This window comes from Plectropomus leopardus, chromosome 9 (genome assembly GCF_026936395.1).
Source record: "Plectropomus leopardus strain MGB_pleo_1.0 chromosome 9, ASM2693639v1, whole genome shotgun sequence".
NCBI lineage: Eukaryota > Metazoa > Chordata > Actinopteri > Perciformes > Serranidae > Plectropomus > Plectropomus leopardus.
The window spans coordinates 26,254,029-26,398,207 of NC_142184.1; the positions used below are offsets into that span (position 1 = coordinate 26,254,029).

The following is a 144,179-nucleotide window of genomic DNA, read 5'->3' on the forward strand; positions in this document are numbered from 1 at the left end:
GTTCCTGTGTGTATCTGTGTTACTAGTGGTAACAGGCAGGTCATGATAATATTAGTATAAAGAATGTGGGTCTTAATGTCTAAGATGGATACACTGATGTACATTTGGAAATAGGAAGCACAAGAGAGAGAGACAAAGACTGAGAGAGACAAAGAGAGGGACAGAGACAGAGTAGATTTTAGATTTTTTGTCTTAATTCAATTCAGAGGCTTTACTTACATGACCATATCAAACAGTATTGCCAAAGCACATTGCACAGGGTGGTTTAAACAGGGAAAAGTACAGCTTTTAAAATACAAATACTAAAACATTATAGTGCATTATTTCTTTCTCTTTTTCTCTCTCTCGTGTTATGTTTGTTTAGGTGTCTTACCTTGTCACAATGTTTTTCATCCTTTAACAATCCACCTCTGTACGACTTTGTTCACTTTAGGAGGAGACAGCAGCAGATCATTTAGGAGGAGTCAGGAGACACTTGATTTACCTCAGTGCAGGTTTGCATGACACAGGATCAAAACACTTACTCTACAATAGTAGAGTACTCTAATAGTAGAGTAATCCTATAATTCCTATACAACACTGGAATGGAAATAGTTCAATAGAAAGAAGAACTTCACTGAGATTTCTCGGGTATAATAAATCTTACATTATAGCATGACTGCCACCATGTGGACGAAAAGCAGATGAAATAATGTGGACTACTGATCTTGGACAAAGTAGAATAAAAGTTTAATCAAACTGATTTAAATTCAAGCAAATATAGATTTGAATGAATCAAACTCTGTTCAGCCATTCTGGTTATGATTCCCCGGTCATTAATTCATTCCTGCATTCAGGCAGTGCAACTCATCCTCACATTGTTATGATCAAAATACGACTCATTGTTTTTTCATTGATTATTCCAGAAAAAAAAGATATTTTTCTCCCTAATTCCCTTTCCTCGTTACTTTACAGAACAAATCAGGAATTTCATTTTTAAGTAACTGCATATTTTTATTGTGTTAATCAAAAACAATCTGACATGACATTTCACAAAGACCTCTGGGAGTATTACAGTGCACCACATTAACTTTGGCCTTCGACCTTTGAACTCTCACCTACAGACCGCTCTATGCACATACACACTGTTCCTTTGCCATTATATACAGAGCTCTGCTTTCCCCCCAAAACTCTCACACACATGAACCACAAGCATACAATTCTCTCTCTCACTCAATTCACTCACACAAATACACAGACACACAAGCCTCTCCTTGCGAGCTATTGTTCAGGGGTGCGTCACATGGCATGGGATACAACAGGAGTGCTGATTGGAGGGCTGTGTGAACAACAAAGACTCTAATCGGACACTGTTCGGGAGGAGCTTTTTGTTTTTTGTTTTTTTTTCCATTGGCTGTAATGTCCAACAAAATGTTGAGGATGAGTCCTTTTCAGCAGAACAGGAACAATACAGATGTAAATCTACATTTATAAGAAAAATAAAAATCCACCACAACATATCAGCTTATCTTTGCACATAAATACATAGGAATAATAATAATATTCAACATTGTGCTTTCTTTCTCTCACTCTTTCTTGCCACCGCACCATTGTCAAACGCGTTAGCCACTAACATTGGTCATGCAATTCCAAAAGAGCACAAAACAACAGCTGGCTTAAAAGAGAGACTCAAGCATATTTGACATCACCACCAATGTAGATTATCTCTTATTTAAGAAAACTACAGGACTTAAAATTTTAATTTAGTGAATTAGTAATCTAAACTCAATTAGTTCTGTGGTTTAAATGCAGACAGGTAGCATCTTCATTTAACTCTTTTTTTGTTATCTTTTTGGCAGTTAATTCCAGATGTGTCAAAATGCAGAGTCAGTCTTTTACAGGAGTCAGTCAGTTCAGTTCGGTTTAAAGAGTTAATTACATCTCTATAAAGAAGGTATATAAATAACAATGACAATGATTCCATACATCTAAAATCCACTCACAGACCTAATTTGTGCTACCTCCACTTAGCAGATCCTGTGTGAATTAATGAACACACAAAAAAAGCCAAATCTGTGGCAGCAACACAAGTCAGATCAAATTTTCATCATAAAAAAATCATTAAGATTTCATGAATAAAACATAAATGCATGTTTTATCTTACACGGCCAGTTGCTATCATGTGGATAGACTGTAATAATGGTACCACAGTTAGGCCCCACTTCTGAAGCCTGTACACACAATGGACACTAAGGGGGGCAGGCTACACACACTATGTTAGCACAGACGACCAACAAACAAGGTTTTATTACAGATAATACACAGAGAGAGATTAGACTAAAGACAGAGAGAAGGAAGACTTTATCATACTAATTGTCCATTAGGAAGAGATGACATCATTAAGCAGCAAAAGTCAATGATATAAATGACTAACACTACGTTGAGAAGTGATTCCAACAGTGTATGAAGTCAGATGGAAGTTTTTTTGTTTTTTTTTTGCAGACAGTGAAATGCATTGTGGGTGGCGCAGAAGAATTCTGTGCATTTTACCGTGCTGAATGAGAAGTCGGCATCTCGCTCATCTCATTATTTGCATATATCTATTTATCACAAACAACATATGCAGAAACAGTGTAAAAGAGCAAGGAGTAGAAGTACCGCTTAGAATACAAAAAAAATCACTCATAAATATCATGCTAATATATACTGTACTGTAGCCCAAAAACATGGGTTGTCATAGAGTCCACTTCCCTCTTCCTCCTCATCGTGTTAATGCTTCCAAACCAAACCAACATGTTCATGATCTCTCCTCAATGTTAATGCAAAAAACATTAAACACAGCCTAAAATAAAAACCAATTAAAAACCTATAAATAGTGAGTTTTAGAGTGAGGTTTTGGATCATATCAAAACTCTTCTTCTATATGCACTTCTGATGCTTATTACAACATTTGTTAAATATACCACATAACTTTTCTAGATGTAATCCAGGTCTTGTTTGCTTTGAGAGATTGACTTCTTTGTGCTCCAGCTTTGTCTGTGTACTGTAAACATCTCATCTTCCTCTCACATCATGGAATGCCAGTAGTTTTTCCACCCCTCATTCTCTAGTGGTTTGGACCAGTTAAGCCATATAATTATATCTTGCCAGATACAACTAACCGTGACTGCAAGTATTGTGGGATTTATTTTGCTGCAACATGCCTCAATGTGCCTAAGGAAACCACTAAAAAACTTATACTATATAATATAACCAGTTTTGCAACATGCTGATCTGTTCCACAGGCTGCCCCACGCTGCTGGCATCTCTACCTCTTCTGTGACTGCATTATGTAATTTGCACACAAAACCATGTGAAAAGTGAGGTTGCTGGAAATATGTGCAACAAAGCACCACAGGAAGTTGATTTGTTTTGGTAGAAATAATGTTTAAAAAAAAGTGTTTGTCTGCATGCTTGTACAATTGCACATATAGTTAAATGTGTTTCCAGTTACAGACCAGTATATTCCAGTTTCTCAATTCCCTCCCATTTTGCGCAGAACTTGAGTCCACAATTTTTCTACATTGGTATGAAATCTTCAGGTAAGAAAAGCCGTGAGTATAGGTCATCCAAAACTTTGGGGCTGTTTTTGTTATAATTGGTGTAGTCCAGTTATACTGTGGGCCACTATCCAGATATAACATGTAGCTGGCATGTAGTAGGCAAACTTTACCCAATGAAAGATGTAGTAATCCTGTGCTGTGAACCCACCTTCCATATTCAGTCAGTGGTAAAGGGAATGACAGGTAAGTGTAAGTTTATTGCCAACAGATAAAGGCGGACTCACTCCCACATACCTGCTGTACACTCGACTACGCTACTGGAACAGTGTAAAGGGATCGTGCAGAATCAATTTGGGCAGTAAGGCAGCACATGCAGGGGCTGGCCAGTGGGACGAGGACTCAGGGATTGGGGTACCATATAGTGGGGGCATCCATAGATAAATATACACAATAGAGGAGGTGCTGTGTGTGTGTGTCTGCGTGTGTTTTATGTGCGTTTGTGTATCTGTATGTGTAAACACCTCCAGGAGTTCTTGGTCTCAGACTCTAACTAACAATCTCCTCCGTTTATCTTGGATCAGTCATTCTTTTCTCCCTCCACGTCTTTATGTCGTTACTCCCCTGCACTGCGAGGCGCCCGAGGGTTTGGTTTTCCATCGTGGGTCCGGCGGTTTCTCCCCTTTCTTATCTCTTGAAGATGCTTCCACTTCTTGTTTGCTGGGCGGACAGCAGGGCCAAGAGGCGGGACGTCCTTCACTGGTGCGGGGAAGGTCTTATCCACTTGGTCAACGCCGGTGTTTTTTCGTGCCCAAACTTGCTCACAAATCTGGTCAACGGTGCTCAGGTTAGGGTGGTCCACCAGCTGCATGAAGTCCCGGTACCAAAGCTTTTGATTGGTCATTGGGGGCCCACCTGCGCTGCGGGGGTCTAATCGGACAGGGGCGTCAGAGGGTAGATTGGAGACTGAAGAGGATGTTGAAGGTACAACTTCCAAGGTGATGCCTAGCAAGGTTTGGGTGAAGCCATGTTCCATGGCGTGGCATTGATAGAGGCCGATATCTCTCTTCAGGACTCGGCGGATCAAAAGGCCTCTATCTGTCTGGAGGATGCGGTCATCTAGACGCACCTTAAAAACAAAAAACAAAAAAAAAAGAATTTGAAAATTTGCAGCTGTATGTGCACCTATGACATTTTTGTCTTACTGTACAAGTGTGTATAGCACCAATGTCAGTGATGAAATATTCCCTATAAATAGATTTTGAGTTTGTATGAAATGGGTTCTGAGATTGTCAAGTAAAGTTCCACGTACATTTGTAAAGATGATTTGGACTCTGATTTAAGAAATAGCTAAGAGAATGGAAATTATGTTGTGGATCTAACAGAGGCTCTACACAGCACTGCACAAATTACACTGAATGCATATCTATAGGGTAAAGCCCATGTTTTACTAACTGCAAAAGAATCTTGGGTTTAAAACCTGATCCGTCAAGGTTGACAGCTTTGCACCCAGTAAACTTGTATCGTGTAAGTGAAATGCTCTTTAATCTGATTTGACTTAAGCAGTAGTAATCATCACCAAGAACTCAGAAAAAGGCAAAAAGTATCTTCAGTACCATCTTCAGTCCAATGTTAAGGGGCAATGTCCTAATAACGTCTTTTAAGAGAAACTAAATGTAATGTGGGAAAAATGATTAAATCTGGATAAAATGTACATTTTCATTACTATTAGAGAACTAAGGGTCCTTTTGGACAATGTACAGTTTTTAGAAGCCCTCTCACCTCTTCCCTTGGATTCTGTGGATGTTTCTGGAAGGTCCAGGTGACTCTAGCCTGAAGGGATTTAGGAATACACTCCAGGAAAGTGCTGCTTCCCTCAACTCCATAAAGCTTCCTCTCTGCAACGCGATGCTTATGGTGGTCTGCAGGGGGCAGCAGAGACAAGGACATCATGGGGTGTACTGTCACAAAAGACATCAACTCACTAATAACAAGGACCAGGGAGGAGTAAAAATAACTGGACAACAACAGACAGGAAAGACAGGATGATATGGGACAGAAACAAATTGAGCTGATAATGCAATAAGAAACCAACGCTTGAAACAGTTTTCCTGATATATAAAGCGTCAACTGTAAACATAGTTGCTTGGTCTTTTTCAGTCCTGTGAACAAATATATTTATTCATTGGCATCACAAGAGAAATTGCTCTTAGCTCAACAAAGGTGTTAATCGTATTAGTTCTTAGCACAATAAACATGTTAATGCAATAGAGTCTTAGTCAACACTGATTAATGAAAGCCTCTGTTGGCTGATGATAGTAAAGTTCACTCAGTCACACGTTATGGCAGCATCCCTTAGAACATTGCTGGACATTTGTCAGTATTTGAGGGGGTTGATTTGAAAATTTGGTCACATGATTGATGTGTGACACCAAACAAGGACTCTTCTGGTCCTAGCAGTGTTTAGTCATGCATGTTGCCAATATGAGTGATGAGGTTTAATAACGACAAAGAAGTGATGTCTATGACAGAGATCTTAAGCATAAGCGGAAGTACATGTGCTCAAATTTCTACAAAACATACACAAAAACATGCAACATCAAGACTAAGATGGGATCAGAAAGAGATCAGTTTTGTCTCTGGCCAGTAGCACTACACAAATTATCAGGGAAACAATAGTGTGTTAACTTCTAAACTGACCCCTGCTCAGCACTTTGGGGTAATGCCACTCTCATCAGAGACGATTACTTTGACCTTTATTAGTTTTACAGAACCTGACTTGCATGCCACATGATGTAATCGTATTACTTTGGAGCTCCAAAAGTTTGAGCAATTACCCTGATTCAGTTATGTGGCAGAAAGACAGATAGCAGCAGAATGCTGGTATTGTGGTCTGACAGAACGGAGGTCACCGGGGGTGAAGGGTGGAAGGATTTGGAATTTTTTGGCACATGTACAGTGAGATGTTTGATCCTGGTCTGACTCACAGAAACTGTTGGTGTTTGAATGAGTCTTTGTTCTGATTTATTGAATATACCTTTTGCAGCATTAATTCCTCCAAATAGTCACAGCTATCTGACCGTCCATGTTTTAATTTTAACAACCAAACAAAACTATACTTTTTGAATAATACCTCCAGAGCACAGGGTGTTGGGGTCCCCGTTCCGTACATCTTGGCGACGAAAGCGTCTGTAAAATGTTGTTGATAAGAGTTCATTATAATACATGATTAGGAATTTAAAAATATCAGTTATACTTGAAAGCACAACAGTTTTCATTGTGTTCCTCCTGCCAGTGTAATAACTGATCATCTGGTGTGTGTCATTAGTGTTTGTGTCACAGACCTTTTGGTGTTTGGCAGGTAGCGAGTACAGGATGTTCCATCCCAGGCACAGTATGGGTCTCTGGCCAAGCAGCACTCAGCACAGGCCTTCCCATACACACTGCAGCGGTGAAGGGGAACCTGGGCAATGCCTGTGTCTGAGCCCAGATACAGTTGTTGCTGTGAGGAAACAGAGTTGTAGGACACACTTAAAAGAGAGCTCCAGGACTTTAAAAGGAGTGATAACATCTCCTTGTGACATTGCATTGGTGACAGTTATAAATCCAAAGCGCCCACACAAGATCTGGTTTGAGATTTGTGCTAGCTATTTCCTGAGGGACTACAAGTTTTCCTTGATATACTCTTATTTACCTGTGCCTCCCTGCCTTAAGCTGTCATATATTATGCATGTTTAAAAATCTTTGCTGCATGATTTGTTGACCCTCGTTGTGGTTGCTTCCTGCTCAATGAGTACTTTGCAGTTGGGTATGTCTCCAAATGTATGAGACTGGCTCATTTTCTCAGAGTGTAAAACAAGCCTAAGTGAAGCTGCTTGAACAAATCTTATGGGTCTTCCTCCATCCATTTAGGATTTTGGGTAGATCGAAGCACATCATCAATGGCTCCTGGCTTAAATCTAATATTGCTTGTTTCTAAGTCCCACATTTCACTCTTGTGAAGTTCTTTTCCATGCTTTCCCAACTTTCTACACATTGGCCCAGATGGACTGCTCTTGCACACGTAGAAAACTTGTCTTGCCTCTACAACCACTACAACCAGTGCTGGCTGAGCCTGAACTGCTTTCTGGGGTCCTACCCTAACAGGGAGCGTAAATGTTACTTTTTTCTGTCAGTGATTTTAAGTATAACAGAAACATACCCGTTTTGAGGAGATCTGCATGTCAATAATAGATGAGGCATCCTGAGGAGTAAAGGAAATATAGCAAACAAATTATAAAGTTACTTATCAAATAAACTGATATCATTAAACGCAGACATGTTAAGATGAACAAATTACCATGTTTTCTGCCTCAAAATAGATTTAGTGCATGAGTGCTTATATCAACAAAAATTTAGCTTTATCATAGTTTTCTTACTTTGAAGACCTCCAGCTCTTCCAGTAGAAGTTCCTCCATGTTGTTCCAGCTCTCCTTGGGGACATTTATCACCTTTAGTACTGTTCCTTTGTCTGAAATAAGAAATGCAGTCCATCAAGTGACTTTTAAAACATCATGTCATTATTTTCATGTGTAAATATAAAGGTAGAAGTTAGAACTGATAACAAGTCATTCACCTGTGCCGATAAACATGACGTCATACTGTCCATCTGCAGCGTTGACTCTGTCCACGGCAATCTGTGTGAAACTGTAGTCCACGTTAGTTCTGACAAAGATGGGCCGTCGGCTCATAGGGTACACTGGGTTGTACATCAGAGGGTGGTGGCGTGCAAACTGGATAACATCATCTGGGAAACCCTTTGTGGACTCAAAACTGCCAAATGTCTTGCTGGGACACTAATGGAGAGCCATGGAGAAAATGTCAATTAATATCCTAGCAGAAGAAACAAACAAATGAGATACAGCACCAAAAGTTGCAATGACTCTTGCCTGAATTTAGGAATTTCATTCATAGTTATTTTGCAGGTGCACTTTTGATTCCTCCACAATTCATTGAGCTTCAATGAGGATGCAAAATCGCGCAAGTACACTAAGTAAACATTTTTAAATACTGATTTAAATCACCATATATGAAACCACTGCAATTGCAAAATCTTGTCCTGGGACTGTATAAGCATGCACGTTTCTGATTTATAATAGGATTTAACCTACCCACTAATTTAAAGTGTTTCCATAATCCAGCCAATCCACTTCTACTGTAAGGGATTTGTTTTAGCTCTGCAGAACAGGACAAACTGCGTGTACTCTGTGCCATATTTGTACTCAAATGTTCCATAATGACTCATGCTATACTTTGCTATAATTTGTTTGCTCTGCATGTTAACTGGTATAAAATGTCAGACTTGACAAAGCCACATCCAGCAGGCCACAGTGAGGTGATTATGGGTCACAGGGACGTGAGAGATTTTCTGCAGGTCAGAGTCCAGCCTCCCACTCTAATTAAAATTCCTGTCTTAGACTTTCATTCCAAATACAACATTCAAATATATATATGTTCATACTTTTCTATGTCTAGGAGATCAAACTTGCTCATGAAGAGAAAAACGTGGTTTTGGCATTTTAAACTCTGAATCTGCTTTCTGTGCAGTTTTGCATAATTGTTTTGTAAGCGCAATCGTTTTCTTTTAATTTGATTCGTTCCGCTAATTTTATAACCCAGTGAGGTGATGGTGGCGTGAGAGAGGGTTTACTGTAGGCCAAATACAATTACTATTCTGCAGTCATACAATGGGGATTGTTCTGCTGTGGCAGTAACAGCTGAAGCTCTGCATAACAAATCCTGCTGACGCTACTCTTGTGTGCTTAGTAGAACGTAAGAGCCCTAATAAGCACATATTGATTGGGAGGACTGTGGAAAGCTTTTGGATGAAATTAGGTCTGATACTGCAAGTCTAGGAAGTGCCTTTTATCACAAAGATGATTTCATGTGATTAATGTAGGCATATTGATACAAGTTTATATTTCAGTGCCCCAAATGGAAATATTAGAAAGCAGGTAGCAAAAATTCCTAAATCTATTCACACATAAGACTCACATATAAGTACTGCAGCAACACCATGATGTTAAAGTACTCCATTACAAGTGAAGTTCTTGCATTTATCATTTGATCTAGGTAACGATTTCACATTTAGTGGTTTACTTACGAATGGCTCCATTCAGACAATAACTATGTGAAACTATAGCTGCCATGAAAATGTAGTACACTATGAGTGTTGAATGTATGTGTTGAGTGTTGTAAATAAGTCAAACTGACTATATTTCCCTCTAAAATGTAGTAGCATAAAATGGAAATAACCAGTAAAGTACGAGTACCTCAGAGCTTCAGCAACTGTACTTTTCACAAAGTTTGGAAACTTCAACACTACTCTATGGGTGAGTCTTCACAGTTATTGACATACCATTCCTGGGCGTGGATAGGGGACTTTTCCCTGGAAGGGGACCCACTGGTAGTTTGGCCCCTCTTTGTGAGCGAAGGGCCCCAGGAAGGCCCTCCGGATGTCATTCATGGAGTAGAGACACACAGCTGAGCCTTTAAATACACTGCTGCTGGGGGACAGGGGGAGCTGGGTTAGACACATCAGAACACACACACTTAAACACACACACACACATACAAACACATACACACATATAATGAATGGACTCTGACCTGGAAGTGGAGAAGACAGTGTAGACCAGAGGGTTCTTTCTGTCTCTCGTTTGCAGCAGGAACACATCGCCTGAGGACGGACACAAACACACACTCAGGTCAGGTGGTGGTAGTCCAGGGGTCAAAGGTTGAAAGAAAGATAAGCAAAGCCCTACAGCCTTGTCTGCTTTAAAGTGGGGTTTCAGTAATAACTCAGTCATGACATGGAACAAAATCCACCAGCCTGCAGCTTCCAGCGTCAGTTTTTAAAGTTTATTTTTTCCATTTAGTTTGATTTAAACATCTTTTTAACAATTCAGGTTGGTGTCTGCAACAAACAAGTTGCATTTGTCCTTGCTGATAAAGAATAAAATATGTGGTGTTTTCAACAGGGAGGTCCTTTCTAAAGATTTGGCCTAAAGTATGGTCAGAAAGGTCTTGGTAAAGAGATAAGCGACTCATTATTCATTTGAAGGAATGTGATTGACAGATCTAGCCTAAGATAGGGTTAGGATTTGGACAAATTCTTCCACTTAGCTCACCTTTCACTCTGTCAAGAGATAATCACAAAGACAGATCATAATATGGCCCACAGATATGGTCAGAGATCAATCCAAAACATCTTGGGAGAGGCTGCAGCTGCTGTGCAAACCACATGACTGCAGGTTTGGTGTGTTCTCTTTGTGAGACTCGACACTGACATGTGTTGTTTATAATAAAAGAACGCATCATTTTTGACTAAAGCAATGTTTTCTCAAGGTCATGGCATTTGAAGAGGGATGTTTTTTGATTTTACTTGATTTTTTATTTTACATACATTACCAGCGCCAAAAAAACATGAATAAATGGATCCCTCATTTGAGATAGAGGTAGAAAAACACAACTTCTTATGGCTAATTTGTAAATGGAGTGGTGCAGAAATGTGTCCTAAAACCTGTAAATACATTAGCATTTTGTAACTGGTTCCCTTGCCTTGAAGTCAAAGGTTTTTTTAATGGGTTTTTGGTTAGTTGCCTAAAATAAGGTCTGTGGTAAATATTGTCACAGTCTGCTGTGCCCTTATTCTTTCAGACTTTTGGGAAGATTGGACTAAGTGTCTGTTTAAGACTCATTTAAGTTGCCTTCATTAGTTTGTCTGTCTTTGTTTTTACTTGGTCTTTTACTTTGTTTTTACTGTGTTTTCCCCTTCCTGTGTTCCTTTGCTGTCTTTCCCTCATTTACCCATCTACATACCTGCCCTGCATCAGCCTCGTTAGTCCCTCCCTGCTCCTCAGTTTCTTCCAGCCAATCAGCTTACTGCCACATCAGCGTAGTTTGTATATAAGTTCTGGTTTTCAGTTTAGTCTTCGTTGGATCCTTGATTTGGTCGTGTAATGTTCAGTTGCTTTTTCCTTGAAATAAATAGTTATCTTTTTGAGTTCCTGTTATCTGCCTGAGCCTGTCATCTTCTGCATTTGGTTCCACCTGCTCTGCATCTTATGACAAACATTAAGAGACTTCAATGTTTTGTTCTACGACATAAAATATATCAGAAAATGCCTCATCCATACATTTTGAAGCCTTTGAATGCCTTAAAAAGGCAGGTGCTATCAAGTGGCTACATGAAACAGTAGCTTTTTACTTCTGCTGTTTGTTTCAAAAATCATAAAAGTAGTTTTTATTTGTTAAGATTATCTTGCTGAACAAAGCATGCAAGTATCAAACTTTAGCCAGAGTTTATTTTCTGCAATAATCCAAAATTCAATGTGAAAATCCCATTGGCTTTTTGACAAGGGAACTAGGGCAAAGCTAACTTCTGTGTTGGCCTAAAATTACGTCATCCCTGCCAGCTCATCAGTTTTAAGCTAGTTAATAATAAATGCTAACTTCCACTTCCTCCCAATTTTTTTAATTGTATGAAGTCATATAGGTTGCATAACGGTTAAAGCAGTTTTATCTCTCCATTGTGAATATTTATGAGAAAATAGCTCAGTTGAACTGGCACCAGATGTTTGTGGAACAATCAGAGTAGAGTGTAATTATGCCTTCTTTATCATGAAATATTTCCTCTGCCCACAACCCATGCTTTAGAAATGTAGCCTTGCTTCTGGATCCTGTCTAGTCAATCACATTGTTGCTTTTTGTCATACGAAGACTCACCAGAGACAAGGCTGCAACTCAGTCTGAACCCACAGCAAAAACACTGGCTTCGGATCAGGCCAGAATCTATTACCAATTAATCTCTCACTCATGCTTTCTCCAAGTCTGCAGGAATGTGGGTCTGAATGGTAATCTACAATTGGGGTCAGAAATTTTGGTTAATTTATTATGCTTTCCTTGACTTTCTCTCCCTTTGCACCCACAGACATGCTTCTGAGTTTAAGAAAAAAAAAAAGTGAGGTTGGAAAACCAGCCAAAACTTTAACTGTTTGTTTTGCTTTTTCTAACTTCTGAAAAATAGGACAGGAAATAGAAACCTAGACCAGTTTAACCACTGTGTTGTTGGATTTGTGAATTCACACAACAGTGGGACATCTGTTGTGGCCAGAGGTCTGTTAACCTACCTCCACATGGTGATGTCAAAACTGTGCTTTCTCCAAGCTCAAAAAGACACACATGATGACTTTTACTTGAGTATTTTGCAGGGCCTTCACTTAAAACACCAAATATGCTAAACCATGTTTTTTTTCCAACATTATTTTAATGAGTTTATAAGGTACAGATTCTTCCTGTGTGCACAGTGAACTTACGCAGCTCGTCAAAGTACGTGTCGCTGCCGTCGGCCCCTGGCACTGAGCAGATTAGACGGGTCTTGAGGAATGTCGTCCACTTGTTCACCAGACTTCGCTGACCGCCCATGTCATTCTGATTCAAGGAAAAAATGTAAAGTGTCAGGATATTACACTCAAAAGTGTGAGAGAAGAGAGCAATGTTTTAAATTGGGCACCAGACCCCAGTCACCCACTTTAATTAAATGCTGGACTTGAGTATTAAAGCAATCGCTCACCCTGCAGAGCTGTCCTATGCGGGAGTAGGTGGACTTTCCCAGACCCTGGGCCTCAACCGCCGTCTCACGAAAGAAGAAAAACACCTTGTCGTCATCAGGGTTTTCACTTTCTGGGACCCAAAAGGAACCAACAAACTTTGGTTCTGGTAGACAAAAACGAAGAGGAAACGTGAGTTTCTCAAACAAGTTGTAAGTTCTCAATATAACTTTGTCTGCACTGAAACATAAACACACAAACAGACCATTAAGCCAGCGGGAGTCATGCTGTTCAGTACGGATGGAGGGGCGTTTTCCCAGGCTTCTGAAGATAGTAAAGTCCCGTCCCATTAAGTCTGTGGCCACGCCTGCATATAGCTCATCACCTAGGAGACAAAATTATTCAGTAATAATAGAATAGTTCAAAAAGGAACACAACAAATATATGGTTCAAATGGATTTAAGTAAAAATGTATAGTGAATGGATAGTCAGCTCATATTAATGTGCATAGGTTTAGTTACCGACGAGTACAGATGCAGCATTATGGCGTGGATCATACGGACTCTTCCCTTTCCCGTCCTCCACCTTCGAGGGGTCAATCCTGAACACATGGTCCTCATGGAGAGAAAGGAAAGAGATCAATTATTTTAAAGTGTGATCACCAAAGCATACATTGTTTTTCTTTTGTCAAAATCATAGAATAAATTTTGGGTTGACTTTTCAGGAGACTTTGGCATTGCAAGGGACTTGAAACAAATTTGAACTTGAGAGCATGATGGATTTATCTGCCCTCTTAGCCATAATTTACCTTTTTTACAGTGTCAGTATCAGACTCCAGCTTGCTTGAGTCAGTTTTGCTATGCTAAGCTTTCCAAGTGTGAGCAACTGCAGGATATCAGATGTCAACATTCATCTCTTTATAGACATAAATCTTGTGTTTTGAGGTTCTTTCCTGCAGTTTGTTAGGATTATGTTCTCACTTGTAATGAAAAGGTTGGCAGAAGACTTGGGCTCACATTTTCAGGCATCTGAACACAGTTTGTGTGTATGTCTGTTTAAGTTTGAGTGAGGACAAATACAGAAGGTAGTTGCATTCTCAGGTTATTTACTGCATAATATCCTTTTTTTATGCTAAATTTTATGATGCTCTCAAACAAGGAAAAATGAAGTTTGTAATCCTGTAGTTAAGTTGTGTGTGTGTGTGTGTGTGTGTGTGTGTGTGTGTGTGTGTGTGTGTGTGTGTTTATGTTGATTTTTCTGTGTGTTGTCCCTACCTCCATCCTGTGTCCCACCTCCACAAAGGCACAGGTAGGGTGGAAGGCCCCAGTTCCACAGGCGTACAAGTGGGTGCGGTTATAGTGGTGCACGATCTTCACATAGTTCACACAGTCGGACTGAGAGACACACAAAGAAACCCAATTTCAATTTAGCTATAAATTGCAATTCAAAAGCTAGTCTTTTGGTAAAAAAAAAACTCTTCATGGATTTGGATCTTTTTTTTCCTTCATGCATGATGTAAATGCTGTTTCGGGGCATTTCAGACCTGCAGTAATAAAATTTGAATAAGGAAATATTTAATCTTTCTATTTACATTCATTCGCCTAAAATGGTCACATCTATGGTCTATGGTCCGAAAAATATTGGTAGAAAGATTTAGGTCACTAAAACATAAGAAATCCCCCAAAAAATACCATGGACCTGATCTCAGTTAGCTGTGGCCCAGTTTTAAAGTATAAATACAAGTTGACTTGACAACACAAGAGGAAAACACCATAAATCTAAGACCGACTATACAACTTGGACTCTCTCTCTTTCTTTTGGTTTAGTGATGTACATTCCTCACATAGCTCCTATCTCCCTGTATGCCTATGACAACACTGTCACAACAGTGTGTTGGAGGTGGAGCTGGGGACTCGACAGACTTTGTGTCCCCGCTGTACACACACATGCCTACAATGTGTTTCTGCAAAAGATAAAACGATCTTATGGACATCCATGTTTGTGCACACAACATTAAGATGTACAATAAGCACCAGAAACTGTGATTCAGTTGACATATAACAACTTACACAGTACAAGAAAGACAGTTTTTGCCTCACAGTGGGTGTGAAACACTGAGCATAAGATTGTCTTAGCTATCATGTACTGTTTTCATGCCAAACAGATGGAACAAGAGGACAACCCAAAGGGAAATACTTCCTGCTTAATGAAATAAGTTGCTTGTAAACTACATTCTAGTATTGTGGTTTATGGAGGCTACTGAACTAAACCAATCCAAATATGAACATATCCATCCAAATTTTCATACATCTATGATTTCACATGTGTTTATTGATAAATATCTCAGATGCCTGATCTCAGGAATTCATCTCAGCTTGGTTGTTAGTCAGCAACAGGACATATCCGAAGCATAAGATAAAATGGGCACTGTAGGACCACAGTTCAGGCTTGAGGGTTATGTTAGTTTTCAACCCCTGAGGTGTGCACTATGCTTGGATTGGACATATGCTGGCATATTTTAAACATTCACACTAGTAAATCTCAGTTAAGTGAATCAACAGCTGAACCACAATGGGCAAAATACAATAAATAAATAAATAAATTAGACCTTTCTTTTAAAGCAATTTTGGCAAAAAGTTAGATAATAAGCCTATAAAAGCAGTTAGCTTCCACCAGGAGTTGCTTAGCTTGGCTTTGTTAGGCTATGAAACCCATAGCAAAATCCACCATGTGTCATTTTTACACTTCAGTATTTGTATGGAATAAACAAAAGAGATATAACATGTTAGACTATGAGCTTCAGGGTTGCTGGTGGGCAGATTTTGTTCCCTACAAAAGTAGCTCGGCTTACTGTTTCCGACTGCTTCCAGTCTTTATCCTGAGCCAATCAGCTGGTGGCAGTAGCATTAGGTATGCAGTAGTGAGAGCGGTATGAATCTTCCCATCTAACGCTTGACAAAAAAACAAAGCGTATATCCAAAAAATGTAAGACCATCTCTTAGATAACAACATACTTGCTTAAAATTTGTGTTTACATCTTGTTTTATCAGCAAGCTGATGTCAACCAAGAGTAGAAATTTAACAAAAAATTATCTCACTTTTAACAACAGGCCACTTTTCCTACCATTTTTATTTCTTTTTCTCCTTTATCCCTCTTCACATCATTGATTTTAGTATCTTTATCCCTTTCTGTCTGTTCCTCTCTCTTCTGATGTAGACAGCAGGTTATTGACCCGCTGCCACATCTGTCCATCTCAGAGTCAGGTTACAGTCAGCTGGCTCTCAGGAGACAGCTGGAGAAAAGATTTACTGTACACTTATAGACTGGATGGTAAGCATTCACCACGCTTTGAAGTGACTGACCTGCTTTTTAACTACCCCTTAAGTGCAGAGAACATGAATGATTATTGTTATTACCACCATGATTACCAGTGGCCAATTGGCCCCCGGGCTCTGTAATATATCATGAACTAATATGATGCCTTCAAATGTCTGAATTATCATTACAAAACCAGTCAGTTTCCTATGAAACTACTCTTATAGGCCCAAATAAAATCTTGCTGTCTTTATAAACTACTGTAAACACACACAGACACATACGCACACACACACACACACACACACACACACACACACACACACACTGGCTCTCACATCTGAATCCTTCCCTTTCTCTCCGTCTATTTTTCCCCAGACGGGCTACTGTAACATCTGTCTGTCGATCAAGTTACAGCCACTGTTGGACCCCAGGGGGCTACTGGAGAAGAGGTTTATCAAAACATAGCTGACCGTTAATGAACAATCATCCTGCCTACAAAGTCTGCAGATTTATCCATATTTCATTTGTTAATCTTTGTTATTATTTTGACTTCACTCCAAGAACATTTGTGCCTAAATGACCTTGTACTTTACATTCTCTGGATCTGGTATTAATCTCCCTGATGATAGCAAAAATGTCTTGGCTTCTCTGGATCTTTTCTTAATAATTCCATTTTTATATTTTATATCACTTTATGGTTTGATGCATAGGATTTGTTGTCATTGGTGCATTTCTGTGAACTTTGTGTTTAATGGCTAGTTGCAAACCAAATTTCCTTCAAAATCAAGACTGAATTATGAATGGATGAATGGAGGTCTATGGTATATTTTTCTTTCTTTCTTTTTTTGTTTCTCAATCTCTTGGTTATCTACACCTCTACTCTTTCCTTTAATCAAATGTCTTTCTTTATCTAACAGTTCTGTCTTTCACTCTCACCCGAGGGTGACAGACAGACAGGCCAGGTTGTGAAAGCAGCGGCAAGCGGAATCGTGGCTCATTAGACCTCGCACACACACACACACACACGCACGCACACACACGCACACACACAAACAACCCTCAGTGGTTTAGAACAAAGACCTTCTTTTCTGCCTTTGAAAACCACTAGGGGGTTAGAGTTGGAGTTGTTAGTGTGTGATTGCATACATGCTTCCGTGTGTGTGTGTGTGTGTGTGTGTGTGTGTGTGTGTGTGTGTGTGTGTGTGTGTGTGTGTTTGTGTTTGTGCGCACATGTGAAGGTGTTAAACCAATTGACAGGCCGATTAAGCTGTTGACAAACACAGGAGACCTCTGTTTCCCTTGAAAGAAAGGGGTACTTACACTTCACTTTTTCCCTCATCCTCGGGCTTACACACATGTTTACACAATAAATGAACACACTCACCAGCTTCCACACACCTACGTTCCCCCGATAAAGCATCTTTTTGTTACTATTCCCATGTGTGTAGCTGAAGAAAAACCTCCTCTTCAATGACACTCTCATTGCATCTTAAGCTTTTAGTGCGTGTGTGTGTGCGTGTCTGTGTGTGTGTGCGTGTGTGTGTGTGTGTGCGTCAGAGGGCAGAGAAAGGTGAGGGAGTCAGCGGACCGGTAGTTTGACAAAGTCATTCTTTGATGTGACAAAAGACAGAGAGAGACGAAGAGGAAAAGAAAAGGTAAGAAGAGTGAAGCCACTTGAAAGACCCTGAAAAGTTCAGAGAGGAAGGAGGAGAACAAGGGAGGTAAATTATGCCCGCCATCACATTTCGTTGGTGTGTGTTTGTGTGTGTGTGTGTGTTTGTGTGTGTGTGTGTGTGTGTGTAGGTGGGTGTGGGTGGGTGGGTGTGGGTTTTAAAGGGTTGACTGGACAACCTTTGACCTACCACTGACTCATTAGTTGAAACAGTGAGCAAAACGCCGGCTGTGACCTCACTGCGGCCTCAGCTTTAGGTCTTCTGCATTCACGTCTTGTAGAGCTGTATTGTCCTCAGCGGACATCTTTTTCTTCTTTTCTCCCTTTATCCTCTCTATTCTAGAAATGATTAACCCAATCTATTATTTATTATTCAGCTATTATCTGCAACTTCTGCCCAGCACCATCTGACTCACATTAATTAGGTTTTATTTGAGGATAATATAATGAGATATAAAGTCCAAAGGAAAAGTACTATTTACTTAATATTGCAATCCTTTATTTATGATCCTAAAACAAAGTAATTGGATGTCTAAGGCATTTTTTCTGCCAAACTTGCGTCAAGTTTTAAGTGTCAAACTAAATGTCATTACTTATAGGCTGGGTGTATATTATTTGTCATAATCTTATTTGACCAAAAGTTGCTTATATTGAAGAACAGCCTCCCTCATTTTTTTTCAAATTTATCTGGTGCCGACATTTTTTCAACCTCTCTGAATGCACATTCTCAGCTATTTCTATAGCCTCATTATAAAAGTTTAGACAGAAAAAGAGCTACTGTTTATCTTTCTCTGCTTTGGTTGTGTCTGAGAGCAAAGAGTCCCAGTGGTCCAGCAAACTTTAATAAAGTTAATGGCTGAGAGCCTTTGACTGAACACACAAAACGATGCCGCACAGTAGACAGCCATTAGACACACAGAACACGCACAGTGTAATATCCCAGGAATGCCTTTGATTGCTTCTTCTGAACAGACAATAGAGCAGCACTGGCATTTGTCTGACATATTCCTCTAACAGACTAATTTATGGATTCTGACCTTCTACAGACTGTACAGCTATAATATCACTAAGGAACCTATCAAAGCATAGTGGTGTTATATTTTTTTTTTCAATTGTTTGAGTAAGTGTGTGTAAAGTGAATCTAACAGTGATGATCTACACTGATCTAATCAGTAATTCTACACAAAAGTCAAATAATTATGCTTGGTGTTTTTCAGGAACATGCTGCTTCACATTTAGACATTTGATGGCCACCAAGCTCCTTCATTTAGTGGTTAAGGGTTGAGAACATGGGTCTAGGGGACTTCTTCTCTATAAGTGAGAAAGTTTGTTTGTTATTTGGCTACAATAGTCAAGTCAGAAATATCTTGGAAACTATTAAGAAGATCGCACTGACATTTTGTACAGCAGTCTTTGTTTGCAGAGGTAAAAATCCTCAAGACTCTGTGATCCCTCACTTTTCTGCCACCATGAGCAGGAAATTTTTGGGTTTCAGGGAAATGTCTGTTGGATGCAATTACCATAAAATTTAGTATGAATGTCCTCCTGAGGATGAATTGTTTGGCAACCACCATCATCAGGTCAAAAATTTAAAATCGTCAAACACTGATTTATGAATGGCACTATTACGTTAAATTGCTCTGAAAGTGGACTTTTTAGTGAATGGTGAACTGACATTTATAAACACTTATTTTATGGCACCCGAGTATTTACGACACCAGGCATGCCGACACGGCACAGCTCAATAGCGGTAGACAGTTCATCTGTAGACTATTGCTGAAGCCTGTGCATATGGATATTGTAAGGAATTTTAAGAACAAATCAGTAAGTTGCAGTTTTCAGCAGAAAAAAAAAATCACTTTTTTATGCAAATTGTGCCCGCTGGGTCTAAAAGTCAGTCACTTTGGTGACAAATCTGAAACAACACATTAAGTTGAAGCTTGGGAAATATGCAAGTAAATGATGATTACAAGATTTCTGTTAAAAAAATGGAAGAAATGAACAAAAAGTAGGTAATTTTTTTAGATTTAGTTCAAAATCAAACTGTATGAACTAACTTATTTTTATGTCTATATACCTTGAGCTCGCTTTTGTGAAGTTTGAATGTACATAACTCTGATGACTGGACTTGCAAACCTGATATACATTATATTCCCATCAGCCACAGCTGCATTTAACACTAATTAGCAGCTATTGACATGCTTACACACTAAACTATATAACACATGCATGTTAGCATTGTCATTTTGAGCATGTTAGCATTTTAAGTCCTGTTTTCAAGATAGGCAACAATCATCTGCATACCATAAGAGAAACCAATACTGACTGCTGCAGAGGGCAGGACACAAAGTAAGCACTGGTGTCAAATGCTTTGGACTCCCATCCATCCATGTATCCCTTGTTGAGCAATTCCTGCTTTGCAACTGAGCGTAAAAATGTAAAGCTGCTTAGACATATGAACATTGGTGACAGGGTCATTGTGCACAGGACTTGACAAGAAAAAAGACAATTTATGTGTCAAGAAGGGTTTTAGTTAATTTAAGCAATTTCAACAAATTACCAGTGCAGGTGTTTCTTAGGCAAGTTTCAAGCCTTTAAGCATTCATTGTTGCTCAACCTAAACATTAACCTCTTTTTCTACAATGTCCCAGTCTTTCAATGGTATTTAACCAGTGATCTTCTCGTAACTGTTGCTAACATGACAGCATAAACACAATCCATCACGTTTGTAGGTTTTAAATATGGCTCCAGCTCTACAGACAGAGTGCTGAGTCAGACTGAGTGTCTGGGTGAACTGTCAACTGTTTACTGCCACTGTCTGACTGTGTTTATGTGCATGTGTCTGTGTTTTTGTTAGTGTGTCTGTGTGCATGTTAGGTGGCTTTTCTGTGGTCTATGGGCGTGTGTGAGTGATGGAGTGTTTATTACTTGTCTTTATGTGGGCTACTTGTTAAGTCCTCCAAATGTTGTGTGTGTATGTTAAGCTACTGTGACAGTGTGTAACTAATCTGCTCAAAAACTCATTTTTGAGATAGCTGGCATTGTAGATAATTTATTCAAATTTATGTTATACAAAAGAATGTAACCTGTATATCAGAAAATGCTGCAAACTTTTTCTACTCTCAAAGGAACTGTTTGACATATTGCTTTTCTGCTAAGATAAGAAGAATGAAACCAAACTCATGATTTTCCATTAAATATGAAACTACAGCCAATAGATGCTTAGCTTAACATAGCATAGCACAATTTAAAGACTGGAAACAGGGGAAACTTATAGTCTGGCTCTGAAGAAAAAAGGGTTAAAATGAAAAACTATGGTTTTAAAGGGGTGTGCAATGACTTCTTGTCATCACCATGAGGTTACCAAGGGATCAGCTGTGGAAAAGCCTTGGGCTCTTATGCTTAAATCTGTATAAAATTTGTTTTTAAACAGTAGATTGTGGACATTAGAGTCTAAAACAATTGGCAGCACATGTAGTGAGTAACTGAATATAGCGAGTACCACAAAATAGTTCTAAGACAAAAAAGTAAGAGTAAACTCACAAAAGTTCACGCTATCCCCCGCAATATTGACCCGGTCAAGCAGAAGTTAGCCTGATTTCAGCTGAAGCACAGTCCACATCTCAGATGATTTGAAACACATCATTCATTCATTACTGCAGTGTTCAGATCCCTCACTGGCTTCCCACTTCCGAATCTTGTTCAATGGAGTACCAAAGTAGAAGCAACCAACCCCAGATTAAATCTCTGTGGTGTTTACTAAGGCATCATCCCTGTGTCATGAAGACAACTCTAAAAGAGACTAATATTGTGATATTAAGTTATCACAGTGTAGTGTAATTCCATTAATGAGTACATCGAAATGATGATCAAAGTGAGGGGGGTCGCAAACAACATGAGAAACTTTTGGTTCCCAGAGAGCAACTAATATGAGATACAGAGAGAGCACGGGAAGAGGGGAGGACTGAGAGAGAGAGGGAAGTAGGAGAGAAGAGATCCAGTGGGGGAGAGAGATGTTGGCCTGCTCACACAGAGAAACACACTTCTCTGTAATTAGGGTCAACGGTGTGAGGTCAGTTCAGTTCTCAGTGTGTGGGTGAGTGTTCACAAAGATACTAAAAGTCAAAAGGAAAAAGAAGGGAGTGAGTGTTTAACAAAGAATAGAAATAACATTTTAAGGCCAGAAAGGCAGGGATAACAACTGACTAGGGGAAAAGTCCTTTCAATGCAACATTTGTCTTCAAAATCCCCCCAATTTTTCTTTTATTTTCTTATCTTATTTCTCCCTCCACCCTCCCCTTCACTTCTTCCTCTGGAGCAATTTTACTAATTCTCTCCACAACTCCCTGTCTCCTCTGTGACTCTATTTTTCAAACACACATACACACAGAAACCTGAACACACACACACACACACACGCGCGCGCAGACACACAGACAGACTCCTGGTCAGGTGAAACTGGAGCCTGGAGTTTTGAATGAATAGAGCTCGTTGTCTGTCTGCTACAGCTGTGTAATCACACTGATGAAGGGTTTGTTTTACACACACACACACACAAAGACTGACCGGCACACACACAGGACACTTAAACATACATGACCAAATGAATACACACGCTGTTAAACACATGAATACAGTATATATAGGCAGATTTGTGGCATGTCAGCACACATTGATGGGAAGTTACTGTTTAAAACACACATGTACACGCTGAGACACACAGACACGCACACACACACACACCCACACACACACATATATGAGTAAGCTAATTGTGTGTGATGTAATCCTGGGTGGTCTATATGCTCTTGGTGGCCTCTACATGTTGGTCAGTGAAGCAGAGCCTAATCTGCCCAGACTTCATCCATATACATCACATTTAGACACATAATCATCACATACAGTATTTACTTGAAATATTCTTAGAAACTAAATGTTTTTCTTCTGCAGATCAAAATAGAAATTCTTGATTTTTTAACTTTTTGTCAGACAATAAAAACACAGAGGGAGGTAGCAGGGTGGCCTACGAAATAGTCCCGAGAGTACTGACTTTAATCCTAACAACCTGTAGCTGTCATACACTGCCAACCGGGTCCCTTCCTGCACACACTGCATTGACAAGCACACAGGAAACCATGTGACCTTTGGTTTATGATTTCACAATTAGCATTTTTAAAGGTTCTGATCTTGTGACGTGTGTTGGATCATAATTTTCTTTAATGTTGTTAGTGTGTTAGTCCTGAAAAGGACAGTTTTAACTTCAATCATGCCTTCCTTGTTAAAGAAAGTCTAAGGATACACTGAAATCTTATGTAACCTAACAAATGTTTAGACACAGTAGGGTTATAAACAAATAGATGTTTCTAATGCAGTTTGAAAGGTAAAAATCTGTACAGCCACTGTTGAGATACTAATGTCTAAAGTAAAGAAAAAAACTGTCCTGCCTACAATTCTGAGGGCATAGGTTTTAAAAAGTATAAACTGTAGTTTTACAGTTTACTGGTCAACATAGTGACCCAAGGAAATACATACTAAATATTTGACTAAGGGTACAAACATTGCTGAGAACATTAAGCTCTTTGAAAAGTGTCCTTAATGTGTCATATTAAGATTTTTTTAAGCTGGGCAACATAGGACCAGGAAGCCATCACACTCAGGAGCATAAATACGGAATGCAGAAGGGATACCTCGTGTGCCATATTGTGACTTGAGGAGCTACTCACCACACATCAGTATTTGATGAGTTGGGAATGAGAAAAAGTTGGTTCAGTTGTGACACTGACTTAAGGAGACAGACATATCATTGACCTCAAGAAGCTACAAAGTGTCAATTTCAGTTGAAATCATAATTTTAGGTAAACTGTAAACTGAAGTGCCACTTCCAGTCTTTCCTTCTATCCCGTTGCATTGCTGTCAGAGCAATACTTCCCCTCTGTGTTGTGCATGCTCACGTGTAAAAACTCTAGGCTAATCTATGTAATGTGTATACATGGCCAAGAAATCAGGTTTCTTAGGAATCTAGCTGTGCTAACTGGGTTTATCTAATTCCTAAACAAAACTGAAGCTTCTCATTTACAGTACATGACGTTAAAGAAATTTGTTTACTGCATAAAGCCACAGAATGCTTGCTAAGGCACTGATTGTAAACTGCAGTGGAAAAGACAAATCTCTTTGACTCGCTCAGTATCAGTCAGAATACAGATAGCGTTTTAAACAAACAGATTTTGAGGAAGCAATCTTACCACAGGGCAGGTCCAAAGTAGGAGTGTCACACCTATTATTACGTGTTATTTGTTTAAATGTGGTGTTTCTGTCTTGTGATGACTCCCATGACTCCAGTGGATTAAAAGGTAGCATTGTGTTGTGCTGGGTAGGGATGGACATTTACCTCCTCCACGTGGAGCCTTGTAGGAGTGCTTTTAAAAAGGATGTTATGTAATGCATTATGGTTTATACAGTCACTCTGTTTACCTGACAAGTTCAAAATAACTCTTTTTACTTTGGACAAAAAAAGTGTGAGCTCCACATTTTCTGTTTCAGAATACTTAAGGCACTAGTACAACTATGATGCTTGATTGCGGTTGACTTACAGTGATATCCTTGCCAGCCCAGTTACACTCCTCCCTCCAGTCGACGGGAGCAGGCCAATAGATCTGAAACACAACAGGCAAAGGTCAGATGATCCTGTCGCTGAACTCTGAAGTCATTATCTGGATTAATTTCCTAACTTTAGGCCTGCTTGCATCAAATTTTGGAAAATGTAACTTTGAAGCATCATTAACAAGAAGCCTTGTTCCCCCTAAATTAATAATATGCCCTTTAGCATCTGGCTTTCTTTTAGCCTCTCTCACTTTTGACCATCTTCACTTCATTTCCTTATGATCCTCGCTCTTCCATCCTTTCCCATCTGCTACTTTCCCCTCTATCCTCATCCTCCATTTTTATTGTAGAGGACGATGAAAAACAGCTTTAGATATGGTGAATCTGCACACCCAGGTCATAAATCAAACTCGCCCCTATACCTAAAACCAACAGAAGCTTCACATCTAACACACCAAGCATGCAATTTACTCCAAACAGCTGTGAACAGATGTTTATAGCGGGCTGTATTTTGTTAGTGTATCAATGTTTTTGTGTCTCTCTATGCATTTGACTGCACAAATGTTTTGCCAGTGGGCACATATATATTGTCCATTCCATTGTGTTTATGGTAGTCCATGTAAGTGAGCCTTGGCTATGACCATTATCTACCCCAAAGGCAAAGGCTTCCATCAAACTATGTCCTTCAGATATTAATCACTAGAAAAATGCTCTTTTTTTATCTTTGTCTACCTTTTTGATTTTTTTTTACCTTTCTCTATTAATCACACATTTCTCTTTCTTCTCCTCTTACATGTGAAGCTGCTCACTTGAGTGGTCTCATATGTGCAAGAATATGATTCAGTTGTTCTAAAAGAAACATGTTGGTAAAATGTGTCCATGGTTTTGAATATTTCTCCTTCTTCCATGCCTTTGGGTCCACATTAAAAACAAACTCATAAAGTATGTGTGGCTTGACAAACAGCAACTAATAATACTTAGGAGTCAGAGAAGGCAGTGGCTATAAATAAAAAAGCACTCCCAGATTTCTATCCTTTGCCAATATAATCTCCTTGATCTAGATGGTTGTAAAGGCAAATTAAGTAATAAAGTAATTTTGTAATAACAGACACAAAGGTGGTTAATCAGAACACAGTTCAAATAAAAGTACTTTAGTTCTTGATTAGGTTATATAGGGTATTGCAATGGATAATGCAGCATTCAGTATTGAATAATACTCCTTTGTTTTTGGAGACCAAACACCCTGAGCTCATGAGAATTTTAAAGACATAGCAGCTCATCAAAACAAAGTCTAAAAAGGGTTGAAATCTCAGCAAGTAATAGCCAAGTCATAAGTAATCAACAACCCTCCATACCCCCAGATTTTATGTTGTTTGTCCCACAAAAATAGTTTCTGTTTTATTGTGGGGGTTTTGTTGTACTTTGGTTCTGACCAACCTTATGTTCCTGCTTGGCGATATTATCTAATGACAGCGACAGCAGGAAGTTCTTGGCCCCGACGAAGAGGCGGCCTCTTTCTTCATCCAAAAGCAGAGCGCTGAAGCAGCAGGAACGCTCAAGCTCGAACCGCCGTACTCCATGAAACTGCTGCAACTCTGAAATCAGAGATATGTGAGATTATAGACAGGTGGAACCTCATAAAGAAGTGTTTTGCCAGTGGAAGGCAGTCTCCTTGCAAAACTGGGTTGTCTATGAACCCGAAAGACGCAAAGACTTTTGAAATTGGCACTAGTAACAAACAATCTCATGTTATAGTTAAACAGAAAGCTAAAATATGTCTGTGAAAAATTTTGAAGTGAGAAAAAAATGCAATGCAGCAATAGAATCTTGGTTTATATATGATCAACACTGCTTCGTTTAATTGTTTAATTTAATTTTGTTCAGCCTTCATTTTTCACAATATAGGAAACAGTATATCACCCAGTTCCTGTTCACAAACTCTCATATTATAACTAAGCAGTGCACTGAAACATGTTTCTGAAGACAATTTAGGTGTGACTCAGGCAAGATAACAATATGAGCTGAACATGCCTTCCTCCTGGCATATGCAAACAGCAAGCTACTTCAACTCACAGTGCGCTGTCAACAGTTGGGCAAAATAAGAACAAATACCTAATTTACAGCCATCATCTGTATGCTTATTGCTTTTTCAGTACACCACGAATAAAATATCAAGTACTGTTAACAATGACGTAAAAAAGACTTTGTTATCAGAGTTTTAACACCAAAACAACTTTGAGTCATCAGAGTCTCGAGATCCAAATCAGTAAGTTGGCCACAGGGCTGCGACAAGTCATATGGTTGATACAGAAGATTAGATTTTAGCATTTGATTAACATTTCTGGGCAGTGTCCCGGGGCCAGTGACTTGTGAACGGGCAGGACAAACTCCTCTGACAGTAATGACACTATATTAGTTTCAATGGAAAAATTGAGTGTCCTTGCTGTTTCCAAACTGGCAAGGAGAGATTCTGGGGGAAAAGTGCCCAGGAAAATTCAGCTTGTATTTGTAAACTTAAGCTATAATAGTTACCCCAAGCCAGTGGAAAAAAAAAAACTGTTCTTGGCCCAAGAAACTGAAGAAATAAAGGGACTGCATCCTCCCCTATTGGCCTGTGCTTAAACCAGGAGCTCAAGAAAACTAGACCAAGGGCTTCTCAGCTGAGACTTTAAAATGGCTTTATTAGTCTGCCATTGTTCTAATGAGAATTTATAGCTTTTATTAAGAGCGTGACGCCACCCAACTACCGCCTGCATGACATCAGGGACTGTAGGTCCACTGCTCGTTTTATTACTGTGCCATTTTCAGTTCCACCATGCTGTGATGGTAATGGGGCCCAAAGAAGACACCTACTGTACCGAAGGTGACACCTGTTGTCTGAAGTGTGTTAATAGAATTATTTACACTGACAAGCTAACATTTAGTATGCAACAGACGATATTTTAGCATGTTACTATGTTCATTATTCTAGTTTGTAATGCTAACATATGAATGTCATATACTAGCAGACAGACAACTAACCACTTAAATTGTCAATCCTTGATCTGTCCTGCTAGGGTAGCTAAAATGAGTTCCTCTGGGACTTAATTTACCACATCAAAGAGTTATTTTGATGATCACTTACTTGCACATTATCCTGCTTATTACTTTGCTCATTACAAATGGCATTTCTTTAGTCAGACAAAACTGAAAACTCTTAAATAAACCAATGCAGTCTCACTTCCAACTCAGGAATTAGTGATGTTTACTTACTAGCCCTTAGCGTCAGATACCAACACGAAATAAAAACTGAGAAAGTCTGCATAGGGTTGGCAGGAGTGAAGGTGGATCAAACTAAGGTCAAACAAACTAAAGACTTTCACCTGGTAGCCAACCGTTTGTGTCCTGGACGAAACAAAAATTCAGTTGAGTTATTTTAATGACAATGTAGTGTGCTAGTATATCTAGCAAACTGCACTTGTGATGTGTCAGGCGTTATGAGAAGCAGATAAGAATTTAATTATCTCCAAATAAGAAACTGTTTTATTTCTGATGAGACAAAAAACCCCATTGTGAGCAGAGTTACCTCTGGGTAACCGCGTGCTTATCTTGCCTAACCCAAGGAAGTAAACTTTAAAATTAAGTGTTTAACCTGTTTAAGTTTATTTTAAAAAGAGACTGTAGTCATTTACGAGTGGAGCTTTCCTCTCGTGTGAAAACTGAAGGTTATTTTGAAAAGAAATAATGTGTGTAACAAGTACACGCTGTCCCTGAATCTCTGCAACTGAGGCTGGAGGGGTACCCAGAGCGTGATAGGTTGACGTTTAGGACTAATTGTTGGTATTTGACCTGATAGTGTAAATGATGAAGGTGCTTGAATAAACAGACTGTGATGCTGGTTATGTAACAAGTCACTTAGATAAAATAAAAAGTAATTTCACTGATACATGAGATCATTAGAAATAAATTCAGTCCTTCATGTGTCAACTAAAACTAAATAATTCTGCTGACTTTACATCCTGAGTGCTACATGTTACCTTCAGTCTAAATTAAAGAGAACACATATTGTATCTTAGCCGGGCAGACGGCCTTCAGCAGCCTCACGTCCTTGGTGAGTTAGTTCAGGCTATAATTGTCAGCTTTCAATGATGGAACACATCCTTGGTTTATGTGGTTGTGTTGGGCACTGAGCTGCCTTTTTCTAACTTACAATGCTCAAGATGAAACACAAAACCGTGCTACTGTGTGTTTAAGCTGTGTGTGTGCATGTGTGTATGCGCGAATCACAGCAACCACAAATTACAGCTGGCTGCTGTTCAGGACTATTTACTTTGAAAAGGGATATGGCAGAATCTCACATGAAACAGAGAAAGTGTTTATGTACACGTACTGTACACAGAGTGAGATACTTGTGCAGAGGAAGAGACAAAGACTCACATGACCAAACCCCCAAACGCTCAGCCTCAATGCTTTGGTTCTTACCTTTGTATGAGAGCTTCATGCGTGGTGAGGAGGAGGAAGAGGAGGAGGAGGAGGAGGGGGAGGAAGAGGAGGATGAAGATGTAGAGGAAGTGCGGGTCATGGTGCTGGAGGAAGCATGGGCGGCGGCCAGACCGAGCAGGAACAGAGAGCTGCAGGTGACCATCATGGCCGCCATCATCATCATCATGGTCATCATCTTGGCACGTTTAGAATGACTTCCTTCCTTTCAACTCCAAGGTTTCGGTCTGCAAAGTGACCTTATTGTAGTTGTCAGCTGGATTTTGGCCTAGATTCCACCTAGGTTCTTCTTATTTTCTTTTCTTAGAGTCTGGCTCTGATTCTGTATATTAGACGCAATCCACCTGTCTTTGTTCTGGTTTGGGCTTAGTCCTGTTTGGCAAGGATTAAGGACCAGCTCAGCTCTGCAAGCCCAGAACAGATTCTCCCTCTTGCTGTTTGCTTTAGCAGAGCTTCAGTCTTTTCCAGGCTTCCTTGATATTCAACGCAATTTTTATAATGCCCTCCTTGGTTTCCGAAGTCTCCCTTGGCAGATTTGCCACTCTTCTCATGAAGGACGTCTGAGTTCAACTCTCACATCCAAGAGTGGGCAAAAACATCACACATGGGCATAGAAACCTAAAAATAGAGACAGAAAGGGAGAGGATTTAGAAATGGACACTACTAGCATACGTTTCCATGTGCCAGGGATGCCCCTGCGCGCTCGCACACACACACACACATACACAAGGCCTGGCGTCTGAGGTATATTTAGTCCAGGTCAGATTGATGCTCCTGCCAGGCGGTGTTAATGCCAGCCTCCATTATGGCAACACCACTATAATCTCTTCACATTACAGAAAGGCTCAGGGACAGTATCCAAAACACACACACTGACCATGAGGATGAAGACTGTGTGTGTGTGTGTGTGTGTGTGTGTGTGCGTGTGTGTGTGTGTGTGTGTGTGTGTGTGTGCGTGTGTGATAGAGATATGCCATGTCCACTGCCAAGCCAAGCACAATCTCCCCATGTCTGTGGCTCTGCCAATTCAAAGTGGCATCCCCCTCTTGCGCTCTCTCCCACTCTCCACACTGGCAGACGGTGTCACCAGATGAGATCTCTTCATTGCGGAGCACTAATGAGCCGACAGTGACGTGGATGGATGTTTGAATGGATGAAAACATCGGTGCTCAACAGAAAGTCCAAGCAACACAAAGCAAAGTTTGCCTTTGTAATGGGATTGGTGTCAACATTGAATTACACAGTAGTAGATCAAAAACATTATACATTATCCAAAACTTCAAAATGTTGTTTTTTATAATCTTGTTTACACGTCTTCTATAATCTCAGTTGGAGTGTATGGGGACTTGGAGTCAATTGAGCATGGTCAGAGTATAGAAAAAGAACCTCTAAAAAGTTATTTGAGAACAGGAGTCAGATTTAAAGTGACAGATATGTTATTGTTTCGGAAAAATCCCCAATAACTTTGTGCCTCAGTTGTGAGTGTGTTGTTGTAAACCACAACTCTACCGCAGCAGGAGCAGGAATGAGGTCACTGGTTTCTAAGCCTACACGTATATGAATGTTGTGTAGTTAAAAGTGCGCACGGGACAGACACACGCTAACACACACCTCTCTTTCAGTACTTTGGACTCTGTGGTCGGCCGTGACAATAAAGCCTTTCAGTAGAAACAGTCCCCTTTATTATATTACACCTCACAGTTGGCGCTCAGTCAGTAACAGCAGACAGTTTGCTTTTCCCTTTTCACTTTCAGTCTTTGCTTCTTCTCCTAACAATAACCTGTATCACTGTCCATCAGACTGGATCAGTCTGTCAATGACTGGGGCAATATCTGGTATAATTGAATAACAGTTGTTGTCTTTCTTTATATTTCTTGTGGTTCTTAAGTAATGAGGCGCTTTGTAATTCTTAAGGAAAGCCATGTGGACAAAATTGTCCACTCTGCAACCATAAGACTTTTCCAATTTTGTAGCCATATATGGGCTGAACCAAGTTGCATTTTGACTCCTGGTGACAGAACACAGCCTGCACCCAGCTGCTATTATCCCAACTAAGCTTGTGATGCGTAAGATTCGAGGATATTTTAAAGAACTTCTGTCTAATGAGAATAACTACAAGTGGGTCATTAAAAATGCCACAGATTTGCTTTGTTTATCGTAATAAAATGCATGTGTGCATGTGGAGTGGTGGTTAATCATGCATATGTTCATGCAGAAACTGAGGGAATTCTTGATTTAAATTTGTTGGTGACAGCCTGTTAACACTCCCAGATAATCAAAAACCAATGCCCTTTGGCATCTGGTATGGATGAACAAGGCACCCTATAGTGTCTGTAAGAGACACAGTGGGCTTTCAACTAAATCTTTCAAAAAATCTGCATTGAGAGGTGGTCTGGATGGGGGATTGGTTGGACAAACACAGAACTTTTACTCAGGAGACCACTGTTTGTGTGCCATATGAAAATAAAAGTCAATGTTGACTTACTTTATCGAAACGTTACCTTAATGACAAGCATACATCACTTCCATAGAGTGTATAAAGTAACTGACATAGTTACCATTATGTCAACCATGGGTTTGTGGACTAAAGTTAGAAGCCTTAAGTTCAGCATTTCGGCTGTCATCATCTTGGGGTTTTTTTTTGGAGACAGAGATTGACATATTTAAATGAGAGGTTTATACTGTTATGATACTGATCTGACTCACTGACTGTGGTGATACCTCGCAGACAGCCTGTCACTCATAACGGCCACACCCGTAATAATGCATAACTTCAAGCCTTATTAAAATGTAAATTGGTGAGTTTTCACCACCTGTACAATTGTCATGAATGCTGAAATCAGCTATAGAGACCTTTTTTTAAAAAAAAAAACATGGTGGTCTGTTGTGATTACCTTTATGGAACTTTTAACTTCAGGAGCCAGCCTCAAGTGGCCGTTCGAACAGCAGTTCCTGGCACCTCTGAGATGGCTTCATTTTTTAGCCCCAGAGGTTACATCACATTACATATGTACATCACATTATGTCTAACCCTTACCCTGTAATAAACGTACTTATGTTAACCCAAGTCATGATCTTTTCTAAACCTAATTAAGTAGTTTTGTTGCCAAAAGCTAATTGAGACAATTTCACAGTTTTAACCACATATGCAGCTTGTTTCACCTACAGACTGCTGTGCGTCTTATGCAGACACTAAAGGGTGCCTTCTGGGTTGGTGTCAGATGCCAAGGAGCATGTCAAAACCTCAGTATTTGACAACCAATATAAACAGGTTGTTGCTGACAGGAGTTGCAGTTTGATGGACTTTTCCAGTCTCAGGCTGTTCTCATGCACTGTTTGTACGTATGCCCACGAAAAGTCATCATGACCCAGCAATTTTTGTATGAGCCTCCTTTTTGCGAAATGTTTGTGTTTGAAACCATGTAAACAGGGTGACTTTTTTTTTTGACTCACTATCATCATCTCAACTGTCTTTAAAGCATGCTGAATCACTAACACACACACACATACACCAACAAAGATGAAGATATACACACAAACTCTACACACACAGAATCGTCCAGGCTGTTGGCACAGAGTTTTATGAATAATGGAGCTACTAAGGCGTGGAGACAGGAGAGCTCTCATAAGCTCACAGCTCCCAGGCCACAACACAACAGGACAGAGCTGAGCAGGAACATAAACTCCCACATACCCTGCAGTATGTAAACACACACAGAGATACACACACACACACACAAAAGAACAAAAGCACATATACAAGCTTTGAACAGCACACAACCTGCCATATTCTGCTGCAATTCCCTGTTTCAGTAGTGCACAAAAAGGTATTGTGAGGTGCAAAAAGTCTGGGATACTTTTATAGCTTTGGTCTTATGAGTTCAGGTGTGAAGCAGAAAACATCACATTTCTCTCAGCCAATATCAAGGAGGTGATTCTGTGTGTAAAATGTATTTATAAATTATCTGTGTGTGTTTGTAAGGGAGAATAAAAAGCCAGTGAGACTGTTAGCGTCTTCAAGGTCCTGTGCCGAGCTGTAAAGACGCTGCAGTATTTCCAGGAGAAGGACGTCAGCGCCCTCGTCAGCTGCAGCTCGATGACACACTAACAAACACACACAAACACACGCACACACACATACAATTCATGTCACAGTCCCTGGGAGTGACAGGGGCAGCAGTGAAGCCCTTACACTCCTGTCGACTGCTATAAAAGGAACGGCCGTTCCCATTGTTCCTCCGAGTCTCCCAGAGTTGTGTGTATGTGTGCCAGCATTTGTGTGTGTCTTCCAAATCTGCCATCATGAGTTGAAGAGAGCATCATTGTTCCTCACACATCCTCCTCTCATCCCAGAGCAGACACTTACACACACTCATGCACATTTATATGTGCACACGTGCAGGAGCCAGAAACTCCTGCATCTCAGCACTTAGAACTGCAAACACATACACACACACACACGCACACACACACATATACAAACTGCTTGCATGCTCCATAATGCATCTTAATAAAAAAGCCACTGGGCCCGCTGACACTTGCATTCAGTTCAGCTTCAATAGACACGGAGCAGCGGCATGCCAAGAGGGAGTGGATTAAAAATAAAGAGAAAGACACAGAGAAAGATTCTTTAGGGGGGTGGGTGGGGGGTGGTGGGCGTCCTGTCAAAAACCAGCCTAAATAGACACAGGCAGACAAAGCAGCCAGCCTCCAGGGTGAGACGGGCTTTTCATAGTGAGGTTAAAGTGCAACTCCACAGTACAGCAAAAATAATGAATGAATGGATATCAGCAGTTAAACCTGTAGCCCTGACAGGTTACAGAAAAGGGGATGGGTAGAGGAAGAGACACTCAGAGTTGAAACAACAGGAGTAGGACACATAGGATGGGGCATGAAAAGGCCATGACGAATAAAGCTATTAAGATGAGAAGATATGAAGATAGAAAGGATACATAATTAGAGGTCATGGAGGAATAGGAAGGTCTTTGGAGGTGGGAAGAAGGGTAAAGTGAGAGTGAGAGAGAGAAGAAGAAAGAGTCATATTATTCCCCACCATCATTTTTAACAGCCAGGTGAGAGACTGTGGAAGCTTTTACAATTTGAATAAGAACTTAAACTCCAGCTGCCTCACCTTGGTCGCTGTTACTTTTAATCCTTCAATCTTATCTAATTTGACTCCTAAAAAAGAAAAATGCATTTTTTTAATAGTTTTACAAGGGGCTTTGAATTAACCAACCTGAGGTTTAATAATAAGTAACTTTATAGGGTTTTTTGACACTCCCTTGTAGTGCTCATTAAAAGCATTGCATTTTAACCCAAACCTTATCCTAGGAGAAGGAAAAGGGAAGGCAAAGAAATAGTGAGGCAGAGATGGAGAAGGAAAATGTGTGATGGGGTGAAAGTTGGAAGACAAATTGTAATAGAGCTGGAAGAAAGGGTGAGTGGATAAGAGAGTAAAGGAGGAGAACTGTATGTGAGGGGAGAAGATGGCTGGATAAAGGGAAAGTAGTAGAAGGGGGAAGCAAGAAGTTGAGAGAGGAGAAAGGACAGAACAAGATGCAGACGTTACAACGCTTCAATCCTGTCCCACGGAAAAAAAAATTGATGAAGAGAAGGAGGGATGGAGGAGAAAATAAGCGCAGCGAGAGGTGACGGAGAGAAAGGAGCCAATTGTTTCTCCTGCAGGGAGAAAAGAGTTTCCCTGGCCTGTGACCAACAAGTCTAAGCCTCCCTGCGAGGGAGAAATGAAAGGAAGGAGGGATGGATGGAGGGAGGAAGAGTAAGAATGAGACGGAGAGGGTGAGAAGGAGGGAGCAGCTTTACAGAGCAAAATTACTAAAACAGCAGGTTTCTGGTGGCTTTAGCACCAGCTTGTTTAATGAGGGGAAGAGAAGGTGGAAGATCAGGCAAATTATGGAGAATATTTTTAGCAGAGGGCAGAAAAGTGATGAAGAGGAGCAGGGGGAAACAGAAGGGAGGAGAGAAGGGAGGAAGCAGGGTGGTTGAGCAAGAGGGGGTGGTGGGGGTGAGTTTAATAACCTGAGAGAAATATTCCCAAAAATGATGAAATGTGTCTGATTTTGACCCTAGTCAGCACAAAACAAAGAGTTAAATTGATGACATTCTTATAGAGCTGTGTCATTTTGCTGCTTATAAAACACATCTGAAATGCATTGGAGTTGCATGCACAAGTTTCAGGCCACTAACTGTTTTGATTTTGGCATTTTTTGCTGCATTTACTTCTGTGCTAAATCAGGCTCATAAATTTGCCTTAAATCTGATATGCGAAGGCTACGGAGGAATGACGTGTGCGTGCATGCTGCGTGTTCATAACATTTCCAAGACTAGCCTTTCATCTGGGGACAATTTTTGATCTGATCCCCACAAGGTTAACCATTTATCTCAGTGCTAAGACTTGGTTTTAGGGGTTGAGGTTGGAAATAACAACTAAGAGAGGGGTTGTGTTCATTATGTAATTGTGATGGTTAAGCTTAGGGAATGCATCCAGGGACTGAATGTAACACAGTGTCTTCACAAGTACAGCACAGAAGTACAAGTGCAGCCAGCATGTCGAAAGATGCGCCTCTAAACTCACTATTTCACCTTGGTTGTCAACCCGATCGCTCAACCCTCAAATATAATACATTTGTACATTATTGTATAGTGGATATGTTAAAATGTTTTAACAATCCAGTAGGTTTGATTTAGGCACAAAAACACTTGGTTATGTTTAGGAAATGATCACGTTTTGTCTTAAAAAAAATGTTTTTGTGAGCACAATATATAAAAACAGAAATGTGTCTATAAAAAACAATCACAACTATCCCTGTGGAAAAACAGTGATAAATTGCTTAAACACAACTAGTTTCATTGTTTGTTGGTTTCCAACAGTGGTCTGCATTGTGGCAGGCATCTTGCGGGTGACAACCTCTGGGGCTGAAAAATGAAGCCAATATGGAAGTGCACATATGAAATGCAGTTCATCGAATGGCCACTTGCAGCTGGCTCCAAAATCGAGTAAAACCCTGTTAAAATGCCCAACTTTACATTAGAAATACATTTTTACTGCTCGGTACTAAAAACAGTTTTGGTCTCCAGAGCTAACTGCAATATTCATGAAAACTGTATGGGAGGGGATTTTTTTTATAACTCTACCAATTACATTCTGTGAAGATCCACTTGCATATTGCAGTGCATATTTGCATATTTAGGAGAGGGGCCACTAGAGTGACAAGCCGTCTCCGAGACGTTGCCAGATTTTATGAGTCAGATCCAACCCTTGCTCTTCCACAGCTCGAACGTCTCGTCCAAATATGGTAACTTCTGGCTCCAAAAATTCAGCCAAAATACCAAACTTGAGGCTTCAAGACAAGGGGCCACAAACCAATGGGGGACTATGTCCATAATTTACACAGTCTATGTTGACACGCCATCCACTATCCCCTCCACCTTCAGATGACAAAGTCAGCTTAAATATTTAACACTTTAGAAACCTTGATATGATAACTATGAAATGTGCTAATGTAACACATTTATGGTTTGCAGAAAATTAAAAAGCCAACATCATCTTGTGGTTACTGGGTTGTGGCTGTGCCATTTTTGATTCAGCTCAGATAAACTCTGCTCGGCTTGTGTGTCTGATGGCTTCAATCCCAGCAAAAAAGAACATGAAAGCAGAAAACCTTAAATATGCAGAGAGAAGAAAGAGAAGAGGAGAAAGTGATGCAGGGTGGCGTGGTTTCACATGAACATGCTGCAGACTCAAACAAACAATTTCTAGCGGGAGCAGAGGCTCAACAAGCTTGTAAAAAGTGGGAGTTTGACAGTGACCACAAATTTGACAATGTTATTGGTTGGAGCCATGAGATAATTTTGCTCCTGCAGAGCAGAAAGCTAAGCAGTGCCTCATTTTCCTGGAAAACTTGGAAAAGAAACAAAGGTTGATGAAAAAAGAACACTTTCAAACCAAAAGGGAAGTGTATGATAACACTGTTCTATGTTGTAATTGTGACATATGTGATCCATGAATGAACTTTAAAAGTCGGAGCTAAGAGGGAAGGTAAATGGAGGTTTCACACACAACTGTTAAAGTGAAGCAGCCATTAGCCAAAAGTGACTACCATGCTTTACGGGATTTATACTGAAAAACAAAGCGAGGAAGAGAAAGGGAGACGAACCAGGCCTAGAGAGCTTAGTTGTTCTAAAAGACAAGGAGTGAATGAAGGAGCCGGGGAGGCTACAGCACTCTGCTGGTCGCTGGTACCCAGCCATCTGGCCCAGCATCATTGAAGGAAAGTTTCCCAGCCTGCGAACCCGTGGCTAGCATTTGTTCAGTTTGGCTAAATTATTCTCACTAGTCAAAGTTTGAATGGGAGAAATGGAGTCAACTCAACCTGCTTGGCTGGTGTCCAAAATGCCAAAGTTGTGCACCTTGCCAAACCTAAGCTGTCATGATTATTCATATCTTTTAAATATTTTATTGGTTTAGCCTGCACAGCCTGATACATTACAACTGCCTCGCTGTGGCCACAAGAAGGCTTAAACCTATCATCTGTTGTAACATGCTCTGAAAAAAAGGGACAATGAAGGAGCCATCAAGGCGAGGGCAGCCTGCTGGTAGCTGGTAGCCGGCCATTTGGCCATGTTAAACCCTGGAGCAGCAGTAAGTCAGGACCTTACAGAGCCGCCTCTAGTCTCCTGACTGGAGCTGCTCCAAACAGCTCTCCGAGGGAAGACAACTCACTCTACTCCCCTAAATGAAACTACAGAGCAGATTTCAAAGCAGTTCTCGGAGGAAGGTGCCCACATGTCATCAGGGTGACTTGGAAAAAGATACTTGGGATTTTAATAGCTCAGGAGGAGGAATGCAGTACAACATTAGGGTGCAAACACAACAGGCTGAGTAAAACATGAACAGTATTTCATCATGACAGCACTGAAGTCAGTTTGTGATTAAATGCTTTTGAAGCACACACTGATACAACTGTGTAATTTAAGTGTATACCACAAAATTGATCATAGTATTGTCAGAAAAGCCCAAATTCTGTGTCTGCTGCATCAATATCTTGATTATAACTTGAAATGATGAAAACATGCCAATGTAAGCAGTGACCCTGAATGCTCCTGACTGGACTAAACTCAAAATGAACTCACCTGTCCATTCGTTTCAAGAGGAACCAAATTCCGAAAGAGTTCAGAACATTCCAAGACGGGATCAGCGTCCACCTGAGCCCGACATGCCTCTGACAGCAATGACCGTTTCCATAGTTACTGCTCTGCTTTATCCTGTTTAACCTCTCATAGTCTTTCCATTGCAATAAAAAGGGAAACAAACATGCCCCTGTGAGACAAACCCTTTTGATTATATGCTCACAGTATAGAGAGTGCCGTATACACACCTACACAAACTCACTGAGCTCTTGTTATGTGCTTGCAAAGCACCCATTCTCAGGCTTGAGCATGTCTAAATTCAATGAGAATGCACAGAAAAGTGAAGTCCATGAATTGATTAAAAAAGGTTTTAAAAAGTATGAGGCAGGTCTGAAAAAATTCTATTCAGAAATAAACAAAATTATATTAAAAAGAAGTGGTGAAAAAAACTTCTGTAATTCCAGTGATGAGAATGGTGCCTGGAGGGCAGAAAGAGAGCAGCGACAGAGTCCCACTTTGGTGCAAAAAGTCCAGTGAGTCTTAAAAAAGTCCCAAAAAAGCAGCCGGTGTGTGAGTTAAAAAGCAGCGCAGTGAGATCTGAGTATTCCCCTGTCTGCAGTCAACTCTACTGATGAACGGCTGCTCTCCAGCTCCACTTAGAAAAACACACATCCCCTATGCACACACATAAAACTCTTCTTAACACACACACGCGAGGAGTTCACACACACACATTCACGCACACACACACAGTTTTCACAGGAGCTGAGCGGAGTAGAAGTGCTCAGAGGGAGAGCAGGCAGGAATAATGGACTTAATTCAAGAGGGGAGAGAGAAAGAGAGGGAGAGGAAGAGAAAAAGGGAGGGAGGGAGGGTGGGGTTGGAGAGAGGAGGGAGGGTGGGAGGTGAGAGGAGGGGAGTGGAAAGGGGCAGGGACAGTGTGTTAGTCTCAATATGTGTATGCATGTGTGTGCTACTGTATATTTGCATACTTGCATAAAACTTCAGTGATGTTGATTAACATTAAGTAAACTGAATTGAACTTAAGTAAACTTTAATATTAGACTTCAATGCAGCAGCAGTGACTCCTTCCACAAAACAGACTGGTGACTTTGACTTGGGTAAGTCTGAAAGGTCTCTATTTACTGTGTTATTTTGGGATGAAAGTTGACAATTGTGAGAGAAACATGAGTAATCTTTGTTAGTTCAACACACTGGTGCACATGGGCGGATTAAGAGATGATGGGCCCCTGTGCACAGACATGCAAAAGGCCCCACCACCTCAACTACATAGAAGCAAACACACATTGTGCTGGCTTTGCCTCTGTTAGTTATTTTGCATCTCTTTGTAGTTGCCAACATATCCTTTTGGTGTTGTGTCTCTTTGTGGTAATTTTGTGTGTCCTTAAAGTTCTTTTGTGTCTCTTTGAGGACATTTTGTGTCTTTCTGAGGTATATTTGTGTCTTATTCCATCATTTTGTGAGTCTTTGCAGTAATTTTGTGACTTTCTTAGTACCTCTCCATGTCTTTGTTGTTGCTTTGTGTTTCTTTTAAAGTCAATTTTAGGTACATTTGTGTTTCTTGGTCACTTTTTTTGTCTCTCTGTTGTTCCACCTTTTTGTGGTCAATTTTACTCTCATCCTGGTCAGTATGTGTTCTTTTACTTGACATTTTGCAAGTGAAAGTTATGGGAGTCCCTGACACTTTGGGATCCTAAGCTTGCGCCCAATACATCCATTCAGTAATCCAGCCATAGTCCTAGTAGACACTTCAAAATACTGTTTGCAGATTTAGAGCTATTTCAATTAAAGAATTCCTGCCTCAAAAATCTGTTAGCAATTTGATTGCTTGCTTTGCTTGCCTGAGATGAAAAACTTGGCATATTGTAAGAATTAACATACAATGAATTGCAATTAAACTGACTTGGCAAAGAAATCATGACATACATACAGTATTTTAGTTTATCATCCACTGAAAATGTCAGATCTGTGACGAGAAAACTAACTATCCTAAAATCAATACATGAGACAAATGAAAATGCCATATCTCCATCATGTTTCACACATTGTTATCCACCCTGACTCACACCTGTTTAATTACCTCATCCTGTTGTGCCCTGTTCCTCTATGATGGATTAAAGGCATCTGACTGGAATATATGCACCCAGCACCCTAATTTTGGCCAGTTTTCTGGAAATGTAGTACAATTTTGGGTTACATTTGATGGCACATGACTAATGTGTTTCTACTTACTTAGCATTACTTACATGACACGCCTCCAAACTGATATTGCACAGGTTAACAGGTATGACCCAAGATCACGGTGGTTGCACAGTTTGTAGACCGAAGCCTCAAGCCACAAAAATGAGGCTTGAGATTTGGGTTAACTGCTGTGAGACGTGACTTGACTTGAGGCTTGTCTTGAACTTTACTCTGACAGACACATGACTTGCCTCAAAAAACAGCTTTGACGCACAGTTTATTTCTGTATTTAGATAACAGAGCAGTTTGGATAAAGATCACTGCAAACAAAAACAGAGAGAAAGATTTGCAGACACTACAGAGTGACTGTATGCTGGTGTGGACGGCATGTAGACTGATAAGCTACTGTAAATACAGTAAAAGGGTAATTGGCACACATTTATAACATATGAGGGTTTACATCATCCAGTGCACTTATCAGAGTTGAAGTATGGGTCAGCTATCCATGATAGCAGCATCTGAATACATGAATGTATCAAAGTCCTGAAAGCAAGGAAAAAACTATAATAATGTAAAGATTTAAAGTTTACAAAAAAATACGAAGACATCAATAATGTCACTTCTCAAACATAATACCCAAGTTTGAGCAATTTAAGGTCCAGGAGGGATCTTAAAGTTTAACTTAATTTTTTAATTCTAAGAATTCACATGGTTGGATTTAAAGTGATATTTTTTCAGAAAGATTTCAATTGTATATTTAACACTTACCCATATAGACTTGATAGGTGGCTGTGAAAGTTTTCTTTTTTTGTTGTTCTTATGGATAACATTTGCTGTTGTTTGCTTCACTGCACTCAGCTACAATGTATTCCTTTGATGACATGTTTTCACGAGGGAAAGAAAGTATCAAAGCATCCATTCAACTGATCAAATAACTCCTGCAGCATAATCCACTCCTGTCCACTGATATGCTCACGATGTTCCTAACACCCAGACTGGGTGGAGGGTAACATGAAATGATGAGTTGATAAACAAAATGCAGCCCTGTCTCCTTGAAATTATATTCATATACAACCAGTCTAAAACAGCCTTTATGTTTGAGGGAAGCATTATGAAGAGAGAATTTTTTTTTCTGTTAACATAACAAAGAAATGTTGCTAATTAAGGTACCTGGCACAAAAATGTTGAGACTGACAGGATGTTATCATGAACTTTTAATACGTTTTTCTGTAAAGAGTAATGCACCAAAATTCAATCTTATCGCATGTAACCATGAGCCGGTAATTCATGCATAACTTAGATATTTGGGAGGGCTGTGATCAGGGGGCCAATGCAAATGACAAAAGTAAAGAGGGAAGAGGTCCCATAAGGAGGTTGGTTGGGGTGGTAAACTGCTCACAAAACACGGGACTAACCCTCACAACTTTCTACAGGAAACCAGCATTTACACAGGTATTCATAGTAACTTTACTTGACTAAACTTATCCCTTAGTAACTTAAAATTAAATGCATAATGTTATCCCTCGGGCGCAAATTCAGAGGATACGATTTGAATTGTTGTATGAGGATGTTTTGATACCAATCTCTGAGGCTAAAAAATTAAGCCAAAAACTGCAGTTCCTCAAATGGTCATTTGAGACTGGCTTTAAAACTGAGTGAATTCCTTTAGACACCCATGTTAAAATGTCCAACATTACAGCAGAAATTAAGAGGTTTACACCCTGGTACAAAAAATGGTTTTGGTCATGATAGCTAATTTCAACATTTATGAGAACTATGTAGAGGTTGATTTCTTTTTTTTAAATAACTCAACTGTTTAAATTTACTATACTATATACTGTCTATGGTTGATACTAAACATATCAGCAACATGTTTATTGACAAGGTATTTCATTTGTTTTCCAGCAAAATAGGCAGCCTTGCAATAAATTAAACAGTGACTCCACCCATACTGATTACAGCATTATTTTTTTTAATTCTTTTTTTTTAACCTTTTTTATTAGTCCCATATTTAGCCAACATCACAATCTTTCCCTTACCTTAACTAAAGTACTTTTGTAAACAACAACTTAACAACAGAAGGAGTCTGGATGCGAATCCAAGACTCGGGTGTCACAGTTCTGCATTTGGTATGTCCACCATTCTGCCCACCTCCCTTTAAATCCAGCACATTGCATAACTGTAGTGTTTCATTAACTTTTTAAATTTTAGGCTCAAACCCTCAATCGATGTACAGTGATTTTAACACCGTTACAATCGCAATTGTGAGTGTGTCCATCTTTTCCACTCTTGCCCTATTCCTTCACTCTTCATTCCAGTTGCCGGTGCAGTGATTTGCCTGGCAACCCTGACACACACACTCACACACACCTACATACTCACTCTCACCAGAGTAGGGTGCCCATACAGAGAGGTCATGGGTCTCACATTGGGGGTTCACTGGAGTATGTGTGGGTGTTGCCTCTACATTTGCCTGCATTTCTACCCACAATACACCCTTGCCTTCAGTGCTTTAAACACTCTTGTGCACATGGGCATTGGCACAATTGAAGCTATTGGTGTGTTTGTGTGTGTGCTTGTCGGTATGTTTTCAGCCCCATTGCCCGGCCCCCTGCTGACCTGTCTGTCATAAACCAGTCTGATGTCTCTGCAGACTGCAGAGAGAGCGCTGTGATCCTGACAAAGGCTTTTGTCTAAGCCAAAGCCTCTGTGCTTTTGAAACAGATGAGGGCTCAGTTTCCTAATAGCGTCTTAGTGAATCTTTGTTTTATTGCAAGTCAATGAACCGAAATGATCTTTAGATTGTTGTGTGACCACAATCAGACTTGGTGTCTCCCATGTTGGAGTCTCCCCCTGTGGTCTTATTCAATTAAGGTATTCCAAAAAAAAATTATAGAAGAGAAAACAAAAGATGAAAGTGAAATTCTAAAATGTAGTCATCTTTGCATTGTAGCCTACAGCAGGCCTACAATACAATGAGTAAAGTAATTTAACTATGTCGAAAAAGTAAATATATCTGCATCAAAATTATTTCATGTCATAAAAAATATGATATATTATATTGTCTTCTGCAATGTTTTGTATAATGTCAATAGAAAGGGTCCGTCTGTGACTCTAGTTGCAGGAAGGTTTGGACTTTGGCTTGATCATGCAGATCAACTTGAGACAAACATATCAATATCATATTAACCTCATACATTTAGTAATAGAGAATATTACTTATACAGAATACAAACCCCTAAATGTGCTGTGTTGTTTCCTATAGTCAGAGCTCACTGTTTTCATGAAGTGATTGTTTTTGTCATGTTTAATGTTTTGTAAACAGAAGAGCAGGCAAATGCTCACATGACACATGAATTAATGTACTTGTTTAAGACTTATTTAGGCCTAACTGTGTAGGTCACTACTTTCAGAATATGTGATGGAAATTCAGATTATCATACCTGAACTAACTTTTAAGGGAGTCTATTTTAATATTTAAAAAAAACAAATCCCATAACTCTTCAACTCTAGACCTAAGCTTAGACCTAAGTAAATATGTGTTAATTTGATTAATAGGGAACATCAACCAAGTCTAAAAATTAGGTAATTTGAGATATTAGCAAGCTCCATTCACATTTCATTAGACAAAATTGTTTCTTCTCTTTTTTCTACATATGGCGTAATCAGAATAAAGGCTATTAGTCTCGTAAGATGATTAACTTATCCACATGTGTTATGTAAAGCTTAGTATCTATAATGCAATGCAAAACATCACGTACCACAAAGACACACATTCTCGTGTTGGATTACGTCAGTCTTGCAAAAACATAACAGTTAAGTTCATTATGTAAACATACCTCTTTAGCGGCAAATTATTCCAGAGGATATACTGTTAGAAACTACTCAGATGCCACAGTAACACTTACCCAAGCATAGCTGCACAATGGCAGATGCTGAGACGCTCTGCTACCTTCTACTTCTAGGGCTCAACAGAAAAATACAGTAAGACTGGAAGCTTTCTTCTTAAACTAAAGGCTAGGCCCAGAATAGGTTAATCAGGTAATAAGAATTAAAGGAAGTATTTCAACTGTGGGGGTGTATTATACTAATATTAATGCAGGAACGAATCAGTTTTGAAGGCAACTTTAAACAAAACACCTGGCATTAAAGGAAAATAGTGCTTCAGTGTTAGGTGGTCATGCTTCATTGAAGTTAATGACGGCATACTGACTTTAAAAACTGCACCTATTAACAGAGCTGTGGAAACAGAGTGTTTTTGTTGGAAGAGAATCCCTGAGCAAAATATTGGCTTCAAATAGTCATTTCAACATCTCAAGATGTGTTCTGGTATGTAACCGTGGAGTCCACCAGCCTTCAGCTTCATTCTCTCTGCCATAGGCGTAGGTGTTATAGCTGTGTTCATATTTTGGAAGCCACCTCCTTTGAAGGACATGGTCGACAAATGTATAGCTGCCAATGGATGAGAGATGAACAGGCTGGAGGTAGGCTACAGAGAATTCACCATTGTGTCAGTCTAAGTCTGCCCTCAATTAGCCTCTTCCAGCAAAGAGGCCAGCATGCACATTCTCATCCCAAGTCATCACATATTGCCACTTTGTATTGGACTTCTGTGTCCAAATATTACACAATAGGTATCCTTCTGCATCTGCTCTTCACATTCCGGGATACTGCTACTGTGCTACCATCCGCCCGCCCTTCCCACCTGCCCTATAGGCACCTTGCCCCTTATATTTTGTTATTGCGGGCAGTGTTTCAACCTGACATTGTCCAGCCTTGATTCATGCAGATGTGAAAAGTGGCTTTATGCAAAAGTACTGTCAAAGCACCAGTATTTTATGAGTTTGAAATGTGAACAGACTGGCATTCAATGTATTTTGGGATATGTGTACACGACTTTTGAAGAATTTGACTATGCCCTATACAGACGTTGTCGATAAACCAATTTAGGAGTCAATATACAGACCTTTTTGGTGTTCACTGCATCCTTCTAGTGATGCTCTTTTTTCAGGGCCAAACTGGCTATATTAGAGACGTGCTTCCATCCTGTTTAGTAATGATTACTTCCATTCGACCTACTGTGTATGTTTGTTCTCCTCAACATATCTTTTGCTTTAGCTGGATAACTGATCGAAATCTACGGAGTCACATTTTATTGTTGCTCCACCTGCATGAGGAATCCTGCAGGACAGATGCAGTCTCTTCAAAAGCAAGGGAGGAACAATGGATTCAAACAGCATGTATGTACAGCAGGCCAACCATAGCAGTGAAATCGGTGTGACATTGCAGTAGCGTGACACCTGCCAACATTACAAGTGTTGCATTGTAAACATTTGTTCAACAGATGCAGATATATCCAGGCCTAGATGCCACGCCTGTAAAATTAGCAGCATGAAATACCACTGAGACAGCCAAGAACTTTTTCTCTCTCTCTCTCTCTGATTTGTGGCTCTGTGGGTGTTACACACAGACTTTACATGAAAGAAATACCAGTACTAAGTGGATCATTAGCATCACTGCATTTCTGGAGCCCATGCTGCCAGCTGTAACCACATGCTGTGTGTTTGTGTGTTTGAATGCGCGTAAAGTGAATTTGTCTATTAATAGCATCCACAGCAATGTCGGAACCCACTGGCTATTAGGGTTGGGGGAAAAAATGATACAGCATAGTACGTCGCTGTTTTTGTGCAGAAATTTCATATTGTTGAAGGAATGCCATGTATCTACTTCTTTCTTCTTTTTTAAAATATATTTTCTAATTCATGTCATGAATGTTTAAATTAGCTATAAAGCCCAAAACATTTTTTTTTTGTACCAGGCTGTAAACATGTTTATTTCTGCTGTAAAATGTATCACTTTAACATGGGGGTCTGCAGGGATTGAGTTGGTTTTGGAGCCAGACTCAAGCGGCCATTCAAGGTACTGCAGTATTTGGCACTTCGTGTTAGCTTTATTTTTCAGCCTGGGAGTTGCCGCTTTGTTCTGCCTCTCCACAAAGACTGCTTACCTGCTGCACAAACATAACTGGTAAACAATACTCTACAAACAATCTACAACTGGAAACCTTCCATTGTCCACAGAGTTGGCATACATTCCAGTTGAAATGGAATAGAACAAAAAGCCATTTTGGTGTTATTTAGGGCTTCATGGTGAAGCAGTCACTGTGTCTACATGGCCAGAAATCAAACAAAAAAAAAACCAAAATGGAAAAAACGATAAAGGGCTGAAATAAACTAAGAAAGGAAGGAACAGAACTTTAGCGGGCAGGGAGAAAAGCTAAAGAAAAACAAAACTGTGTAACATTAACCTGTCTCGTAGTAGTGTCTAGTCTCTGTACTCCAGCTGAGCCAGATAGCTATCCATATCTAGCTGTACTATATGTGTCCTGACGAGTAGTCCGTGACACGGTGCCCTGACCTCCTGACACCACAGGGATTATAGGGGCCCCAGTTGAGAGTGGCGGGAGAAAGAGAGTGTTACAGTTAGGCTGAGTGAGAGAAAGATGGGTCTTGCTTGGGAACCCCAGAGGCACAGAAACCTGTAATCCCCCTGTTTTACTTTGATGTCATCACAGCCAACTGAAAGGATGGAGGATGGGGGGGTGATGGTGGGTTGGCATGTCAGGAGGGCAGTTTATGTGGGTGGGTGGGGGCCTGACTGAGGTGCCAGGAGGCTCAGAGGTGGGACACACACTCTCACACACTCTCACAGGCACGCAGTCACACACCATCTGTTTTGGAGGGTCACTGGGTAGATGAGACCACCTTCAAGCATAAGCTTCAGTGACACATTTTCACACACACATACACACCTCAGAGAAGGTTCTGAAGTCACTGAGTGGATTACAGCACCTTGCATGACCACGGCTTTGTTTCTTTCACACACATATACATCGGCACACACACACACACACACACACACACACACAACAAGCACTATTTCTCGGTGGAATGCACATTGTGGTACTAGTTCCCACCACTATTATATCTAGCTGGCTGATCAGTAGATAATGAAGGTCTGTATCTACTCAGTGCAGGCAAAAAAAATACAAGTAACTAAAGTAACCTCAATTGCCCATCAGATATGAAGAGGTACAATATATATGTTTTTTTTTATTTTTTATTCTTTTAAATACAGTAGTACTAAATAGCCACACTGGCAAAGTCAGACTCACACTGTTTTGAGTATTATTTTTAGAAAATATGAGAGTATGCAAGCATGGGTTTGGAGCCAGAGGTACAGCCAGGGCCCTGTAATTCTCAGCTTCCCTTTAATCAAACCTGGGCTGTCACACTGCTGCTATTTCTGAGGGGATTCAGGACAGATCACAGTGAGGATGGATGAAAGACAAAAACCAGGGAAATCACCTACTTTAAGACAGTTGCTTTAAAGTTAAGCCCGCACAGAGAGCACACTCAAATTTTCACTTTTTAAAGGCCCACACACACATCAGTTCCCGCATGCCATCCAATCTTGTGCATGTTTTTATTTATGCAGAAGGTTTGAATTGGCTTAAAGGGTAAGTTTGGTATTTTTCCACCTGGACCCTATTTTCACATGTTTTGTGTCTTAGTGACTAATGGAGACAACCTTTTTTTATAATTGGTCCAGTATTGAGCGAGAGTGTTGCAACTGGTAGCTATGAAACAGGATGTAATATAACCACTCTGTGCATTTGTGCACTGTCAATTTACATCCAATAAATTTGCTTGTTTTTGCAAATGACAGGCTCAGATTGTAATTCTAAGTATCTGGCATTTTATGGAAAACATCCCTACAGAGAGAGATCCTTTTGTCTAAGAGATGGCCCTGAAATGGCTATTGCCACACCCACCAGGCCCCATTTAAATCAACAGCAATTTTAGTACGTATTTTACAATGTATTGTAATTTCAGCCTTTACAGAAATTTCTGGTCACTGTTTGTAAACAATATCACCAGCGAAAGTAAAAGCCGACCCCAGATTCACTTTCATTTTTGAACAAGCTTTAACCACTTACATTTCACTGTGCTATGGTAACATTTTGTCTTTGCCATGTCTGAGATTTTAGTTGCTTCCTCTCTGAAGTGCGATGGTTATGGTCTGGCATTTATACACTATTAGGATCCTAAGTTTTCTGTGTCTAGCCTGTTATCTTTTGGACTTTGTTTTGGCCGTTTTTCTGGCTGTGTTTTTCCCAGTTTCATGTAATTCATTCCTGTTTTGTGTGTTTCCTGTTTTATTTTGTAGGTTCACTCCTGTCTGGTTGTGTGGGAAAACACATCCAATCTTCATCCTTAAAAAACAGGCAATTAGTAAACAAAACCACTTACAGACAACCAACTCTTAAATTAAAAGCACTCAAATTCAAAGACTTGGTTGATTTCAAAACAGTTTGAATCATTTACAGAGCAAAAAGTTAAGTGCTACCTAAAAATATCTAAAAGTTGTTGGTTACATGACTTGAGAGGATTTTTTATGCTAAAGAAACAATTGGTGAGGGCCATTAGTGAGGACTACCACTAAATATAACTGTATTAGGGTCAAAGGACTTCATTTATGGAACAGCTGTAGCATGGAAATGAAAACATGTAAAACATTTCACAAATTTAAGCGCATTTTTAAAAACAACATATTGAAGGCATATGAGCTGGTAAAACCTTGTCCCCTGTTTCACTGTGCCAGTTGTGAAACAGGGGACAAGGTTCTACTAAGGTTGGTAGGTTGCTTTTGACTTATTTATTTATTTTTTGTTTGTTTTCTTATGTTTTCTTTGTGTTGTAGTGTGCATGTGTGTGTTTTCAGGCTGATCTGTTTAGGTTTTTGTCTTTGGATTCTTTTCTTGTCAATAAAGTTTAACAAAAGGAGTCGGAGTTCACATGTATAGACTTCTTTCTACTCCTTTTCCATGATTTATTATGTTGTTTATTTAATATGTATGATGGGGATTCTGGTGTTGTTTTTCTTACTTTCATTTGATTTTAGTTTAGTCAGTGCTTTGACAAGTAAAGGTAAATGGTTTTATCTTCTTTGTGTGTTTTACCTGCCTGAGTAATTGTTCTGCCTTGCCCTGATTAGATTCACCTGTCCCTCACTAGTCCTGCAGTCTACTCACCTGTTCTCACTTCCCAATTAGTGTCTCTCCCTACTTATACCAGCCTAGTGTGTCTTCACTTTTGGTTTGGAGTTCAAGCTGTCTCTTTTGTTGTTTGCATTTGTGTCCAAGGCTGCTACCTGCTCTCTTGGTCTATGAAAGTTGTTACTTTTTTATTAAGTGCTGACTTCACCTGAGCTCTGTTCCCAGGAGCATCCTGAGCACAGCAAAATACAAAGGAAATAAGAAAATGCAGGCAGATTTATGTTAATCTTGGTTCTAAATAGTAGGACTTTTCTGGTGGTGTTAGTTCATATTCTAATCTGCCACTAAGGAGGACAAAGTCAATAATCTGTCACTTCAGCACCTGTTTTAGTTGTTAAACATGTTGACATACAGTATCATGTTCTGACTCCATTTTTTTTCAAATAAGAGTAATGATGCACTGGATACAACCAGAAAAGAGTGTGGTGGATTAAAAGATTTAAAATGTGTCATATCAACTGGCAGATATTCTTTTATTCCCGTGATTTTAAAGACAAAATCTCTTAATCTGAACTGTCGTTACAGCATTCAGATTTAGAAGACTTTTTTTTTTTTTTTTTGGCTGAAAAGCAGGCAGATAAGGAACAGGGTGTATATAATGCCCCCCAACACACACACACACACACACACACTGCAGTGTTGCTGTGCTGCCTGTGCTGCTTCATTAAGGCCTGAGATGTGATAGCAGTGAGCAGACCCAACGAAATGATTTCTGATCCTGATGGGCACTGATCCAACCAGACAGGCTGCTCTCAGCAACATCGCGGATTAATAACAAGCATGCACTCACACACACGCACACACACACACACACGCACACATGCACACTGAAGCACACACTTCCCAAGGAGTTGTTGAGACGCTAGATTGTACAGTTATTAGTGTGTGAGTGCGCACATACAGCCTCAGGGGAAATCTGAAACAAGCTCAGCAATGAGCAGATTTCATGAGAACATTAGTGGTCCTGACACACACAGGTGATGCTACTTGTCAAAATATGTAACATGCACACTGTCTGACACAACCTGCTGCAGTGGAAGCACAGTGGGTTATAAATCACAAATTATGAACATAAATTATTTTCGAACCCAGTTTCAAAAAAACAAAATCTCTTCTCAATATTCTTTTAAGCTTTTCGACTAAATTTTAAAAAGCAAAGCCTGAAATTGTAAGAAAAATTGTAACTATTATAGAAATTTGTGGATGCAGTGTATATAATATTTCTCAGAGGCTAAACTAATCTGGAGGCAGAAGTAATTCTCACAGGAGTTGTTAAATGAAGCTTGGTGAAGACAAGGAGAGGGTGCAAGAGCTAATTTAATGAAGCTCTGTGCTTTTTGTAAAGCTGAAAAATGAAGCCAATGCAGAAGTGCCAAAACTGGCAGTTGATCTAAGTTTAAAGTTGATGTCTTTAAACCTCCATGCTGAAATTTCACAATTTAATTTTATGGGGAAATAGTATCACATGGTGAACGTAGTTGTAGATACAATGTTTTTTTGCCCATATGCAAACTGGCTTCAAAGCCTGGCACACTTCCTGCAGGCCTAGGTTAGATGACTTCTTCCTGAAACCCTACTGTGGTCAAAAAGGGTGAAGATAGCTATAGTATAGCTATCCAAGTTTAAAATAGGCATTCCTGTCTAATAAGAATATATATATATATTGCCAATCATTGCATCTAGCTGGAATATTAAACATTTTCCTTAAATGTTTTATTTAGACATTAACAGACGAGATCAGGCTTTCAGGTTTCAGAACTCAATTTGAAGTCCTTTTTAAAAAATTATCAAAACAAAGCATCAGAGATTTAACACAGTGGTGAGAAGAAATTACGCCTATTTTGGATTCCTTGTACACAACACGCTATCAGCAAAGCCTTAAAGTAAACATTCACAGACCATGTCAACCTTCACTTACAATCACTTTCCCAAAGTGAGGAATTCAAAAAATGCAGCTGCTTGCTTCTCTCTGGCAGACAAGCAGAGAACAAACACACACACACACACACACACACACACACACACACACACACACACACACACACACACACACACACACACACACACACACACACACACACACACAGCCTGTGATCATAACCGCTGCAGCAGATTGCACAAGTGGTTGAAGTACTTTCAGCTTTGCCATAATTGTGATTTCACTTTTAAATTTAGGCTGTCAAAACAGCTGCTCCCACACAAACACTTAACTCCCTCCCTCTCACACACACACACACACACACATGCGCGCGCACACACACACACACACGCAAATGAACATGTCTCTCAGGTGTATGCTACTGAGTGCTGTCTGTGTCTGGCGGGCCAGAAATCCCCACCATCAACCAGTAATTGAAGACACTTAGAGGGGGGGAATGAAAAGAGAGGTGGGTGAGTAGAAAGTGATATGCTTCTATGGATATGTAGGAGTTGTAAGACTATTAGATTTAGGTGTTCATCTCCAATGTCGAACGAGTTAAAGACACTGCCACGTTGATTTCCCACTGGGGCCACCCATTTCGCACCTAAGATATTTCTTGAGCCAAAAGTGAAGGCATGAACAGGGAAGATGATATAGGAGTGCAACAGGAAGTCTCATAAACATGAAAACTTAAAATGATTAGATGATGAGGAGAGGGCACGGGAGAACAGGATATAAAGAAACCACAGAGCCCACACATACTCCCTCATCATCTTTTTTAACTTTTTCTTTTACTTGGTTGCAGACTTTTGTCCTTGTGGTGTTCTATTTTAAAATCTCCACCTCCTTCTGGACTGCAGTCCTTGTTACCTCTAACTTTGCTGTTATATATCCAGAAAGACATACCTTTATGATGGTTGGACTGTCTTTCACCTGGCAATATCCATCTAAGATCCTCCTCCAACTGTTCAGATGCTCCAGCCAACATGATCACTCAAATCAGACAATTGTGTTTACATCTACCGGAGCGCTGTTTTTAATTTACTTTATTTCATTAGATAGTCCACTCATTATCAAGTGACCATGCTAAGGTTTTTGTGTAGCATCAAGCGGAAACTTCTGGTGCTAAGAAATGAAACCAATTTGGAAGTGCAAAAAACTGCAGTTCCTTGAATGGCCACTTGAGGCTGGCTCCAAATGAGAGTCGACCCCCAGAGATCACCATGCGAAAATGTCCAACTTTCTGCTGTCCAGCAGAAATAAATATGTTTACAGTCTAGTACATATGGGTAATTTCCAAAGGGAGGAATGTTTATACAAGTCAACAGTTTGAGTGTTATGAAGGCTTAAATTTCTGCATAATTTAGAGTTTGACTACTTCCACTGACAGGTTGTCTGCAAAGCTTCGCAACAGTAAGGGTCACATCCACCCCTCGCTCCTCTACAGCTCCAACAGCTTGTCTAAATATGACCACTTCCGGTTCATTCTCATTCCGAACCCGAGAGGGAGGGGGGGTCCATTCCTATGTGAATGTGATTTTTTTTTTTTAAATCTACACCTACCCATGCACCTCCTTTCCCTAATCCTAACAATCCCTGCCCATGTTGCCTAAACCCAACCATCAGTGCCACCATGTGTGGTTGTGGATGGTCTGGGTTGGTTGCCATGTGCACCTATTGTTCTCTAAACATAACCACATCCAGTGTCAGCCCACCATGTGCATTTGTTTACAACACAGTTGTGGTATCCCAAAGCATAAACAGCAGAAGGATACCTGGAGCATAATAAATAGATGTGGAAGCCCACTGGCAAAACAGCAGCATGTGACAAGTTGGAAAAAGAGCATTCAGCCAAAATACCAAACTCAAGGTTTCAAAACAGGAGTCCACAGAGCAATTGGTGATGTCACAGTGGCTATGTGCATAATTTTTTTACTCTCTACACGCAGCATCAACAATTGCTTCAAAGTTATTTTTTATGCCGTTTTAGGAAATCGTGCAATGTCACATTCCTGTTGACCTACACAGGGCCGAATACTTGCTTCTCAGAGAGACAGTGGAAAAATTAATGTGAGTCTTAATACGAATTTGGTTCTCAAGTTTATCATGTTTAGGATTCTTATGCCTCTAAAGTTTAAAGACTTTGTACAAATCCTGATTTTAGAACAAAGGCATTTAAACAACAGCACTCAGCTGAATGGCAAATCTATTGAAGAACACTTGAGCCCACATTCATTCCAGACACACAGCAGGGCAAAAAGGAGTCTGTCAGCCCGTCTTGCATGCACATACACACACACACACACACACACACACAAACATACACCAACAGTAGATGACACAGGGTGTGATTTTTGGTTGCCCGGGAAACATGAAACATGGGAAATCACCTCGTTATCATAGAGGCAACAGCTGTCATTAACATAGCCCCAAAATCACAGAGAGCAAACATATGCAGATGCACAAAAAAATGTCCAAACACATTAAAATAAAATCTGGAATCTATATTTTCCTGAAGAACTATGCATTGACTTCTATTTTCATCTGATGCCAACCTTAGCTAAAGATAGAAAAACCTGTTCTGCTTTAAACTAGCACATCAACTCAAGATGTCCCAGCTGGCAGACAGGAGGCATTATTTAGGCGTTACACAGCAAGCTGGAGTTTATCTTAAAAATGCTGAAATATATAATTGTGCTTCGGCATTAGTCTGTAATCTTTGTCATTCCCAGATTATAAAAAAAAGTCAAAGATTTGCTTGTTTTAATCTATAAATGCTGCTTTATTTGTAGCAGTGTGTCGCCTATTTTCAGACTAAAATTTATGGAAATATTATGCTGTGCCTATTTCAAGCAGAACCTGGTAGTTTATTCTATTTATGGTCCTAAATTGGGTCAAATATACAAGTTAGTCCACAAATATAATGAACTCATTTCTACACCACAACCTCTGCCTGCAGGCTCCCTCCATCCATCCTGTTTGAGGTTACAGGTAGTCGGCCAAATGGAGGAAGATTAGAGTGTTCTAAGTAATGGGCTACCCTGACCAAACAAACTGTCATTTCCCAATGTTTGGCTCAGCTTTTCTTCTCCTTCCACCCCTACTTTCCCTCCCTCCCTCCACTCCTCCCCTCTTCTTGGAGCCAACGTGTCAAGGGGAAAAAACAAAGCTGTTTAAACTATGAGCAGCATGAAAATCTGGATGGAGGGAAGGAGAAATGTACAGAGGGAAGGAAATGAGAAAAAGACAGCTGATAGTCTTCACATGAAAGTGTTCTTCTATCTAATTGCTTAAATTCTAACTTGAGTTATCAACAGTATGATGGTCACTGTAGACAGGATGGTTGGATGGATCCCATTAAAAAGACACGTGGACTTTGCTGAAAAACTGTTACTTGTACAAAACAGTGTGCCTTATGTGGTAACATCAGTCATTTATCACATTAAATCATACAAGGTACAACTCCAGTGAAACATAATCCTGTCCCCTTGTGCATTGCAATTTAGTCCTTTTTTGCCTATTACATTGTAGCGTATTGCTTTCTAACTCTTCTGCAAAAATAGCAAAATCTGAAACAAAGTTTTATGCCTATGTTATCAAATCCAATTGCCCCTCTCTTCATAACTAATAGGTTTGTATGAGTTGGATCTGTCATTTATCAGTGACCATTGCTGACAGCCAGTCTCCACAGGAAAAAGCATATTAAGAGCATGATGCAGGCTGTTCTCATACACTGTTAGTACATTTTCCAATTAAAGTAGTGCCCCAAAATTCATGCATATCTCACATAATCATGAGTGTAAACCTTTGTGTTTTGGAAGGCTGCAGTCATGTGATCGATGCACTGACGGAAGTAAATAAGAAAGAAAAGTTCCAGGTAGGAGCAGGCAGGGGACGTGGATCGGTCACAAATCACATGACTTTGCTCAGGAGACCGGTGTTCGAAATTGTGTAAACTTTGATGGAACTTTAAGTCATTTTTGGATACATTGTACCCCACCATACTGTTTTTTTTCTTTTTCTAAACCCAATCACAGTAACTTTACTTGCACTGCTTAACTGTACATTAAAAATGTAATGTCATTCTTGGTATGCTAATTTGTAGGATATCATAAGAACTGCTATATGAGGATTCACTGCGTAATGACACCAAATAACAGAACCTTTGTCACAAATGCAAAAAGTGCATTCACCATCACACAGGTTCTAAAAGAACTTTATTGCTTCACACTTTTCCACAAACATGACCCAAAATCAACAGCAAATCCTGCCTAATCTACTCTGTATATTGTTTTGAATATTTCCAATTCTCTAAGACTCTCAACAAGTGGATTCGGTCATTATTACACATGATGTATGCCACATAAAAGCATCTCCCATTCCACAATATCAACTTTAATCTGTATCATAAAGCAGCATCTTGGACTTTACCATAAATGTGTATGGTAAAGGAAAGGGGGAATAAAAAATATTGCTCTCCAGACGGAAGAAGATAAACAGAAACAGAAGTACTTTAAGACACTGATCAGAGGTCTGTACTGATCAACAAGGACAGTACATCTACACTGGGACAGGACACACGGAACCTGTCACTGGCAGAATGGATCAGGCCTAAGCTCTATAAACATCAGCCAACACACACACACACACACACACACACACACACACACACACACACACAGCGTTCTTTCTCTTTGCTTTCAGCTCTTTAAAAAGATTAATTAGACTGAAGTTTATGCCTCAGTTTGCTTTCCACAGTGTAAACATGTGGAACTTGGAGGCAACTGTTCTGTATTATCTGTACCGTCCCTCTGAACTTGTACAGAGGCTTTTCTTCATCCAGCAGCTGCAGTAAAACTTTTACCAGAAAGTATTAGGTCTATCTTTGATTAAGCGTTGCCCTTTAAGTATGTTGGGGTGAGAGGACAAAATCAAGGAAGTATCAAATACCAAACTTAAGTGAAATTCTGTGCTTACAGCATGGAGTAATGACATGGAAATTCTGCATGTCTTCCAAGAATCAGTGTCCTTTAAAACTGGATAATCCACACAACTGCCTGTCAACAGTTTTTTTTTTTTATAGGATTTTTTTCTTCTATAAAAGTGCCAATGAAAACCTTTTTAACAGTTGTTTCTCTTCAAATTGAATTCCCCATTTCTCCAAAGTTTAATTTATGTAGTAATACAAAGATGCATCAGCAGCCACTCCTTCAGATTCAACACCTGGTTTCAACCACAGACTGCGATTAATTATGAGTCTTTCCAGCAGCACTGATACGCCTCATACGGCAGATAAACAGGCACAGGATCCCTTTCTCTGTGTAAATGAAACCGCAAGGCCACTTACGCCAAGACGCCACAGCCAGCTTGGCTAACGTGACTACTCCCGAGCACATTAAATGCAGCCTCCCTCCTGCGACCGCAGCACAACCCGCTCCAATAAAAGAAAGACAACAGTTTAGTGCTTCACATGTGTCATTGCTTAAATATTGCAATTGCCAGCTGAATCACATTACATTATTTTCCAAAACCAGGCAAACAATTTGACTGCAAAAACATGAGAGATAATGAAGATGATGTGGAAATGATTTGTGTGTATCGGTACTTGCACTTCTATCTTTGTGAAGACAAGTTTGAAACTTTTGAGGACATTTTTGGACAGTGCTTTTAGGATTGTGATGGATTTGATCAAATACGGACATGCAACAAGTACTGTACATGTTTACTTGATTAATTAAGTTGTGGGGACTTATCCCATCAGAGGACAAAAAGCTGGTCCCACAAAGTTGACCATTTGTGTAGGTCAAGACTGGTTTTGGTTAAAGATGGCATGAAGAGGAATACTTGTGTTTGCTTTTGGGATATTAGTGACTAAAGAGCAATGTTAGGAGATATGCACTGCTTTGAAACAAAGTACTCAGGTCACCTCTCTGAAGCCAACATTGACCGTTACATTTTAGGCTGATTTGCTGAAGTTATTTGAAAACAGTTGCCTATTTATACATTTAGCACACGTAGAGCAATATAAGCATTCACTCTGGGTACTGTTTTTGATTAATGACTAATGCACATTAAATGTTAGCTATATTTTGGCCCAATTTTTGGTCTCCACCATCTGCTGAGGTAAATATTTATCTCTTTAGCTGCTAAATGCTCACCATGTTGACCCGGTAGTCGCTAACTTTGTGTGTCTGCAGGTTAGTGCAACACAGATGAGGTATGTTCAGTTTTGAGATATTTTCAGCTGAAAAAAGCAGCTGCCTGCTGTGCCTAAAAACAACAGTAATGAAAACCAGTGAAACAGAGTTAAACCAGAAATGCTGCGGGCCAGAAAACCAAAACAATGAGCTGAGGGAAACTGCAGAGTGGAAGTTCTCTGAGATTGTCATTATAAACAACACACCTTCACATAAATGCAGTAGTCATTTGATCCATTGCATGTTGATAGCATCTTTGAGCAATGCTTGTAGGGTGTTATTGGTTTTTGCTTGGTAGTACATTTTTCATAATGGTAACTTTCTTTGACAACAAAAAAAGGAAACCAACATTCCTATAATGAAATAAAAACATATGAAAAAACATATATGATTAGTTTAATAAAGATGTTATAGTTCAAGTTTTTAAAAATATTTGGGGTTTAAATAACTGCTGTACCTTATACAGATGTAGTGCCTTTAATAGCAAGTCAGTAGCAAAGAGAAGTAATAACTTGTAAAATAAGTTTCCTCTGTGTGTGTGTGTGTGCGCGCGCGTGACTAACTGTTCTCAGTGTAATACTGAACTGAGTCCTGTGTGATGTCTAATACATCTGTTGATCATTAGTGGGATTCTCCCTCTGATTCGTTCTCTCTCTGTCCTGCTTTCTGTCTTGCTGTTTGCTTCTCCACTCATTATCCTCATTGTTCCCTTTGGCGACTTTACTCACTCATTTATCATATTCAAATCACCTTAATAGACGATATCATATTCAAATAGTTTCTCCTCTCATGATTGTTTTTCTTCCTGTGCTACTACTTCTGCTCTGGCCAAAACCTCAATCTGTTGTGATGAATTTCAGGAAAGATTTAAACTGAAGTGATTACTAAGATAAACTACACCAAAAAAAGTATTTTATACAGGTTTCTAAGAATGTTTGGCCGGCAACCATCTCAAAGCCGCCTGACGTAGGTAAGAACACAAAGAATAGGATTTGATACAGAAGATGAATTTTTAATTCCCCATTTTAGGCTTCTTCAGTTTCTAAATGATTGGCGGAAGTCTGGAGGTGGTCATTTTAAAATTTCCATTCTGGGTTTTTGAGGATATTTTGACCCCAATGTTGCAGCTCTGCTATCACAAATCTTATTCTACCATAAAATGAGTGTGTGTCTGTGTGTTAGCAGCTCTAATTACCACATACACAACAAATCTGGAGTTTCCAATGACCAGCAGTGTGTGTGCTTGTGAGTGTGTAGCACGTAACCTCATATAACCCTAGCCTGAGCTGGACTAACAGTGTGTTAGGATATTGAAAGAACATTGCCTGTGGTTTACCAGAGCTTGGCCAGAGCAGTTGCAATTGTAAATTTTGAACACATAAAGAACAAGCCAATGTGCTGTACATGTCCCCCCTTTCACCACAAACTTCTCATGCAATGCAAAGTTGTTCTTTGATTTTATCTTTTGTAATGAAGTTGTTAGGTGATTCAAAACTTTATTTCCACTTAGATTCATAGGGGTTTACATTTGGTATGCCTGCAGAAACAAGTGGTTTGGCTGCTAAAACACCATATAAACAGTGAAAACACATGCTAGCGTGTTAATGTTGTTTTCCAAATTCCTTCATCCATTTCATGAGTGTATCTTTACCAAAATCAACAATTGGTGTATTCTTAATGCAAGAGAGTTGCATGACGGAACATGTTTGTCAAGGCCAACAGTGAACCCGGCAGCATGTGGGTCAACGGAGGCACACAACAGCAAACTGCTTCTCTTGCCTCGTGTTTGTGGAAGAATTGTAAAATAGGTGGTGCCTTTCAACATTGTAAATATGTGGTCAGGATTTCAACGAGTACTGGTTAGAGGAAAGAATGAGGGAGCAAAGTTGTGAATAAGTAGTTCACTGGTCAGGGAAGCCATACACACACACACACACACACACACACACACACACACACACACACACACACACACACACACACGCACACAAATGCAGAGTTTGGCAGCAGACCACAACCACAAAAGCATTGTGCCATTTGGAGGAGCTCTAAGAGGGATTGCCTCCCTTCTTCTTCTTTCTTGTTTCTTTTGTTTTCCTATTAAACCTCCTCATATTTATTCACTACCACCTTTTCATGAACTATGCCACTCCTTCCTCTGTGTCTTTCTCATTTTTTCCTTTTTCTACTTCTTCTTCCTCCCTCTGTGTTTCTCCTTGGCCCTGATGAATCAACTTTCCGTCCTCCATGACCTTTATCTCCTCCTTCCCATTTCTTTTCCACTAAAACAGATAATAAAATAATACGAAATAAAATACGCCTAAATTAAACTAACTGTAAAGGCAGCCCATACCCATTGCGGTCAATTTTTTTTGTCTTTCTCATTGCCACGGATTTCCCCTGCAGCCTCCTGCCAGCACATCCAGCCGATCTCTCCCTCAGATGGGAAACACATCAGACGCCATAAGATGTGCTCACACTGACAGCCGCTTGTATCTGCGCTCTGTCTAAAGCTGGATAAACACGCCGCACCTGCAACAGAGATCTGTCTGGGAAATCAACACGAGATGGAAAGATTTCACAGTAATTCAGCTCAAATGAGTCTGATATTAGGACTTCCTCAATGCAATGTGTTTTAAAGTCCCCCTCCAGACACATTTTAAAGTATGCAGAAATACTCTACTATGATTCATATTTTGGTTAACCCCTTAAAACCTGAGAAATTGGTTTGATTTCTTTCAAAAACATGGGGAGAAGGCAATGAGCACCTCAACAAGACGTGGCCCAAAATTTAGAAAAAAAAAGTAAAAAAGAATATCACCTTAAAACCTGCAAAAAAAGGAAAAAAACAAACAAAAATAACATTAAAAATTATGAAAATGGTGGCTGAGTGGTTAAAGCAGGTGCCCCATGAATAATGGCACTGTCCTTGCTGCAGCGGCTGCGGGTTAGAGTCCAGCTCACAGCCCTTTGCTGCATGTCATCCCTTCTTGCTCCCCCTTTCACACTGTTGATCTGTCCTATCTAATAAAGGCAAAAATGCCACAAAAATAATCTTTAAAATAAAAAAGGGTGAAAATGTGTCTGACTGAGGCTCAAACATGTATGGATAAATCTCTCCAGTGAGTCCTCTCATACTAACCCAAGCCATCTCTATGCACACTGCTCTTTCACCAGTCAACTGAGTGCTAGTAGTGCTAGAAAAAAGCCATAAGTGAAAGTAAAATCAGCAGCAGAGGTGTGGACTGGGTGGAGGCCAGATCCAGAATTGCTTGAGAGAAAGAGAAGAGAAAGGCCATAGGACATACTGGGCAAGAAATGTTCCACAAATTACTTGTAATTAGTGAAAAATGACAAGAAAATTACCTAATATTAGTTTCCAAAAAGAGGGAGGACTTGTCAGAAATAAATTTTTCTATTTCTGACTTTATTTACAGTTATAATAATTTGGTACTTAATATTTGCCAAAATATTACAGTGTGTTCATATTGGTATGGTTTATATCCAGAAACTGCACACTCTACCACGTTTGCTGTCAAAACTTTAACTATGTTAATCGTGGATGTATAAGGAGAACTGTATGAAGCTTGGTCACAATGAAAACAGCCTTTTCCTCGTGGGCCTGATACTAGGAGGTTTCAGATTTCTTTGACAGTGTGATATCAAAGCTTGTTTTCCAATCTATATGTATTTCCCATATCAGACAAGGATTGGCTTGTGTGATTATCATGTACCTAATCTAGCTTTCCTGGCATACAACTGAATCTCAGATTTCAGTGAACTGCACAGATTTCACCCCCCTAATGTGAAAATAACTCATTAGTGCATGACTTTGCACATATACAAGTCTAAATAGTCAAGGTCGGGCATTTTAGGGGACATAAACATAAGAAAAACCATAGTCAAAGATTTCAGTGGAGGATGCAGGGTACACATACTGCCTACTCCCCTTGCTAGCAACTGACCTTCTTGTTTAAGGTCTGCCTGGGGTCTTTATTTATATGTCAAAGAATTGTTATGTTCATGAAAATCTTTTGAGCACCACAATTGTGGCAAAAATTGTTGCTGCCACAAGAATATGGTAGAGCATGTGAATCATATTCAGCTTGTAGTGCATCGTAATTATTTTGCATCCGTGCAATCCATCATTTCCTGTGAGTGAGTGTCACTTCTTTTAGTTGCAGGACACTGTATGCTGTAATTATTTCCTCAAATACTGATCAGTGCTTTTCTCTGTGATTTGATTACTCATGCCTGTTAAGCAGTGGCTGTTGAGTGAGATAATGGAACTACTATGAATACACACTGGAGTGTGTGTTTCAACAAGAGTCTGAGCTGCTGGCCAGACGCAGTTAATTAGGTTGGTCAAACAACATGTGCACTCTGGACAGAGAGGGAAGACGACAAAGACATAGACGAGACAGAAAAAAGAGGGAACGGATAATAAAACTAGGAGAGATAGACGTGAAGAAACAAAAGACAGAGGCAGAGACCCAGAGGAATCTCTGAGGAAAGAATAATACCGCCTGCTCATAAATCATTTCATTTTTTCTTTTTCTTCCCTACTGACAACCCTTTTCTCTCACTCTGCCATCCTGCTGCCAAATGCCAGAGTCCCTCTTGGAACGTCACATAATTACATCAGTTACAGTAACAATCTGTGACATTTCACTGTATATTGTAAATGTCTGGATTCCTACTTTCTCTCACCAAATGTTATAAATGATATAACAGTGACTGAATCCACACCCAGTTCATGACAGCTTTTAGCTGTCAAGTCTCAGGTTTTACCTGTGAGACTCACAGTTTATCATCCTCACCAGCAAGTGAAAATATCACAGATTTTCACACTATAAAGGTACACACAATTTGTAATTGTAGAACCATGATAAGCAGAGCAGTGGTTTATTGGTGTCCAGTAGGGTTGGTAGTGTTTTAGTGAACAAAGTGTGACAGTGTTGTCCACACAGGTGCCTGAAAAATGATCTGTAGAAAGTGTTGAAACACCACAACTCCGAGCACATAAAAGACACCGCCGATCAGCCTGGTTTCACTTGGTCAGTGACCCTCATTGTCAGACACTAAAGCACAGAGGCACATTTAGCAGTGGTAATGGACACAACAGGTGGTCGCATTTTTTAACAGTGCAGGCAAAAGAGTAAGAGTCTGTGTAAGGTGGGAAGTAGGGAAGGTGGATGGGTCAAACAATCGTTCATCCAGTAGCCCATTGTTTATTTCAAGTGTAAAACCAAAAGTCAGTTAAGTTTTTTTACAGCATTATAGTGTGCTAGTATTTGTAGCATGTAGCAATTACTTATTTAGGCCCAACCAGGATGTTTTTCCTGAATCTAACCATATACTTTTGTATATACTTTTGTTGCCTAAATCTAAGAAAGTAAACCTTATTGTTTATTTTGAGAAGAGACAATGCATGTTACAAGCATAAAATAATTCCCTGAAACTCCAAATGTTAGATAGCGCACTTGCAATAGAGATAAGGAAGAACCATTCATGCAGCGGGTATTAACATTGAATCCATAGAGCATAGCTTTATTAGCAACAACAGTGCCAGTAGCTGTGTGGGTGTAAAAATGCAGTGTAGCAATTGACTTTGCATCACAGTTGCTTTTAAACATGCCACCTACTGTAGTGAAAATGACAACACAGTTTGTTTCTGTAATTGTGTTCCAGACTGTGGTTGAGAACAGCATGTCGTCTGCATAGAGTGATTTCTGGAAGTGAAATTGAGTGACAGTAGTTTAGAAGTATCATATTTTGACATAAGGGGCCAGTAACTGAGCGTCTTTTCCGAGTTGGTAGTCAGAATGTGTTGTGCCAATTTACCAGAGATTTTCTTTTAGTTTAAAAATATTTTTATTCCAGCACTCCGGTCTCTCAAAGATACTGGTAGATTCACACACATATTTCTTGTGCATCTGTGCCTTAAATCTTACTATTTTTATGATTCAGTTTTCTTTTTTTGTTCTTGGATGACAGTAACACCAATGAAGTATTTATCCCAAACATTCAGTGCCAAGCACAGAGAGGAAAAACCCCAACATGACCTGGTATGGCTGAACTGCTCTGGTGACCACCTTATATTTAAAATAATGAACTAAAGGCAACACACATACACAGGAGCAGAGTGTGATCACACACACATCACTCTCCACATAAGTAGTTAACAAAGAGACTCATGATTCAGAAACCTGCTCCTGTCAGTCTGATAATAATAAAATTGTATTAAAATGTGTTTTCAGTACCGAATATGAAGTACATACATATGTTATGACATTGCTGTCTTTTAACTAGCTTTCAGCCCAGGTTACAATAGATGGACAACACATGAAATGTCCTACCTTGTGTTAAATTTCTCAAATAGTGGTGCAGTGTTGGAGCAGATCATGAAGTACTTGTATGAATACAACCCTTACATTTTGGAACCTTAAATACAGAAAAATACAAGCGCACAGAGGCCTCAGTATCTGTTTCTCAGGCAGACAATCAAACAGAACAGTGGGAGTGGTACACCATTCACCCTGCCTAATTAATTAACACACTTAACGAGTTCATACTTAACGAGTTCAGCTGAACACTGCCACTAATTGGCCATGTCAAATGCATGTGTCCCATGCTAATTGGCTCTTTGATTGGGGCTTCATAGAGTTAATTAGCCAATTAACCACTTCAGTCTGCCAGTTTGGTCTCACTGTGGCTCATGTCCCTGATTTTGGATGGATCCGACACTTGCGGGGAAGGCAGTCAGAGAGGCTTTTTTCTTTGTGGTCAGCGGTTTAAATTCTCACACTAGCCACAAACTTCTTGTGAGGGAAACCTAAAAATGTTGCCGTGTGTTCTCACATTTCCTGTAAACATTATCAAGATTCCTTATTGAAACCAAATGGGTTAGCTTTGAGGCTAACATAGCCCAACTGTCCCTTTGGTCCCCATGAGGAATGTTAAAAATGAGAGCAAGCCTTTGTAGGCAAACTAAAGGTCGACTGTTGTGGCCACAAGTGCCACAATGGTGAAACACATTGTAAAATGTGTGTGTTATCCTGTTCACGCTGAACACACCCCTCTTGAGAATTCTCCTGATATTTCCACCCCATGTGTCCTTTAAATTTCAGCACAATATCACAAAATGAATTGAAGTATAAAATGTGAACCCAGACAGTGACAACATAGAGTACAAATGATTATATTAACATGTATAGCACTTTAATAGGGCATCCAGGTTGGTAATATGGGTGCATACAATTTGTGGTTTCACCAATTTCAATTTGGTAATTGTAATTAAGCTTCACAAAATGTTTGAGATGGTGCATCCATTGTACTGTGAAATAATCCTCTATTGTAATACATAATCCTTTCATAATGAAGTGAGGTTGTCTCTGCACTGTCTGTGTCCTCAGCAGTCAGTCAATATTTCAGTGTCTATGCACCTTTCAAGAGATTGTAGCATACTGTACTGGCGCCAAATGGGTGCAGCAAGCATGCATTAAAAGGTGATTTACAGTGACTGCATTCTTTAAATCCACAATATCAACAGCAAACTCACTTTACTACGTTTGCTACCACATAAAACTGTAATTGCTTTAGCAAGGATCAACAGATTTGGATTTGGAGATGACAGCTGGGATTGATTACAAATCCAAGGCAGCTTTGGCTCACTTCATTCCCCTAAGTGACAACATGTCTGACCTATTGTCGTCCTCTGAGAAGCCGCACCATGTGAGATGTGGCCCAGGAGTGTGATGAATTAGGAGCAAATAGTCTACTGTGGATGTTTCAGCTGAATTTATTTTCCAGGGAATGAAGGAACGCTGCGACTCTTTGGCAAATATGCAACATTCAGCATATGGCAAAATAACATGTTATGAGAATTTGGTTGAACTCAAGCATGTTGTGTTTATTACATAGTGCATCTAGCAATGCTAGCCATGGGAAAATGGTCTGTTTGCATTAACGCTGCATATGTCCTGCAGCTGTTTAACTAATCTACAGTAATGCATTGCAATAAAACTCTGAAATGGTTGTTTGGGTTTTTCCAAATAGTTCCTTTTAGCTATGGAGCCACATGTGAAGTGAAATCAGCACCTGTAAACGGCTTCACCCTCACTGTAGCTCATCATCCTCTCAGAGGAACTCGCATATAATCCAACAGCGCAAACCAGGATTTGAGACCACTTAGGAAGATGACAGATGGGATTGGTAACAAATCCCCTTATCCTCAGCTCAATTCATTTCCATAAGTGTCAACGCGCCTGAAGTCTTGTTGTGAGGCAAGAAGTCACAGCCAAGAACGATTTGACTCAGGAGTTCTGTAAATTAGACAAAAAACATGGAACGCTGCATGCCTCAAAGATGATCAGTCAGTGTTGTTCAGTGGAATATTCATACCGCAATGAATATTGCAACGCAGCCGTTTTGGGAATATGGGGCGGTGTAGTAGGCATGTGTTTTTAAGATAAAGTCACCTTAGTCATTTACTGTGAGGGGATCTGAAATCCCCTGCTAGTTCTTTCATACATGCAGCCCACAAACACACACACACACACACACACACACACACATTCAAGAAAGATGCATTTGAGCAAACAGCCACTGAGGAATGCAAGACACACCAAGAGGTAGGCAGCGAGAAGGTAATAAGCTTCTCTGTGTGTGGCGATGTCACAGTGAGAGGATTCACACACACACACACACACACATGCACGGGGGGAACGGATTAGAGGATATTGGGTGTCACATCTACTCCCTCTCTCTCTTTACCTCTCTCTGTGTAGAGGTAATACAAATGCTTACTCTACACTAAATCAAGCTAAATAGAGAGCGTGTGAGACAGAGAACCAGATCATGAGACAGACTGACAGTTTAATTGGCCAAGAGAAGAGGAGAGTGTGAATGTGTGAATGAGAGAGGAGGGGGGTGGGGGGGTGGGGGCAGGAACAACGTCGGTGTGTATGGGAGTTTTTCATGGAAGAAAGAATGCAGTCAGGAATTCTTTTAATTGTCCAAACTCTGCCTCGATGCTCAGCCTACTCACCCATCTCAAGACACACACAAACACACACACACACAGTAGATACATACCAGTCATTCTGTCTGCACAGTGCAGCATTGCCAACCTCCATAATACTCCGTCTCGCACTGCTTTTCCTGGCCAACCTGCACTTTCAGCTCAGGACACTATTAACAAAATGACTTCATGAGATATTTTTCCATGGTCATGCCCAAGTTGCATCAAACTGATTTATGGATAACTGTCCTGATGCAGCAAGTTTGGCAAGAAGCACAGGGAAGATGATAGGAAGTGTCTTAATATTTTGGTTTTGGCTCACCTCTATTTTGCCTTTACAGAGTTGTTTCATTTTTTTGTGTATATAAAAGGAGCTGTACATGACATATAACACTAAAACACTACTTGCTATGTAAAGATACAGTAAAGTAATGTGCCCCAGCCAATAAAATGCAGTCACACTCCCTTTCTGTGTGTCAAATTTTGAGCTTTCCCATTCATTGCAGCGGTATACGGGTCACCCATCCATGCATGTAAGCACAATCCACTGACTAGCCAATAGCCACCATTCTGCGATGCGCTCACAACAGTTACAGACACTCAACAACATGTTCTCATCCTAAGTCATCACATATTGCAGCTTTGTCAGTGGACATGCATCTTAATATTACATTTTAGGTAACTTTCTGCATCTGCTCTTTTACGTTCCAGGACGCAGGTGCTGGTTATGTTTAGGCAAGAACAGCACATGCCAGGATGTCAACAAATACAAATGCTCAATATCTCAGTTAAGCGGAAGGAGGCACATGGGCAGACATAGAAAAAAAAGCGCACACAAAAGGTGCCGTTTGATGTTGCACTGTTATGCCAAAAGCACTAACAAAATGGTGCTATTTTACGAGTTCAGAATGGGAACGGGCTTATTTATCTCTGATAACAGCAACCTGGTGGCATGAAAATGAAGTGTCCAGCCTCCAGTTAACACTATTAATTCTTTCAGTCCTGTTGTAGTTTGGCACCGTTAGCTGCTAACCAACTCAGCCACCTCCATGTTGAGAACCATGCATAGACAATGCCAGTACTGACTGATTCACTGACATGTGCTGAAAGTAATAAAAGTTTTAGTCGAAAAACTTCCTCCTCTTTACCAAACATTTGCAAAAAAAAGTTTGCATCATTCACACATTGTTACATTGGCCAGCAGTTATTTCTTCTCTCTGCCTTTTGCTGGCTGTGTTTCTTGCTGTGTCACCACCTACAACTGTCGGTTCATGAGCAAGGCTTTTCTGCACTTAGTAGGAATGTGTGTCATGTCACCTACATGTACATGAGTCCTTGTGCATGAGCACAAGATAAAAACGAAACAGAAACTTGCTCATCAAACATTCCTCCGCAGTGCCTCAAGTGGCCAAAAACTCCACAGGGTACGTTTAAGTGGTTTTAGTGGTAGGCAGTGATTACGGTATTCTCATGGCATAAATCAGTGCAGAAGATTTCTCATAAAATCTGACCCAGTGGCATAAATGTAATGTGAAGTGTTTTTTATGATAATGCCTCAAATGCCATGCAATAAAGATTCAGTGATACAACATTAAAAAGCATCAGCATCTTTAATCAACAGCTGTGATGTATTCATGCTGCAGTACAACTAGCAGTCAGTTTCCTCTGATCAGCCGTCACACAGTAGCGCGGCACTGTGGTAGCTGCTTAGTTGCACTATAACATTTAACTCTTCCTGCAGTTTGTCTTGGCCTCTTCCTCTGCTCACAGCTGTCCTCCTCAAAGCTGCCCTTGGGGTAGGATTCACTCTTCCCAGGTGTGTGCCTCTGAGTGTGTGTGTGTGTGTGTGTGTGTGTGTGTGTGTGTGTGTGTTATGTATAGAGTTACCGAGGGGCCACTGAGTACAGCTGTCTCAGATCTGAGTGAATCAATGAAAGCAACACTGGCAGATAGATGACACTTTCTGTTGACACACTGTCATTATACACTCAGTTTAATGCTGAGCATGATAACATTTACTGGTTTGAATATATATATTTTAAAAAAAAAACAGTGAAGTGAAAATCTTGTTTAAGCACATTGCTTCATGTGCCTGTAAGACATAAATTAAAAGATACTGGTCCATTATATAAATACACATACACACACACACACACACACAATGCAGACACAGAGGCGACAGTCCCAGAAACCTGACATCAGATGTCACCTTGTGATGTCTTTCTCTCCTTTGTGTTTGCCGCTTTTCCAATTTCTGCCATACCCGCCTTCCTCTATTTCCGTCACTCTGTAGCAGGAGTTCGTGTTTCAAAGGGGGAAATTACCTTATTCATACATAAGACACACAATACCAACAAACCATCAGTCATGCCCTACAGCGCTGCTTTCCCCTCCCCGTCTCCAAACCTCCGCTGCCTTCCATAATGAGAGGAGCTCTACTGCTGCCGCTTGGCACTGCTCTCCAACAGCAGCTGAGAGGAGGAATGACATTTTTTATGCGTGGAGGACAGATCGCCTAAACAAAGGAAGGACATCCAGAGGAGAAAGTGATGTTTAGAGTTGCAGAGTTGAACAAACCACTCTTTCTTATCTGTCCTCTTCTGTCATTCTTTCCTTCTTTCCCTCATCTGCACCTCTCTCTTCTATTCTTGCCTCTCCTCGTTGCTTCTTCATGTACTTCTGTCTTGTCTTTTCCTCTCCTCTTACTTGTTCTCAGTGCTTTTATTATTTAGCACCTGTCGACCGTAGGACAGAAAACCTTGTCATGCGAACCGTCTGACGTAGAAGCACACATACACACACTCACACACACAAGCGTTTGTCCTGACAGAGCCATACACTTCCGAATGCTGACGCACGCAGACCCGCATTCACAGGGTTCCAGATACTGTATACATGAACACACCACGCACACATCCACACTCCTGACGTTTCTGATGCACATTAGCTAATGTGGAAAGACGGCTGGGCTGAATTACCACTACGCCTAATGACTATTTCATGTAAGGATGAGAGGAGGAGCAGAGAGGAGGACGAGAGGCTAGAAACTGAACAGGGCTGTATTCAGCAGGTCTGACTCTCCTTACTTCCTCCACTTTCCATCCTTCTTTCAGGTTGACTGACAGGTTCAATGATATTCCTCTCATTTTGCTAAATGAGATGCAAGCTAATAGGGATTATTTCATAAATAAAGGTGTACGGTTTAAACTCAATAAAAACTTTGAAACCAGTTTTCAACTTTACTTGATTTAATCCAGTTTGATCAAGATTTATATTGCAGCCTCTTTAGATTAATCCTTATAACCTTCATATAAAATGGTTAAATGTTGAAACAAGCTGTGAAAGATTTTAGCCACTACCTTAAAGTTCCTCTAACAGGTATAGTGTTTTTTTACACCCTGCAACACAAACACATTTTCATTACATTTTTTTCTTTTTTCCGTGCCTCATGCCTCATTAATCCACTCTTTGCATGAGTCATGCAAAAAGCGTGGTAAAGACGCTCTAATAGCACCATTTTTGGACAATTGCTACTCTTACACATATTCATGCATTTTTGCAAAATTAGATGATATGGTTCATTTTCTTAAAAGTTCTAATTATAACTATGAAATCACATAAAAACACTGATCACTTTGCTGTTTGTAGTTGGTCAGTAGAAAGGGTATCTCAGTCATTAAGCACATGCATTTATTTTTTTTATGCAGAGCTTGGCTTCAAAAAAATCTCGTACCAAAGAGTTTGGCAGCAAAACAACAAAACAAAATGTGTTTTAAGTACTACTGTGATTTCAAGCCTATATCTTGGTGACAGCATTGGAGAGATAAACTGACAACTCTGCAGAGTCTTTACAGGGTCCCAGAGTTCACATAGTGGATGGATGACAGGACCTCACATAAAGCACACTGAGAGATCATAACACACAGCATGGGATGGAAGTGGTTTCACTTCTACACTCTACGGTTCATTGGTTTTCAGAGAGGTCTCACTTACTCGGCTAATAATTGCGCCTGACATATTTTTTTTCCACTGTTCAGGAAGCGAACATCAGCGTGTCAGTGTGTAGCTATACCCTGCTGTTAAACCTCCACTGCCACACAGCAGCTCTGCAGGACTGATGACAGGGTTTGAGAACTTTCTGTGTGTGTGTGTGTGTGTGTGTGTGTGTGTGTGTGTGTGTGTGTGTGTGTGTGTGCGCGCATGCATGTGTGTGTGTGCATGCATGTGTGAATGTTTGCGTGCATGTGTGTGTAAAGAGGAGTTGTCCTCAGAAAAAAGTAACTTCCTACCACACAAACAAAATCACACATATTTACATGCACACACGAACTAAAATTCCAGCTTTAAGATCTTAATAAAAGGTTTTTAATGTGATATTCAGAGCATTGATATAGCTTTGCATGGCAGTCACATGGTGGTTACCGCTAGTCGGGATGTTGCGTTGCGTTAGTTGTGCTCTGAATTTTGCATAGAGCCCTTTTAAACTGTAAAAGCTTAGTTAGATTTTGGTATCATACAGCAGAAAAATATGTTTTAGTAATAATGGAGGCCTAACATAGAATATTTTAGTTTAGGTCTTGTGATCTAAACTTTTACTGACATTTTGCTGCCATTTACAGCCATCACAAATCACAATGTCACAATCCAACAATCATTTTACTAACAAACAAGCAGCTGTAGCTGTTGTGCTACCAATTTCAAGCGATTAAACATCATGAAAAAAGTTTCTAAATATGTTTTGAACAAAGTCAGTAATCTATACAATGAAACAATTAAAACTTTGTTAAAATACATAAATAAAAAGTGCACACACACATTGTTCAGCATGAGCATTTCATTCACTTTTAATGTTTTAATTATACAATGTATTCATTAGATTATACTGAAAGCAAAGGCACTGCCAAGTAGCCTACACACATTATTTTGTGTGTTGAGTGAAGGTGTGTCCAGGTATGTAGGTGAAAACAACTTATGTTCAGCATGTCACAGCTTGATCCTTTCTTTTCTCCACCTATATTTCCAGCACAGACTAAACTCCCTGCAGAATGCTGGTCACTCATTATGTCTGCTGCTTTCATCTGTTATTGTCAAAAAGCAGATGGGGTTTTATATACACACAAAGGAATACACACTCAAATGCACACAGTGAATACAATAAATACAGGTGCTTTTCAGGAATTAGGACATTATTTTCTGTAGACATATGTGCTTCTTTGAGGTTGCAACTCAAGTATTTCTAATAATCTTGAATTGCATCTAGATGTCAAAGCCAAAGCGCTTCCACACAGGACAGATCCATGAAATGCAAACTGTAAACTACATGTGTGTGCAAAAATTGAAGAGAAAAGGGAAGATAAAGCATTAAATAAAGGAGAGGAGGTATAAATAAGGACATAGGTGTGTTTGTGTTGCTCTCACACTGTCATCAGCTACTGACCTCTGAGTCAGACCTAATCAGCAAATAGGCGTATTTTTCTAACCTGACTGTACCCACCTCATTACTTCCTCTTTTAATCTCTTTGTACCATTCCAGCAGAATTGTACCAGATTGAGAGATGAGAAGTAGAGGATGAGAGATGTTTTTTTGAAAAGAAGGTAAGAAGAAAATCAGAGACAGAAAAGAAAGGCATAAACAAGAAGTGACCAGTTGCCTTCTTTTTTCTTAGATAAGTGGCTTCAATTACCCTTACCTGCCTATCTTCATTACCTCACAGAGACAGCTAGAAATGTATAACAACCTGCTGCAGCACATTTCACATTAATCTGTCTGTCATTCTCCTCCACAGCCTCCGATTCTCCATTTTTTCCCTTTCCTCTACCTCCTCCCCTGTTTTTGCTCATTGTACAGCTGTCAGCAGTCACAGGCAACCTGTGTTCAATCAATCAAGTGTTTTGTCCCACATCACAAACACAAGCATTCAAATGCATGCAGGTTATATACTGTATGTGCACAATCAAATGTATATATGCAATATGCAGGAACAGACACTTCCTCCCTAATTAACATAGAATTCACATTCTTGGTGGTCATCAAAAGAAAAACACACACACAACCATGGCTAATGAGGGATGCAGTGAGCAGTATATAAGCATATGGGGTCTGAAGCATGAAAGACTTTTCTGTTTGAAGCCCCCTCACCCACACAGAAGACACAAGCCAATTCTCTCCATAGTTCCAGTTCATCATCAGCGGTCACATAAAAGACTGTTAGCTTTACATTCAAGAGTGGTAAATTTTCATTCTTGCCAATAAGGTAGGCCAAATAGGTTGGTATTTCAATTTAACTTCAGTGTGTTTTTCGTTCATGGCCACCCGTATTGATATTATAGCCAGAAATGCCATTAATGGAGGATGGTGCCCATAAAATGGTTACTTAATCCTTTCTGATCACAACATTAAAATTGCACCTAGATAATGCTGAGCAAATGTCTTTGTATCTTTGATCTGTCTATTCTTAAATGAGCTCTATACTCTATATTGAGATCCCCATTAGCTTCTGTTTAAGACAGTAGCTACTCTTCCTGGGGTCTCCATCATTCTCCTTTGCAATCTTGCATTTACAAGATTGTACATGTTGTTGTTGAGAGCCGTGCATAGACAACCTCTGAATCATCGATGCAGAGCTTCTATAATCAGTTACAAACTTCTCTGGGTCTGACTCATCGCTGTAGCTGGTGAAGTAAAGTTGACTCTCTAGACTCTAGCCTCTCCTGGGGGATCACAAGGTGTTTTAATGTCAGATGGGACATGAAATCTCTTCAGCGTGCTCTGGATCTGCACCCTCCAGTTGACCAGACCCACAGAGAGGCATCCAGGAAGTATCCTAATTGGATGCTAAACCACCTTAATGCTCTCCTTGTAATTACAGTAGTGTCACTGATGTGTATCTTCTTACATTCACCACATTCATTGTCTAACTGAAGACCAATCACTAGAGGCAGTTGTGCTAAAAAAAAAAGGACATGATCCCTTACCGGCCTCCCACCAATGAACAGTACCCACTAGTACGGTTAAAGATGCTGGATCTGGACCTGACCCCGGATCTCTTTGGTAATGGGCAAATTGTCCTGCACCAGCTGATATTGAATTTAGAAACCCCACAAGCCAAACTGATATTAAGTTTTGTTTTTCAGACATCCAAAAACTACTTTGTATCATCATGGTGGATCAAATGATAAGGGCATCTGGAGCCCATCATGTTTCTGTTATGATACATCTGTGAAAATTTTATGCAAAAATATTCCTCCTCTGTACATCTGTTTGAGTGTAAGTAGAAAAAAATGCAGCAAAGGTAGAAACTGTCAGTTCAACCAGGTCTCATTTGTTTTTTAAAAATAGGGATGTTTTTTCCACTCTGCTACAAATACAAAGAGCAGACCTGAAATCTTTCCACATACCCTACTGTAGGTAACAACTCTCTACGTGTCAAATGTCTTTTCCACGAGACCAGTCGACCCCGAGCCTCCAGCTAAAATACCTTATCTGTCCATCTGAAAATACCATTTTACTAATGGCCGCAGCTACTGCTACATACCAAACATGCTTCCTGCACAAAACCTGTCAGGATGCCTGACTTGTGCCGTGTTACTGTGTGTATACTGTATGTGTGTGTGTGTTGTCTAATTTCAGCCACCCTATTGTGAAACTCCTCCCTGGGTCAATGCACTTGAGGTTTTCTCCACCTCTCTTTTTTGTAGTGATATTAACACACAACACCTTAAATGTTTTTGTAGTATTACTGCAATCTTTCAATGGTACAGAAAATGCCTAAAAGTATACTCTAACCATTTAATATATATTCAATGTGATTCATGCAGACAACGCACATAGAACGAGTGAAGTATAAATGACAGTGTGCTATAAACATATAGGCTACACACCTTTATAGGTTCACAAAAAAAATCTATTTTTTATGTTGTTTGGTGTGCACAAGTCTTAACTCTCAGATTCCCAATCTGGGCACGCTGGAGACTTACTACATTACTTCTTCTGATTGTGAAGTGTGATACAATCAATAACAAAATGTCTTTGTTCTCCATCTGTCTGCTTGTTAGCAGGATGAGGCTCGACTTATACACACGCTTGCACAGAACACAGCAACACACACACTTGCACATTGAGACACGCCCATCGTAGTCCCCAGGTGCGGTTTGTGGAGATGGAGGCTCTCTGAAGGTGAACCCCATGGTGAGCAAAGGCGAGGTGCTGTGCTCTGTGAGTGTGAGTGTGTGTGTGTGTGTGTGTGTGTGTGTGTGTGTGTATCTGTCCTTTCATGTATTCAGTTGTCTGTTATGTCTGTATTTGGGGCTGGCAGTCATGTAGACAGTCAGCTCAAGAAAGAAAATGAGATAGAAGGAAAAATGTATAAAAGACACATAAAAAACAAACGATACTTTTTTACACACTTAAAATTGTAAGTTGCTTTGACTTAACTGTAATTTCTGTTTTGAAAATATAAGAGGAAAACAATCAAAAAGGGGGATACATTGAATAGTGAAAAGGGGGTTGAAGTGGTGGTGGTAGGGGGGGTGAAAGATGGAGGGATGTAGCTTTTATCTGGAGGAGGGGAAGCCAAATTAGAAATGTGGCATGATCCCCCCCTCCTGGGACTGAGTCAATTAGCCTGCCTGGAGGAGCTGCCAAGAGGCTAGGGCTGGGGGATGGTGTCAGTAAAGAGGGTGGTGGTGGTGGTGGGGGTAACTGATTGAGACAGGAGAGACCTAGGGCGTAGGAAAGAGGGTTTTCATGGGAGGGTGGGTGGATGTAGATGGAAACTGGCTAATATAGACAGAAATTAATACAACATAATGGACTGCAGGGTGTTGTGTAAGATATTACATATACTATAGGAACGGTGATAGTTGAAACATGTCTGTAGGTGGCGGAAGATGTAGAAGCAACCATTTCATAAAGCCTACTCACAATTAGTTCTTTCATTGTCTTAATCACAGGTTGGGCACCATACCTCTGGATAGATATGGACAGAAGGAACTTTTGAACAGTTCATCACATGTTGGATGCAGCTCTGCGTCCTGGCCTTTATCAGAAATGCAAGGTGTAGTGCTGCAGAGTTTAGCTTTTTCTTTATTGGACATGAAATAGAAATGTTAAAAAAGAAACATGAATCAGTTGATCGTGTAAGTTAATTATCAAGCAAAAATGTCAAATATTTGTAGGAAGAATAGCAGGTCATCCATAAGGTTAGCAGTTTAATCCCTGGTCCTTCATGCCAGCTTGTCAAAGTGCCCTTGGGCAAGTTACTCAACCCTAAATTGCTCATGATGGTTGGGCAAACAACTTGTGAGGAAGTTCACTGGCATTGATGTGTGAGTGTTCATTTTGCATAAAAGTTCTATGTAAATGCAAATTTCACTATTTACTGCACTCTTCTCAAATGTTGAGAAGTTGCTGTTTTTCCAAAGTTTTATTACTGTAAATTGAGCTCTGTGACAGTTGTATTTGTGCATACTCCATATATACTAAACGGTTACTTAGTGAAGAATCTAAATAAAAGATGGTTAAATATATAATGAAAAGGACTATTAACTCTTGCCCTATAGGGCCTGGGTCTTCAAAATACATCTGAAAATACACATGAATCCAACATATTTTGCTTTTGTAACAGCTCCGTTATCTGCAAAGGTGCCCAGCCAGCAATAGACACCATATCATGAAAGACATGGGACTCTCTGAATTTTGGTTGGAATTAAAATTTTGATGACAATATTTTAAATGTCCAACAACATCAGATTTTCACGTGTGGACATTATCATCGTGACATTTGTCAGACATTGGGTTTTGCTGCTGTCTGAGGCTGCTTTGGCGCTCTGTCTAAAGACCTCTATTTACCTAGTGAAACCTAACTTTCCTGCTAATCTTTTCTAGTATCCTAACCCTAACCCTAACCCACAGCATAATAATAATAAAATATTAACATTTTGTCACTTTCTTCATTACTCTTCTCTTAAAACAAACCTTGCTCTGATTGCTAGCCCAGTATATGAAACTGTTGTACAGCCTGTGACTAACGGGGAGATACAAGGCAAAAAACAGATGAAAAACAATGGGCTGAAGGGCTGGTGGTGGAGGTGCAGCTGACAGCAGCTGTACTGCAGAATTTAACAGGAGTGGATGGTGAGAGGCTGGAAGCACTGGCAAAATGCCATTATCTCACCAAGCAGCTCACCCGTGGACCAGATCAATTATTACTGCACCAAATAACCAATGGCAACACAGGCTGGCCTCAGCCAAACATTGGCATCAAACTAAGACCTTCAGTAATGAAAATAATGTTGATGAAACAGCAGTAGCACTAAAAAAACAGACTTGCAATAAATGCACACTCTAAATTCTCTTTCTTGACTTTCTATAACTTTCTTTTTCCATCTGTGATGCTGAGCAGCTGCAGAACAGCGGTAAGCAGGATTACAGGTGGTGAGAAGAGATGAAGATCAGGAGGAAGGGAGGGCAAAGAGGGAGGAAAAAAGAGGGTGGGGGAAGAAGGGGGTACATAAAGAAAAGAGAAAAGCGGAGGTGTGGGGGGGTGGATACAGAGTCGAGTGATAACATTGGGGGAGGAATGAGGTGAAGGAAATAAAAAGGAGCTAGGAAAGAAGAGAGTTAAAAGGAGGAAACAGTGACAAAGGAATGACTATGTGTATGTTTATGAGTTTTCTAAATGAGATCCCAGACAGTCCCTGTGTGTGCTCTATCATCACCACTGTCAGCAGAGGGTGGCAGGTGACTTGAGTGACAGGTTAAAGAGGAAAGGGGAAGGAGAGGATGCTGTACTGCATGCGCTCAGTAGTGTGTCACCAGGCGGGCCTGCGTCTCCTTCCTTATCTGACAGGCACACTGCAGAACAGCAAAATCCCCTGCATAAGCCCCTGAAGCACTCCTCTGGGACATAGTGTGTGTGTGTGTGTGTGTGTGTGTGTGTGTGCGTGTGTGTGTGTGTGTGCATGTGTGTGTGTACACATAGAGACAGTACCTTAAACTATAAGTGTGTTTCTATTTGTGTGATAATGTGTGTGTGTGTGTGTGTGTGTGTGTGTGTGTGTGTGTGTGTGTGTGTGTGACAGGGATGGTGAGAATCTCGTTATTTTCCTATCTTCCTGTGTAAAGCCTCCTAATTCCACCTCACCTTCAACACTGCATGACTGCTCAAGGTGATGGGACAGGACAGGCCTGGAGCCCAAACTCTCTCACACACACACACCACACACACACACACACACACACACACACACACACATATCTGTACAAATCGAGAGTGCAATTACAGGTCAGTCTGGCAAAGGAGAGGATGTTCTGCAACAGCGCTAAGCAGACCTGAGCATACGCATAAGAAAAAAGAAATTAAGAAGGACAGGAAGGGTTAGTGCATGTTTCAGTGTGTATGTCTGTATGTACATGTGTGAGAAGAGGAGGAGTGGATGGTAAGACACTGGGACTGGGTGGAAAGGATTGGAAAGAAGATGAACACAAAGACAATGTTGGGGGAGTCTTTAGAGAGGAGCAGAGCGGCTTTTAGTCACCTTCGCTGTGTTTGAAACCGTTCTCTGTTACGGAAACAATGCACTACATAGTGTGTTTGCCATTTTGTAGTAGTGTTCAAATTCTCAGTTGTTATTTTCATCCACTATATAGTGCACTATAAAATAACCACAATGCACAACAAATTTGAGTGCACATACACTGTACCCTACATTTTACTTGTGTATCACAATGCAATTCTCTTGTGTATTTCAGAGGAAAAAAATTCCAGTTTATTGTCCAAAATCTCATTCAGTTATTCTCTATATAGTTCACTAAGTAATACACACTACATAGACAACAGTGAGTGAGTGAGTGAGTGAGTGAGCAGTTTTAAACAGCTCTTGTGTGTGAAAACACAGTGTATACCTTGCAATATATTTAATGCTCTGTCTCTTCTAGACTTGACGGTGTTGCATTTGTTGACAGATGTTGGTTTTGAATGCTGATACCACATAATACTATGAACAAAAGTGCCAATGGCATCTTAAGGTTAACTATTAACATGTTTTTTTAATTCTTTTTTTGAGTTAGAAATCAGCATAGAGGGACACGTGATATAATAAATCCCCAAGGCAATAATAATCCAAAATGAATTGAATCTAAAGTGCAGCATTGCAAAAATTCAAATCCAGTGGGTGTTTTCCCAAAAAGAGTTAGCCCAGTGCCTTCCTGGATCTGGTCTGGAAATGGTAAATACACAGATTTATTGAGGAATCTCTAACACATCAAATACTTCTTTTCTCCTGCTTTTTATTACCAATGAGCAATCCAACATATTTTCAGTTTAGCAGCAACAATGTGTTCTAAACTTCAGTTTTAGTGCTTATTTACTTAGTTATTTACATGTTTGTTACTTAAAGTTCATGAACTAACACAAAAAAGATTTAGTAAGGCAAGAAAAGTTTCAGATTTGATAAAATGCTTTTCAACCCAAACCATCAACAGTAATTGTATCCCTTTAGATCTGGAGTACAGGGGTTGGTGTGGTGATGACAGTTGGTATTGTATTTATTTATTTTATTGAAATCTTATGGTTTATCTACATTTTGATTTGGGTGAGAAATGTAACAATTTGGAAACATTCCTTTGGTGTTTGATTCATCATTTTACTTACTTATGTTGTAAACTTTTTAAAGTATAAACATACTGTAGCTTGACACTGATCCTGACCAGTTTTTACTTATCCAACTGAAACAGAAAGAGTCTCTGTCTGTATGTCTGTCCTTCGCGAACCAGTTGTGGTCTAACATTACACAACTGTCCATGCAGTTTAAACTGCTGGTGAACTGAGATCGGCCACCTTCCCCTCAGCCTAACCTTTCCATCAGGCCATCAGCATGATTAAGTGATCTGCTTTTATCTGCTGACATGGAGTCACAATGCCATCAACCATCCCATATCTACGACATCTGTGCTGACACGAAATCCTAATTAACCTCATTCCCATGTTTTGGGTCTCTGGTTTAATCTGATGACATCTTGCTACTGATCCATTAATTAAGCTAAATCCACTTCGTCTGTCATCATCACTTAGCTTTTTACCTCTGTGAAACCTCTCTGAAAGACATCTTATCTTACTTACTCCTGGATTAGATATTTCCAAATTTAAATAATTATATAAATTTCACACTGTGCTAACCAGGTATTAATTAAGGCTTGACACACTTCAAATGAGTTCTATAGATGGATCACATAAAAAAAATACTGTTATGATATAATACTATTTTTCTTCACTTCTCTGATCTGCCTGTATGCTAAAAAACTGTCACTATTACATAAAATGTGTCGTCTTTCATGTTTTTACTTGCCTCATTCAATGAAAATGATGTCCTTGTCTGAGTTACAGGATGATATTTAAAAACTGGTAAAGAAAAGTTCTATCTTTTACAATTTTCCACATGCTCTTACACATGTCCAATTTTGGTTTCATTGTTCTTTCTTGGAAATCTGCCATCCTGATTTATTTTAGTGCCGCTTCCTATTTCTCTGCTATTTTTAAGACCTCTTCACCTTAAAAGGTTGTGCTTGACAGTCCGTGATGTTATCTACACTTTGAGCAGCTAATGTCCTTTATTTACCATTTTAACACAATGATGAATCAGGAAAACTATCTTTGCTGACCCCAGGTTCAACTCTTTTGTTATTGATCCAGCCATCCATGTGTTGAGGTTATCTAAACATATCAAATGACACCTTGAAAACATGAGGTCTATTATCTTCAACCATATCCTGTATCTCCTGCACTGTGAAAATTCTTGCCTTTGGGCTATCATGCCTATTTATTGTGACAAATGTGAATGTAAGAATAGGCACAAATATTTCTCTTTTGAGGTTTAATGACACCTGCTGATGTGTAACACACAGGGGCGCATGTGCACTTAGACACTTATATGACTTTAAATAGTCTTTATGTGGCAGAAAAGAGTGACTTATAGATGTGTGTGAACTTCGGTGTTTTGGTGAAATATCTGTTTGCACATACATATATATATACACATAATGACTACATTTACCCTTACCTTCAGTCGTCATGTTGAAATGACGAATGAATGAAGAAAATGAATGTCGAAAATATTGTGTATATATAGCCTACACACTTTTGTGGAGACATGGGGTTAAACAGTATGATGTACTGTAACACACATACAAACAGAGACCTACAGTTGCATGCAAACTCTTTTCCAGGGGTGCTACACCTGAAGCTCTCTCTCTCTCTCTCTCTCTCTCTCTCTCTCTCTCTCTCTCTCTCTCCAAACACATTTTACCCTTCATTAGCTGACAAATCAAGGGCAAGTATCACATTTTCTTTTTTAATCACATGGATTGAAAAAGAAAACAAAAACCTAAATAAATAAAAGAAACTGATGAAAGTTTGATGGAACAGCCTTTTGCTTTTTATTTGAATGAGAGAACAACCTCTGCTACCGTCTGTCCCCTCTGGCTATATGGGAAAAAGTCAATATTTCAAGAGAGCAGAGACACTCATTAAATATTTCAAACAAAGGAATACTGACATCTCTGCCCAGTCTCTCTCTCTCTCTCTCTCTCTCTCTCTCTCTCTCGCTCTCTCTCTCTCTCTCTCTTTCTCTCTCTCTCTCCTTCGCTCTCTCTCTCTTTCTCTCTCCTTCTCTCTCTCTCTCTCTATCTCTGGCTATAAGTAGCCTCATCAGTTCTCTATAGCTTTTCTTTCTTCTTTCTTCACTTTCTTCACCTCATTCACATAAATAAAAAAAAAGACCAACCAGTACAGAACTTATTAACCAACATTACCAGAAAATATATATTTATCTTTTGTCCTATACAGTATGAAGGCCCTACATGTACATTTTAGATGCCATACTGTCATAACTCTCATTGCACGTTACCTACTTTCTGCTGACCTAGTAGATATTTCAGGCTGCGGAAAGGGTTAAGAGGAAGGTTAATGGGTTTTTCCACTGAGGAGGGGTTGAGATGAGGGTTAATGGGTTTTAAGGTGTGGCAACGGATCAGTGTATCGCCACTTTAACCATAAAGTTACCTTGGTGGTCAATTCATCACCAGGCAATCAGCAGACCCACCTTGAACCCACAGGAGCTGTTAGGTTAAATAAATGTCCATTTTGCTGCTCTCTGATGTCAGATGATTGAACACACCTGAAGAGCGAATGCAACCTGTGACCAGGAAGGGTGAAAACTATTATATGTATGCCTTTCTAAATGCTGCCTGTATGTCAAGGTTTAAAAAATCTTGGATAAATATATAACACAGAGGAAGTGGTATGTGTTAAATTTGCACCAGCAGTGGTGTGCTTGGAATACAAGCGCAGCAATAGCCACCATGGCTGAAAAGACAATGCAAAGAGTGGCACTACAGAAACCTGAGCAGCTGAACTTTGCTACTCCTCTAATTTAGCCAAAACGTTAGCCAAGTTTGTAACAGCAATGCACAATCCGCCATGGATCTTAAAGCATATTAAAGCAACTTACATAGTCTGTAATCTTATTGGTATCATCACTGTCCCATGGACTTTTGTAGTTTTTGTGAATGCCAAAAGTCACATTGATGCAAATTATGTATAACAGCCAAAAATAAGATGGCAGTAATTCTTCAAAACTCAAACTTGTTGTTTTTTGTTATTATTTTATTTACTTTAGTGTTCATTTCTGATGCCACATTAAAAGAAATTGTGCAGAGTCATATCTGTGTAAAATCCTTTCATACTCTTCCCTGTCAGTTGACTTGGTTCCTTGACTTTTGATGTCGTATTTACCAGTTCCATATCCTTCAGCTTGTCAACAAATGCACACGTACAGCGGACTACGAAGACAGTGAAACGGGAATAACACAGCTAAGGTTACAGCCTACATCGCAGTCTATAATAAATAACTTTAGCAAGGAAGGAAACTGGTGTCACTATGTTGTCATTTCCCCATTGGCCATAAAACAGATCACTACAGCTAATGTCAGGACAGTTTGCTTACCTGTATTTATGTAAGTGGTGCACCACTCTGAAACTGTGCAGTCAGCAAATTGCTAAAATATCAGTTCTGGCATAAAGTTGCTTTAATATAGCCTTACTGTGCCAACATCCTACTTTTGCTCTAAGTGGTCCATTGTAAGTTCAGCACATTTTGAAGATTCTGTTGGCTGTGAAAAACATTTTTTTAAAATCCTAAATAATGAAAGCCATCAGCAAGTAATGTCACAAACTGTCTTACAAACAAAGTGCCTTATTAATTTAGAATTGCACGGCGTTAACATTGTCATGTACACTGTGGATAAAAAATGTTGCAACAGAACCAGATATATCATCTTTTGTATTCCACACGGTCATCTTTCTTGTCAAAACCTGCCACCTATGTCACCCATAATGCAACCTCACCACCAACAGTTTGGTCACAGATGTTGATGTGCTATGATAATGAGGGCTATGACTTAAAATGTTTCCATACTTACAGTATATTTAGATGAAGTTGTTCATGATGTTCATTTAGAGCTGATGTCTTAACTTTTACGATTTATCTACTAGAAATCCTGTTAATAAAACATTTGTTTTGAAGGCGTTTGATCGGCTGAAGCTCCTGACACTGTTTGGTTTGAAGGCTTTGGCTTCTTGATTGTTTTTGCTCAACCTCATGGTGGAGCCTGATTATCTAATCACTGTCAGCAGTATGACATGGGTGTGGTCTATAAATAAGATCAGTGTGTCTCTGAGTATGACTGTTGATCGTGAAAAGGGATTGACAGCTGAAATGCAGCCAGAGTATGAAATACTTTTCTACTTTCATGATAACAGGAGCTAACATAGCCTCGAGTGCTGGTTTGCTCACTTATTACTACACACCCCCAGATTTTTTTGCATTTTCAAACTTGTAGTCTTTAGCCTCAGCTGTTGCTGACTCAAGTGATATCACACACTCCTAAAAATAGCAAGAAATAAATAAAAAGTACAAGAAAATTACCTGAAAATTGAAAATGAAAGGGGCAAACAAGACTTGTAAATGTGCTTAAAAATTATTTTAATCCTGTAACATAATTTTAAATATGTAATTATGTTCTCTTCCCTGTAGGCATTTTTCCCTAGCTTTATTAAAACTGATTTTCTAAATATACTAATTTGTTAAAATTTGAGGAACATTTCTTACCAAATTTCTAATTGCACTTTTCCCATGTTTTTGAAAGAAATGACATCACTTTGTTCAGGGTTTATAAGGTTTAAATACTTGTGAAAGGTGTCTTAAAGCAGCACAAGAAAAGTTATGTCGCTCCAGGTTTCAAAGGGTTAAACAACTTTTTTTCATTTTTCACAAGACCTCTAAACAGATTTTGATATGTAAAACACATTTTTTTAAAACAATCTATCAAATCCTGACTGAAATAGGATGTAAAAACCTGTCTAATAAAATGCCCTCATTTATGCTTACAATTCCATTAAAACCATCAAGACTTGTAAATACACTCCAACTCAACTCCATCTCAGACACAACAAAGGTGAAATAACAAAACCTTTGTGTATCATCATCTTACTATTAACAAAACACAAGATAGCTATCATGTAACACCTTGTTGGACAGTCCACTGCACCCTGAACACACCTCACTGCAAAGGTAAATGAAGGGTTAAAGCATGGTTCAATGGCATGATAATGGAAGGGTTACTGTGAAGGTTGAGGTGGGTCTGAGGTAGAGGGGTTATAAAGACCAGTGAGAACTGGGATTACAGGCCTGAATAGGTGAGATGACAGACAACATGCACACCTGTGAGTTTGAAAACACATACACACCCACTCTCACACACAAAACCTTCTGGTGATGGCTAAAAAAAGAAGATGCTGATACCACAAATAGCATAAAAGGCGACCAGATATTTAAAGCTTTATAAAGGCAGATGGATTGTCATAAAGAGGATGAAGAAGAGAAAAGAGAGGGGTGGGAGAAAGGATGAGAGCGAGGCAGAGTGGCATGGGATAAGCCTCTGTCATTAGTTGTGGGATTTCAGCGAAAACCTGCAGAAAAGGCAGAAGTAAATGAGATTAGAGAACAAAAGTGGCAGAGTGTGGCGGGATGGAGGGTGGAGGGGGGAGTGGAGGGATGAGGCACACAATAACCGCAGGTGTAAAAGGACCAAAGACTTCTAATCTCCTTCATGTCCACTGGTTTCTTTATTTGATTTATTGTCTACTTTGTTGTGGTTCTGCAATAAAGCTTTAAAATAAAAGAGCTGGTCACATTTCAAAGCCATAAAGTGTACCTAAACCTTATTATGTTCTCAAGCTGAAAACATAACTTCACTGTGACTAACCACTGCCAACAGAATAAGACAGATTCTCTGCTAAAGCGATAATAATTCCCTCCAAATACCCCACTTCCACTGTCAGACCAAGAGGAAATAAAACATCCAAGACACACATTTCCCCTCATACACGCAAACTCATTTTTTCACATTTCTTGATTAGAATCATCATCCGATCAAATCCAATTAAAGCTCACAAACCCACAAAAGGTTCTCACTCGCATGTAAAAATAATAAAGTCCACACTCCTTCTGTCCAGCCACGCTATTATGTTACTCAAGGAAATCACCCTAATGATCAACACAGATATGAAACCACAAGTACAGAGGAGTTTGACACGCATTCAGAGCTGCGTAATTCCAACACAAACACCTACACAGGGTATTCCCCAGTTTGAGTATTACTTTAAGAAATCATCACAATTTTTGGGTTCAGTTGTAAAGAACCACTGAATAAATAAATATAACAGGAAACACAGACACAGACAGTTCACTCTAACACAGCCAAACACACAAACTACTTTCCACATCAGTTTTTCATTAGATTAAAACCTCTAATAAATCTCTTTACTAATACAGATGTAGATCCCTGAAGATGAGACAAAGACACTGGAGCTGCTGTCAAAAAATTAAAATCTCACCTTCATCAGCAGCCTCCTGTGTGTGTGTCCAGGTCCGGTCCTCAGCCCCTCCTAGTCACTTTCCCCCTTGGCAGGTGCCATCATGGTCAAATAGTCCACAGTAAAGGGCTATTCTCTCATGTCCTCTGTCTCTTTCTTATCCTCCCTCTCTGTTGAGGTTTGTATCACCCCAAGGAAAGCAGCATGTGCATGCGTCAGTGTGTGTGTGTATGTGCGCGCACAACTCCAAAGGTCCTGGAATTCCTGCGCCAAAGAGCGAAAGCGTGGTTGAGCTCCCTCTCCGTCTCTCTTTCTCTCTGCACTCCTTTTCTTTTTCCTCTCGCTCCCGGCCGGGCAGAGAGGAGGGGAAGACAGTCAGGGGGTGGGACAGAAGACAGAAGCTGCTTTCAGCCAACTCTTTCTCTATCTCTTCTTTCTACCCCACTCTGTCCTTTTCTCTGCGTCTCTGTATTTTTCTGCCTCTAACTTTTACTTGTTCTCTCATGGCTGTGACAGATACTCTTTCAGTGTTCAGCAAGGCGTGAAAGCAAAGCTGTCTCTGTCATACACACACACACTCACACCCTCCTCTTTCTTTCCACGCCACTCCCTCCGCCACAGTCCAGAGGTAAAGTCACTCCCTCGCTGTGTCACCCCAGCCGCAGTGTCTTTCTCCTGGCTGCTATTATGATTCAACATGCTTTATCACCAGAGGTCCAGTGCTGTATGGATCCATGTGTCTGTATGTTTCTTGGTGATCCAGCAAATCTTTTGGCTGATCTAGTTCTGATAAAGATCAGCGTGAGACAGGGATAAGGGTTCAGCCAACACTTATAGTTTGAGGTTCCTTCACAAAGTCCTTCACAAAGTCCAAATGCTCTTGAAAACGTCAACTTATCCATGAGTTCTTTGTTCAGCACAAGTGTTATTTTTTAACTTCTGTTCCCACGAGTTGAACAAATATAATCCGATTCAAGTGGATAAAGCTCGTACTGAAAGATCAGCCCCACAACCTTGATATCCTTGACCCTTTTGGGAAAAAGCTAACATGTGTTTCTCTTGTCTTCATGAAGATGAAAGGACAAAGAGCATGACAAGCTGCGTCTATGAATCCTGCACCTTCTGGGAAAACCTAAATGGGTTGATGGTACAACCCATTGCTTCCCTTCAGCCATAAATGTCTCCCATGTCAAAAGTTTGTTCTAGAAAGTGGCAGTAAAATAACCACACTTGGGACTGGGGATGAACACTTTGCAAATAGCTTTTAAAAGCTGCTGTTAAGCAACATGAGAAAAGAAAAATACATCCATTCACATCCTCTGTGTCATAGTGTCTGTTCTTCTTCTATTTCTGATGCTGTAGTCTTTTCATAAATGGCAAACTTCACTGCCCACTAAGAACAAACTGCAACAAACTGGAATGCTCTGATTAAAAAGCCCATTGGGATTGGCATTTGTAAAATATTCACTTTCTGAAATATTTGCACTTGGTAAAGGTCAGGGTAATATCATGGTTATGGCATTTTAATTATGGCTATGGTATGGTCAGGCTTATGCAACTATAACAAACTGGATAACATTACGGTACGTTAGACAACTTAAAGACGATGGTTAGGTTCAGGGACGGATTGTGGTTGTGGGTCTGTGATGGGACACAAACTTTGGTCTCCAGCATAAACGTCACAACACTCATTTCTGTCCACTACTTCCTCACCCTAACTCTCTGCCATGCTACATATTAAACAGACTACTTCCTGCATCAGCAGTGTGTGGAGGTAATGGCCATATATCTAAGCAATTATTAGGCTAAAATGGTCTCCCCTAATTCTATGGTGAAGTTATTTTACCACAACTCATTTTAACAATATCTATGGGATCCCTCTAAACCAGGAACAGGTCTATAATGAGAGACGGGGTTAAAGCAACAGTCACATCACCAAGTGACAATTTCTGTCCATGCAGATTAGTTACGGTCAGAAGCTTAGTGACATAGTGACTCCCCAGAGGCGAACTTTACTGCTTAAAATAGTTTTTTTTGGCTCTGAGCAATGGATCAGCTTCTCACACTCTGATCATCAAATTCTGTTCTGTGTTTCCTAACCCCCTCCCCTTATATAAGGAGCAAAAGATTAAATCAGCAGTTGTTTTTTTTTTTTTGTTTTTTTTGTGCTGTACTCATAGGCTTCTCAGAGGTATCTCAACTCCGAGAACAAATAAAATACAGAGTTGAGAAATGTTCAAGTTTTCTTTTGGATCTTACAGAAGAAGAAGACACAAAAAAAGTAATTTTTGGACTATTTCACTGCAGCCCTGCTATAATGGGGGAAGCAAACTGATATCTAGCCTGTCAGCCAAGGTAGTGCTAGTCAATCACAAAAGCTCCCGCAGCTTCTCTTGATTTTTTGGGCTAAAGCTCCTTTTATTTTCCCGACATGTTGTTCACCACCTTTAAGTTCAATAAAAATGTATTGAAGAAGGAGATTAAAGTTCCTTGGCTAACGGCCTTGCCAAAGATCAGTGAGCAAACTTGTTAGCTTAGATCTGTCACTAATGGACAATAAGTTCACACAGTTTACTCAAATAATGTGTTTGTACTACCAACTGCTGTCGATAATTAGTGCAAACCATTCCTCTGTTTAATGAAAGTGAAACTCTGTCCCCTCAAAAGTCGGCACTGTCAAGACAGTATGCTGTTGTCCAACAGTGTAAATTTGCATGTCAAAGTTCACCAAAGTTGTGTCACTTTAAAGTGATGTCATTGAGGACGTGTCTGAGTCAACAGTTATTTACCTGCACATCTGTTAATGATTGACTTATAAGAGTTGCATACTTCAGCAATGCAATAATATTTGTATGTGGGCAGAGGGAGGGAGATTCTCAAACTAAAAGAGAGAGATAGAAATAGAGGTTTCATACAAGCAGTGTGTAAGCCTACACCTTTTTGGACACACTCACACAGAATATGAACTTATTTATTGTATTTATAATCAGACCCCAGACAGCGGGGCGCGGCACAGTGTTAGTAATAAACACACACACACACACACACACGGTCATGTCACACTGACACGGAGATCTACACTCATGCAGGTACACACATACATACACAAACACCTGCTGATGGTGAGTGCAAATACATGCAATCACACTCACACTAAACACACAAACACACTGTGGGCCGTCTGTCTGGCGTCTAGCTGGCACCATTCAGACGGCCATCTCTAGAGGCTGCAGAGGTAGCCAATCACAACTGCCACTCAGCAGCTATTATCACACACATATACACACACATGCGATAGGTCCTTGGAGACTAGGAAAAGAAGTGTGTGTGTATGTGTGTGTGTGTGTAAACAACTGGTGATCTGCTGCTGTTTGTGTCTCCCTTGCAACCAGTGAATAGAAAAGAAATTAGAACAAAATAAGTTGATATAATAGGAAAATAAGATTACAGGAAACAAACAATTGACACTGTGATGATATAGAGATATCAACAGATGTGCCCTCTGTTTGCTGCTATTGAGTGTTTCCTTCTACTGTAATTCAATTTTATTCAGTTGTGCTGACTAAAGTCCAACAAGGACAGTTCAACAAGCCTTTCCATTTATTTTTTCATTTGGTTATAGTGTCATGTAGAACTGACAGGCAGTGACCTGGAGTCCAGTTCAGTTCTATATTCAGTTTTCTACAAATCAGACTGCTCTGTTTTTCAGTCAACCTTCCCCATCATAATTTTATTCAAAACACTATGCCATTTGTATGCATGTTTTATTCATATAGCCCTTTTAAAAATTTGATATAAAAAATTAATGATACAAAGATCTTGGTGAAAATTGGATTTTGAAAAATACCATTTGCATTGATGAGCCGTATATAAAATCATGCATAATTTCTGCTGGCCTTTTACCATTTTGTTTTAAATATTTTTCCTACTTGTAACTCCCTACATGATACAAAAGCCTCAGTTCCTTTTAATACACTTTGAACACAAACTTTCAGAGACTTGCTCAAAATGTTTTGTTTTTTTCTGTGTTTCAATACTATTGCAAACCAACATATGCAACTTCAACATACTGTAGGTAAACATAAGTGTGAATTGTAGGAGAAAACACATTCAAAGTATATCAGCAGAAATGATAATCAACAAGTACGAGATCGTAGTCAGCACATCCTCATAATATTATATGATGAAAATACACATACATGTATGATATCTAACAAATAAGCGCCCCATGAATGGCATGGTCACGTTACTTACTAGACATAAACCTACAGTACGTAACTAATATAAGTTACGTAGGTTTGGTGTGCGCAAGCAAAGGTATATAATTTAGGTTCAGTGAGAAACACAGTGATGACATATCTAATAATACCTCTTCACTTGGTTTGGCACAGTCCCGAATTCTGGTCTTCTGTGGGAAAGTCCTGTGTTTGTTTGACCCATGCACCACCTCAACCTGTCTCCTTATAGGGACTGTCACCCTTTATACTACTTCGCTTTTCACCCCAATCAGCACATTGGTTATTTGATCTCAGCCGTCCCAATTACAAAGGGTTACACACAAATTACTGGCTCATGATTATGTGTGTTGTATACAAATTGTGGTGCATTTTTGTAGGTATTATGAACAGTGCACAAGAACAGCCTGTTGTAGTCAAGGGAGTAAAATGTGGTAAAATCATTTGCTTTAATATACTGCTGGCAAGGCTACTTGAAAGTTTTATATACTTATACAAATATAATTTGTATATTCAGTGCAAGTCAACACTAAGACCACATTAAGATCAAATTTGCTCCCATGAAGCATGAGGTGTCATGCCTCATTTGTTTTCTCCTCCACCTCACTGACAAACTTCTTTTGGAATTCATTTTTCCGATCAGCTCTTCAGTAGTTTCACCAAAAGCTTAGGATCATTTGCTTTGGAAAAAATATTCCCCTCTATATTGTTGTATCATAGAATAACCAGGCAGGTTTATCACAAAATATGCCCTGCTAATGTGCAAAGGTCATTACAGGTTGAAAATTTGAGAAATTATCAGTATCAGTCTCAGTCTCTTACAAAGCATTATGTTTCACAAGTATACAAAAACAAAAAAAAAAAGTAAAATATCAAAGGAAGCTTCTATAAAGGATCTGTGCACCTCTGTTCTGTTTTCATCATCTTCGTGGGTATGTTGTTTAAGTCTCTCCTTCCGTCCTCCTCCCTCTTTCTGTAGCACTTCCGAGCCCCGCACTGCTTCATGTGTGTGAATGAGCTTTTTTCCACATAAACTGATACCTGACACCAGACACAAAGGCTGATAAGCCTGTGAAACACTCTCTGATGTCACAAACCGGACGTAAGCGTGTAAAAATGTCACGCCGTGCTGGCAACATCAACACCTCCACAACTGATCCAGCACATATTTTCCATTGCAACAACAGAAACACACACTGCAGTGCCCACCCATCCATCTTTCCCCCTCTTGTAGCTTGTGAGTACTTGAATCATTTGTTTTTGCTGGTGCCTTTTGAAATTTTGTGGCTTATAATTTATTTATCAGTTATTGATTTGCTATGCCTACTACACTGGCTCACAATCACACACACACACACACACACACACACACACACACACACCACACACACACCCGCTGCAACCTCTTTCCCTCCCCTTTTTTCCACACAGAAACAGGGAGTTATGGGGCAAAGCAAATTTTCTTGTCTTTTTGCCCCCCCCCAAGCCCCCACTCAAACACACACATACACACACACACACACACACACACACACACACTTGACCCTGTTGCCTCTTTCTTCCGTCACAGCTAACCTTTACTCAGAGAAGCCTGTGGTTTTCCTTTCAATTTTCTCTACCTTCATCCTAAATTGCCTCCTCCCTTTTTAATCCTTCCATCTCTCCATCATCCATCCATCCTAATCTCCTCTCATCCAACTCTTCTTCTTCTTCACCCCGCCCTTCTTTTGTCCCCTCTCCTCCACCCTTTCTTTTCCATTTATCCCTCCATCTTTAATCATTCACTACCTCCCTAATCCTTCTTTCTCTCTCCAATTATTCTTTGTTTCATTCACCCTCTCTTCCTTCTGCCCCCTTTCCCTCCATTTTTAAAACTCATACAGTATATACATCCATAACAAGTGTGTTTTTCTCCACAAATCCCTTTAACTCTGTGCATCCACATTTTTCTCATCTGTACCTTTTCCCTCTCTTTCCCTCCCTTTGCTCTTCCCCTCTCTCTCCTCCCCGCCAAACGCTGCCCCTGCGCCTATCTCTCCCTCCCTTCCTCTATCCTTCCGTCTCTATTCTCTGTTTGTTCAAGGCCTCTTTTAACGAAGCCAGTCTCCTCCCAGGTCTCAACAGGCTATTGTCAATACTGACGTCTGGCCTCACAAACTCGCACACACAAACACACACACTGAGACCAATGCATCAGCACGAACACACAAGCCCACAGACTCATAAACATGCACCCAAAAGTACACACGGCTCTCTATAAAGGTCACAGCCTCTTCTGTCTTTTGTCCTGTCCTCTAATCGCTCAGTTTAGCCTTTAACACTCCCTCAATACACACACACACACACACACACACACAAGAAGTCCCAAGTTCACCGGCTCTCGAGCACTGAATTCTTTTCAGGCCTGTATTCATTGGTTTAGATTGACAGCACATTGTCATGCAGAGAAAAGAGCAACATTAACAACACAGGGTTTGCACACTGCAGCAGCAGAAGATTCCAACTGTGCTAAAAAATGGAAACGTGGTTCCAAATTAGCAAAATCTGCTGAAGAAATGTACACTAAATAAGCATGTTAAAATCAACTTCAATTCATGTCAGAGTTTTCAATGTTTATTGCAACATTAACACTCATCTGAGTCAAGCAGAGCCTGAGACAAAACATTTGATGAACATCACACATATTGAAAGAAACATTCAGAATTCATATAAATTCTTAATACATGAGGAAGGTAGAGGGTCAAGAGAATTCAATGTGTTGCAAGCAGATGCTGGTGTAGCATCAAGGATGTAGTGCTCAGTGCTGGTGCATGCAAACAGAATGAGCAGCAACCAAGAAGCAACCTTCAGGACTGAAAAAAATGAAGGCCATAGTGACAAAAACTGCAGTTCCTTGAATGGCCACTTGAGGCTGACTCAAAAAGCAGGTCAGTCCCTATGGAACCGCATGTTAAAATGCCAAACTTAACAGCAGAAATAAATATGTTTACAGCCCGGTACAAAAAGCAGTTTTGGTCTTTGTAGCTAATTTGAAGGGGTTGCATTTTTATAAAGCTCACTAATTAATTTTTTTTATTAGGGCTTAAATGATACATTTAAGCAGATAACTAAGGGGAGAGCTGCTTCGAGTGACAAGCTGGATAGTGTCCTCAGGCTCTCAGTCAGATCCACCCCTCGCTCCTTCACAGCTCCGCCCTCTTTTCTAAATATGGTCAACTCTGGCTCCAAAAATCCAACATGGCTATGGGGTAAATCAAGAAGGTTTTAAAATGGGAATCTGCAAACAAGTGGGTGGTGTTTGTTTGTTTTGTTTGTTTTTTTTTTTGTTAGTTTGGACCGAGATAGGTAGTGCTAGTACCCCTAGAATTTAAATCCTGAATGGTCAAATCTGCACTTCACGATTTACATCCAGTGTCAATGTCTAATGAGCTTCCTACATTGGCATTGATGTGCCCTTCAGCAAATTGACATGTCCCCTTATTCCTCATCACAGAATGCTTAAGTTTTTATAAACTACAACCAAGATCGTTTCCTAACTTTAACAAAGGATTGTAGAAACCACACATTAAGTGTAGCTTATTTTCCATTATCTTTTCCATACTTTAAATTACAGTAGGGGCCATGTGAATATATTTTAAGAGCATTGGTATTGAATGGAATTCAGGGTTATGCAGAATCATCCAGTATCAACATTTTGTCTGGTGACAGGGGTTGGGTCATATATGATTTGGTACATGGTACATGCAAATATAAAATGACTTTCATGTGTACTTGAAATGCCACAAGACTCCATGAATTTCAACCCATCAGCTTTTAACATATCCTCATACAATGGTTGAATTTAATTTAAGACAATAAAAATAATAATACATATACAAAATTTGAAAGGACATAACTAAATCTTCCCAAGGTGATTTATTAATGGACTGGCTCCAAAAAACATACTGAATCTTTGCTTATTTGGTGTTTAAACATAAGTTCATTCCTTTGTCCTCTTCTCTGTTTCTCTCAACTCGTCCTCCCAAAGCAGCACTCCTGTTCATATAAATATTTCACATCCAAAACTTAAAAAGGCCTGTTACTTTACACTTCAAAGACCCCAGTGTATGCATCACTCCCTCCTACACACACGCATGCACACACCCCACATGCAAACACACGTATACATAATAATGCACACATACCCAGTACGCTTACAGTCGCACGCCAGACTCAACCTCACACATACAAACACACCTTAGCAGGTATAAAATAAGGAAATATAGCACATTTTCACACACAAAATGTGGATTTGCACACACACACACACACACATACTGCTGTACACTGCAGGCCCAGGACTGACCATGGAGAGGTGCAGGAAGATACACACACTTCATTAATGATTTATGTCATGAGGATGAGACGAGAGGAGCTGATAGATTCTGCTCTCCAAAACACTCCTATAGCTTCCTGCTTGACCAAAACACAGATACTGCTGAGGGTCTCATCTATATTCATGTAGATATCAAAAGAGGCCAGTGTTTCACCAAAAAATTAACCAGCAAGTATCCTCTAACTGAACCCTCTACTGCATTTTTATATTTAATTGGACAAAAAAAAGGTTTTCTGTTTCGCCAAAATGAAAACATAAAAGAGATTTAGGGAAAATGTCGAATGACCACTTTCATATTTGAACATTGCTTTGGTAACAGAACCCAAACAATAGATTATATTTAGAAAAGTGGGAAATGAGTGTCATCGCTGCACGAGACGCCAAACGGTCCGGGTAAAAAAATTTTTCTTCTGTGCCTCTCCAAATTATTCAACATTAAAAAAAATAATAATAAAACACCAGAGAGAGGTCAAGAGAATATCTCAGATTGATGAAATGGAATTATTATTTTACTGACTTTAGGGTTTGTAGTTAAAAGTTGATTATTTTGGATTGAAACATATTGGTGAAAATTGAGATTTGCTCACTGAAATGCTGCATGACAGTTTGAGAGACATACAGTGTAGATAAGCTTCTTTCCACCTGAACATAAAACCCAATAACACCAGCTTACAGTTGCAGTGAGAAATAAACATAACTTGGCTAACAAATGCTAATAAAAAAACAAAACACACAATAACTATGTGCAAATTTACAAATATCGTCATCTTCTCTGCATTGTACCCCAGATAACTTGTGCCTTTTTATTTTAACTTATTCTAAAGCTACATATATTTCGTTTCATCATACCCACTTTTTTATTTTCATTTTCCTAAACAAATAATATTGCCTGCTGCCTGTGTCACCCATAGGAAGGTTCCCCAACTGTATATAGGCATGCAAACAGCTCTGTGAGGCTGACTCATGCTATCAAGAGAGCTGCCTCACTGTTATAAAAAAGCTCTGCTATCTTCTTATTTCTCATAAAGGAATCCATTCTTTAAAAAAAAAAAAAAACTTCCAAGGCCTAATTAAATTCTCTGGAAAAAAAACATTTTTCAAGGCCAGTGGGAACCTAGTCCATTTTCCTTTGTACTCTTCTCTCTCATGGCCTGTAAATGTATGCAGGAAAAATGTATTTGAATGTGTGTATGTGTGTTTGTGTGTTCACAAACATCAAGCAGGTGCAGTTGCAGTGGCTAATAACAGTCAAGCAGCCGTCTGTCAGAGCCTTTGTAGCCAGATAGAATGAACCAGAACTCAGTGGTGTGTTAGATCCATCAAAGCCTGCCAACACTGGACCTAAAACCATTTTACTGCTTTGGAGAGCACACAGCTGCACTGATTGGAAAACCACCTGACCTCTCTCTCTCTCTCTCTCTCTGTGTGTGTGTGTGTGTGTGTGTGTGTGTGTGTGTGTGTGTGTGTGTATACAGCCCTCAGTGTGAGTGACAGGTGGCAACCGGAAAGTATGCATGTGTGTAGATTTGGAAAATGTGACTTTTTTTAAAAGTGTGAGTCTTGCAGTAAGAGTATGTGCTCATGTGCGTGATGTTGTATGTTGTATGTGAGCCTGTGTGTGTGTGTCACTGTTGTCCTGCAGTCTGTGTAATTGCCTGGCTGGGAAACCCTTGACTTTCTGACATTTGAGCCCACGGCAGTCTCTCCCTCCCTGTTTCTCTGTTTTTGAGATGGGAAATCGTGATCCATGAAAAAGAGGACAAAGAAAGGGAGTAAGAGAGAAAGAGAGACTGAGAGAAATTAAAATGAAAAAATGAGAAGGAGAGGGAGAGAAGGACAAAGTGTTCCCTGTGCTCTGCTATGAATTCCAGAGTCTAAGGCGTTTCTCACAGGATTGGGGGTCAACCAAGAACCAGAACCAAGAGCCAGTGATCCATAGCCCAGGTCTGAAAGACAATGACACTTAAGGGAAAACACACACTGGCAAAACATATTAGGTCCAAAGAGCGAGAGCCAAGAGACTCTTTAGAGGTGAATAGTTTTGGTATCTTTTGGCACTTTTTCACCAAATGATCCCAGGAACTACACTCTTACAAATAAGGGTTTCAAAAAGGGTTCTTCCTGGAGGGCTAAGGTTCCACCCAAAACCATTTGTTTTTGAAAAAACCCTTGTAGGAAGAAAGAGTTCTTTAGAATTGTTGAAAGCACGGGTCTTACAAGATCCTCACCCTCAAATATTTTAATGTTTAACACATTTCAAATTGTATTTTTAAATGTAGATGTATCTTGAATATCATATAATAAATGAATTTCACTTGTGTTCTGTCATAGTTGATTGCTTTACCACAATTTCAATACAAACTATATGATCCCACATTTTTACCTGAATTGTTTTTCATTCTTTGTTTTTCTGGCTGGAACCTTTTACAGATGGTTCTCAGTAGAAACATCTAAAATAGTTTTTAGGTGGAACCTTTACAAGAGGTTCTTCCAAAAACAAGTTGAAGAACCCTATATGGTTCTTACATAACGCCTTTATTTTTTGTACACAGGTAATAAATGAAAGGGAAAACCTAGGTATGCTGAATGCATGTGACATTCCTATTTTCAAAAAAGTTTTTGCAGAGGAAAAATGTTATTTGTTATTTATTGGAAGTAATTTAAATTCAGTCCACTGCTGTTGGAAACATGCAAGAAAAATAATATATTTTCATGAACAAGCATGTTCTCAGAGTTTCATATCACATGTGCCAGCAACAGCTTTTTCCTCACTATCGCTGTGTCCAAACCTCCCATTTCCAGGGAGGACATCGTCCAAAGGTAAACATACTCGGCTGATCATCTTTCACTCCCTCCATCACTCAGTGCACAGGGCCCCTCTAATTAGATACACTGCCTGTCCAGACACTAAAATCAGCAGCTACTGTAACTAAACTTCACCCTTCCCCTGTCCTCAGCTCCTCTTCCCTTGATTCCTCATCTGTCTTCATTTGTACTCTTTTAAATTATCTCCCCATCTCATCCTCTAACCCCTTATTTCCCGTAAACTGTCTCTCCCATTAGAACTGCCTCTCCAAGAAGAACATGTAGGGAGGAGGTTGGGATGGGCGGACGTCTTTTCATCTCCATATGTTTTCTATGACAAATTGATGAAAAGAAAATCACAGAAAATGCAAAGAGACCAAACAAAAGATGAAACATAAGAAATTAGAAGTTTACACAACCACTTTATAAACCTTGTCATTATTTTTTATTCAGAGTTTTTGAGTTTCTTATGAACTGAGTTGATCACCTCAGCAGTGATAATGAATAAAATTCAAATCCATTGTAGTTTCTAAAAAAGCCTGGGTGCAAACAAAAACTTTTTTTCTGAGATTACATATTTTAAAAGATACCCGCCAGGGGAAAACAAGTTTTCAACCATGTTATCATGTCCATATGATGTTTTTATCAGGGAAATAAGCAGCCAATACCTCGACTGAGCCTTCCCCTTGGGGAGTGCAGTGTACCAAAGACTCTCAAAAACATGGATTCTTTCTTCCAGGGATGGTATGTCACAAACCTAAGAAACTAATCTCAAAATATTATGAAGAAATAAGGGGTATCAGAGGAGAAGTTGTATTTTTAAGTTTTACTTTTACTTGAACTTGTCAGAGTTGTCAATAGTGAACAAGGTTTATCAACAAAGACAACACCCTATCAGCTGTATCAGAACATAGTCATGCTGAAAGTTCATGTTATCTCTTACTGGTTACAAGAAAAGGTCCAAGTGTTTGATGAGCAGACGGTGAACAGGTCTGCCAAGCTGCAAGCTAGTAGCTGAGGAGCAAGGCTAATTTGTATATTCATTACTCCACATATACTAAGTAAGGCAAGGGAGTTACATCTAAGCAATGCAGAGGCATGATGGGATTTTTCTCATAAAAAAAGAACTTCTAAATATGTATTTTAAAAAGAGAGAGAGAGAGATGAGGTTTTGGGGATTTCTTCAATGCCCCAAGAGGAACTTTGAAAAGTTGTTTCGGATTGACTTGGCAGGCCAAGACCTGCGTGTTCCTCCCCTTCCTCCGTGATGTTGGTTATCTGTTCTTCTTCCAGATCTGGTAAACTGGACAGCTCGGCGCTGTGCACCTCTTTATCTCCTGTACTCCCTCACTCATTCATCCATCACTATCTGTTATGTTCTTCCACCTACATACTTTTTGCCTTCCTCAGTCCATCTCTCTCTCTCTCTCTCTCTGTATTTGACACTCTCTTCCCTCTATCTTTCTGGTTTATGCTCGTAAGTGTTTAAGATCCCACTTCCTTACAAAGGCCAGGTTTTCATTCAAAGGAGATGCACATTTTTACATTATTTCCAGAAAATCAGAAAATGATAATGAAAGCCTGTTTCCATCCATTAATGTAATGTGAATAATGAGCCATAAATATCTACACACAGAGTGACCAAAACAGCTGGCTCTCGATGGGGCCATTAGCATTTTTTGCATCAGCCACAGTAGTTTACAACACATTTTGTACATGCAGCCTACACATTAGACCTTTAAAACAGTGTCAGTCAAATGTCAAATGATAGAGAATCATTATGTGCATATTAAAAAGGCACCTTAAACACACGTGGATGATAACACACCAAGAACATGCTGTTCTCTCTTCCAGTTATCTCTTAAACCCCCCTGCCATCCACTGCATTCTTTTGATTTCAAACAAAGGGAAGGGAAATGATTTGGTTAGGCACTAAATATCTTCGAAAGTATTTTTATTTGAACACTTATTTTTTAAAACAAAAGACGCAGGAAATTAGCTGTTCAGGCATATGATATCTATTTGCCAAAGCAGATGCAATGCAGACAAAATATGTCCAGCACATTGTGTTATTTTGCCACAGTATTAAAGGGATACATTTCCATTTTTTTAAGACAGCTTTGTATCAAAACAATGTGGATAGGATGTTTAGATGAACTGTGGTGAACTGCCCTTCATCTAACCAGTGCCTCCCCTAACCTGCTGGATGATGGCGAAACTTTTTGCTGGCTCATTTCGCCGGCTGTCTTTTCCATGTTCGTATTGCCAATGAACCATGCTGCCACTGCGGACACAAAGATGACAAAGCTGGATAAAGACACTTGAGAGAGATCAAGTGCTTATCGAATATAAATCAGGAATAAAATGGGTGCCATAATGCTTCCTGCATAGTGAAAAACATCTGGTCTGCTACAGCACACTGCATTCTGGTAGCTGTAGGTTTTCTGCCTCTTGAGCAAAAGCATCCTTTTTTTGGTTTTCAAAAGCATTTGCATCCTCCTACTTCTTAGATGGCCCAGTTCCATGTCAGTATCTTCTTTATATCGGTGAAATATTTATTAAAGCTAAGAGGTAACCAGAAGAAATTGAATAATTGTATACATACAGCCTTTTTGAAACTTGAACTGTAACTATTGACCATGCTACTAATTTACAATATTTGTGTTTTCAACATTTCCATAGTAAATAGACAGGAATCACCATTTTAAAGCCTTGAATTTGGATTTAAATTAATGCATCTTATTTATGACTTATTTTCATCCCATCCTCTCTCCTCTTTGCCATTTCATTTCCTTCTTTCTGTCACAAGAATGCTGATGGGGCATCGGTGCCAAGTAGGACACTGACCTGATGGTGCAACATGATCCTGGGAACTTTAGCTGCCACCGCTCTTTCCCAGGAGCTTTAGTCTCTCATAGACGCTAAGTGAGAGACAACAAATAAAGTCCTTACAAATTAAATGGTACAGAAGAGTAAAAGTGAAAGAAAGCCTCTCTTTAGTTTTGGTCAGCTCTTCACTGCTCTCAGTTCTCCCATTAATCCATTAACAGTAGCAGCTGCATTCACCTTGACCTAGAAACAAAAAAATATTTTCCATTAATAGTCCCTCGATATTTTAACCATGTCATGCAAAGGATCATCCAAGTTTTTGTTTGATACTCTGGGATTAATATGCGCACAGCCAAGGTACAAAAGTGGGAGGTAAAATATGTGCTGAAAGATTTTGAAGTCCACAGCTGATTTTTATTTTTACTATCATAGCCACAATGTAAAGTCTTTCATGATCTGCTAGCTTTCAGTTAGTTCCTAGGCAGCACTGCCCAGAGACATGAAGTCTACCACACTGCAGTGACCTTCAAGATAACACAACTACCAGCATTACCAATATGACCTGCTTAAATGGGAAATGACCTTGTTTTGTCAGTGTAATGACGAGTGGAGATAGGATGTGTTTCTCTAGAATACACATGTAAACTATCCATCCCCACACAATAAGAGGCAATTAAACAGCAGGCTGAATTATACAAATGATATTTTTTTTGTGATGGAGTGTTAGCCTCCAGCACTCCTAATAAGTGTAAAGGTGTGTACAGACAGAAAGCATACAATCCATTCGCCACAGTCACCTCAAGCACCGACCATTTACGTCCACTAAAAGTGCTTGTTTTTGCTATTGACAGGTTCAGTTTGTTATTACAAGCATCTGACAACATTACATAAAGATCCTATAGAATACTGACACAATTTTTCAAATCTTTTGCTGATTCAGTCTGTTCATTATTGCCAGAAATCTTGTGACTTCTCAATTTTATCAATATCAGCTTAATATTTAGCCATGACACTATACTGAAATAAAGAAAATCTACACTTTCTCCAGCTCTCACTTATGTTTTCACCATTACAACCCTGCAACAACTCAACTCTCAAGGGTTTCAGAGCAAGACCTGTCCTTGAGCGAGACTTGGTCACAATAATGAACAGACCAGTTTAAGTAAGAAAAACCTTTCATCTCTCATCTGTAATGCTGTAAGACAATCATAATAGCCTGTCAGTGCCAAAATAAATAAAGAAATAAATGAACAAGTACTTGTAGGGGATATAAATTGATGGTGCTTTCCGGCCTGTTTTTCTCACTAGTGGACCAATTTCAAAACTTGTCTCACACAAAAGACCAAAATCATGGGGAAAAAAGGGGACCAATTGATCATGCTCCTAATTTCTAGTATTTCTGTGTGCACCTTACCCCGATAATTACAATCAATCAAACCCTGGTCCTTAAAACCAGACTAACTTTTTTTTTTTTTAATTAGTGATTTAAGTTTGGAAAAATTGCACCACATGACTACAAGCTAAATAACAGAATGATGACAGAGACATATGCAGTATGTAACTTTATGTGTCTGTGTGTGTTTGTGTGTGTACATCTGCAGATCTTGTCAGGAAGTGCGGCTATCTGTTGCTGTAATATTGCTTCCTGTGTGAGGCCATTTTGACCTTTTCAGGGGGCAAGCTCTTTTTGTGTGTGTGTGTGTGTGTGTGTGTGTGTGTGTGTGTGTGTGTATGTGGCACGGTAGATACATGTACACACACACACACACACACACACACTTACACACAGAGCTGTTATGACACGACAGACAGATAAGCCTGGCGCTTGCAGACCAAATACATTCTCACTGCGCCGTGGGAAAAAGAGCAAGTGTGTATAACAGTGTGTGTGTGTGTGTGTGTGTGTGTGTGTGTGTGTGTGTGTGTGTGTGTGTGTGTGTGTGAGCCATTGCTTCTTTATTGTCCCGCTGTCAAACCAAATTGTCTTTGTGTATGTTTTTATTGTACATCCTCATATACTTTCCACCTTTTTGTCTTGATGCTTGGCTCCTTTTTACAACTGAAATGTGTCAATTTAATTCAATACGTGGACACAAAAGAGCTCATGGATGTGTGTGAGTGAGCTTGTGTGTGTGTGTGTGTGTGTGTGTGTGTGTGTGTGTGTATGCGTGCATGTGTGTTTTTCAGTGTTATTCAAGGACACTTAAACGCTGATAAGTGGCACAACACAACAGCCCCACACCTAGAAACCTTGAAAGCAGTCAGCTGAAGTGTCTCACACACAGATAAACACATACACAGACACAGCAGTTTATATTATTCACATACTATTACATGCAGCTGCAATGCCTACAACTGACTAAATATCCCCAATAAAGTGCATAAACACACAAAAAGGTGATACTCTTTTGGTCTCTCCCTTTATTTTCCTTGCTGTTTCTAATCAATTTTACTCTTTTCTCTTATTTTCATTCTCTTCGTCCTCCTGCTCCTCTTCTTCTCCTTCCTGTCCTTGGCTTTTATCCGTCTGTCTCTTTTCTTCTATCACTTTCTCCTTCATTCTCTCTCGCTCTTTCTCTCTGTCCTGTCCTTGGCGCTTGTCCCTGGCTCTCTGTTCTGTCTGTTCCTATTATCATCCGTGGCTTTTTTATATCTGTCTGCCGTCCCCACTTTATCTCCATATACAACCCGCCATGCACACTGAGAGTGCGCTGTGTGCTGATTTATTACAAGGTACAAAGGGTGTGTATGTATGTGTGTTTGTGCACATGTGTAGGTCCATATAATTTTTTTAAAAAAAAGACAGTGAAAAAGGAACAAGAATATGTGAGAGGGGAAACAATACAATATACAAAGAAGTAAAAAGGGAGGACACTATACATCGAACTGGTAAGACATAAAAAGTAGACATCTGACTAATGTAAAGCTAATTCTTAAATGTCTTTGAATTGAAAATATTCTTAAATTTAGATGGCAGCAGTGCACAAACAAAGGCGAGTGCACACCCTCTGAGACATTTTAAATTTATGGTTCAGTATGTGGATGGCACATAATCTGAAGCCATGAGTATAACTTAGAGTTGTATCGTTTAATGGTTACAACCACCAGCTGATGCTTTCTCATAAACTGTCATCTACAAATACACATTTGATAGGATGTTTCACCACAAAAAAAGAAAAGAAAAAGGAAAGAATATACCTGGCAATGATTTCTGATTTTTAGATTCCTCTTAGTGTATGTTTTCTTTGACATACCACCTCTAAAACAATCTTTCTTTACCAGAACTAGTTTGCTTTTTGTTGTTTCTGATTCAGCCAGGTTCTTGTGATCCCATCCATATTGATATTTCATAAAATTTCACAACATTGCTTATTTTATTTTTTATGTCTTGTACCAGTGATAGCTGTGGCTGGAGGTATTATGTTTCTGGGCTGTCCATCCATTCATCCATACATCCCAATATTGTGAAAAAAAAATCTCAAGACCACCTTGAGAAAATGTCTTCAAACTTGGCACAAACGTCCACTCAGACTCAACAATGAGCTGATTTGACTTTTGTTGTTATAAGTCAAAGGTCAAGGTCACTGTGATCTTGTCTGCCACAGTCTTGCGAATGTGATATGTCAAGAACACCTTAGCTGAATTTCTTCAAATTTGGCACAAACATCACCTGGACTCAACAATGAACTGATTAGATTTTCCTGGTCAGTGGTCAGGGTTACTGTGACCTTGTGTCTGTGTCATGAACACAATATTTGAAGAAGGTCTTGAAGGAGTTTTCTCAAATTTGGCACAAAATTCCACTCAGAATCAAGAATTAACTAATTAGAATTCGGAGGTTGAAGTTAAAAAAAAAAATACAAGGTCACTGTGACCTCTCAACAGCCGCTATCAGTAACTCTAGTTTACTACTAAATGGTCGATAAACATAGCCAAAGAAAGGCTAAATTGGAAGGAATGAGGGCTTGAATAAGAAAGAGGAGAGACTGATGAAAGCATGTTGGAGGATGAAGAAAGGTTTAAACAAAAGATTGAGGAAGCATGGGCAGGGAACAAAATATGTAAAGTTAAGAGAATGAAAGGAGGGATGCGCATTATTTGTTGCATCCCTAAATGGAATACATACATCCCAGACTGTGAATGAATGATGAATAGACATGAGCAGGAATTCAAATGATCCCAAAAAAACACAAAAGGGGGAAATGAGGGAGCAGCTGGATGGAGGGATTGGATGGGAGCGCTGCAGGAGGGATTGAGCCTGTGTGCTGGGGGGAGAGGAGGAAGGTAAAAGCTGGGTGGGAGGGTGAGGGGATGAAGGCAAAGGTAGGATGAATGAGGTTTCATGGAGGATGGGAGAACTTGAATGTGTGCAGAGGGGATAAGAAAGTGACCTCAAGGGGAGAGAACGGATGCCAGACGGATCGGATGAGAGATTGAGACAGAAGAAGAGATGGGAGAGCTGAGCGACGGAGAGATAGAGGTACCGAGGATGGATATCACCATTGTTCAAGACTGTGAACTTGTGCCAGACATGATTAAAGACTCGGCCAAGAAACCCTTAAGCATGGGTAAAACCCTTTGCTGAAGTCTGCGCGCTAAAGGGATGAGTGGGCGGGTTAGTAAGATCAAGAGAGAAAGAGAGCAGAGAGGAGGGTGAGGAGGAGGGAGGGGTGAGGAAGACAAGGAGGAAGGTGAGGATTCCCTTAGGAGGCTAAATAGGCTTATGTAAGGACCCTGCAGAGACGGGCGAGAGTCATGGCCGTTTACTTCTGTTTAAATGCACACACACACACATACACACACACACACACACACACACACACACACACACACACAGTGGTAGGACCAGTGAGGTGCTGGCCAGTGTCCCAGACATCTCCCATGAGAATATGTACACACTGGCACACTCAGACAAAGACCTGGATCAGCAGACACACTTTCTGTAAATACAAATGCTGATACAGAAAGACGGTGGCGAAAAATAGAATAGAAATCAATGGCACGATAATGGCATAACAAGCAGATAAACTGAGGATCCCATGCACAGAGTAACGCCAAACCTCAAGATTTACATTAAATAAAGTCTTAGTTTGTTTGAACAGGATAAAAATAGATTCAGAGGTCAGAGAACAGGCAAAGAAAACCACAACAAACAAACACTCTCTAAAACTTAAATGGTTATACATTGGTTCACACTCAACAGAGAGCTGAGTCAACTTTTGGAAGGTTAACTTAAATAGAGTGGTTATCAAGATTGGACAATTTTTGTTAATGTGAAGTCTATTGTCTTTCATTTTTTTACTTTTACGCAGGCAGCTGATGTCATGCAGAAAAGGCTATGAGTCAAACTGAAAACCAAAAACCAGAACAAACTGTAGAGTATGAATGAGATAACTTGCAGTGTATTTCATTTGAACATTTACTAAAAAAATGGAAACAGTCAGAAAGCCAGTTGAATGTCCTTAATATTAATATTAAGGTGCCATTTCTTCCTGTGTCCCATGTTTTAAAAAGGTTTCGTTCCCAAATCTTTAACACTCCTGCCTCATTTTCTCACCAGTGTGCCGGAGGTGAGAGGCGAGACAGAGCTACTGTTAAATTGCTAATCCCATCGTAAACTGACACACCTGCAGGAATATTAGAGAGAAACGGAAGAGAGAAAAAGCAAAGGAGACGGGTGCAGGTGCAGCTAGTAAGAGTGTGTTTTAACGATGAGTCTTGAAACCTGGAAATTCCCACATATTATCACTAAACTGTGGCAACTGAATCCAAAGCACAGTCCTGTCATGTGTGTTTCTCAAGTACTAATCAGCATCATACCTGAGTGCTGAACCCAGTGGTGAAGTGACATAAGTTGCTCTTTCTCTTTAGTTACTTCTGCACACCTGGCAAATCACTGAATCAATTGTGCATGAATATCAGGTTCTTGAACATACAGATAATGTAGGACACATAACTCCCAAATTTTGATGTCGAAGAGGTGTATGGTAAGAGGATTTTAAATGCTGTTCGAGCTTCTGAAAGGGATTTCGACTGGTGTTGGCAGCACAGATAAATCTTAGAAGTTGAGTTTGGGATGTTCTTAAATGGCTGTAGTACAAAGCAAAGACAACTGGATGTGGCACAGCAAGCCTCACTGTTCTGCTGAGTGGCCAACTGCAGTACTGCAAAGTTAAAAAGTCCAACATGTAAATTATCTATAGGTAAAATAGACTTGTAAAACTGTTACTAATTACTAAAAAGTTAAGGCAATGCGCTTTGTATTAAATGGAAAAGTCTTACATCTTGGTAAAGAAGCCAGACATCGTAACTTAGTTCAAAGACTGGAAACGTGGAGAAATAGCTAACCAGAAGGAGATAATCCAGCATGTCTAAAGCCCACTTGACAAGTTATATCCTTTATCTTTAATCTGTACAAAAACCAAAGAGGTTACACCAAGACTTCTTGAAGTCAGTGTTCAGGCCAGCAACTTTTGCCTAACTAGCATGAAAAAGCAAAGTTGTCTCTCTGTTTTCATTTAAATGTATTTATTTATTTATTTGCTGATATTGTAAACATTCAGAGGTCAGCCCGAAGCTAGGATCCAGGTCCCCATTTACAGCAGCTATGCACTTTTTATTGGAGTCACTGGAGATAACAGGATGCCAAACATCATCATTTGAGGAAAATAGCATAGTTTCCATGGGAAAAAAAATCATCCTACATCCTATTTTTCTATCTTATTACTCTCCAACTGTCTCCATCATTCAGAAACCATTACATAACAAATGTTGAGGATGACAAATTTTCCCTGCTGGCACATGCTTTTAAGTTACAAAATATCTGGTAGGACTTTGGCGTGAACAGTAAGCTATTTTTGTTAGACTATGCTGAAGTAGAGTTAATAAGTTCAAAAGTTAACTGTAAAAGTTAAGTCAATAGAGTTAATGAGTGACGGAATTAATATTTATTTAACAAATTTGCTATATTTGAAACCATTCTACGATAAATCTTGGCTGCTCTAATTGCAAATCAAATATCCTCAACTATGCCAAGTAAATGTGGTCTTCAATACTCTGAATTGAATATTAAGCCAAAAGAAGAACGTTTACTCATTTACATTAGCATGGTAGGATAAGTAGGATAAGCATGTGCATAAAATATTATTTAAAGTTGTATAAATCTGAAAGATTCGGAAGCCAGCCCCTGCTCCGCCCCTGGGCTGCAGACTTTAAGTCTTTTTCAGTTACAATTAGAAACATTCATTTTGTTTGACAGCAGGATGGAAACATTGATGATGAATGTGATTTGATTAAAAACCGTTTATTTAGTTAAGTGGCAGCTGTACAGCAAAATATGAAAACCAATGACCACTGTAGGGAAAGTTTCCATCACAGAGACCAGCAAATACCAACATGTTTTCCACATCAAAAGCTCTTTTTCAAACACACACAGCCACATGAATAGCTCCCACAGAGTGAAAAAAGGGCCAGAACAGGAGTGTGTGATGTCATTTTTCATGTGGATCAGATATGCTGTTCATTAGCTACTAAGACCTTAAGGTAGTCCATGTGAATTATATGAGAGGCAAAGGCAGTTAGATCATTATCAGCAATGGCTACTACACTCAGTCACTTACACTTTTTCTCATTTCTTATCTCTCTTCCTCTCTCTCACGCACACACAAACACAAACCCTGCATTTACCATCGCAAAAGATGTGTGGATTAAAAAAAAAGATAATGAATACACTTTAGCAACGACACAAAGAACTTTGTGTTGTCGTGCCATGAGCAGAATGAGCTCATCCTTTTATTGAACTGGACGTTCACCACCACTGACACTGATGTCATCTGGTGATACACAATAGCACTGACAATGACAAACTAACACCACAGACCAAGGTACGCATGACAAAGTAACAGTCAGGGCAAATTAAACAGGAGAGGGAGGAAGTTGCCACTTCAAACCTGTAATTTTTGACAGCAGAGTCTGTATTTGTGAACATGAAAATTGTTAGCTACAAAAACAAGTGTCATGAAACAACACACGTTGGAACTGGTGTCTTTTCACCTCAAGAGTGGTGTCATATTACAATTTCCCATAAATATGTCCAAAAACAATACAGACAGCACGTGGCCTGAACCAGTTATTAGTCAGAGCCACCCACTTCATTCTTGACCCATGAGACTCTGCAATTTCGATCCCGTGTCCTCAGCAAATGGAGGGAACAATGATTCATTGAAAGAATTCAACTGTCTTTCTGTTTTTGCTCTCGCTGCAACTCATTTTACGCTTCTCTTAGAATTTCAATTTATATCCCTTCATCTCTATAATTCGCTCAAGGTCGCTCCTCCCCAGCTGCAGCCCATCAGGCCAGAAAGCTGTGTGTGTGTGTGTGTGTGTCCTCGTGCATGTGAGTCATATTATGTGCACCACATAAAGGTAAAAGCAGCTTTTAATTCTAAAGCACAGTTCCAGATGACAGATTTGCAATTGTTTAACAAGAACCCATAACAATCATTTCCTTTTGGAGCTTGACAGGCCTGAAAATGTGATCCAGGTCCAACACCAACACCTCCTGTATGAGCCTGTGTGGCAGCCTACTGATTTTAATGAGCCCTAACCAAACCCCGGCGTTACAAATAATGTCATATTAATGCTTTTTTTTTTTTACTCTCAACATGGTAAATCCATTACGTTAGCATAACAGCCCACCTGCAGTGTCAATTAGGAAGTTGATGGTAGTAAAAGGAAGTAAGGAATATTAATGTGATTCTTGAGCAGCAACAGGTTAGGCCCTATCCCTCAAGAGTATCTGCAAATCTGGAGATCCGGGGAAAAAAAGCCTTAAAATTCAACTCCAACAAAAGTGCCTCTTTTAAACTAGGTCTTTTTTTTATGCTTTGGCGGGTTATTACTGTCATTACTTCATTACTCACCAACTGATACAAAAGACTGCAGCAAGGAAGGAATATGAGCAGCAAGACAATCATACAGGTTGTACGCAAATCCCAATTTTATGCCACTTTATATCTTAAGCCCCTCTTCCACTGGACAGAAATACACGAACACCCAGCAACACCTGGCTTTTGTATTTAATGGTAAATGTTTCAATTGTTATTCACTCCCGGGTTAAATGACTATTCAGGTATTTATTTCTGATCAGCTCTGATTAGCAATGATGGAAACACGTCACCAGGGTGAATGCATTAATTTAAGCCCTTTGCTGGGACGATGCCATGACAGGCCACCACATATTACCATCAGTCTCTGCCCAAGTGGTGCTCAAAATCATTCCAAATTGAATAGGAACCAAGTTAGAAAGAGACACTGAAGAATTAAGAGACTTAAAAGACAAGAAACCACCATAACATTTTTACTGGCCTCCATGCCACTTTACATTGTCAAACATTCCTCACCTGATAAAAACAAGGGGAAATACTCATTGACTGCAGAGATGCATTTAAAAAAAACATCATACATGTACTTATTTTGGTGGAAAGGGGTATAAACAACTTAACCGAAGATGAACCTGACAATGATGATGTGCGTTTGGATGAAAAAGCTGTGTGAGCTCACACCCAAGGTATTAAAAGTAATAGTTTATCCAAGATGTCCATCTGCAAAATCGATGTCTGAAAACAGATTGGCAATACTCATATATACAATATACAAATATTTGGAAGGTTTTGTTTACATGGTGGATATGAATAGCTGTTCCTGTACCAACCAATAATGCATTTAATGTTATGTTATGTGGTGATGAAGTACCTTGAGTTCATTTAAATTTACACAGTTCTAATCATTGGTCTCGTGAGAAAAGTCCTGTGTTGTTTGTACCATCCACCACCCCAAACTGCCTTGTTATGCAAACTTCCTGTCTTTACTTTCTTTTTTACTACTGTCAGCACATTGGTCATGTGATTGCACCCCCCCAGTCATGTAGTTTACACATAAATTAGTGGCCTACATGGGTCCATGGGTTACATAAACATTGTGATGCATTATTTTTTTGTAGGTATACATACGAAGAGTGCATGAGAACAACCTAAGTTCAAGCAACCGAAATCCAGTTTGGTATCAAATCCAGTTTAATGAAAGCCACCTTGCTTAATTTTTTGGTCTTCTAATGGTAGACCTGCTTTGAATCGAAAGAGAAACAGGGTTATTTGACATCTTGTATTGTGTGTCTATCAAAAGTTATTCAGTGAGATATTCATTTTTAGAGAGAAAAAAAACATTTTTTTCTGAATGAAAGCAATCAAAGGTTTCAATCTTCAGCTGTGCTGGCTGCTGGTTAACTGACACACCTGAACTCCACCCAGACTTGGACTGGTGTCCAAATTTAGATTTCCTGGTTCTGATAGGTTTATTGACAATTTAATGGCAAGCGGCAAACCCAAACTGTAAAATTACATTATATAATTTGGCCCCCTTTCAAAAAAGTTTGGATCAGCATTAGCCTCCCCATTATCACCTCCTGTTAGTTCGATTTTTGCTGATTTTCCTTTCTTCTGTCGAACTATACCTTCTCTTTCCCACTTATAGCACCCTTTTTACCACTTGCCTTTCATTCCTTCGATTACCCCGCATGCTATTTTTTGCTGGTTCTTTGATCTGTACTTCTTAATCTCTTCCAGAGGGGATCTGTTCTCTGGTTTACACTGTTGGAGTTCTGGAAATGACATCCAAAGCCTCTGACTTATTCATTTTCATCCTTTTTACAGTCCTGTGCAGCATGGTTCAAAACACTGAATTTATTTGATTTAGAAAACTGTGAAATAATCATGAATATCGAATTGAATTCTCAAGGATTAGTTTCAGGACTTGTCCAGCAGATAAGAGCATGGCACTAACACTGCCAAGGTTAATGCTTCAATGATATTTTGCTGAAAATGTAGATTATTAAATCAAGTTATGTTATATTGAAAAGCTGCGCTGTTAAAACATTCATCCCTGCAAAGAACAGTAAAAGAAAGGTTATATGGGCCACTGGGGAAAAAAAGTTTGTAAAATAATCATTTGTTTTTCAGAGAATAACACAAGAAAGTATGTTTGGCTGATTTATAGAGATTTTGAAATGTATATCTTTTCATGTAAACTGGCACAAGATAAATCACCTAACGTTTTTCCCTAAAATTAGTTTGCTTAATTAACAAGAACACATATTCACATGATCAAACATTGGGTGATTTTGTATATTCTCAGTATTTGAACAGCACATGCATGAAATGGGGGAAATAAACTACTTTTAAATATTATGAAGGACTTGCGCAAAAAGTATTTTGTGCATGAAAAGGTTGAAAGGTGAAAGTGTCTCAGGTGTTTCAGGTTTGGTGCTCGATTGCTTGGCTCCAGCCTCATTATTTAGGGATTGATTTCATCTGTTAGGGAGTCTTTAAAAATCATCCAGCTGCCACACTCTGTTTCTCTCTCAGTAGTCCTGGTCCTTCCTCTTGGGTTCTGTTTGGTTGTGTTTAGTTTTCTCCTGGTTAGTGAATTTATTTTAACTCAATAACACTGAAAATGAGGATTCCTCCTTCACATTATTACTATAAATAATTTGCCCTGCTGTGTGAACCTCCTTTGTTGGCTGCCAGCCATACCTCTGCCACATTTGAGAAAACTTTTTTCACAGCCACATTTGTCATAAAGCTGATGCCCTTCAGAATGGCCACCCGCACTGTCAACTGAAAGCCTTCTATTGTGAATTACTATTTCTGTCCTAGTGCAGTGTAATCATACCACATTTTAATGAGCTCATCCCTGGATTCTTGGCTACCTTGTTTCGCCCTGTGAGCTGCTGCTGCTATGTTTAGCCGATCCTGTTCTGGATAAACTTCACAGTCAGCAACCTTTTGCCAACCTTTCTCCTCCCTGTTTCACCCAACCGGATCTTTTCCTGGTCCCTTCCCATCAGCTCAGCCTCTTTTGTCTTTGCCAGTATTTTCCGTGATATGAGCAGGGCTGCTTTTCTCTGGAAATTCCTCACTCAGCAGCCTCTGCCTCACCCCTGTTTCACCCCCTCTCACCCAGCAATGGAAAGCTTGTTACTTTTTATAAAAAAAAAAATAATTTGCATGATTTAATTATTTTAGTTATGTAGTTTTATTTTAAAATTTTGTGAGGTGCAGTTCTTGCAACTATAGTTTCACTGCTTTCCTGCCTTTATCATAAGATGATGATGGAGTTTAGGTTGGTCATGATAAAGCCAAACACTTTGTGGATTAGGGAAAAAAATGAAATGACTTTGCTATTCTGCATCTAGCCTTGTAGATTGTAGTGTCATTAAATATTACAATTAATATCCCAGATTTATGATGAATTGGCTTCTCACAAACACACTCCCCTAAATGCAAGAAACAAATGGGAGCATGACTTTTGCAGTTGTGGGCCAGATTCTGGAATAACATATTCTCTTTATCAAAGAATCTCGCCCATTGAGAAATGTGTTGTACTTCTGCTGAAAGAAATACTGCTCACGTTTTGTTTTTTTTTTTTAACCAGTTGAAAAACTGGAAATATGTGGTTAAATTGTTGGTCATTGTTGGGGTTTTTTTAACCTTTACCTTTTTTTCCAGCCTTACTGTTGTGGTTGTAACCATAATTCAGTTTTGACTTATCAGAATAAAAAAATCTTATTTGCAGCCTCAACAGCAGCAAAGAAAACAAGAATTGGGAAAGTCTTCCATTATGTGAGATCTGGTTTGCAGCATTGATTGATATAGTATAGCTTGAGAAGTCCACCTCCAAAGTTAATAATGTCCACTGTAACACAATCGATTACTGGACTCATGGCATCACTCACTTGTGCTAGCTAATTTTTCTTTTTTGTATTTTCTAACAAATAATGGCATTTATTGTTACTTTCTGTTTAACTTTTTGGTGTCATTGCGCTGTTTTTGTTGTTTTTTGCTTGCATTTAAATGATTGTTGTATTTGTTTTGTTTTTGTGGTTAGCTTCCAACTTAACATGATGATGATGATGAGAATGATACTCTTGTTCCTGTTTTCTGTTTTATCAATAAATATTGTTTAAAAAATGAAATTGAAAGTTATTTATTGTCTGACAAAAACATTCAAAAAAAGCTAGATGTCAAGTAATCATTAAAATCCCAATGAAGCAGAAATATGTTAGAACAGTACTGTAATGCTTAACAGAGTGTAACGTGCTATAAATCTGCACATACAGGAGAACAGTTGCTACCTGACACTGACAAATGTACAGTAAGACTGTACAGATCTGTTTGGATGGCCTTGTAAAATACCTGACACTGTGAGGTGACCGTAACTCTCACCCTAATCTGTGGCAGTGTGGTGCTGTTACACGCTCCGGCAGTTTTTAGTTGGATATCTAGAATTTGTCCAGAGTCAGCAGCTTCAACCAAACCTCTCATTTTTCATCCATGTTGTACTTTTCACCAAGCTTTGCGAGAAAACACAACATTAATCTAAGTTTAACACACCATGATGATAACCATAATGTTCTGTTCTGTTGACATTTAAGAAAATTAAAATACATTGTATTTCAGATACACTTCTAAATCTTTGTGCGACAATCGTTAACTGTAAAAATTTTACATAACTGTAAACTGTTCTCCTCTCTGCTGCTGTAGTTTCAGTTTGAAATCATGCAAGGGCAAGAAGAGAAACGTCAGCTGATATCTTAATACTTATTACAATGATTCTGATATCACTTCAGTTCAGAAAATCAAAAATATATTGTAAGGCTGAAAGTCACAACAAGAACTGAAGCAAATAAGTACATTTCCATATGGATAAACCCATATGTATTACCACCAAGCGGTTGTATGGCTCCGCCAACCAGTGAAGTTGTAGAGACAGTGATCCATGTTTGTCATGTGGATGTTGGGGCAAAGAAGCCACAAATCCTAAAACATTGATGCCTGACAAACATCCTCAACTCGGCAGCACAGTTTCAAGATGTGCAGCCACGATAAGTGTCACCAGTTCATTTTCTGACCAAATGTCTCTCCTTTTTTTCCTGAGATATGATGTTGAGTAACAGCCAGAAGACTATTTTTGCACAACAATATGATGTCACAGTGAAGTTGACCTTCGACCTTTTGAATATAAAATGCCGTCACCTCATCATCTTTTCTTATTAGATATTTGTGTGAAATTTTGTCATAATTAGCATATGAATTCTTTATGCTATGGCAAAAAAACATGTTTTGTGAGGTCACAGTGACCCTGACCTTTGACCATCAAATTCAAAACAGTTTATTCTCGAGGCCTAGTGGATGTTTGTGCCAAATTTGACGAAACCCCCTCAAGACCTCGAGATATCAGTTTAATCAGTTCATTTGGTCAAAGTAGACGTTTGCGCCAAATCTTAAGAAATTACCTCTAAGCGTTGCTGAGATATCAAGCTCACATGAATGGGATGAACAGACAACACAAAAATAAAATGCCTCTGGCCACAGCTGTTGCTAGCACAAAAACATAAAAACCAAATACATTTAATCACAAAACATAACTTTAACCCGAAACCAGTCTTTTTGGAAGTGAGGGTCAATGAAAACGTGTTCATTCAGAATTATTCTGTCTATTTTGTGAGGATGTGTGTTCCTCGTGACGCTGGTGTGTGTGCGCACACACCCACACACCTATAAACTCTTCCCCTCTTTAGCTGCCCCCCTCAAATTTCAGATAGCTACCTAATCAACGGAATACCTCTCGCCACTCAAAACATGTTTTTCTTCACGACACCTCCTTTAGCCAATCATGGGATGAAGCCCCCTGTCTGTCTGGCAGCACAGATGGTCAATAAGGAGATATCAGTAATACATAAATATTTTTGGTGATCAATCACAAGATATATGCTTTTATTTAAATTAAAAAAAAAACATATATCACTACACCAAGTGCTTAAAATCTCATATGTGCATATTTTGGGCTACACATCATGTTCTGGACGTAGTGGTGTATCCCATTTTTATGTTTTTCTTGGACCTTTATTTTAAACCTGTTAAGCTCATTCCTTGTTGTTTTTTTTTCTCTGCTTCTGTCCCTTTGGTTTATGTCACTTTTTCCACTTGTTTCTCTTTCCTTCTTAAAAGTAAAGCCAGACTGAACACTGTGAGGCCGCCAGGCACCGCTCACCACAATTGGTCGCCTGTGGCCGGATCAATCGCAGTTGTTTACTAATGGCTTCCACGGTTGTTGCTGTTTAGACTTACAAAACAAACAAATCAGTGCGGATGTTACATCTGATTTTTGCTATCAGCAGGAAATTAGTACGCTCTATTTACATTAGATACATGAGTTATCAAATGTACTTTTCCACCTCTTTTTCAGGTCAAAGTTCCTTTATTTGAAATTTGGCAGCAGTGCTCCCTGTCTCAGGGCAAAGTTTGTTTTTGGTAGAGACACAGCAGACATTCATGTCTTATTCTGTGCTACTGTATGTTTGCAAGTACAGTAAATAACCTGTGTGCAGATCATTGAAGCGAAACTAAAACTGAAATAAACATTTGTCAGTAATGGCCTTCTGGCCACCAGTCCAAACTACTCCTGGAATATGAATCATCTTCCAGCCTTTACTCTCCTTATTTCTCCTCTGTCCCAGTCCCATTGTCCCCTGAATGTTTTTCTGTCTTCACTCTCCTCCTCATTGCTTCTCTTGTCCCCCTTAATAATCTTTCCACTTCCTCAACTTCTCTTGTTTGAGTTTCTGCATCTGACTCTATGCATCACATTGTTTTTATAACCTTTTTAACCAGTTAAAACAGAAATAAGCAAGATACAGACAGGACTTCACACTCATTTTCTCTCCCTCTGCACTTGTTTTTCTTCATTCCTATACTCCTGTTTGTTACAGGGCAGGTCCTCAGTGGTGGGAGTTATTATGGAATAAGGTATCAGGGTTAATTCCCTGATTATTATTTGATATTATTAGTCACAGGAATATCTACAGAATCCATTCTCCTACTTTAACGCTGCCATTCATATTTCTTCCTCATTCTCCCATCTCCCCATATGGCAGCACTGATGTGTTTTTAACACTTAACGTGTTCCCTAATTTTCACACTCCCTCTCCATATGGCATCTCTGTGTTTTAACAGTTACGCTGCTCTGTGACCCCCCCATGGCTAAAGCAGATGTCTGCCTGCTCCATCCATTAACAATAATGGCAAAAACTCAGCAGCCCTTTTACTCTTTCTATGAATTTCTCCATTTTTTCTTTCTCCCATTTCCCTCTCACACTTTCCTTATGTCTCCTGAAACTCGTGTCTGTTTGACCAGTGACCATGTGACTGGTAACAGCAGTGAGTCATCTGTATCCACAACACATCCCGAGGTTCTTAACTGGCTGACTTTAAGGAGAAACTCCTTGAAAATAAGTTCAATTCTATTATGACACCTTCGTTTTTGTTCAGAGTCATTCACAGATAATTTTAGCACTAAAAGCAGGTCCTAAGTCTAAAAGAAGTTGGAGGCAGTCCAGAGGCTGCAGGTAATTTGTCTAATTGCATAAGTGTTTTGGAAAAATAAAACAAATCAAAAATCAATCTTAAATCAAAATTGTACCCCAAATCCACATTTGTTTGATCATTAAGTGCACATTAAATAATCACCTTGTGAAATAAATGAATAAATAAAGTCATCAACAGAATAACTGCAGAATATGTGCTTAATAAAATATTACCACATCCAAGGATAGCTTCTTCAGTCAAAAATAATATTTAACTTGGTTTCATATGTAAAATTGTGATTTTAGTTCAAATTTGATTCATTTATGTCATTTGACTGATTTGTTTATTTAAAAACTATTTTAATTTTAATCAGGTTAAAATTTAATTTTAATCCAATTAATTTACCATTATTGACACTTAGACACTTAGATTTAATTTAGTTTTATTAATCTGTCTTTATTAATGTAATTAACTAAAATATAACATTTAAATTTCATGTTATTAAAATTTTAATCTAACTACATTTTCCATTTCATAAAAAAATAAAATAAAATGAAATTATGTTAAAATTTTAATCCAAACACATTTTGGCTTTTCTTTAACTTTGTGTTAGTAATCAATTTTTTTCATTTACTTTGAATTTCATTTTTATTTTTATTATTCTGTTTATTTATGTTTTGGTTGATCTACTTGAATCCAATCTAGTTAATTTTAATGCTCCTATGTACTGATAAATATTCTATATCACACTGTGAATAAATTAATTCAAAAACATGATAGTATCCATAGCAATGGGGTCGTTGCCTCCCCTTCACTTCGCATAAGAGTTCCCTAAATCCCTGAGTAAAAGCTGCTCTTTTTTCAAAGCTCTTAGACAAAAAGGCACTTTTCCGATCAGGACGATAACAGTATTTCCCCAACCCTATGGCCACTGCAGTATACACGCAAAGAAATAAAATGCCTACACAAAATGTACATTAAACAATCAAGAGGAAAATGATTGGTCTGCTGTTTACATTTATCAGTAGACTGGGCGCAGGTTACACTCCTGTCTGTTTTTGTGTCCCAGCTATTGCAATATAAAGTGTTAAGTAAGTTGTAAATATTGATATATAAGGACATTGTTTTGTTTGTTCCTCTGTTGGGTTAACAAAGGTTTTGCATTGTAACCACAGTTTTGAGTATAGAAGAAGTGCTCTAACAGGCTGTGTAGGCTCACAAATTCACCTCTACAGCAAGTGATTTAACTAAAGACAGGCCAATCAAATCAACAGTCAGTGAATTAAGGCAGGTGCATTTCAGATGTAGTAATGGGGTACATGGAGTTATATTTGACTGGAAACTGATTTTTTTTTCAAGACTGCACCATCATCTTCATCAACCATTGTTTATTCAGGGAAAATTGACTGGGCATTAAGCTCTTTGACAGCATTGCCCTGAATTTACATTCAGTGGGCCAAAGGGATATACAATATCCAAAAGAAAACAAATCTGCAACCACTGAACAAACGCATAACAACACAACAGAAGAAAAAACAGTAACAATTATGACAATGAAAACAATATCAATACATAACAATCAGTCCATAAATTAACCCCACTTACTCAGCTTGATACTAATGGCTAATAGCTCAAGCTGACCGGGGAGAAAGGTGGAGATTTTTACAGAAGTACTTAAATTGTTCCTTACATAAATTGCCACTCCACCACCTCATTTAACTCTGAAATTACAATAATGTCAGGGTCTGTGTTGCTAACCCAGATTCTCCAGAGATTTATCTTTAGTAAAAAGGCCCCTGGCATTTATGTGAACAATCCCCAGACCATTACGGGTTTTAAAGTTCTGAGCAAGGGTTAGACCATCAGTACCCGGCTCAGCAGACTGATTACTAGCACGCTGATGCAACTTGACCTCGTCAGGCTGTGTGACCATGGATGTATTATAGTGAAGTGTTTGACAAGCAAGGGCTGTATAAGGACAGTCTCCTCCTCATGTCGATCTAAAGGCTGCTTTTTCATCTGACTTTCATTAACATTCTAATATCTCTTAGGAAATGAGCCACTGTCATTAGTAATAAAAGGGGGCGTTAAGGTAGTCCTTGCCTGCTGTAAACTATAAGCAGAGGACAAATAGGTGGAACTGATCTTACATGGGCTGGCACCCCAGGGACATCAGATGCTACCGGACCGGTTACGCGCAAGGGCGGAGGGCGTGGTCTGAGCGGAAATGGTCAATGAGCAGTGGCGCATGTGATCGCGGTAAGACAAGTTTGCTGTTAAAATGCAAGAGCCAGTTGCGCTTGTGTGAAGGCCATCCCTCCTTTAGAGCTGTCTTCGCTCCCTAAACAAGTTAAAATTGTCAATGAAAGTCACACCATATTCCCTGCAGCCAGAGGACAGACACACGTGTAAACTTCTGTGTCTGCAGGAGTTTCAACAGGTGGATGAAATCCAGCCTTGGTAGCTCAGACTGTTGTTTTGAGATGTTAGCTCTCACGTGAACAATAAGCTTCTTCAGCTCTGGACTGTGAGGCAGAATCTGGGGGATTTTGTTGATTATTTCCTCAACTGTTGCACCGGGAAAACAGTAGGCCTTCGCCGATAACTTCCTCACATTTCGTACTATGTAATCTCCCACGATCAGAGTCGGGAAGTGGGGTTGCATTGGAGGTGAAATGCAAACGGCTGCTTCACCGGGATGGTCTCACGAGGGAATCACGTCCACCAAAGTCGATGTAAGTGACATCGCTGTGTGCGCCCCGTTCACCGGCTAAGGATGGTGGGTTGTTGCCGGGGACGGCTGCAGAGGCGGCGGCGTCTACAGCAAAGGGATTCCCTGACTGCGGCGGAGTGGGACCTCCGCATCTTCTCCTGACGGCCTCCTTCAGCAACCTGCAGCGAGCGGAGGACTTTGCGGAGGACTTGGCCGCTGGAGGGTCGGAGCCTCCTTCCAGTGGAGGAAAATCCTGCATGTCCAAGATGTTGAACCTGCTGGTCAGCGGGAGGTTGTGAGGTGGAGATGGGCGCTTAGCACCATGTTTATCCCGGCGGATCACGGTCCAATACTCCGGTTGACGTGGGGACGAACTTGCCGTTGCTCGGGGCTCAGCACACACTAGCAGCGCTAAGACAGCCTCGTGATTCCGTTAATGATGGATCCGTTACACGGGAGAGTGGGGTCAGTGTCCGACTGTCTCAGGCTGGTCGCATGCTGATTGCTGCAGCCAGAGGAGCCCGGAACTGCGAGGTGTTTTACCTGGACTGTGGCGGCAGTGGAAAACTCTTCTTCTGAGCTCCTCTTCCAGACCAGCGATGCTTCAGCCTTGAAACGGTAAGATGGCATGACACTCGTATCCACACTCAGCTATCAGACTACCAGTTTGTCCCTAGATGTTTAAAAGCGACTGGCTAGCCAAGCCACCAGGCTAAAAACAAACCAGCTGACCTAGCAGCAGTCCAGAGAGTCCAGTAGGCCAAATAAGATGAAGATCCATATATGTAGTAGTATGTGTAGTAAGTGTAGTATGAGAAATGCCTTTAAAACTGGATAAAAAAGTCAATTCATGTTATAAATAAATAAATAAATACATGCCAATGAATAAATATGTCTTGATATTTGAAAATCTTTTCAACGCACTGCTGTGTGTTTCTGTGAAAGCTTGCACATGGAGCAGAGTGCACGCTTGCATGCAGACAGACTCATGTATATGATGACTGAATATTTTATGCCTCTCCTATTCATTCATGCATACATCCATGCATGCATTCAGACAACTGAACAACGACCTTTGGCAAAGCAGACAAACAAGACATCTCAGAAAAAATCATCCTGTCTAGACTTGTGTGTGTGTGTGTGTGTGTGTGTGTGTGTGTGTGTGTGCAAGTGTTCCTTCTTCATTCTTTACCTATTTATCCCTTTGCTTTTCTCTTCTGCCATAAGGGTTACTTTGTCACTGTGTCGCCCTCAGCCCATTTCACAATTTACTTTTTTCGCTTTTCTCTCTTCTCCTCAACTGCTTGTTCATTACACCTCTAACCTCACTTTTACTCCTTGAACCCTCACATCAGTCCATCCTCCAGCTGTACAGATTAGCGTCCTTGAAAAACTCATTTTCATTTCATTTCTACGGTCAATTCTATCTGTCGTTCAGACTGTAACCTGCTGAACTTTCAATGGTGCACATTTCTCCATCTCCACACCTCCTCCACATCCAAGGCCGCTGCTATATTTGCACTGCACGTAGAGTAGACATAAATTAATGATTACGTTACATTAATACATTGGAGAGGCTAATACATGTTTGACTACCTACGTTTTTAATCTTTTAATAAAGTCGTTTTCACTGTTGCTTTAAAACTGAACTACATATCACCCACCATGTAACCACTTGTGTAACTGAAGAGGAGTTGAGACAAAATCAGAATATTATAGTAAAGATTTTAAATGTTGGTCTTGGTTCTGGAATGTTTTACAGTCACTATAATGAGGCAGTAACTCCTACATCCTGTTCTCTTATGCTTTATCCTTTGAACAGAGCCACATTAGTGCAGAGCACTTATACTGAGGCACGCATGCATGAGCAGGTGTGTGCGGTGCACATTCACGTGCATGTGTCATTCAGCGTTACCAGCCCGTTGCTGTCTGAAAGAAGTGACCTATGCAGGAATTCAGACCACCCGACCAAACACACTTTGTTGTGTCTGAAGCAGAGAAAGGACCAAATGTTAATGAATAGTTAACATCCATGATGAAGTGATTGATGTTCCTCTCTCTTCGAGTGATTCTGTTTTTTCCATCCATCCAGTCAAACTTTTAGAGGACGTGTCCAATGTGATGTATGTGTTCACTTTGTCACGTAGTCATTGTGACGTTTTTGTTCAGATTCTGTTTAATGACTTGGTGAAATAATGGTAAGTTTTAGTTACTCTATAAATGCCTGCATTATGAGTAATATGAAACTTCTCCAAAACTCATGTTGGACAGTAATGCATCACTTACAGTTTTGTGACTTGACTTTTTTTTCTTTTTTCGAAACGGTGAGCAGCTACAGCAGCCCTGAGACCAAAAACAAAGCAAAGAGATTGAATATTTGATACTTACTTTCATTAGGTGGCCAGAAAGAAATGACCGTGTCGCTCCTTATCTGTTGAATGTTTAAACAAGAAACTGTTTGCTAACAAGTTAAGCATATCAGCTTAAAAGGTATTGATATGTCAGTGTTATGTTTTGCATTTCTGCTGCCCACAAGTGGCCAAAAAATCTGTTATTGCAGTAAATGCCTCTAAATATCAGTGTCTGCTTTGTTAAAACTCTAATATAAAATACATAAATCCCATTGACGAATATACTTTATCTGGTGATGAGCTTTATGGCTTTCAAAACTCAATTTTGAACTGATATCTTCTTATTGAAAGGAAGGATTGTGAGAGATGATGAAATATGTTGTCAATTTACTTTTAAAAAAAATCATTAATTAGAATTTTAATTTAGCCCTCTGACCAAATTAGATTGGTGGTATTTTTGCCAATCGAGTTGATAAAAAAATTGCTTGACACCCTCCTCCCCAGTGTTTTTACCCTTTACTTTGTCACATCTCTGTATTAAAAAATCTAGGCTACACAGAAGAGAGTTGCCATATTAAGCTCCTCAGGGTTATGCACATAACTAACCTCATGTCTCTGCGAGATGTGGACAACAGTTGCGGAAAATTCAAGCTCCACAGAATGCTTTTCTTCAAGCCTTTAATGTTGAATCCCCTCTGTCCAGACATTTTCGGGTCTTTCAGTATCTTCTGTGGAGCACTATCTCTACTTATGAGAAAGTAAAGAAAAAGAGTCAATTTATCACCGACGGCCCTCATTTAGACTGAGGCGATGAAGGACAATGTGACCTTATGTCCCCTCCTCTGTAGGCTCAATGGTTCTGAAGAAGTCTTTGAATTATCTTCCCACTCAGACGGCCTAAGAAGTGAAAACATCAAATACCAGCCAGCCAAAAAGCCAACCAACTCATCCATTTTTCAAATCTGAAGCAATTTCAACTATGTGATTTGTCAGGATCTATTGTAGTCTGTGTGGTCTGTAAACCTCCGCTTTCCTTCTGCTCCTGTTGTGAAGCAACCGGGGGGCGGTCTGACCCTGAGTTCCTGCTCTCACCCCTAAAACATACACCTCCTGCCTCTCCTTTATCACACACCGTTTTCCTCCTCGCTGCTGCCGCTTTCACCTCTCTACTTTCTCTTTTCGGGTTTGCTATTCAGCCGGCCGTTCTGCTCCGCTTCGTTTCCTTCCCAAACAAACAGAGGCCGTTTTTCTTTTCTTTCCCATCATTTTTGAAAAGGGAAACTTTTAGTTTGTTTGTGTGTGTGTGTGTGTGTGTGTGTGTGTGTGTGTGTGTGTGTGTGTGTGTGTGTGTGTGTGTGCGCGCGCGCGTGCGTGTGTAAGTGTAAAAGAGAGCAGCGGACCACAAAGGACTCACAATATGTAAAAAGCTACACCTGCTTGCATTCATGTGTGTTAGTGGAAAAATAAAAAACAGACCAAACAAACCAGCTTCATCATATTAAGTTTTATAGTGTCTGCTTTGAGATGTAGGGTTTTCATTTTAATCATGGAGATATATAATGCTAAAATAATATTAAAATTCTAACTTAGGTTATATGTCAAAACACAAAGCCAAAATATTGAATAAATAAAGTGAACAAAGTAGGCTATGAATAAAATTAAAATAAATCAGCCACATCCAACCACATTGTTTTACAATTCCCATAATAGTGCTGCATGTTGCACATGTGGCACATGCATGTTGCAGATCCTCTCTGGCTGTGCTTAAATCACTTTTAGCAGGCTCTTACTGAGGAACCCCGTAAGGCACTCTGTCTTTATGACGTGCATCAGTGCAATCAAAATTTGAGTTATGACTTGCAAACTTGTCAGTTCTGACAGAATCATTACTTTTGCATTTTTCTCATTACAATTAAATGTATCATTGTTTTGACGAGGTTTCTGAAGGAACAGCATGTGTTGCCTAATTGCATCCTGCATATGATCAGTCTCAATATTATTCATTGTTGGTCAGAACAGTTTCAATAAGGGTTCCCAAACATCTCTCCTCTGTTCACTGAAAATCTCTGCCTGAACACCTTCTCCTCGAGACCCCAAACAAATTAAGACACCTCTGCTGCTTGCCTAAATTTTTAAGCAAAGAGTGATTTCTCGCATTAAGAAACTTTTATATAATGCTCTTAGTTTTTGGTCAGTTTGAAGCAGTGGCGTAATGTAATCAAGTAATAATACTTTTCTGCAGCACTTAAATATTTCATAGGAGTATCTGCACTTATCTAATTTTTTTTTATTTCTGTTAATTTTCACTTTTACTCCACCGCATTCTGAAATAATATGTATACTTTTACATTTCCCCTCAGCATCTTAGTAACTTAAGGAAGGAAGGGAGGAACGGGGGAGCGGACCGACAGACAGACAGACAAATTTAGGACTAGGAAGGAAGAGAAACTGGATTTTGTTCTTTAAATACTCTAAGTTATAAAAAAGACCTAGTTTTTCAAAAAGATTAACATACGCTTTGTTTTTAGGTGTTGTACACGATGTGAAGAAATTTACTTCCTAATTCTCAAATTTCTGACGGCTTGCTTAATTCTTTAACAGAATTTACTTGTACTATTACTTTCAATACATAAGTACATTTAACAGAACAAAATTACTTTTGATACTAAAGTACAGTAAATATCAGATACTTTTTTAAAGTAATATTATTATAGCTTACTTAAAGTTCTACCTAGGTCATTCTCTGGTAAGAAATGTACTATTTCTCAAGTATGACTTTCAGGGACTTCACCACTCGTTATGAGTGCGTTCCTACTCCAAAATGCTCAATAAATATGAACCAAGGTCTTTGAAAATAGACCAAGAAAGCGGATAGCTGAAGGCCATGGTCAGACCGACAGCACTGCATCAGAAGTGCAGCCTCATTCACTTCATTAAGACCACTGCATTGGCATAGCAGCTGTCCCAACTTTAGCATGCATGTATGTCAGAGAGAGAGAAAAACAAAAAGGAAAGATTTTGAAAGATTTGGGACGAATCTGGCAATTTGAATGATATCCTGATATCCCAAGAAAAAAAACACACACACTGTGGCAACTGGCACGTGGAGTTTTGAAAATGCATCACTCCATGTGAGTTTAAATACAGGTCAGGCTCCTCAGCAGAGTCAGCGCTCTCTCCTTCTCTCACATGCGCACGCACACACACACACACACACACACACCACAGTACTTAATGGGGACGGAGCGGACAGGCCCTCCAGTGTAAACCAGTGTCAGGAAGCACTTTACATCAAGATTCATGTCAAGTTGTTTTTCCTCCTATATTTCTGTCTGACAACGTATGCAGCAGCCTGCTGGTTTGGCACGATGCAGCACAGAGGGATTTGATTTAACGTAATTATTTCTGCAGTAAAGTATCTCCACGTAAATCAGTGTGATTAACTGGTTGGTAAATACTTTTAAGTAAAACAGGCAGCTGGAGTTACCACAGAAAGGGTGTGCTCAAATTTACCTTAGCTTGAAAAATAAAAGTGTGTGTGTGTGTGTGTGTGTGTGTGTGTGTGTGCGTGCGTGCGTGCGTGCGTGTCCAGCAGTGAAATGCAATGTGGTCTACTCCAGTAGTGATCCAAAAACTTGACCACATTCCTTGACTTTCCTCAGCAGTAAAACAGCAGTGTCACATAGTGCAGAAGTTTTTCCGTTATTAAACCTACCGTCATTGATACAAACAGGGTGGACAAAATAACTGAAACACCTGTCAGTGTAAACATGATACAGTTCAACAGAACTCCAAATTACATCCTTCAAAAATAAGCTGCATTAGCACCTCTTCCACAAAAACAGAGAATTATATGAAGTTTCAGGATTTATTGCAGGACTGTTGAAGTTTACCTCGGCCCATTTACCTACTGTATAGCAGCTGCAAGCATTCAGTTAGGACAGTCCGTTAGCTACCTGTAACTGTCATACTTACGTGTAACTGTCAGCACACTTAAATGAGCATACCTCTCTGGTCACCAGAAATGACAAATAGGAAAAATGACACCAGAGTGGCTCACCCAGAGTCAATGACTGCCACTGGTCTTCTTCTGTTTAGTCTGCTGTTAGTGTACTGTGCAAGAAACAGTAACTCTTTTGGATTTTGTTATGTTTACTACAGCACAATAGAAATTTAAATCGTACTCATGTTTTAACTTTACAAACAACCGAACATATGCATTCATATGGAAGGTTTTGCAGATTTCACAGCAGTGCTCAAAGAGAAGCGACATCACACAGTGCACTAACAGCAGAGGAAAAACAACCACTGACCCTCAATTTCATTTTGACTGTATGACCTCTTCAGCTTTCTACCCTGAGGCTATTCAGCACAACACTGCACAGCCTCACGGCATACATTCTGTATGTATGTGCAGAGAGAGGGGCGTGGAGGCAGGGAAGGTCAAGAGGCAAAGTTTCTGAGAGGCTGAAAAAGACGAGAGTGAAGAGAAAGTAGGCGAGTAATTGAATTGAAGAGAACACAAACCAACACATCTAAAGGTGTTATCTGGTGTAAATTGTCACTGAATTGCAGCTTTCATAAAAAAAAATACACATTTCATCACATCAAACATTCCTGTACACAGAAACCAGCGTGCCTCTACATGCGTACCTGAACATGCTGTGACTGGTACGCATGTGTGCATGTGTCCCTCCTGTTTCTCGATGACCCTGTTCAGATGCATCCTCTTACTCATCCAGCTCATTTCATCATGGAATGAGCTGGGCTGAACCCACGAGGCTCCATAAACCTCTCACCACTGACAGGACTATAAATCTCTGCTGTGATGGAGAAGGGTGAACATGATTGATAACTGGGGTGGAGCGGGTACGTTCACTTAAAATCTGTGTGTTCTCTTAGGCAACAACATGTCAGGGGACTCGCACTGAAAATAACGCAACTGCAACCCAAAAGACACCTGATTCTGATTTAGTTTTAGATTGTCTTATGATAAAAATGTCTTTGTCAAACTTCAGTCATGCTCCACAAAACACATTTTAGGGACATTTTTGCTTATCAGTGCAAATTTGGTTTTATTTTGTTTTCTATTTATTATTTTTTGGCATTGTGGATTTTTGTGTCTAAGCTATCTGAGACTAAAGCTGTCAGCAGATTTGTATAGTAACCATGGTTACAAGTGTTGTTCTTGTCTATTGCAAGGTTAGTAGAGATTTATGACAAAATGTATTACAGTATTCATTAACACGGAAAACCGCAATGATAATGTAAAAGATGGACAAATGTCTTTATCAACAACCCACATGCATTTGAAGAATCATACACGGTAACCCCTAAAATGATAAATACTTTCTTCCGCCACCCCAAAATGTTCTTGTTCAGAAGTTTATGTGGCTGCTTGACCAGAATAAGAATCATGTCTCTGTCAGTAATATTACCAGACTTTGAATTAAAACATTTTAATTTCTTGATGAAAAAATTAGGCTAATACATTTTGTCATAGTTATTGTTTTCAAAGGTTTTTACTTTTTTTGCTTAGTTTTGCTTTTGTCATGAAAAAATGGTAATCTGTAAATATATTTTCTTATAGATTTTGATGATGAAATGAACACTGTGTACATTGAAAATTTGACTGGTCCCTGTAATTGTTCCATTGTTCTATTTTGGTCATAAATACATCAATTTCTAAAGTAATTCTGATGTTCAGTTAGATCCTGGGCCTAAACTTTGGACTAGTCTCCCTTGAACAATCTTCCCTGTCCATTGAGACATTTAAAATGTGTCTCATCTCTTTTCTGTAGCCTTTTCATCATCATTATAATGGCATGCCTACACGGCTTGACACTACCTGTATTTTGTTTTGTTGTTTGTGCAATGCTGTTTTTGTGTTATGTCACGATATCAAGTGCTTATTAATTTTATTTAACTGTTTTTGACTGGTCATGCCTCGGTTTTATTTTATCTCCACGTGAAGCACTTTGGTCAACATTTGTAGTTTTTTAAATATGCTCTATAAATAAATCTGACTTGACTTGACTTGACTCTACAAATCCAGTATTAGTTTTTTTGTTTTGTTTTTTAAAAATAAGATGGACTTGAACATGAATCTGGCATTTAAGGGTTTTTTCTTTCCAGTGTTTGGAAAAAAATGAAATTAGTACTCCTTTGTCTTAATATTGTCAGATTTCTTGGTAATCATTTCTAACTAATGAGTGCAGCAAAATAACAAACATTCATGACTAACATTACAAGCTACCATCACTAAGGAGAGAAAGGGCTTTCCTCAGATCCCCCAGAGTGCGTTACTGATATGTCTGTATGAAGTTACAGCACGTGTGAATGACAGCAACTAAGAAAAGAAAAAGCAACAAAAAAGATTTATGACACTTTTTGTCACAGACATTAACCAGTACAGGATGTTAAGGTAGAGCGAGGATCCATTTTCACTTTATTTAGGCCACATGCCAATCATTAAAACAAATCTTCAATGTCATATTTACAACAGTTGTGAAACAAAAGAGCTAGAAACAAGATCTGGGGAAATACCTCCACTGAAACAACATGAGTGATAAAGGAAAACAGATCCTTTTACACTGTATTCAGGCCACATGCCAATCACTGATGAAATTAGCAAACCTTTGGCTTGGAAAACTTTAAAGAAAGGTTGCAAATTCAAACAGCGAGCTGATCCTCGGATTTCAAAAGCAGACGGAGTTGGCCTCTGGTCCTGAAATGTAATAACTTGGAATGGAAATGATGAATGAATGAAAATACTGTGTAAACACTATATTATATATACACTGAGGATAAAATGACATGAAAGCGTGTTAAAAAACATTTGTCATTTATCGGTGAAGTAAATTTTACCTGTGTAAGTTCAATATAGCATCAATTTTACACTATCGATGTCAGCAACTATAAACTAGCAGCGATGAGTTTGTCATCAATGTACTTATTTCATTTCAAACCTGGAACACCATCAGTTTTCGTGCTATGCTGAGACGCTTTCCATAAGATTTTAAACGTTTGAAACTTGCACAAAGTGATTTAATTTAAGAATATGGATAAAACTCAGTGAGCAACTTGAAAAGAGTTGTCCCACCAACTGCAAGAAATTAGGAAAAGGTGACAAGAAAATTATTATTATTATTATTATTATTATTATTATTATTATTATTATTATTATTATTGTTGCTGTTGCTGTTGTTGTTGTTTTTATTATTATTGTTTTTCACCTTTTTGGAATTTCAGGCAATTTTCTTGTAACTTGTAATTTGTCATTTTTTCCCATTTTTCTTAAAGAAATTGAGCCTTGCTTTGGTTTCAAAGGGTTGCATATAATCTGGTTAGTCACATTTATTATATTGTTTCATAGACATGAAGAAAACCAAATGACCAAATGAAAACACTTCAGAGTGCAAAAATGGGAACAATGGTGTTTCATTGTTAATATACTATAGGAATCTGTGATCATTTTGTTTGAATACTGATTTTGAGTTGTGCTTGGGTGCTAAACAACATTTTTGTGATCACTGTTTTCTATGTACAGTATATTGTGAATTTGTTTTAAAGTTATGCTGGATTTTCCCTCACCTCCTCTTCTACATTGAGAGTTTAATAATAATAATAATAATAATAATAATAATAATAATAATAATAATAATAATAATAATAATAACAATAATAATAATAATAACAATAATAATAATAAATAAGGTCCATAAGGAGTTAATGGTTTAGCTGTAGGAGGGCTATTGGCTCACCTGGACAGGCAGAGACCTGCTTGTCTGACAGGAAGGGAAGAAGGATGAGGGAGGATTGGGGTGAAGTTACTTTTGAGATAATCTTGCCTCAGGCAGTGCGGTTGAAACTCACTTTGCATGGACCGAGAGAATTGGGGGGGGGGGCAGACGTCAAGGTAAAGAGGGAAAAAAGGTGATGGAGGGTGTAAAGGAAATTGTTTTTAAAAAAAAAAGAAACGGGTTAAAGGACAGTCTCAGCAAACTCTCTGATCCATCTTGCAGTGTTAATATTATATTAGACGCATGATAAAAAGTAGCCAAAAAGCATCCAAATTCAAATAATTAAGAGCCAAAAATGCTTTTCTAAAATATAAACACTGGTCTTGTCGTGATATAAAGTCATAAAACATGATCCAGAAAAAATAATCTTGATTAATGTACAGTACCGATGTGCTAAAATTGGGGGAAAAAATTTGTTTTTTCCTTTTTTTTACCAAGATGCTGAAAATAATCTACCATGCTGTTTACTAACCTGTAGACCCTGAGGTTAACCTGTGGTTTGGCTGTCAGCATGTATGATGAGGGGTTAAAGGTCAAAGGCTAAGGGTTGGGGGCCAGAGAGATGAGCAAGGCAATACGAAAAAAGATCTGCACAGGCCTGCCTCCATATCCCCCAGGGCCTGATATCATGTTTATTCTGTAAACACTGACACCGTAAGTGAAGCACACACATAATACACAAAAGTATGGCCCAATGCCCAGACACACACACACACACGCACGCACGCACACACACACTACAAATAGGCACAAACAGGCTCAACATGATGAGTAGAAAGCACAGACGTTGCATTCAGATATTCACTCTCTCCCACCTCCATAATCTGTATCTGTATCACTCATATGCATTGATGGTTGGGGGCTTTTTAGTTCGTCTACTTCTCTCTCTTTTATGTCTCTTTAGCTCTCCATGTGGGTTTTTGTGACACATTACCAAGAAAACTTTTGTGTTTCTACACAGTGAAAACTTGTTCTTTCTCCTGCTCCAGATAACCTCCTCTAACAGGAGTTTACTGTAAGCTTTTAGCAAAACTACCTGAATAAAGGACATGAGAGAGATGTTAATTTTTCTGCACTGTACTGATAATTTTTTTCCCAATGTATGATTCATTTTTCCTGCAGAGAGATCCAGGCTAATCCCCGGTTATCCTTAACCCTTTGTAACATGGGAAAACACAGAATTTAGTAAGAAATTAGTAAATGAATTAAAAGAAAATTACCTGAAAATGAGTTTAAAATAAACTAGACAAACAAAAAATTAACAAAGTGGAAGGTAAAAAACAAACCAAAAAAAACAGTGAAATGAACTGATAAATTGTTTAAAAATTATAATCATTCTTTGAAATCTATTAAAATATATAATTATGATAATTAGAAATATAGTTCTTTAGACATTTTTCTCTAGCTGTTTTTGAAATACAACTTTAAGAATCTACTTATTACTTTTAGTTTGCAGGACTTGTCTTGCCAAGTTACTCATTGCCTTCCTCACATTTGGGGGAAAAAAAAAGATTGCTCCGGGTTCAAGGATTTAAATACCTGTAAAAGGCATCTGAATGTACCACAAGAACAGCAATAACAATTCAGGTTTTAAAGGGTTAAATCCTATAAACATCCAGGGGCATAACTACCTCATTACACATTGACCATCACTGTTAGCCAAAAGTGTTATGGTAGCTTCTTAGAAAGTTTCATCTGGTGAACTGCTCATATAATAAGACTGTTGTCTCAAACCGCAGCACTCAGAGACAGGAAGACACGTCCAGAGAATACCAGCAGACTGCTGTTGTCAGGGCCTGTCTGTGCGCCCACAGTCATCATGAACACACACCCACATATCCACACTCACACACAGATGCTGACTGTACATGCATCCAATCCACCTGTACATTATAAAGACGTACAGATAATATTTACAATTTCAGCCATAAAACTGACAAGCTGACACATGTAACATTCACCACAAGGAGGTCATGTAGCTACAAAAACATGCTGATAGCATTTTAAACTCGCTGCCAAGTCCATAAACTTCTCACACTGCATTATCGTAAGATGTGAAGACACATGCTAAATACAAAATACAGCATCTTCCAAATGCCTTCTAATGCTGACAAAGGCCAAGTTCAGCTAGTGTGACTCAGAAATAGTGTATAATTACTTGAAAAAGCCCCTATGTAAACATGCAAATGCACCCGCCTGCCCGGAAACACAGCAGACTGAAGGAAAACCACAAACACCCTAAAACATCGAGGGTGCTCAGGGTCAGAGGTCATGGTCTCGTGGTGACCCCGAGGGACCTGTAAACACTTAGTTTGATCTCCATGGCTGAGCAAACAGCAGTGACTGATGGGACAACAGCCACCTAACGGCAAGGTCACCATGGTGACTGACAGGCTTTGACACCATCCCCACGGTAACTGACGGGCGGTGACAGACAGGCTGTTAGGACATGTGTGTGAAGGATCTGATCCATGCTGAGATGCAGAGAGGAGGGATTAGGTGCATAATAGGGCTGGGATTAGTAATCGAACCACGATATCCCTCCACCTTGATGTGTGACAACAAAGTGCTTCACTTCAGGGTATTCTTTAGACTCCGTGCTGCTCGTTCTGTGTTTATACTTTGATTACTCTCTTTTTATGACTAATCTTGCCCTTTACATGAAGGAGGGACATGTAAAGGGTGGAGGATTAAAATAACAGACAGTTCACACTGTGAGTAAATACTAAGATCACAATGAGACTCTGCCGAAGAATGTCAGCTAAGAAAAGCTGAACACAGCTGCTTTTCACAAGTATCACTGAAGAGTCAACTGCCAATCAGATTTTCTTCTTTGTTACCTGATCAATATGATTCTGTTTCTTGAACAGCATTTCCACCAAAACAGACAAGAGCTTTTTTAAAAAAGACTGAAACCATGCCAAAAATCTCTTCAAATGATGCTTGGCACAGATAGATCCATCACTTGAAAGTCTTCGTAATTAAACAACAAAATGTGTTGTTTGTCCATGACCTCTGGAAAAGGTGATAAAGCATTTTCTAATGCATCTATCGGCAGGACAAAATTATTTAAAAAAAAAAAAATCATTATTGAAAACTAATCATTTTTTATGATTTGACAAAGCTATGGTAAAAGTTAGATTAGGTTTAGGCACAAGGTGTAGATAGCTTTAGGCCAGCCCATAATAATGTTGTGTAACCTCCCCACCCCCAATAATTAAATGTGCTCAAAATGTTCCTCTAATATATAGCGGAAAAAAAAAAAAATAACAAGTGCTATGCTTCAACAGGCAACCAAGCACCGTTCTTATGTTGATAAGCTCTGATGTGCTTTTATTTTTTGTGTTTGTTGGTTCTGAACTACAAACTGGATTATACAACAATACATCTAGCAATTCTTAGCTTGCTATTTTAATTAACCCATCAGGACATTGTAATGTTATGAATTGTACCACACTGCAAAACGTACTCTTATGGTTAACTTTGAGGTAAATGTAAGTATAGGTGTATGCTCCTAGGAAATCAAGGTTAGGCAGGCAAATCAATTTGCTTCCTTGTGTGTAAGTGATGAAGTGTGAGTGTGAGTTTGATGGTGTGTGTGTGTGTCTGTGTGTGTGTCTGTGTGTGTTCAGTAAGGTGCGGCAAACTGCATGATGCTACTTCGCCCTCAGAGCACACAAACCACTAACTGGCCCACTTCCACATGGTGGAAATCACTGCCAACACTTCCCTGGTACTGCAAACACAGCTGTGAACACACCGAGGTACACGCACACACACACTCTCTCTCTCTCTCTCTTTCACACACACACAGAAACCTGGCAGAGAAAACACACCTGACTGTGATGACACAGACCAAATTAAAATCTGGCACTCAGACACAGCAACCGTACTCAATCTACCTGAAACAAACATTAGCTAACCTGATAATTAAATGTGAAATAATCAACATGTAAGTGCAGTCCAATACTGGAGTAAAGGCAAATGAAAAAGTCATAGTAAAATGTAATTTGGATGTGTTAAATGATACAACATGATGTTTAAAATGTAATTCATCCATCTTACTGATCCCTTTACTCACTTCTTCCCCACTCTATCCTTCACTGCCCTCGCTCCCTCTCCAGCCTCCTTCTCCTTTCCCTCCTGTCAAAAGGGAAAGGAGAGAGAGGGATCATGCCACACGGAAAAGAAAAGGATTATTTGTTGGTTAAAAATCCTTCACGTCTCAACTAATCCCAAGTGTTTAAGTTCCACTAAGCTCTTTTAAGACTGCAGACACAGAATTTGTGTGTGTCTGTCTGTCTGTGTGTGTGTGTGTGTGTGTGTGTGTATATGTGGGTGTGTGTCAGTGTGAGAAATATTTGCTACTTTGATTCAACCCCTAATGAAGCTCTGCTGGTGGTTTCATACCTTGCGTCCCAAAACTGACCAATGGCACACAAGGTCACCATCCAGCCAGAGTGTGGGCTGATCCAATCAGAGGAAAGTACTGTACTAGGGGGCGACGAGGTGGCCAGAACACATGAGGAGGAAGAGGGGGGAGGAGGAGGAAGTGAATTTGCTCCCAAAAAACCTTCACAAACTCTTATGATTGAGTGTAATCGGATTCTGGGAAGCTTAGTGGGAATTTGCCCGAAGGAATTGTCTTATTATTATCATGACTTCTTTGTTCAGCGGATGCCCCTATCTCTGCGCTGAATTAGGGGGATTATTCCTTTATTCCATACTCCCACCCATAATACTGGGAAACTGTTTCCTCAGTAATTAGGTCTAAGTGTCCTTGTTTAGTTTGCCACAGTAACTGTTAGCAGCCCCAGCATGAAGTTTTATTATGAGGCTGAGAGTTAAAAGAAGCAGAAATACCTCTGCATTTAGAATTTGAATTGTTTTTCAGCAGGAACCTCTCACTCTGTGGGAAAAGTGTTTGCATTGTTCTCCCACACAGGGTCACCATTCATTAGTGAAACCACCAGGCACAGTTTAAATGTACAATTTGCAAAAGGAGAGGCCTACAGAGTGTTAAAGTGTGTTAAAGTCTGTACCCCTGGAGAAGGCGTGCCTGCGGGTCTGTACTGGAAGGAAAGCCTTGCAATGACAGCCTAGACTTGACAAAAATGTGCAGCAATAGATAATTTTGTTTCACTTTAAAACAGCATGTGTGTTTTTAATGCTGTAAAATACATAAAGTAAGCTTTGGAATCCAGTATTTAATATGTTTGCTCATTGTCATTGTCTCATGTCAAATACCCCCCATAATCAAATAGTTTTGAGTACAATGAATGTAGCGTTTTCAGCACAATGTTTAGCCCAGTGTGGTAGTGCACTAGACTGGTATTGGTCTCAAGGTCAGCCTCAAGAGCATTTTTTGAAGATCTTATCTTGGACTCAACCAAATTTTTATGAGGTCTTGTTTCTACCATTAAAAAAGACAACTCCAGATGCTTTTTCAAGACCGATCAAGACCACAGCTGTTGGGATATCACCAATGCCTGTGCAAAAAAAGGAGTGTTGAAAAAAATGGTTAAGTTGATTTCAGCTTCCTAATCTTTGTTTGTATTTAGCAAATAATTTAATGGGCCACTTTACAAGGACTGCACCTAAAGAAAATACTGGAGCACATGATTTGCTTAAATATTTAATGAAATGCAAAGGACTAACTTTTTAACCTGCACTATGTCAGAGTCAAACACATTTGTTGTTCATGGTAAATGGTAAAACGGCTTACGCTTGTAACACCTTTTCTCGTCTTCCAACCACTCAAAGCAATTTTACACAACAGGGCCAGATTCAACCATTCATACACTGGTGGCCGAGGCTACCATACAAGGTGCCACCTGCTATTCAATTAAACATTTATACATAGATCTATACACCAAGGGCACAGCCATTGGGAGCAATTTGGGATTCTTGCCCAAGGATACTTCAACATGCAGACTGGAGGAGTCGGGGATCAAACTACCAATCATCCAATAAGTAGACAAACTGCACGCAAACCATTGGTATTCTTTTCATGTTTTTGTTGGGGAATGATCGGTTTAAGCAGTGCCTATGGTTTGCATGTTCTACATTTTATTGTAAGTGTGTCATGCAGTGTGGGACTCGCCTTGCCGTGGTCTTGGTCTTGATTTGGTCTCAACCCCTCAATGTCTTAGTCTTGTCTCAGTGTTAATACACTCTGGTCTTGGTCTCGATCAGATCTTGACTTCAACACTGGTTTAGGCAATGGTTTATTTTTGCTGATCTTGACCGCAGTTGCAGAATGATTCATTTCTGGTATTCCACCAACTATTCAGTTACTCGCAGGCCGACAACTTGTCATTGCGCAAGAGAGAATTATTGTTGGGAGCTGTTAGTTTTATGCCCTGTCCTGACAAAAGCTCTTGTTAAAGGTATGGGTGACTGGACATTCAAGATCATGTGTTTGTTTTACGCTTTCTTTTCAGTGTATTAATTCACCAGTATAATGTTGATGATGATGTTCAATGGTTTTGAGGCTGGGGATGAACAACACCCTGGACCGGAGGAAAACTTAAATCCTGTTTTTCTGCTTAGAGAAGCATTAGGGCAGACTGACAGGCACGGAGAACCAAGGGAAACTGAGACGCAGCAGTGATGATGATTATGTAGGTGACATTTCACTGCATTTCCGTCAAAGGATTTGCATAAACCCAGAAGAGGGATAAATTCTTGCATTTCCTTGAATAAAGACTTTAAACCTGCTCTAAGACAGGAAGTCAGAAAATGTATGCTAGTTATCTGCAGCAAAAATATTACATGACTCCACTGAAAACAATCTTTAAAGTTATATTATGCTGAAAATTTGGATTTAAAAAGAAAGTATTTTTGTTAAAAAAAATGTAAACAGATTGCAAAAACAATGCAACTCTCAACACACCGACTCCAAGTTTAAAAAGTGGAGGACTGAGGGCTTCTTAGAAAACAATGTTACACCTCATTGGAAATAATTAAGCTAGAGAGACACCCCTTTCTCATGGGAGATCACTGATCAGTCCTAGAGAGAGGAGAAAGAAAAGAGAAACCAGTTTGAAGAGTTAAATGAGAGCTGGAAATGTAGAGTATGAACTTTGGTTATCATGATTTAAGAGCAATGGTCATACCCACAGATTGAACATGACAGCAAGATTTAAATGATCCTCATGGCATGGTAAAGATAAACTAGTTTAAAGAAGTCTTAAATCTGTTTTTTGAGGAGACAAGCACCTTTTTTAATATCAGGTTTCATCTTTATATCCCAGATGACAAAAGGGACAAACACAGAAAGGAAGGAAAAGAGATGGATGGGTTACTGTAGGATAAGAGCCCTCACTAATACCTTAATATGAAAATAGGCTTTAATTTATTAAATCAGATACAGTCCAGCATACATTTACATGACTTTATTATGTTCAGTAGCAATAACACCTGTCATAAAGGCAGTCTACATCTTGACCCATTTGCGGCTTTTGGACCATAATGTCTGTATAATAAGTCTGTAAAGGTTTATACAAAGCATCTGGTGTTATAATGTTATTGAAATCTTATTTATGTTGATGAACTCATAGCCTTGTAGGGATTTAAACCTTTAAATTTAGGCAGGGCCAGGCCAGATTTATAATTAATATAAGTAGAACACAGTAGTAGTAGATCACATACTGTAGCTGTTGTGTTGAAATATTTTTTTCAGTTTACTGTTTATGCCAGTGACATATCTTTTTTAGTTTTTATGCTACACACAAAAAAGTCATCAAAAAAAAAATGAAAAATAGTTAAAAATTAATAATTTTGCAGTATTTGCAGCAGTTTTCCAAGGAGCTTCTCCTGTTAATGCACCTTCCCTGAGCTTACACACAATTTTCCCATTTCATTTTGCATTTTAATTATTTGCATTTCAACCACTGGCCTGACACTCCTGACCAGTCTGTTCCTGGGTGTATGACTTGGAACCAAGGAATAAATTCCACCAATAATAATATGTAAACAGAATCTTTAAATTGGAATTTATTTAAAAAAACAAAAACAAAACAACAAACAACAAATTTAGGAAAAACAAGCAATTCATTTGTACAGTTCACTGACATAATGGTGACAGGCATGGCTTTTAGATGTTTTCCAGACCACAGTGTGAATGCTGCGAGAAAGTGAGGGAGGGAGAGAAAGAGAGAAATGGGTTTTTGTGGGCTAATAGCAGCCGCCAAAGTGTTTTATCTCTAGCCTCATTGTCTCTGAATCTCAAGGACAAACTGTGGCAGGCTAACTTGTATGGTCACAGTCTGTCAGATAAAGCCTTGTTCATCCTCTGATGACTTCAAATTCAACATCCGTCCCTCTCCATCTGGATCAACGTCCACATAAATGCCTATGTGCACACAAACAGGCAAAGTCACTTCCGCCTGGTGAAATGTGACCATCAGTCTCCAGGTGGCTTTCAGTCTTAATGTGTCGAGGCTGGTAGAGCACAACAAGGACAGGTAACGACACACTGCAACAGCTGTTCAGTCTTTTCATCACATTCCTCTTCTCTCCACCACTTATCTTTTCTCACCTCTGATGTCTTTTGCTTTCATTATCCATTGTCCCAGTGGGTCTGATTTCTGCAGTGGAAAGTTGCATTCTAAAAGCATCTTTGAGGAAGATTTGACACCTTGATCTAGTTACTGACGGCATGTTGCTGCGGATATTAATGTAATAACCCCAGTTTTTTATCTATCAGATCCCTCTCTGTTTCCCCTCTTCTTTTCTGTCAGCCAATGTTTTTCACATCTTTCCTGTGGTTTTACCCTTTTGGCTCACTGCTAAAGGAAATACCTGTCCTCAGCTGACACACACGCACACAGCCAAGGACTTGCAGAGCCAAATACATAGTGACACACACTGGGCAAGGGACTGTATACAAATACATTTTCTCTTAGTGTTGTTCCTATTTTGTTAGTACCCACTGATTTTGGCGATTGACCAATGTTTTTTTATTTTTGCTTTTCTCTTTGGCAGTAGAAAATGTTATGAGTGGCCCAGAGCACTTGTACCAAGATAAGAGAAAACCAAATCTCTATCTTTCCCAGTCCACAAATTATTGTCCATCACAAGGAAAAATAAGGTTTTTATATTTTAAGGAACATTTTTTAAAAATGCATTATCATTTAAACAAATTTATACTGGATTTCTAAGGCCTTTGTGGCACCAAGATGTTAAGGCTCTGACTTCCTATCTGTTTGCTGTCTTGTCACCATCACTTATCAGGCCAAAATGGTTGTGTTGTCAGCAAGCTAAGTGATGATGTTGAAGCTGTCTCGTGATTGTAAGCCTCTGTGAACCATTCCATTTGTAAAGAAAAAAGTGGGTACCCAAGATAATTGTCACCAATTCAGTTTCTGACTAAATGTCTCCCCTCCGTTCCTGAGTTATCATATTTAGTAATTGCCAACAAAGTGTTTTTGCATTAACATTATGATGTCACAGCGATAGATTGTGTTCTGTTCAACTGTATTTTGGCTTCTAAAAAGTAGTTGTTCCTGTCCTGTATGACAATCTGTCCTCCTTTGTCTGTTGGTTTAATGCTCTGTGATTGTTGTTTCCCTGTGATTTGAATATTTGTTGTTGTTCTTGTGTTGTGTTGGGGTTCCTTTGTTGGTTATTTGTGTGATCTCTGTACATGTGCTGTCTGGGTGGGGTTGCCATTGGGACGGTCCAGTGAAGGGAACAGGCTCCTGCTCCTGCTCCCTTGAAGGTGATCAATGAGTTTGAGCCCCCTGAGCTCCGGTTGAGATGGAGGTTTTGGGGTTGGAATGAACGTGAGTCCTTTTCAAAACATTTCAGTGAGGGTGTAAGAGGGAAGGAAGGAGAGAGGTTAATAGTGTTTTAGTTGGTGTTTGAGGCACAGGGAGTTGTAAATTTCTCTTTAATTGTCTCTTTAATTGTTGCTGCCAGTATTGTAAAATGATTGCTGTCCTCTTGTTCAGTGAACGGCTCTTTGGGCTCTGTCTGAAAGAGAAGATGGTTGATTACAGGTAAAAATGTTTATAATTGGGATGTATAAATGGTGACACTGGGGAAAGTGATCTGGCTGTTTTTGAGAAGTTGCTGTAATTGTTTCCAGATAGTTGTAGGTTCTTGTGCTTGCAGACAATTATTAATGCTCACTGTGCAACTTTCTCAAGGGTGTGACACTGGTGGACTGGTCACTGTTTTACATGGATAACAGTGATGTGGTGAAAGGTGGCACTGGGGAAACTATATGTTTGTATCTGGGGGTTAGTGAAAGCGGGATAAGAGCCAGGTTGGAGTCCCCTTATGATAAGGGTCTTCTTTTTCACCTCCAACAACCACTCCTTAATTTACTTATAGGTGTGTTTGTGAATGATTGGTTCCAGCTATCTGTGTAGGTCAAAGCTGCTGCCAGAGCCACCATAAGAGCCACCGCAAGAGCCCTGTTAGCTTTAGAAGTGGATGACTCATATGTTGGGGGAGTTTTGAGCATTTTGCATCCCTTCTTGTCATCATTATGTCATTATCCACTTCAATAATGATATTCCTTTGCTGGGTGGTTGATGGACCACAATTGTGCCTCACACACCCCCATTTAGTTAATGTGTGTGTTGGTGGTTGTTATTACATTTCCTTCACATTGCATGTTTTCTTCCTTGTTTTTCTTTAGTTTACTAGTGGACACGGAGCATGGCGAGTACTCTGTCTAAGTAAGTTGGCCCTGAATTCAGTATGAAAAAGTCATACTTTAATATGTTGTCCAAAATCACACAAAATGTCACACTATAGTATATCATCCTAAATAGCACTGACAATTATAATAAAGTATGTAATCCAAAATTGCATGAAAAAGACGTACTGTAGAGTGTCATGCAAAATAGCATAAGAAAGTCATATATATTATATAAATATTGTCCAAAATTGTATCAAAAACTCTTACTATAGTATGTTGTCCAAATGGCATTAAAAAGTCACACTATAGTATGTCGTCCAAAACAGCATTGTAAAAGTAACACTAAAGTACAGTATGTCGTCCAAAATTGCATATAAAAGTCATACTATAGTGTCATCCAAATTACCATAAAGAATTCATAGTGTAGTATGTCGTCATAACTACGACGAAAAATTCATAGTATACTATCTTGTCCATTATGTCATACAAAAGTCATACTATAGTATCTTTTCAAAAATAGCATAAAAACTACCATGCCATAGTATAGCGTCAAAAACTAGCATAAAAAAGTTAAACCATTGTGTGTCGTCCAAAATAGCATAAAAAAGTCATACTATTGTATTTCATGCAAAATAGCATAAAAAAGTCATCCTATATTATGGTTGGGCGGCACGGTGGTGTGGTGATTAGTACTGATGCCTGACAGCAAGAGGAGTGGGCGGGGGGGCTCTTCTGTGCAGAGTTTGCATGTTCTCCCTGTGTTAGAGTGGGTTCTTTCCAGGTTCTCCAGCTTCCTCCCACAGACCAAAGACATGCAGGTGTTAATGTGAACGTGAGAGGTTGTCTGTCTCTATGTGTCAGTCCTGCAATACTCTGGCAACTTGTCCAGGGTGTACACTGCCTCTCGTTAAATGTCAAATGTCGTCCAAAATTGCATAAAAAAAAGTCATACTATACTATGGTATGGTAAAATATATCAGAATATAGCATCTCCAATAAACAACCAAAAACTTGCACAAAATTGCATTTACAGACACGTCGTCGTACAGAATGTCGAGAAAATGTCCAAACTCTCATACTTTAGCATGTCGAAAAAAAACAACCTTATAAAAATGTCAAAATATGACATGTCCAAAGAACAGCTGTAAACCACATAGTATAATATGGCAAGACAAAAAACAAAAAAAAAAGCCAAAAAACATCATAAAATAGCATGTCTAAAAAAAACTATTTAAAATGCCATACTCATACTATACTGTACTCATGCCATACTATACTGTCAAAATATGGAATTTCGAAAATACAGCTGAAAACCATATAGTATAGCATATCAAGACATGTCATTGTATAGAATATTGAATTAATTGATTAATAAAAAAAATCATAATATAGCATGTCTAAAAAATGACCAAAAATGCATAGTATATGATGCTGAAAAATGTTAAATTATCACATGTCCAAATAAAAGCTGAAAACCATGTAAAATAGCATGCTGAGACAAGTGGGACATGTCCTATTTTGACATTTTTAGCCATACTATAATATGGCATTTTTAGGTCATTTTTTCAAAATGCTATATTATTTATTTATTTTATACAACATTGTATGGCATGGCGTGTCTCTGCAAGCTATTTTATGTGGTTTTCAGCTAATTTTGGGACATGTCATATTTTGACACTTTTCGCCATACTGTAGTATGCCAATTGTGGTCGTTTTTTTTAACGTGCATTGTTATGGTGTTGTTGACTGTTTTTGCATAATTCTGTGCTATGGTATGTCTCAACAAGTGCTTTTATGCTGTTTTCAACTGTTTTTCAGACATGCCTGGTTTGAAATTTTTCGCCATACTGTGGTATCGCATTTTTGTTCAATTTTTCTTTCAACATGCTTTATAATTGTGTGTTTATGTAACATTCTAAGCTGTTTGCAGCTGTTTTTCGAAGGTTTCATTTTTGACATTTTTCGCCATACGAGAGGCTTGCTATTTGGATAGTTTTTCAACAGGCCATATTATGGCGTTTTTGCCCGTTTTTGCAACATTCTATGCTATGGCGTGTCTTGGCAAACTATTTTATGTGGCTTTGAGCTGTTTTCAGCTGTTTTTGGAACATGTTATTTTTTCAAATTTTCACCATAATATAGTATTGCTTTTTTGGTCATTTTTATTACATGCCATATTAAGGTGTTTGGGGCTGTTTTTGCAAAGATATAAACTATGGTGTGTCTCTGCGAATTATTTTATGCAGTTTTCAGCTGTTTTTGGGATAAGTCATTTTTTCAAATTTTTCCACTCTATGATATTGCTTTTTGGGGTCAATTCTGTGATATATCATACGATGGTGTTTTTGGCTGTTACGGCAAAATTCTTTGCTATGGTGTGTCTTGTCATGCTACTTTATGCTATTTCGGGGTATTTTCAGCTGTTTTTGGGACATGTCATATTTTGACATTTTTACCCATACTATAGCCTTTTCCACATGCATGGTTATGATGTTTTTGGCTGTTATTGCAACATTCTCTGTTATGGTGTGTCTTGACGTGCTATTTTTTGCTGTTTTGACGTGTTTTCAGCTGTTTTTGGGACATGTTAAGTTTTGACATTTTTGCCTTAGTATAGCGATGCCTTTTCAGTCATTTTTTCAACATCCTATTTTATAGTGTTTTGACCGTTTTTGCAACGTTCTATGCTATGGCATGTCTTGGCACGCTCTTTCATGTTGTTTTCAGGAGTTTTCAGCTGTTTTTGGGACATGTTTTCATGTCATGTTTTGACATTTTTGCCTTACTATAGCCTTGCCTTTTCGATCATTTTTTCAACGTGCATTGTTTTGGTGTTTTTCACCGTTTTTACAACATTCTATGCTATGGCGGGTCTTGACACACCTTTTGTTTTATGTCATATTTTGACATTTTTCCATACTATAGCCTTGCCTTTTCGGTCATTTTTTCCACATCCTATTTTTTGGTGTTTTTGACTGATTTTTTAAAGACATTATGCTATTTCGTGTCTTGGCACGCTATTTTATGTGGCTTTGAGCTGTTTTCAGCTGTTTTTGGGACATGTCATATTTTGACATTTTTCCATACTATAGCCTTGCCTTTTTGGTCATTTTTTCAACATCCTATTTTATGGTGTTTTTGACCGTTTTTGAAAGATTCTCTGCCATGGCGTGTCTCACCATGCTCTTTCACGCTGTTTTGACGTGTTTTCAGCTGTTATAGGGACATGACATATTTTGACATTTTTCCATACTATAGCCTTGCCTTTTCGGTCATTTTTTAAAAAAATCCTATTTCATGGTGTTTTTCACCGTTCTAGAAAGATTCTCTGCTACAGCGTGTTTTGGCACGCTCTTTTATGCTGTTTTGATGTAATTTCAGCTGTTTTTGGGACATGACATATTTTGAAAATTTTTCCATACTATAACCTTGCCTTTTCGGTCATTTTTTCAACATCCTATTTTATGATGTTTTTGACCGTTTTTGAAAGATTCTCTGCTATAGCGTGTTTCCGCACGTTCTTTTATGCTGTTTTGAGGTGTTTCCAGCTGTTTTTGGGACATGACATATTTTGACATTTTTCCATACTATAGCCTTGCCTTTTCGGTCATTTTTTCCACATCCTATTTTACGGTGTTTTTGACCATTTTTGAAAGATTCTCTGCTATAGCACGTTTCGGCACGCTCTTTTATGCTGTTTTGAGGTGTTTCCAGCTGTTTTTGGGACATGACATATTTTGACATTTTTCCATACTATAGCCTTGCCTTTTCGGTCATTTTTTCAACATCCCATTTTATGGTGTTTTTGACCATTTTTGAATGATTCTCTGCTATAGCGTATTTCGGCACGCTCTTTGATGCTGTTTTAAGGTGTTTCCAGCTGTTTTTGGGACATGACATATTTTGACATTTTTCCATACTATAGCCTTGCCTTTTCGGTCATTTTTTCCACATCCTATTTTATGGTGTTTTTGACCATTTTTGAAAGATTCTCTGCTATAGCACGTTTCGGCACGCTCTTTTATGCTGTTTCGATGTGATTTCAGCTGTTTTTGGGACATGTCATATTTTGACATTTTTCCATACTATAGCCTTGCCTTTTCGGTCATTTTTTCAACATCCTATTTCATGGTGTTTTTGACCATTTTTGAAAGATTCTCTGCTACAGTGTGTTTCCGCACGCTCTTTTATGCTGTTTTGATGTGTTTTCAGCTGTTTTTGGGACATGTCATATTTTGACATTTTTCCATACTATAGCCTTGCCTTTTCGGTCA

General features: G+C 39.4%; 1 protein-coding gene across 2 annotated transcripts; it reads right to left on the reverse strand.

Moving 5' to 3' along the window:
* Window positions 1–967: 967 nt before the first annotated feature.
* sema3b (sema domain, immunoglobulin domain (Ig), short basic domain, secreted, (semaphorin) 3B) lies at window positions 968–86,287 on the reverse strand. 2 transcript variants are annotated; one of them, XM_088082402.1, is made up of 18 exons: window positions 85,742–86,287; window positions 29,161–29,796; window positions 26,137–26,294; window positions 24,690–24,752; window positions 14,383–14,502; window positions 13,630–13,723; window positions 13,374–13,493; window positions 13,132–13,274; window positions 12,875–12,989; window positions 10,167–10,236; window positions 9,916–10,060; window positions 8,134–8,353; window positions 7,937–8,028; window positions 7,720–7,761; window positions 6,863–7,020; window positions 6,652–6,707; window positions 5,301–5,440; window positions 968–4,647 (listed from the first exon to the last, which is right to left on the reverse strand). In XM_088082402.1, exons 2-18 carry the CDS (start codon window positions 29,354–29,356, stop codon window positions 4,135–4,137), a joined length of 2,445 nt encoding a protein of 814 aa, XP_087938528.1. In that variant the 5' UTR covers window positions 29,357–29,796; window positions 85,742–86,287; the 3' UTR covers window positions 968–4,134. The 2 variants fall into 2 exon arrangements, with proteins under 2 accessions (XP_087938528.1, XP_042347260.2); XM_042491326.2 differs by lacking the exon at window positions 85,742–86,287 and adding an exon at window positions 38,332–39,116.
* Between the last annotated feature and the right edge of the window lie 57,892 nt (window positions 86,288–144,179).

What these genes read in the sequence shown, in the direction of transcription:
- sema3b (XM_088082402.1), bottom strand. Translation starts at nt 29,356, where the DNA reads ATGATGACCATGATGATGATGATGGCGGCCATGATGGTCACCTGCAGC. An exon ending in TGACTCCCGCTGGCTTAATG is followed by an intron (nt 13,275 to 13,373) that starts GTCTGTTTGTGT and finishes TTTGTCTACCAG; the next exon opens with AACCAAAGTTTGTTGGTTCC. An exon ending in CAACACCCTGTGCTCTGGAG is followed by an intron (nt 5,441 to 6,651) that starts GTATTATTCAAA and finishes TGCCCCCTGCAG; the next exon opens with ACCACCATAAGCATCGCGTT.